Here is a 141,862-nt window from a genome sequence, read left to right on the forward strand (position 1 = left end):
CACTACACATCATACTCCAGAAGGTTTCAAATCTCCATACAATCCCCGAACATATCGTATCATCATAACATCAGAACACATCGTATGCCATATCATATCATAACGCCGTATATAAGTGGTACCTGGCCCTCTGGCGAGGGACTCGGGAACCGTAACACATCATACTGTCGAATGTAACATAGTGCGCACGATAAAAAAATCAGCCCGGGACCCGGCGAACGATGTAGTAGTAGTATGCACGAGCAGAGTAGTGACAAAACCATATGCATATAAGTAAATAGATTCCAAGACTCGATGAATAAATATATATATACCGATATCAGAAAGCTCAGAAACAAGTATCGAGTCAATCAGAATTAGTATACGAAAGTTACGAGCTTTTGAAGTACAGAACCTTTTAAAAACATTTCATAAGCCATATTTGGAAATTCAAGTATCATTCATATTAGGAACTTTCGAATAACATTATGGATCAAATCAAATGGAGGCTTTAAGACCATATTTACGTATCAAAGTATTCATCAAACACTTTAGTCGTCTCGATTTTCTTTTGAACAACATTCGGAAACATAACAACTAGAATCTTCGAACATCATAAAATAAGTATCAAGCCATATGGAATAGCTTATGGGAGTCAAAGATGTTAGCCATCCTAGTGGCTCTAAGAATAGGATTTTCTTTAGAGGCATACATGTATGTTATTTGTTCATTTCATTAAGTCATGCCAAAAGAAGGAAAGGTAGGCTTTACATACCTCGATCGCTCGCTAAACAAATCCCGACTCAAGTCTCGGGCTCTTCAATATCTATAATAACATTAACAATTACCAAACATTAGCCACCAGTACTTAGAAATTCAATTCTAACTAGTACTTGTCTACATAAATTTCGGCAGCATCTCCCCTGTAAATTCAACATCCCCGAGAATTTCACTCGGCCAAATTTATCAACAACCATACCAACAATACCAACAACCATACTAATAATCATCAAGAATCAATTTAAACGCATTCTAACATTTGTAACTTTCTTCTCTACGTAGCTTATCATATTCAATTCAACTACGTACATTCAAGCCAATATCAACGCTCACATATTCATTACTAATCAAAGGTCATTCAAACACAATTCAAGAACATTTCAAACAATCTATACAATATTCAAACAATCCCACCAACACCATATTCCACCCAAAATCTCCACAAATGCAACAAGACTACAACATCGCCTTATTTTCTTCCAAATTCATCAACAACAACAACAATTCACACTTTAGCAACTCCACTTCCATATTTACATAAAAACCATATTAAAATCACTTAATTTCCTACAACAACCTACAACCAATTTCCATGTCAACTTGAACCATTAGTCTTTCATTTACATCATAAAGGCCACAACAACACAACTAACATGCTAAATAAAATTAATTCATCTTCCTCCACCCAATTATCACCACACGGCCACACACACACAACACATAACATTTTCATGATTTTCATTCAATTCTACTCACTACAACACATATAAATCTACCATAACATGTAAAAGAATAGAAATTCTTATCTTTTCTTCAATTTTTCCACTTGTCACCGAAGAAATTTTCTTGCTTTAATAATTATACCATGTTGAAGAGGGTCTTGAAATTAGTAAGAATTCAAGAAGAAAGGAATTTTTGGACCAAGGATGGAAGGCTTCAATTTTTTTTCTCTTGTTTTCTTGTTGGCCGAAACCCCTCTTGTGCTTTGCTCTCAATTGGTTTTTCTTGAAAGTTCTTGAAATGGAAGAATAAGTAGTGGCCCTCTCTATTTATTTAGCTTGGATTAAATTATCATATGGGCTTGGGCCATTTGCTCTATGGCCGGCCACACACACATTGGGCCTTTTTTTTTCCTAGCCCACTTACTTTGGTTAACATTTTGTAATTCATGAAACTAATTTCCAAAATTCCACTTTTCCCTTAGCCTTCCTCAAATATTAAATAAGATCAAAACATTGCCTTATCTCTTACTAGCCACAATTATTTCAATTTATCCAAATGTGCAAAATTACGGGATATAACAGTTTCTAAGAAATCACGGCGTGAGTAACAACTTTAGAAGATGTGGGAGAAGGAGTTAGCGGAATCGGAGTATTTTATCGATTCAGAATGAGCTATGGTTTGTGACCAGATTTTAGGGGATTGTGTTGGTTTGGGGAAGTGTTTGTTGGGCGTATTGATTGGGTTCAGGATTGCGTTGTTATCCAATTAGAGGATTCGTGTAAGTGATTCATTTATTCGAGGATCAGTTGGGAGGAAAATCCGAATATGGAGATATGAGAATTGGAGCTTGAGCTAAGTTTAGAGAGTTGTGATTGGTAAGCGAGCCAAGGTACTTGGGCCTGTTTGAGACTACCCGTTGTCAGACCCTTGTTCTATGAGTTAGTTTTTCACTAGATCTGTCAATTGTTCTTTCGATTTTCCATGATACTGTGTTGGAGAAGTACCGTTCTGGTAGTTTCTATATCATCCATTGAGATTTAGTTTTGTTCGATGAGAATCCTTCCTATAAGGAGAAGTCTAGGCATGTGTGGCCGATATCTTCAGTTATTGCCGATTCGAGCATTTTCTGTCCTCCCTTCCTTGTCGCTCAAGCAAGAGCGATGGTTTAATTCGTATCTGATGTAACAACCCGTTTGGTCGTTATTGCGTTTTCGACAATTTTGACCCTTTCCCGAGCTTGGTTAGCTTTCTTTTGACTTGAGGGGATCGTTGACACACTTCTCGAGGTGTTTAGATTTAGTTAAAGTGAAAAAGAGTTGACTCAAAATTGACTTTTAGAATTTGTGTGTATATCTAGTTCGAATCCCAATGCACTCAGATCCATTTTGAGACTTGGGTTTGGGAAATTGAAATTAAGGTATAGGAGTTTGACTTAGTCAATGAGACCTCCGTTGGGAATTCCGAGGCCATGAACGTGTTCATAGCGTATTTTTATGTGTGTCTATGTATGTGGTATGTGAGCAGATGGCCTTGAGAATTAGTCGAAAAGTTGGATTGAAATGTGAAACTTGGTGTAGTTTCTGGTGTCTAGTGCCCGCTTTGGCGGCACCAGCACTGCTGGAGCGGTCCTAGCCATTTGGGCTTGACCGCTGTAGCGATCAATGCACCGCTAGGGCGGCTCCGCTGAAGCTGTCTGAGTGACCGCAGATGCGGTGATCGGGCAATGACTAGTGTATTTAGATGATATAAAACCCCATGTCTTTTCATTCATTGTTATTCTGAAATTGGTTCATATTGAGAGAATTTCTAGAGGATTATTGGAGAAAATTATGGGTGGTAAGCTCTCCTAACCTTCTTGCTATTTCATTGTTCCTAATCATCCTAAGGATTTCTCTTTTCTTGTTAGCCTTAGTAATGGCAAATTAAAAGTGGGTTTAGATAGATTTTATATCTAGGCAATTAATGATGAAATTGATTGGGTTTATGCTAGATTATGATGTATTTGAGGTTTTGAATCATAAATCTTCAATTATTAGTATTAGATTCTTGAATCTAATAGTAAGGGTTTATACCCAAAATTGGGGGTTTTATTTGAAATTCAAAATTAGGTGGATCCTTGAGTTAATTCAGAAATTAGTGGTCGGGTTTTGATCACCTAGTACTTAATTCGATATTTTACTCCCGAATTTCCCATTTCACCCTTGCGGGCTCTGTTTCCCCAAATTCTAGGGTTGGTTTTGACCTAATTTGAATGATAGCAATATGGGTATTGATCTTCATGATTTCTAGTCTAGATTTCGAATATGCCTAGACTTCTTTGATCTTGAGGCTTAGCGGAAGGGCAAGGCTATATAGTGATTGTTGTTCTTTGTCGTTCGGCCATCCAGGTAGGTTATGGCTTACCCTTGGTGATACTTCGTGTAGCGAAGCGTATATTTAAATTATATTATCGGAGAAAGTATGTAAACCTTCGGGTATGAAGTTGGGTTGGATATTGTATTACGTTGGGCCCTGTTGTGTGGTTGGGGCTAACCACCACGTTGTGGTGTGATTTATTTGTCCTATTTTTGTAGGCTTGATGCCACATAGAGACAGTGGATATTGGAGACTATTGAGATATGTTGTTCATGATATTGTGGTGCCCCATTTGTTGGCATTTGATTTCGGGGATAGTGTTTTTATATTACTTGTGTAGTCTTTCATGATATTATTGGTGTACCCCTGTTTGGTATTTGTGATATTGATCTGAATATTCATGTTGACTCATACATCGCACGCCTTCAAATCTCTCATAATATAGTGCTGATACATTGTTGATACTTGATGAAACACTGTGATGAGTTGAACTCAGTTTGCATGAAGTGATGCGAGTAGTCCGATGTCCAATGATTGTCCCGGAATCGTGGATGGGATGAGTTTGATATTGTGAGGTGTCCATGTGCGGCACGTTGATAGTTGATATGAGATCTTGTCGTTGTCATCTTCATGCCTACATGTTAGTTTCTTTGATACTTGCATTTCTATACTTGAAATCGTACTTGCACATTCATATTGCATTTATACATATATATATAAGGCACATTTGATAGGGGGTGACGATGTGGCCTATGTTATGACAGTTCATGTCTATATATAAGGCACATTTGGCAGGGGGTGATGATGTGGCCTATGTTGTGACAGTTCATATATATATAAGGTACATTTGACAGGGGGTGACGATGTAGCCTATGTGTGATAGCATATATGCAAGTAAGGCATATTTGACAGGGGGTGATGATGTGGCTGATATTGTGATTGTGCTCGTGATCCGATGAGGCATTCCCGAGCGAGTGATATGTGGACACCGTGGGTTCCCCAGTGGTTTTGTTACCAAGACATCGATACTTCCGTCTGGAGTACATGTGTTTAATACATTGCATTGCATTGGCATTCTTACATCATTGCATTGTATTACATCATGGCTTATATTGTGATGGTCCGGTGTTGTACTTGTGTTGATTGATTTCGGATGGGATATATATTGAGACTTGGCATACTTGGGTTTAGATGCTTCAATCTAGGTGATGACGGATACTTGTTTCTGATTGTGTTTGACTTATACTTGTTGATTTATCTTCCTATCCTGCTTTATTGTCTGAATTATGTTAGTTATACTTAGTCGGCCGATGATACCTATCAGTACTGTTGTTTTGTACTGAACTGCACTTGCTGCATTCCTTTATTAATGCAGAGCATCAGGTTGGGTCTGCTTTTATCACCCGTGGCTGATTGTCGCCATCAGTATTGCATCGAGTTTCCAGGGTGATCATGCGACGTTCGCTGCCTTGAGGACTCCTTTTATTATGTCTAACTTTTCCATTCTGAGACATAGACAGATTTATGTATTATAATATTCCAGACTTGTATATTTTCATTAGATGATCTTGTATGGCTTAGACCAGACCCTGGGGGTATTTCCTTATTCCTCCCTATTTCTATTATAATATCGTAAGACTTACGTGATTATTCTCTTCTACTTAAATTGATTTATTTATTTATGTCTTTACTTTCGTTGGGTTAAGGGTTTGCTTACCGAGGTGGGAAAGGTAAGTGCCCGCACGGCTTAGCCAAATTGGGTCGTGACATGATGGTCCAATACTTTTTCAATTATCATCTTCACCAATATCATATTTGATCCAGCAATGGCTAAGATTGGCATCCTCTTGATCATGTCATCATTTTGTTTTATTTTCTATTCTTTCTAATGTAGCTGCAGCCGAATCCTCAACCAATTTCTTTGCTGATGTGTTCTCATTCTCATTTGATGTACCATTCTCATTTCTTTCTTCTCTAGACTGATTGCCACACATGTTATCAGTCATAGTTCTATCTTTTTCTTATTCTTCACCTGATTGCTCAGTTGCACTCTCACCGCTTTTTTCTTTTCACCCAACTTCTCACCGCTATTCTCGGGTGTTTCATATTCACCAATCAACTTGTCCTTTTTTTAAGGCATCAAAATCTCCAACGGTGCTTGATCAAGAGCCTTACTTAGTTGTTAGGCTCTGCTGCTTCAAAAATCAACTTTTTAAGAGATTTGGTTGCTCTTTTATTATGTGCAGTATCTTTTTTTCTAGCAGCAACTAAGCTTCTACCTTTTTCACTAGCATTAAGAGAAGGTCTCCTGGTTCTCTTCCTCATATGTTGGCCTGTTTTATCTTATCTACACCACAACATAGTTAAAAATTAATAAATTGTCATGACCCAAACCGATGAGCCGTGACGAGTACCCGACCATAACTGACCAGGCACCCCTAGACGTGTATCTGCACTATACTAACTAATCTGGTGGCGCATTTCTAACTGATATCTGAACAATATCGCCCGCTATGGCATTCATAAAGTGAGCTCTCCCACAAAATCTCATAAACCATGCATGTAGATATATGTATGGACATACGTACAAAGGATGGCAACACAGGCTAGCTTGGCCACTACACGTACTGTACACAAAAGAATAGATAACAGAACTGCACGGCGTTCCAACTACATACAACTGTCTACAGACCTCTAAGGAGTATAACTGTAGAAAAGACAGGACCTGGCCCTGTCATACCCATATATGTACATATCAAAATAGCATACCAAAGGCTGCAGCTCCGAATTAAGTGGAGCGTACTGACTGTGGCTGGGAGGAGATCCTATTGGTCTGGCTCGTCCGGGTGACTACCTGAACTTGCGGGCATGAATGCAGCATCCACAAGAAGGATCGTCAATAGGAAAAGAGTACTAAGAATGTAAGGCATGAATGGTAACATAGTAAGAGATACCGAACATGGAAAATAACATAATGAAAGTATGAAGATAATGTAATATAAAAGAGATAAACCTGTGCCTCTGAATGCCTTTTTAAGGCGGATGTCTTGCATGCTTAGCATTTTAAAAAAAGACTTTTCCATATATACATATATAATATCTTGTCTGGTCGTTAAGGCACGGTAATATATATAGCATCTTGTCCGGCCATTAAGGCGGGGTCTTGTCCGGCCATGTAGGCGCGGTTTTATATATATATATATATATATATATATGTATGTATAGTATCTTGTCCGGCCATTAAGGCACGGTGGAATATGTACATTGTCTTGTTCGGCCATTAAGGCGCGGTAAAATATATGTAGTGTCTTGTCCGGCCATTAAGGCGCGGTGAAATATATATAGTATCTTGTCATATCATTAAGGAACGGTCTTGTCCGACCATTAAGGCTCGGTAAGTATCCAAATTACACATATATAAATACATATAACATTAACGAGAGCCTAATTAAAAGTTACTACTCTATCGGAGTGACGCAAGGTCGGTAGCCTGCGATTATATTATGGAACAATCATCAGCGCTATATCTCACCTTGAAGGAACAATTATCATAAGGTGAGATCAACAATAATAAATAAAATCGAGAAAATCATGAAATAACTCAACATTCTCATAACAACATTGAAATCATAAACTTGGAACCTTTAAACATAAAATCATCATTATCATTGTAATCATCATAGAAACATTCTCATCTTTAACATCATGAGAAGCTTTAAGAATCATGAATTTCTAGCTTTTGAAAACAAGGAGGTTATGGAAACATTTATGGAATCATAACATAGGAATCATACCTTTGAAAGAAAGAAATGTGCCTTAACATACATGTTTGGCCTCCTAATACCTGCGCTTAACCGTCCGAGCTTATAATTCTACATTCAAAGGAATTCATACTATCGTTACACTTATCATCGTATACTTGTACTGAGCTTTCGAATAAAACTACTTTATATCATGCCAAAATTGGGCAGCATCTCCCTTATTTATATGCCTAGCCCAAAATTATAATTCAGCAACCAACAACAATAACAACAATAGCCACCATCAACCACAATATTATTAACACCAATAGGCTCCATAAAACATCCTACACGATGTTTTCCAAATTTCTCAACTAACCATAACCATACGTCACAATACCATAATCAAAGAATTACATTCAAGTTAATCTCAAATTAGTCCAAAATCTCCTTTCAAATTCACCTCATGGCCATCAACTTAAATTTAACACTTTATGATTTTCTCCTGTGATTCTTTCCTCTCTAAGACTTTCTAAACCTTTACATCATCTCAATCATATAAATAATACGAAGAACATACCATATAGTAGAAGAACTTCACTCTATTCACCCCTTTCCAAAATCAAGTTCATCACCACTTTGAAGAGAAACAAGAACAATTATCTTCCATGGATTTTATTTGAGGTTTTGATATTGGTGTTCTCTCTTAATAATTTGGAAATGTCATGGAAGATTATGGAAGGTCATGAAGGATTATGGAGGATTATGGAATGTTATGGAAGATTATGGAAAGTGATGGAAAATTGTAGGACTCTCAAGAAGTGTGGGGGATAAGAAAACGATAAAAAATGATGAAAATTAATGGGTTAGAGGGGTATTTATAGGTGTGTCTTGGGTCGGGTACTGTAGCACCCGGTTACTGTAGAAGCGTTTTCCTGCTCCGTCAGCCTAAATTGTAACATCCATAATTCTCTACTCCGATATCGCATCGATGAGTGGTTTGTTGCGTTGGAAACTATACTTGACGAAATTCATTTTAGGCTTTTGAAACACCTTAAAACTCCTAATATATTAGGAGATATACCCCTCCAAACTTGACTAAAAATCTGCCCAAAATTGTGCCAACTTTGTTTTTCCAAATTTTCGACAAATTTATTTTGTTCAATTTGTTTGGTCCCGGAACCTTTAGGCACTTTCTTAAAACTTGTTAAGATTATTCATTAGCCTTATAAGGGTTCCATGACCTCTCTGAGCTTACTTTAGTTTACCTACAATGCAAAAGACATGAGGGTTTTTCGAGGTGTAACATTCCTCCCCCCTTAGGAACATTTGTCCTGGAATGTTAAGCTCTTAAGGATTTCTGCGAAAATTTTGCCAGAGTTGCCTCTATAATAATACCGCTATCATCCTGTCACAATAACCAAAAACGATTTTTTCATTAGTAATTTATCACTAGAAAATCCCTACTCTGGACGGTTATGTTCCTCAAGCTATTCATCCCAATTCTTTTCCAAGATCAGCTATGTCAATACCTTTCATACAATCTCTCAAATGCGTACATACATATTGCTTCCTCCTCATCTTTATTATTCCTTGTAGCAGGGTTATAATTGTGATAGGCCAGTAATCATAGTTCGAACTAATTCATAACCCATAATGTCTTCGAGATCCTATCAAAACTTCCCCTTTAATTCCTTTTCCTCAAAGCTTGCGATGTAAACTTATGATTATAGAGCTAAGGCAAATTCTCACTCTACCACTACTCCCTTCCAACATAAGTATACTTATCTTTTATTCCCTTATACCCGTGATCACTTAGTTAGCTATTATCCCTTGTTGGCTTTCCAGTGTTGCCTTTGTACCATTTTGGTTGGGCATACTTCATGTTGATGGTTCCTATAATTTCATAGTATATGCTCTCATATTCAGTATAATTAGCAACCCGTGAAATAGTTTCTAATAACTGGTGGTACTACTCCCTTTCCATCCCTAAAAACGTCGTTCTTCCTCTCTTTGGAGATTGCTAAACTGCCAATAATCGTTCCTTTTGCTAAAATTTTCACCCCTTCTAATGCCAAAATTCCATTTTGTTATAATCCAAAGTGTCCTTTGGGTTCATCATATTTTTCATCATTCTCTCTATAATTAGCTTGGAGACCTTTCTTATTCTCTTTATTACCCTTTAGGATATGTCGCTATATTTTTAGGTGCGGCGCAAATTTCCCCAGTACGAAGGATTCGAACCACGGTCTAGAAATACCATAACTCATGTCAGCGTGAAGCATTCTCTTGAGCTGTTAATCCCCTTGTTTTTCCATCATACTTTCCTCCTATGCCTGCCTCACGGTGTACTTATTTTCAATCTGTTTCTACTTTTTCCTGATACCTTCCTAATATGCCAGTACGTCTCGAACTTTGGCCGTAAGCTAATACATTTCACCTTTTGGAATTTGGGAATGTCATAATTCTTTTCAGTTCTAACATGCTCCCCCCCCCCCCCTTTTAAGGAGGTCTTTACATACCAATAGCCTTCGAGTATCCATCATCTTCGATAATTATCCGCGGCCCTTCACGATCTTCTTAAGGCCGGAGTTCCTTGATCGTATGGTTTAACTTATTTATCTTCTTGCTAATTGCGACCTTGCATTCACTCGGAATACTTATACAGGTCAGATTCAATTCTGATGCCTTTTTTACCGTCTTTTCACACCTCTGTCTTTTATTACTAATAATTTCCTGGACCGACGAGTTAATGGGGACGTCGGGATTCATTACACCCTTTACGAAGTGTTCGATTATGCTTTACTCTTTTAACCCTCGTCTTTCTCCCCGACAGTAGTTATAACATCTCTAAAATTCTTCTTGCTCTGGGTTCCCTATTCCACTTTACGTCTATATTGTACCATTAAGAGCTAATATCCCATACCTTTCCATTTCCATTACTAGTCCTTTCAGTCGCTTGGCTCATTTATTTATAATTTTGCTTAACTACTATTCTTCATCAAAGCTGTGCGTCGCAATTCTTCCAGTGTTCTGCTACTTCTTATTCTTATCACGAAATTCTTACGACTTACACTCTCTCCATTCTTCGTTTATCGCCTTTATCTTTTTTTTGACGCTACGGCCGGTTTGTCTTCCATAAATGCTCCCTGTGTATCAATTTATTTCCTCGTTGATCGAATCTCTACACTCTTTGCAGAAGTTCTTATCCCATGTCACTGATCTCCTAGTTAGCTTTGTCAACTCATCATCCTCTCTCTCATCCTAAATAACTGATCGGTTTCCCTCAGCCAAACTGTTAGAGTACCCTTCTTACTTTCATCGCTAAGGATTTTGAGTTACTTTATTCCTAAATGCTCTCCCCCACTCACCATGTTATAGCCTTAACCCTAGAGTTCGTAGAATGTCCTTTCAGAATTACAGATTCGTCCTATATCCAAATCATCCTTTAAGAGGGCTTTTCCATTTCCAAGGTGATCGTGTCCGCTTGACCGTGCATTTATCTCTTCGGTTGCCTCTCAAGAGCTGGGAGTCCCTTAACATTGTGGTAGGACCTACTTATTCTTTGTCATTTCCCGTTCCTATTCATGGTTACCTCCATTCCATCCCATTTATCAAAATCTATTCTTCTAATCCTTCATATTCACCTTTTGTTCCGTGCTGCCATACTCTATTCCTTTCATATGCCTACTTTCAAAATTTATCCAAATAATTCCTTTCCTCAACCGACGTCCTAAGCTTTCTTGGAAGCTTTACTTGCCTTCGTTACTTACATTTCTCCTTTCCTTGGGGCATTCTAATCTCTTTTGCTTTTGTATACTCGCTTTCATCCTTTCCCTGATGTTGTTGCATCAAGATTATCCATCCCTAACCTTTAAAGAAAATAATGTCAGCTTGTCCTGCAGCACCTGCCACTTGAACTTTAACACCCTGTTCAGTGAATATCCTTAACATATCGTAATATCGACTACCAGGGCGCATATACTGATTTACGTAACTCCACAGAAAATATGATATATATACATCTTTGCTAACGCCTTACCTACAAGATATCTCCAGTACTATTTGATCTCGTCCTAATTATGGAGTTGTGACACACCTTCTTTTTCTTCTTTGACCTAGTCCGCCTCATCCTTCGCGATCTTTTGGAATTTCCAACTATGGGTCTCACATACTTCTAGTTTCCCTGCGGCTATTCTAGTCGCTCATCCTTCTCTTATGTCCAAATTGTACGACTCTTAGTACATTTCCTAGGGAGTCACCCATACTAGTATTACTCTCACCCCACCATGCTTAACTTTGGAGTCCTAATGGGATCCAGTGCGTTAGTGCTGGTACGATCGCATCCACTCTACTACGTGACCTTTATCGCATGACCTAGAACAAGTGGAAGTTCTAACGGATCCCAATAAAATTCCTGTAATGCATCTCCCTCCGGATTGGAAAGATCCCTTACTTTCCCGACCGAGCAAATGCCGGTTTAGCCTTCGGAACTCTCAATAATAACCATCTATCAACACATGACTGTCTTCCATTCCTAAATTTAAGATTCCTAGTAGTGGCCAAAACATCTTAGTCGCAGTTAACCATAAGTACTTTGGTTATCGGTTCCTCTAAAACTTCCATTTCTCACCTATTAATGCCATCCTGCAATAATTGTACACACATAAGAAATTTCAATAAAGAACTCGCATACCTGTAGTCAGCCTGTCCTAAGCTTGGTCTTGAGGGCTATAAAGTGAAGTGTCCCCTTCATTGTCCTCCCGACATTTAGCTAGTATGACCCTCCTCATCTCTCTCACCTGAGTCTAAAGGATACGAATATTCGAGCATCGCTTGGTTTACTGACGGCCAAGATAATGGGCTAGAATAATCAGTAACACTCTGAGGCGTAGCTGGCCTGACATAGTGCTCTGCCATAGGAGCAGCTGGGGGAGTTAACTCTAGTACAATCTTGGAAATCTCCTCCTCTGGCGTCCCATATGAACCTTCAGACGGGTCCGTGTCATAGCTGTCCTCCGATGGATCCTCCTCTCTAGAAGTCAGAAATTCTGGGGGAATTATCTCGGGGTCCTTAGAGGGATCAGTCTCGATGGAATAGCTAAGGTTCCTCCTGCTCGGTCCCGGAGCCTGTGGTCCTGAATCTACTCTAGGGGTCATCTTAACACCCCCACTGTCTGAGGCTGATCTCTTCATCTTTATCAATCTGTGCTTACCTAGAGGAAAAGAGGGTCAGAAATAATCTTTCCTAGACTCTGGATCTATCGCACGATCTAAGATAGAAGGAAAGGTCAATGATTCCTAAATGCCCTGCAGCCTCCTGTTTATAAGTGTGGCTGGCTTTACAACCATAAACATGACTCTACCGAATATGGTCTGTAGACAATTCCTAGGACGAACTGTTATGATACCACTTCTGTCACAACCCAAACCGATGAGTCGTGATGAGTGCCCTACCATAACTGACAAGACACCCCTAGATGTGTATCTACACTATACAAACTAATCTAGTGGCCCATTTCTAACTGATATCTGAACAATATCGCCAGCTATGGCGTTCATAAAGTGAGCTCTACCTCAAAATCTCATAAACCATGCATGTAGATATATGTATGGACATACGTACAAATGATGGCAACACAGGCCAGCTTGGCCACTATAGGTACTATATACAAAAGAATAGATGACAGAACAGCACGACATTCCAACTATATACAACTGTCTAGAGACCTCTATGGAGTATAACTTTCGAAAAGATAGGAAAAGGCCCTGTCATACCCATATATGTACATATCACAATAGCATACCAAAGGCTGCAGCTCCGGATCAAGTGGAGCGCACTGACTGCGGCTGGGAGGAGATCCTACTAGTCTAGCTCGTCTGGGTGACTACCTGAACCTGCGGGCATAAATGCAGCGTCCACAAGAAGGGACGTCAGTACGAACAAAGTACTGAGTATGTAAGGCATGAATAGTAACATAGTAAGAGATACTGAACATGGAAAATAACATAATGAAAGTATGAAGATAAAGTAATATAAAAGAGATCAACATGTGCCTCTGAATGCCTTTTTAAGGCGGATGTCGTGCATGCTTAGCTTTTTATCAAAAAGACTTTTCCATATATACATATATAATATCTTGTCCGGCCATTAAGGCGCGGTAATATATATAGTGTCTTGTCCGGCCATGTATGTGCAGTGTTATATATATATAGTATCTTGTCCGGCAATTAAGGTATGGTGAAATATGTATATTGTCTTGTCTGGCCATTAAGGCGCGGTAAAATATATATAGTGTCTTGTCCGGCCATTAAGGCGCGGTGAAATATATATAGTATTTTGTCCGGCCATTAATGCACGGTCTTGTCCAACCATTAAGGCTCGGAAAGTATCCAAATTACACATATGTAAATACATATAACATGCACGAGAGCCCAATTAAAGGTTACTACTCTATCGGAGTGACTTATGGTTGGTAGGCTCCAATTATATTATGGAAGAATCGTCATCGCTATATCTCACCTTGAAGGAATAATTATCATATGGTGAGATCAACAACAATGAATAAAATCGAGAAAATCATGAAATAACTCAACATTCTCATAATAACATTAAAATCATAAATTTGGAACCTTTAAACATAAAATCATCATTATCATTGTAATCATCATAGAAAAATTCTCATCTTTAACATCATGAGAAGCTTTAAGAATCCTGAACTTCTAGCTTTTTAAAACAAGGAGGTTATGGAAACGTTTATGGAATCATAACATAGGAATCATGCCTTTGAAAGAAAGGGGCGAGCTTTAATATACCTGTTCGGCCTCCTAATACCTACGCTTATCCCTCCGAGCTCGTAATTCTATATTCAAAGGAATTCATATTATCGTTAGACTTATCATCGTATACTTGTACTGAGCTTTCGAATTAAACTACTTTATATCATACCGAAAATCAGGCAGCATGTCACGACCCGACTAGGGGCCATGACGGGTACTTGGGGCTAACCACCGAGCAACTCTCATTCTATTACTTATCATAGTCATTGAGCGTACATTCATCAATATAATACTCATATCATAGGAAAATCATTTTTCATTTGGGAGCATAAATACTTTAATATACATAAGCCCTTTGGCTATCAAATAATAGTATAAATACCATAGTAACATCGTGAGACCATACTACCCACACATGCGTATCTACGAGCCTCTACTAGAGTACTAGACATGTTGACGGGACAAAACCCCGTCGTGCCCAAAATACGTATATGTACACAAAAGGATAAACCAAATAGCACCTCCGAAATAATTGAGTGCTCCTGTAAATCTGCTGATAGATCCTATAGATCTGTACCGTCTCCCTATCTACCTATGGGCATGAACACAGTGTCCAAAGAAAATGGACGTCAATACGAATATTGTATTGAGTATGTATGGCATAAACAATAATGATATATCAATGAAATACGGAGACATCGAGTGAAGAGCACTGACTGTCACTTAAAACTGAAATAATGCATGCTAACTTACTTCATAATCATCATCATATCATGTATGCATTTATGTATAAGCTGCCCGTCCATATAGGTACGGTCTGATAATCATTAGCCTGCGTCCAGGCCTCCTGCGTCTGGGGTATCATCTCAGGCCGCCCACTAGTGGTGTCTGCCCATGCCATCTAGACATGGTGTATATGCTGCCCGTTTTAGCGGTGTCTGCCCGGCCATGTAGGCGCGGTGTAATATCATCATCACATACTTATCATGAATCATGCATAAAACTCAAGACAGACTATACATCTATCGAGGTGACGTAGGGTCGTGAACCCCCGATTTCATTATGGAGTATTCATAAGCATTCTGCCTCACCTTGAAGGAATTATCATATAAGGTGAGTGTATACGATGAACAACATCAATAGATCATACTAAGAATCATTAGCTTGTATAACCTAATATCATGGCCTTAGACTTTTAGACTTAGACTCATCATCATCATTATCATAGTCGTAACATATCTCTTATCTTATATCTTGTGAAGCTCTTTACTTGGATTGACTCATAATTTTCGGAATGTAGGAAAGTCATGAAGAAATATGGAATTTCGTGTCATAAGAATCATGCCTTAGAAAAAAGGGACTAGCCTTACATACCTTTTCGTTTAGCTCTTCTATCGCTTGAACGTTCCTCTCCAATATTCGCATTTCTACCTTCAAGAGAGTTTATACTCGTATTAGATAATCGATAACATAAGCGCGTTTGAACTACGCTAGAGAAATTTAAGCAGCATCTCCTTTATTTATACTACTTTCTACATATCATATATCAACTCCCAAACGTCAATAATATCATTCATAATATCATCATTAATCTCTTTTATCAAAATCATCATTATCCAATCCCCACAATTTCCTCTCAAGGTTATCCATAATCGTAATCATAATACAACGTTACATTCATTCTCATCTAATGTTTCTCTCATACTCTTAATGTCATTCATAACGTAGTTACAATCACAACATATCAACATTAATGATTCATTCCAAACTACTTCTCAAAATTTACACTATTCTCACTTTCATGACCCATTTCCTATACCCTTCCACAATCCAAGTGTTTCAACTTTTCAACACCTTAAATAACATGTAAATACCGTAAAACTTACCTTTGATAGTGTGGGAATGAGATTCAAATGGAAATACTTCGCTTGAGCAAAACCCTAGTTCCACTTCCCATGGAATTTCTTGACTTGGATGAACTTTGATGTGTATCTCACACTTAGTTTTGTTGATTTGATGAAGTTGACCATCAATTTCTCATGAGTTCTTGTATATGTAGTGTGTGGAAGGTTCTAGAGAATTCTTGAGTTGTGGAGAATGAAAATGAAATGAAATAAATGAACTTGGGGTGCCCTTTTTATAAATTAAAAATTTATCCCGACGTCATTATACGGACACTTATACGGTCCGTATAAATTTATACGGTCCGTATAAGTGACCGTGAATTTTCTTCAGCAAGCATCCCTTTCTGTGTCAATTTGACGGCACATTATACGGTCTGTATAAATTTATACGGTCCGTATAAGTGACCGTGAAATCACCTCGTCAACTTCTCGCTTCTGTGTTCATTATACAACACATTATACGGTCCGTATAAGTGACCGTATAATCCCATCAGTGACGGAATTCACTGTGATAATTCTGCGGTCCATTATGCAGACTGTATAACATTATACGGACCGTATAATCGACCGTATAACTCATCCTTTCAGTGATCTTGTTCTCGTCACTTGGTTTGATCTCAAATCCTCATGGGACCTTCTTTATACTTGTTTAATACCTCGTTATCAATCTTGGGAACATTATAACTGTTCTCCAAAACATTATCAAGCCATCATTAATTAGATACTAATAAATTCTGCCCGATACATAACATATATCTTGTTTTCCTTAACAACTTTCATCTCCTACCGCAAATGTCTTTGAAATGTTATTTAAAATCATCAGATGGTATTTCTTTATTATCGAAACATCGTATACATCGTGCCCTTCGTTAGTCTACTCACTGTACGTTAACGAAAAAATTTCGGGGTGTAACATTTTCCCCCCTTTTGGAACATTCGTCCTCGAACGTTAAGAACTCGGGAATTCTATGAAAATTTCGCCAGTGTTTACCTTATAATATGGCATTACCATCCTGTCACAACAGCCCATAGTAACATTGCCTCACAGGGTCACAACACAATAACAATATAAGTTGGCCACACGCGACCCATATGCATACGTATCTCATAATCTTGGTGTCTCATCGTGGATCTCTTCTGGGGGCTGAAATAGATGCGGGTATTTGGATTTCATACTCTCTTCTGCTTCGCAAGTCATTTCTTTTCGGTTGTTATTTCGCCATAAGACTTTAACTGAGGCCACTTCCTTATTTCGAAGTCTTTGTATTTTCCTGTCTAATATGGAAATAGGCACTTCTTCATAGACTAGCTTTTCTGTCATTTGAACATCGTCTATTGGGACAATTCTCGTAGGATCTCCAACACACTTGCGAAGCATTGAAATATGGAAAACTGGATGGACTGATTCAAGTTCTGGAGACAAGTCTAACTCATAAGCTACTTGATCCACCTTGCGGGTAATCTTATATGGTATCAAATCTCACTGAAGATCCTTCAAGAAGCAGTGTAGTATAAAGTTCCTCCTAGTTACTGTCCTTATGCTGTCTTTATGCTGACCTTATGCTGTCCTTATAATCAAGTTTACACAATCAGTCATGTGGAATGTGTGTAACTGGACTTGGTAACTAAAGAAATCCTGTTAGTAGGATGAACATTCCTGTTAATACCACACACTAACAAGGATAACCTTAGTCATCCAACCAGGACTACAACAATCCTACTGTTATATGCAAACTCAATCACAGGTAAGTCGTCATCCCAACTACCACCGAAATCTAGTACACATGCCCGTAGCGTATCTTTCAAGGTCTGAATAGTACGTTTGGCTTGCCCATCAGTTTGCGGATGGAATAGTCTTCTGCTGAGTATGTGGTTCGGACTGGAAGAAAATGAGTTTCTTTCGTCAACCTGTCCATAATCACCCATATAGAATCATACTTTCCTCGGGAACGGGGTAACCCCACAATAAAATCCATATTGATAACTTCCCATTTCCAAGTAGGGATTTTTGTTGCTTGCAATAATCCTCCTGGCTTTTGATGTTCGATTTTCACCTCCTAGCAATTTGGACATTGAGCTACAAATTCTGCTATGTCTCTCTTCATGCCATCCCACCAATATATCAAGTTGAGATCATGATACATCTTTGTTGCACCTGGGTGAATAGAATACTGAGAGTAATGATCTTCTTCTAGAATTCGACGGCGCAATTCTGCAACATTTGGAACACATAGCTTGCCTCGGCATCTAAGAATTCCATCCATCGAAGTTTCAAATGGAGACTTCTCTTTTTCATGAAGTGTGTCTCTATACTGGCTCAACTGAGGATCTTCATACTGACGCTCTTTCACTTCCATATTCAGGGATGAAACTGTGGGATCATTAATACCAATCCCTGCACTACCCGAATCACTTACACATACTCCAAGATTAGCTAGTTAGTGGAGCTCATGAATCAATTCTTTCTTTTCCGGAGGAACTTCATGTAGGTTGCCCATTTATCGGCGGCTAAGCACATCAGCTACTACATTTGCCTTTCCGAGGTGGTATAAAATGCTCACATCATAATCCTTCTATAATTCTTACCACCGCCTCTGCCACAGATTTAACTCTTTTTGTTTGAAAATGTATTGAAGACTCTTGTGATCTGTATAGATGTCAACATGCACACCATACAAGTAATGTCTCCACATCTTTAATGCATGAATAACTACAGCCAATTCAAGATCGTGAGTTGGGTAGTTATTTTCATGTTTCCGCAACTGTCTCGAAGCATAAGCAATGACTTTACCATGATGCATTAACACACATTCTAACCTAACACAGGAAGCATCACAATATACAACGTAGCCATCTGACCCTTCTGGGAGTGTCAAGACTGGGGCTGAGGTTAATCTTTCCTTGAACTCTTGGAAACTGCGTTCACAAGCATCATTCCACTAAAACTTAGCTGAATTTTGGGTTAGCTTCTTCAATGGGGCTGAAATAGAGGAAAATCCCTCTACGAACCTTCTATAGTACCCTGCCAATCCCAGAAAACTACGGACTTCTGTAGGCGTCGTAGGCCTTGGCCAAGTCTTCACAGCTTCAATTTTCTGAGTATCAATTCGAATGCCATCATTTGAAATAATATGACCCAGAAATGCCACAGAATTCAGCCAAAACTCGCACTTTGAGAATTTTGCATACAATTCTCGGGTTCGAAGAATGCTAAGGACAATTCGTAAATGATCCGCATGTTCTGGTTTTGTGCGAAAGTACACCAGAAACACTATTACGAATAGATCCAAGAGAGGCCTGAATACGTTATTCATCAAATTCAAGAACACTGCCGGAGCATTAGCCAACCCAAACGACATCACCCGTAATTCGTAATGGCCATATCTCGTTCTTAAAGCTGTTTTGGGAATATCTTCTTCTTTAACTCTCACTTGGTGATATCCTGACCTCAAGTCTATTTTGGAAAACCACTTGGCACCCTGTAGTTGATCAAACAAATCATCAATCCTTGGGAGAGGATATTTGTTCTTTATCGTTACCTTCTTTAACTTCCTATAATTGATGCACATTCGTAGGGAACCATCTTTCTTTCTCACGAATAGGATTGGTGCTCCCCACGGTGATCAATTGGGTCTAATAAACCCCTTCTCAAGTAAATCTTTCGACTGTGCCTTTAATTCTTTCAATTCTGCCGGAGCCATTCAGTAAGGAGGGACAGAGATAGGCTTAGTGCCCGGCAACACATCAATAGAAAAATCAATCTCTCTTTCCGGTGGAAGACCTGGAAGTTCATCTGGGAATACGTCCGGGAATGCATTAACTACCGGAACGGACTGTAAAGTTGGCGGCTTTGCTTCGATGTCATGAACTCGGACTAAGTGATAAATATATCCCTTAGCTATCATCTTCCTTGCCTTGAGGTAGGAAATAAACCTACCTTTTGGAGAGGCTGTATGACCCTTCCATTCAAACACGACCTCTCCCAGAAATTGAAATCGAACTACTTTCATTCGGCAATCAACATTAGCATAAAATGAGGCCAACCAAGCCATACCCATAATCATATCAAAATCTAACATTTTCAGCTCAATTAAATCAACTTTAGTCTGGCGGTCGCATATCACAACTACATAATTTTTATACACTTGTCTAACTATCACGGGATCACCAACCGGAGTAGATACCTCAAAAGGTTTTATTGGCTCTGGTTTCACCCTAATACGACAAGCAACATACGGAGTAATATAAGATAGGGTAGAACCCGAATCTATTAATGCATATACATCGTGAGAAAATACTGATAATGTACCTGTAACCACATCAGGGGAGGACTCAGGGTCCTGTTGTGTTACACCTCGAAATTTTTTTCGTTCATGCACACCGAATAGACTGACGAGGGGCGCGACGTATACGATGTTTTGATAAGTAAGAAATAACATTTGATGGTTCTAAATGAGATTTCAAAGACATTCGAAGTAAGAAAAGAAAGTTTGCCACGAAGAGGCAAGACATACGAGATGTATCGGAGAAGGATTTATCAGTAACGACTTAATGACGATTCAATGAGGTTTGGGAGAAGAGTTATAACATCCCGTAGACTGTTAAAGAGGTGCCAAATAAGTGTCAAGAAGGTTCTATAAGGATTGGAGATCAAACGAGTCGACGAAAATGATTTTCGGAAAAACCGTGGATTGTACGGTCCATTATACGGACCGTACAAAAGATACGGACCGTAGGTATGGCCGTATATTTAGCCAAGATGGGAAGTGTTCACTGGAACCATTATACGGTCACACATACGGACCGTATGTGTGTACGTATAAATGGGTCGGGACAGATTGTGTGTATTTAATAAGGGACCAAGTTCATTTCATTTCATTTCCCTTCACACCCCTTCTCTCTAAAACATCTCTCTACACTTCTCCAACAAGAATTCAAGGGGTATTTGTGATCAATTACATAAAACCAAGTGAATCAAATGTAAGAAACTCATTAAAGTTCATCCAAGAAAAGGAATCCAAGTGAAGATGAAACTAGGGTTTTGCTCAAGTGAAGTGTTTGCACTAAAGGTTAATTCTTACACCATCTAAGGTACATTTTATGGTATTTACATGTTGATTAAGGTATTTAAAAGTTGAAACACTTGAATTGTAAAAGGATATAGGAAATGGCTCATGAAAGGGTGAATAGTGTCATTTGGAGTGATAACTTGAATTGAGTTATGATTATTGATGTGTTGTGATATAGTTATGTTATAAATGTTATTAAGGACATGGGATAAACATTATATGTGAGAAAACGTACTAGTATACTATGACCATGATTATGGGTGAATTGGAGTAAAATTATGAATTGTGGATAAAATAGATGGATGACAATGGTTGTCTATGATATTGTGAATATTATTATTGATGTTTGGGAGTTGATATATGACATGTATCAAGTCGTATAAACAAAGGAAATTCTCCCAATTTTCTCTAGTTCAGTAAGCACGTTCATATAATCGATTAGCTAATGTGAATGTGAATTCTCTTGAAGGTAGAGACGTGAGCATTGCAGGAGAACAATCAAGCGATGGAAATTGTTAAACGAAAGAGGTATGTAAGGATAGTCCTTTCTTCCTAAGGCATGAATCATATGGTATGAATCCTCCTATCTCTCTATGATTTTCCTACATATTGGGAACTATGAATCTACGAGTATAAAGAACTTCATATGAGACAAAGAAAAGAGATACGTTACGAATACAACGATACCGATGATGAATCTACGTCTAGAAGTCATAAAGCTCATGATATGATATTCCTACGAAGCTAATGATCCTTATATGATTCCTATGATAGTATTTCCATTACCTCTCCAAGACATTCCTACCTTCCGGAAAACTAAGAGCCTATGTTTATGTATAGCCATATGGGATAAGATACGAGGTATGTTACGAATACGATAATGATGATGATGAGTCTAAGTCTAAATATTCTAAGGCCTATAATAATATGGTTCTACAAGGCTAATGATCCATATTATGATCCGTTGATGTTGTTCATTGACTACACTCACCTTATATGCTTATTCCTTCAAGGTGAGGCATAATCCTTATGAATGCTCCATAATGTAATCGGGGGCTCTCGACCTCATGTCACCCCGACATTGTTATATATTGACTATAAGCTCTAATACTTGTCCTAAGACCAATGTTCCGAAAGCTACAAGTCTATGTTCGTAAGGGGTTCCATATGAGATTAAGGAAAGAGATGTGTCATAGATACGATTGTCACGACCCGACTAGGGGCCGTGACGAGTACCCGATACTTGTACCGAGCACCCCTTCGCTATCCTGTATGAACAGTGGCACATTTTTTTATTTTTTTTTATAAACATTAACAGTGAACTTTCTAATATCGCGTTACACCGGGACGCGAACCATTCAAATTACAATACGTTTAACTGTACAAAGCTGACTGTGTATATCTGTCTACGAGCCTCTAGACATAGTACCTTTATACATAGAAAGGGCCGAGTACTGCCGCGCCGAAAATACATACACAAAATAGTACCAATGATATGAGGCTCCGGAACTACTGGAGCGCTGCTCAATGCTGCAGATAGAGCCCTAGAGACCCGGTCCGTATACCTGCTAACCAGCGCGGCATGAACGCAGCGTCCACAAGAAGGGACGTCAGTACGAATAATGTACCGAGTATGTAAGGCATGGAAAACAATGCAAGCAGTAACATACAGTACGATCAATAATAATATCACGGAGCCATAGGGCGTATAACGAGGCAAGAACGTAACCTGTACATAGGAAGGCCCCTCTTTAGGCCGGCTGTCATGTAGGCTTGTCTTTTCATCTTTAAAACGTTTCTTTTCATGGGCATAGGAGTCAACATTTTTATATTTCATGTTCTCGTGTGCAGAAAACAGTACATTTCAACAACGGTATCTTTCATTCACATTTACAAGCGCCGAATACATCGGCTCTCCAAACCCCCTCCCCAACGGTGACCCAACACATTACATTACATATGTATCATACATCATATATATATGTATACAGTCGCCGCGTACGGCTCTTCCCATATCCCGCGTCCGGGCATCCCGCGTCCAGGATGGAATCCAGCTGAATCAGGTGGTGATATAACAGTGGCCCTTCCCTTTTCCCCGTATACACATACATATACATCTGTTATATACAATTACTTTGTCTTATATATATATATACCTATCCATACACGTATACCCGTTTTATATATATGTGTCGTATAAGCACACAAGAGAGCCATGGAAAATCATGTATCCATCGGAGTGACATAAGGTCGGTGATCTCCGATTACATTACGGAATGCTAGTGATAGCTTTGTCTCACCTTGAAGGAACAAGTATTTTAAGGCAAGACTATCAACGGAGAATAGTGTTATAGTAACCGTAGAATGAAATCGTAGCCATTATAGGTGACAGTCATAGGCTTTGGTGTCTTAGAAAACAAGGTTATAACTAGGAAATATAAATATGATTTATAAAATTAGTTTATCAATTTCATATTCACATTGGATCCTTAGCTTAGAAATCTCAGTCATAGGATCGTTCCGGTCGTACTTATCAAGCGCATTCTCTTGTCTAACATTGTCGTTATCATTATCCCATAGAAACACTCTTGTTAGAGTAGTCATAGTACTTTATCATTCGGTGACATGATCGGGATCAAAGGTCCCCTTTGAATTCACCTTAAGTAAGTCAACCAAGACTATAGGGGAATCCGAGAGTAACGGGCCCACCTCGGGCCGGATGAAGTAGCGTATACGATTTACGTATGTCACGTGTCATAGCGTTACTTGTATGGGTCTTTAGGGTAATCGGGTCCAATTTATACAAGTTATAGGGGTCTAGGAGGTCTTTTCATCACTTTACACACTTTCTACTTCAATTCGATTAAACGAAAAGTTGAAAACTGTAGGTGCGGATTCTGGGGAATAGGGTTGTCCCCGAGGCTCGTACCCAACTTATTAGATCTAAAACATGCCATAGAAAGAAGGGTGAAGCCTTACATACCTCTTTCCGCTCCTTTAGCTATTCCAAATTCGCGTCACAATTTCGTCAAAATCTGTGAATTGGTCATTTTTACCAAAACTTCCATTAGTATACTTAGAGTCAAAACCTTAAGGAAACATTTTGCTACCGAAATTTCGGCAGCATTTCCTCTGTAAATATACCATCCTCGACATTCAATTTAGTCAAATTCTCATCAAACACAATCCAGGAATTCAAACCCGGCCAAACTATCAACATAATTTAACAATCGCACTAACAATTCACATATTTCCTTCAATATACATAATCTCCCAATTATCAATACTTCACCAAAGTTATCAACCCTTTATTTGCGATATAACATCTACAACACAACGACTAAGATATTAATTACAACTCGCTCATTATTCTTTCACAACTCACCAATATACACGACTATACATTAAGTATACACGGCCACATACACACCACACACTACACGGCCATATCATGCACACACAGCTACATTCTATCCAATTTCATTCAACCTCCATTTTCCACATATCATTTACAACCATAACAACAATTACCATACTAAGTAAAATTAATTCACCACACCTTTCCATAGCCTACACCATTCGGCCAACACACCCCATATACATATTTTCATGAATGTCCATATTTTCTATACTTTACAACAATAACCAACACACAACATATCACAACACAACACACAACACACAACACACACACACGGCTATACATATAATATACACCACACGGCCACCACCTCTATATTCATGTTCTTCATGAATTCCATTCATTTTCATACACTACAACATGGACAAGCCTCCATAACATAAAAAAGATTAAACCTTACCTTTTTCCTCAATTCTCCACTTGACTAGAATCCACAACTTGTATGAATATGTGTTTTTCTTGCTTCAATAACCACTCCACTTTGTTAGGGACCCTTTACTTGGTAGGAAATAATTTTTGGAGGGATTTTGTAAATTTTTCTTGGCAATGTTTGCTATGGCCGAATGGCCCTTGAGGTTTTCTCCTCTCTTCTTTGTTCCTCAATCTCTTGAAAATTATAGAAGGTTATGTAAGTATGTAGAAGACTTAGTCTTCTTTTTAATTACATGGATTTAGTTCAACATGGGCCTAGCCCATGTCCATGGCCGGTTGGGCCTCCAATTTCTTTCAAAAATTTTAAGCCCAATTACATTGGCTAATTCTTGTAATTCATGGAAGGGATTTTGTTTTCCAATTTCCAATTTTTACCCTTCGTCGTTCTCCATATTTCCACTTCTAGACTTTTCATAAGCAACTCATATGCCAAACAAAATAAAATATTGCCTTGCTTGTTGTTTTCCCGCGATTGTCTTGAATTTTCCGATTGCATAAAAAGCGGGATATAACATTCTCCCCCCTTTAGAACATTCGTCCTCGAATGTTAAACTGGCCTCATAGCGTAGTATAATACTTCGGGGAGGTCTCTTTCGTAGGTGCCTCATGTCACTTAACATATTCATCTTTAGAAGCTTAGGTTGCCCTTTGCGATCTTTATAGTTGCAATTCCTCCTTTGTGGCGTCTGCCGCTTCTATCCCCTCACTAGACATGTTCCCGCACACCGCCTTATCATGAATTCCTTGCATTAGCTAGTGTGGACTCAATATCGGTCTCACCCTGTGACATCTGTATTTTTTCCTTCATCCTCAAAACTTTCTGTTGTCATGCCTTCCCCTTTTTTTGTTAGTTTAGTCCGTCTCGGCCTACATGACCCGTATGGGGTTTCTAACCACTTTCCACATCCTAATTTACTTTGGGCTGCCTAATTTTACACTCGTCTCTTATTTCCGCATTTATGAAATTTTCAGTATATTTCCCAGGGGGTCACCCATCATGGAATTACTCCCACCTGAGCACGCTTAACCTTGGAACTTTAATGCATTTCGATGTCTCGGTGTCAATATTTTTACTTCCGCTTTCCCGTACTACCTATATCACATAATATGGGACGCGTTGGGGTCTTAGCAGGTTTCGAAACGTCCACGTAACACATCTTTTCTTTTATTTACAGTTCTAACCTCCACAATCTCCAGTATTCGCCTTTTTACCTGTGCGTATGGCCACTTTTAGTCCAAATTCCCGAATTCTTAATATGTTCAGTGATACAGAGGACAGTATAGGGTAAAATAAAATCTGGGTTAATTAACACACGCTTATCATAGAAAATATTGAAAAAGTACCTGTGGCCGCGTCTGCGGAAGGTTCAGGGTCCTGTCGTCCTGTCAGTGCATATAGGCGGTGCGGAGGACCGGCTGAACTAGGTGCTCCTCCTCTACCTCGGTCGCGGCCCGCTGGAGCCTGAGAAGTCTGTCCACGAGGGCGCACGGTCGACGACGAACCGATCGCTGATCCGGCTGGCTGAGTTTGGCCTCCTCCATCCTTTAGTGGGCAATCACGTACAAAATGGTCAGTCCGACCACAGGCAAAACAACCACCGGTGTGTAGGTAGCACTGCCCAGAGTGTGGCTTGCCACACCGAGCATATCGTGGTGGGGGAAGCCCCGTCCTGCTAGAATCGGCTCTGTACTGGAGTCTTGAAGCCTTAGAGCCTTGTCCTGTTCCTGAATTGGTAGCTTGGTCAAATCCCCATTCCGCAAATCGAGGAGGTGCACTGGCCGCTGGTTGGCCCGAATACCCAGATTGCTCTTGTTCCTGCCTCCCTCTATACTCGCTCCTACCCCTGGAAAATTTGCCTCTTTTTCTGGAACCCCTATCTGGATAGCTCTCCTCTCTCCGTGTCTGATACTGCTCTTCCAGATTTTGGGCGTGGGCCTGGATGCGGGTAATAGTCATCCCGTCCTGGAGTGAGGCCGTCAAACACTCCTTAACCAAATGTGGCCCTAGCCTACTTACAAACCGGTGCACATGGTCTCCCCTATCAGCTATCAGGGCGGGGGCATACCTGGCTAGCGAGTTGAAACGAAGACTGTATTCCCGAACACTCATATTTCCTTGTCTAAGGTTCAGGAACATGTCGGCTCGAGCCCGTCGAACCTCTGGTGGTAGGAAATGTCGTAGAAATTCCTCCGTAAACTCCTGCCAGACCGGGGGAGGGGCATTTACTCCCCTAGAGGATATCCAACGGTTATACCACAATACTGCTACATCCCGCAACCTATACGATGCCAATTCTACTGACTTTGTATCTGAAGCATGCATTATCCCCAGAGTCCTCAGCATTTCATCTATAAAACTCTGCGGGTCTTCCTCTGGTTTTGACCCATAAAACTCTGGCGGCTTCAGGGTAATGAAGTCACGGGCTCTTGCACTTACCACCCTACCTCCCGGATCTGCATCTCGCCGCTGAGCCTGTGTGGCGACTAACTGGGTCAGTAACTGGATGGCCTCTGCCACTTGCTGGCCCGGAACTGCTGGCGGCGGAACTGGAGGTGCGGGGGCTGGAGCTGGAGCTCTTCCCTGCTCTGTCGGTGCAGGGGGAGCAGGAAAAGTCTGAGGGGGAGCTTCATTATGAGATTCTCCTTCTTCTAGCTCCCGCTCGACTCTACTGCCCGCCACCTTCTTGGCTTTCTCGGCCGTCGTAGCCTTTCTCTTCGGCGGCATTACTGAAACCATAGCATAGGATTAGGAAAGGAATGTGGAAGCCTGATAGCATAGCTCTATCGCACGATCTTAGGACACAAAGAGGGTCATATTTCCTAAATGCCCTGTAGCCTCCTGTTTATAAGTGTGGCGTGCTACACACCCATAAACAAGACTCTACTGGACACGGCTCGTAGACAAACCCTAGGACCGAACTGCTCTGATACCACTTCTGTCACGACTCGACTAGGGGCCTTGACGAGTACCCGATACTTGTACCGAGCACCCCTTCGCTATCCTGTATGAACAGTGGCACATTTTTTTATTTTTTTTTATAAACATTAACAGTGAACTTTCTAATATCGCGTTACACCGGGACGCGAACCATTCAAATTACAATACGTTTAACTGTACATAGCTGACTGTGTATATCTGTCTACGAGCCTCTAGACATAGTACCTTTATACATAGAAAGGGCCGAGTACTACCGCGCCGAAAATACATACACAAAATAGTACCAATGATATGAGGCTCCGGAACGACTGGAGCGCTGCCCAATGCTGCAGATAGAGCCCTAGAGACCGGTCCGTATAGCTGCTAACCTGCGCGGCATGAACGCAGCGTCCACAAGAAGGGACGTCAGTACGAATAATGTACCGAGTATGTAAGGCATGGAAAACAATGCAAGCAGTAACATACAGTACGATCAATAATAATATCACGGAGCCATAGGGCGTATAACGAGGCAAGAACGTAACCTGTACATAGGAAGGCCCCTCTTTAGGCCGGCTGTCATGTAGGCTTGTCTTTTCATCTTTGAAACGTTTCTTTTCATGGGCATAGGAGTCAACATTTTTATATTTCTTATTCTCGTGTGCAGAAAACAGTACATTTCAACAACGGTATCTTTCATTCACATTTACAGGCGCCGAATACATCGGCTCTCCCAACCCCCTCCCCAACGGTGACCCAACACATTACATTACATATGTATCATACATCATATATATATGTATACAGTCGCCGCGTACGGCTCTTCCCATATCCCGCGTCCGGGCATCCCGCGTCCAGGATGGAATCCAGCTGAATCAGGTGGTGATATTACAGTGGCCCTTCCCTTTTCCCCGTATACACATACATATACATCTCTTATATACAATTACTTTGTCTTATATATATATACCTATCCATACACGTATACCCGTTTTATATATATGTGTCGTATAAGCACACAAGAGAGCCATGGAAAATAATGTATCCATCGGAGTGACATAAGGTCGGTGATCTCCGATTACATTACGGAATGCTAGTGATAGCTTTGTCTCACTTTGAAGGAACAAGTATTTTAAGGCAAGACTATCAACGGAGAATAGTGTTACAGTAACCGTAGAATGAAATCGTGGCCATTATAGGTGACAGTCATAGGCTTTGGTGTCTTAGAAAACAAGGTTATAACTAGGAAATATAAATATGATTTAGAAAATTAGTTTATCAATTTCATATTCACATTGGATCCTTAGCTTAGAAATCTCAGTCATAGGATCGTTCCGGTCGTACTTATCAAGCGCATTCTCTTGTCTAACATTGTCGTTATCATTATCCCATAGAAACACTCTTGTTAGAGTAGTCATAGTACTTTATCATTCGGTGACAAGATCGGGATCAAAGGTCCCCTTTGAATTCACCTTAAGTAAGTCAACCAAGACTATAGGGGAATCCGAGAGTAACGGGCCCACCTCGGGCCGGATGAAGTAGCGTATACGATTTACGTATGTCACGTGTCATAGTGTTACTTGTATGGGTCTTTAGGGTAATCGGATCCAATTTATACAAGTTATAGGGGTCTAGGAGGTCTTTTCATCACTTTGCACACTTTCTACTTCAATTCGATTGAACGAAAAGTTGAAAACTGTAGGTGCGGATTCTGGGGAATAGGGTTGTCCCCGAGGCTCGTACCCAACTTATTAGATCTAAGACATGCCATAGAAAGAAGGGTGAAGCCTTACATACCTCTTTCCGCTCCTTTAGCTATTCCAAATTCACGTCACAATTTCGTCAAAATCTGCGAATTGGTCATTTTTACCAAAACTTCCATTAGTATACTTAGAGTCAAAACCTTAAGGAAACATTTTGCTACGGAAATTTCGGCAGCATTTCCTCTGTAAATATACCATCCTCGACATTCAATTTAGTCAAATTCTCATCAAACACAATCCGGGAATTCAAACCCGGCCAAACTATCAACATAATTCAACAATCGCACTAACAAGTCACATATTTCCTTCAATATACATAATCTCCCAATTATCAATACTTCACAAAAGTTATCAACCCTTTATTTGCGATATAACATCTACAACACAACGACTAAGATATTAATTACAACTCGCTCATTATTCTTTCACAACTCACCAATATACACGACTATACATTAAGTATACACGACCACATACACACCACACACTACACGGCCATACCATGCACACACAACTACATTCTATCCAATTTCATTCAACTTCCATTTTCCACATATCATTTACAACCATAACAACAATTACCATATTAAGTAAAATTAATTCACCACAACTTTCCATAGCCTACACCATTCGACCAACACACCCCATATACATATTTTCATGAATTTCCATATTTTCTATACTTTACAACAATAACCAACACACAACATATCACAACACAACACACAACACACAACACACACACACGGCTATACATATAATATACACCACACGGCCACCACCTCTATATTCATGTTCTTCATGAATTCCATTCATTTTCATACACTACAACATGGACAAGCCTCCATAACATAAAAAAGATTAAACCTTACCTTTTTCCTCAATTCTCCACTTGACTAGAATCCACAACTTGTATGAATATGTGTTTTTCTTGCTTCAATAACCACTCCACTTTGTTAGGGACCCTTTACTTGGTAGGAAATAATTTTTGGAGGGATTTTGTAAATTTTTCTTGGCAATTTTTGCTATGGCCGAATGGCCCTTGAGGTTTTCTCCTCTCTTCTTTGTTCCTCAATCTCTTGAAAATTCTAGAAGGTTATGTAAGTATGTAGAAGACTTAGTCTTCTTTTTAATTACATGGATTTAGTTCAACATGGGCCTAGCCCATGTCCATGGCCGGTTGGGCCTCCAATTTCTTTCAAACATTTCAAGCCCAATTACATTGGCTAATTCTTGTAATTCATGGAAGGGATTTTTTTTCCAATTTCCAATTTTTACCCTTCGTCGTTCTCCATATTTCCACTTCTAGACTTTTCATAAGCAACTCATATGCCAAACAAAATAAAATATTGCCTTGCTTGTTGTTTTCCCGCGATTGTCTTGAATTATCCGATTGCATAAAATGCGGGATATAACACGATGATAGTAATGATGAGCCTAACTTATAGATTATAAATTTTATTATATGACATTATTACGAAGTTCATGCTACGAATACGATGCGATTCTCATAGATTGTCTTTAAAACCAAATGTATACTCTATGAAAAGTGATGATAAGTTTATGAGATATATATGATGATATTGATGACTATGTTGATAGTGATGATGATAATGATGACGATGATAATAGTGATGAAGCTAAAGATATTTATGGGCTTCTATTTATATATCTATGTATCTATGTATGACTATTACAGGACCCCGAGCTTATAAGGCCGAGTAGAATATTTATATAATTATGTAACGCGTGCGCACCACTGCAGTTGGGTAGATATAACCCTGAAGCCTTGGTTGGCCAGGCATGTATAACCCTGAAGCCTTGGTTGGCTAGGTATGTATAACCCTGAAGCCTTGGTAGGGCCAGGTATGTATAACCCTGAAGCCTTGGTTGGGCCAAGTATGTGTAACCCTGAAGCCTTGGTTAGCCAGGTATGTATATAATATGAATATGTATATGATATATGAATATGCATACAATATGGATATGTACATGATATAGATAGGTATATGATATATGTGGGATAAGCCCGGAAAGTATGTATGTAATATTGTCCAGCCACTACGTAGCCGAATGCGGATAACGTTAACGTGTATGAGCAGATATGGTATTATGATACATGTATGATACGATGATGTATGCGCTATGAAGATACATGTACTGTGATTATATATATGATATAGTCATGAAAGGTACCCTCCCTTAAAAGTTACGCAGGTTATGTCTACATCTTATGCCCTATGATTTCTCTAATATGTTTATTTCATTCATGCCTTACATACTCAGTACAATATTCATACTGACGTCCATTTTCTTTGGACACTGTGTTCATGCCCACAGGTAAGCAGGGAGGAGACGCAGATTTGTAGAAGTCGATAAGCAGATTGTTGAAAGCACTCCATTATTCCGGAGGTGCCATTGAGTTGCTATTTGATATACATGTATGTTTTGGGCACGGCGGGGTCCTGTCCGGTCCATATGTCTAGTACTCTAGTAGAGGCTCGTAGATACGTATGTGTAGGTAGTATGGTCTCACGATTTTGATAAGCGTATATATGTATGTATGTGTGTGTGTATTATTTGATAGCCGAAGGGCTTACGTATATGAAGGTAATTATGTCTCCAAATGAAAAATTATTTTTCCTATGATTTGAGTATAAATTTGATAAATGAACGCTAAATGAGTATGATGAGTAGGATAACGAGCGGTGCTCGGTGGTTAGCCCCGAGTACCCGTCGCGGCCCCTAGTCGGGTCCTGACAAAAGTGGTATCAGAGCAGTTCGGTCCTAGGAAGTGTCTATGTGCCGTGTTTAGTAGAGTCTTGTTTATGGTGTGTTACGTGCCACATCTATAAACAGGAGGCTATAGGGCATTTAGGATGGTTACTCTTCTTTCATCCCTAAGATCGTGCGATAGAGCTAAGCCATAGGAAATGAGATTCCTTATACTAACCCCTGATTGCAGCAGAAGAATAGTAATGATAAAAGAAAGTGATTGATGACATTGAAAGCTATGGAGGTAAGCCCCTTCGTTGAGGCTACGTTGTCGAAATATGTGATTATATGATGATGAATTGATTGTCGTGGAGGTAAGTCAGTGTTCATATGACAGAGAAATTGATTAAATGTGCCTCTTGATGATACGTTCAGCTATAAGTTGAGAACTAAGCAAATTGAATGAATCACAACAAAGGTAAGCGATGGTACGAAATATATGTGTCGAATAAAGTAAGAATATAGAGATATGATTGAAATGTAAACCTGAAGGATGAAAGAGAAAGTAAATAGGAAGAGGTAACAGGGCAGATCGCTACAGGATCAGGTACATCTCGAAGTGCGATATATGAGGTAAAGATATGTCGTATATATATATATATATATATATATATATATATATATATATATATATATATATATATATATTGGCCCTGTGAGGCATTGTTGGTATTTGATGTGTGCGGGTTTTGGGATAGTAAGAAATATAGAGGAAACTCTGCCGAAGTTTTCCTAGAATCCAAAGGAGATAAGATATAAGCTTGTAATATGTCCTAACAAGAAAAGATGATGTGCAAAAGAGTAATGGAAAGACGAGATTAAGTTAAGAGTATAGTTACCAATTATGAGAGATAAGTTAAATACTATTGAATTGATAGTAACAATAGTTATAAGATCGACATTGATACGGTAAAGGGAAATGCTTGGTAGCACTAAAATATGACATAGAAGAGGAAGGGTAACTCCAATAGAGTGTGATACTGAAGTATTGATTGGAGGGATAAGCATGAGAAAGATATGATAAGTTTATTTGTAAGATAAAGTAACAGCATCACGGAGACAGAGATATGAATATGAAGGGCTATAATGAATGTGAATACATTGGTGAAGTGACTTATGTGGTAAGTGAAATAGGGATAATCAGAAAGAGTAACAGGTTAGGTATGCTCACTTCGCAAGGTTTAATCTATTTTATGAGCAAGATTTGTGAATGAGACCAAGAAGTGTCACCCTTTAGAATTGATTATGATCAAGTTATAATGAGAACGTAATAAGAATTGCAATACAAGTGTAGCGAGGAAACGCCTAAAGATGTGACATGTTCTATATGAATAGAGAGTGTATGCAAGTGTGAAACCAACAAGCGAGCCATGGGGCAGTAGATGAGGAAGCTTATGAGATCTTGTTAGAAAAATCTAGCATAGAGGTTCTTCAATGACAAGAAATGATAGCAAGCAAAAAGAGGGCAAGTGACATTATATGGATGGTATGGATAACTAGACCTACTACTATTGTGAGCATCCCTATGGGACAAAAGTTGTTAATTTGAGCGGATTTAGATATTGACTCATAACTACTAGATGAGCTAAGTAAAATACATCCTTGTTCAGATTGGTATACAGGTTGTATTGCTTGATTACAAAATTGCAAGATGAGTATGTAGAGGCCTCCCACATGAATTATCGTAATTATAAATTATGGGAAACAACATAAATGAGATATAGTGTAGTCAGGGATATATGAATTAAAGATTGGAAGGTGAGGCAATGGATTTGAGAATGGTACAAGTAAAACCCTTAAAGGGGGGAAGCGAGTAAAAAGAATATAAGTGTAGAGATTGGAATGATGGACCCTAAGATGTGACAGATATAGACTCTAAAACAAAGAGTGAGAGTTGTGCAGAAATAAGTCTAATGACTGGTAAATAAACGAATATGAATTGAGCAGACATCTGAGGCTGTACTGGAAATCATCCGCGAAGACCTTGAACCACATGACATTGAGAGAAAATGACTCAAGGGGTATTGTAAAGGATGGCGATGTGATACTAGAATGGAGACAAAGGCACTAACGATAGAGTCGTTGTTAATGATATTGCTATTTATACGTGACAATGAAGGAAGAGACTTAAAGTTTCTATAGTAGAACATAAGATATGATAATCAAGGGAAAAATAAATGAAGAAAGAGAGTATGACGAGATAAGTTACTACGGATAGACAAAAGAGTTTTAGTATATGTAATCACCGAGTCTAGCCATGGTCGGGCACGCGAAACACCGAACCTTCGTGGTCGGGCATGCTATGTAAATGATATGCATATGAATATGACTATGGATACGACAGGTAAATGAGTACGATTACGAATACGGATACGGATGTGGATACTTGTATATGTATAGAAATGTATGTACATGAATCACGCAAGAACGATTGTGTAACTTGCAAGTATTTATGTGTCGCCAATAAGACCAAGTGGGTACTTAAAACAGGAGTAAGAGGTAAGAAAGAATAGTGTGATCATGATACTCCGGGTCAGTTGAAGGAAAACATATGGCAAAATTTTCGTAGAATCCCGGATAACTTAACATTCGAGGACGAATGTTCCCAAGGGGGGAAGAATGTTACACCTCGGAAAATTTTCCGTTCATGCACAGCGAATAGACTGACGAGGGGTGCCACGTATACGATGTTTTGATAAGTAAGAAATAACATTTGATGGTTCTAAATGAGATTTCAAAGACATTTGAAGTAAGAAAAGAAATTTTGCCAGGAAGAGGCACGACATACGAGATGTATCGGAAAAAGATTTATGAGTAATGAGTTAATGACGATTCAATGAGGCTTGGGAGAAGAGTTATAACGTCCTGTAGATTGTTAATGAGGTCCCAAACAAGTGTCAAGAAGGTTCTATAAGGATTGGAGATCAAACGAGTCGACGAAAATAATTTTCCGAAAACTGTGGATTGTACGGTCCATTATACGGACCGTACAAAAGATACAGACCGTAGGTATGACCGTATATATAGCCAAGATGGGAAGTGTTCACTGGAACCATTATACGGTCACACATACGGACCGTATAAATTGTACGGAACATATGTGTGTCCGCATAAATGGGTCGGGACAGAATTGTGTGTATTTAATAAGGGACCAAGTTCATTTCATTTCATTTCCCTTCACACCCCTTCTCTCTAAAACATCTCTCTACAGTTCACCAACAAGAATTCAAGGGGTATTTGTTACCAATTACATCAAACCAAGTGAATCAAATGTAAGAAACTCATTAGAGTTAATCTAAGACAAGGAATCCAACTGAAGATGAAACTAGGGTTTTGCCCAAGTGAAGGAATCCAAGGAATCTAAGGAAACTTTTATGGTATTTACATGTTGATTAAGGTATTTGAAAGTTGAAAGACTTGGATTGTAAAAGGATATAGGAAATGGGTCATGAAAGGGTGAATAGTGTCATTTTGAGTGATAACTTGAATTGAGTTATGATTATTGATGTGTTGTGATATAGTTATGTTATAAATGATATTAAGGACATGGGACAAGCATTATATGTGAGAAAACGTACTAGTATACTATGACCATGATTATGGGTGAATTGGAGTAAAATTATGAATTGCGGATAAAATAAATGGATGACAATTGTTGTCTGTGATATTGTGAATATTATTATTGATATTTGGGAGTTGATATATGATATGGAGCAAGTCGTATAAACAAAGGAAATGCTGCCCAATTTTCTCTAGCTTTAGTAAGCACGTTCATATAATCGATTAGCTAATGTGAATGTGAATTCTCTTGAAGGTAGAGACGTGAGCATTGCAGGAGAACAATCAAGCGATGGAAATTGTTAAACGAAAGAAGTATGTAAGGCTAGTCCTTTCTTCCTAAGGCATGAATCATATGTTATGAATCCTCCTATCTCTCTATGATTTTCCTACATATTGGGAACTATGAATCTACGAGTATAAAGAACTTCATATGAGACAAAGAAAAGAGATACGTTATGAATACGACGATACCGATGATCAATCTAAGTATAGAATTCATAAAGCTCATGATATGATATTCCTACGAAGCTAATGATCCTTATATGATTCCTATGATAGTATTTCCATTACCTCTCCAAGACTTTCCTACCTTCCGGAAAACTAAGAGCCTATGTTTATGAATAGCCATATGGGATAAGATACGAGGTATGTTACGAATACGATAATGATGATGATGAGTCTAAGTCGAAATATTCTAAGGCCTATAATATTATGGTTCTACAAGGCTAATGATCCATATTACGATCCGTTGATGTTGTTCATTGACTACACTCACCTTATATGCTAATTCCTTTAAGGTGAGGCATAATGCTTATGAATGCTCCATAATGGAATCGGGGGCTCTCGACCTCATGTCACCCCGACATTGTTATATATTGACTATAAGCTCTAATACTTGTCCTATGACCAATGTTCCGAAAAGTTACAAGTCTATGTTCATAAGGGCTTCCATATGAGATTAAGGAAAGAGATGTGCCATAGATACGATGATAGTAATGATGAGCCTAAGTTAGAGATTATAAAATTTATTATGCGACATTATTACGAAGTTCATGCTACGAATACCATGCGATTCTCGTAGATTATCTTTAAATCCAAATTTATACTTTATGAAAGGTGCTGATAAGTTTATGAGATATATGTGATGATATTGATGACTATGTTGATAGTGATGATGATAATGATGACGATGGTAATAGTGATGACGCTAAAGATATTCATGGGCCTCTATGTATATATCTATGTGTCTATGTATGACTATTATGGGACCCCGAGCTTATACGGTCGGGTAGAATATTTATATATTAATGTAACGCGCGCGCACCACTACAGTTGGGTAGATATAAACCTGAAGCCTTGGGTTGCCAGGTATGTATAACCCTGAAGACTTGGTTGGCTAGGTATGTATAACCCTGAAGCCTTGGTAGGGCCAGGTATGTATAACCCTGAAGCCTTGGTAAGGTGAGGTATGTGTAACCCTGAAACCTTGGTTGGCCAGGTATGTATATGATATGAATATGTATATGATAATTGAATATGTATACGATATGGATATGTACATGATATAGATAGGTATATGATATATTTAGCATAAGCCCGGAAAGTATGTATGTGATATTGTCGAGCCACTACGTGGCCGAATACGGATAACGTTAACGTGTATGAGCAGATATGGTATTATGATACATGTATGATACGATGATGTATGTGCTATGACGATACATGTACTGTGATTATATATATGATATAGGCATGAAAGGTACCCTCCCTTAAAAGTTACGCAGGTTATGTCTACATCTTATGCCCTATGATTTCTCTAATATGTTTATTTCATTCATGCCTTACATACTCAGTACAATATTCGTACTGACGTCCGTTTTCTTTGGACGTTGTGTTCATGCCCACAGGTAAGCAGGGAGGAGACCCAGATTTGTAAAAGTCGATAAGCAGAGTGTTGAAAGCACTCCATTGTCCCGGAGGTGCCATTGAGTTACTATTTGATGTACATGTATGTTTTGGGCACTGCGGGGTCCGGTCCCGTCCATATGTCTAGTACTCTAGTAGAGGCTCGTATATATGTATGTGTGGGTAGTATGTTCTCACGATTTTGATAAGTGTATATATGTATGTATGTGTGTATTATTTGATAGCCGAAGGGCTTACCTATATGAAGGTAATTATGTCTCCAAATGAAAAATGATTTTTCCTATGATTTGAGTATAAATTTGATAAATGAACATGAAATGAGTATGATGAGTAGCAGAACGAGCGGTGCTCGGTGGTTAGCCCCGGGTACCCGTCGCGGCCCCTAGTCGGGTCATGACATGTCATCCAGCTAAAGCATACATACGGGGCTGAGTGGCACCTGAAGTAGATGCTCCCCCTCTGCCTCTACCTCGACCTGCTGGAATCTGGGAAGTCTGCCCTATCGGGCGCTCTGAAAAAGAACCAGCCGCTGATCCTGTGGGCTGAATCCCAACTCTACCACTAATCGACGGGCAATCTCGCATCTTGTGCCCAACCTGGCCACAGGCATAGCAAGCATATGAACCTTGGCGACACTGTCCGGAATATAGTCTACCGCACTGGCTGCACCGCGGTACTGGGGGTCTTCTCTGACCATAATCTCCTCTAAACTGAGAATCTGATGCCCTCGAACTCTGACCCTGTCCTGAACGAAAGGAGCGATCAAATCTCCTACCTGCAAACCGTGGAGGCGCACTAGATTCCGATTGGCCCGAATGTCTAGAATATGCCTACATTGATCCCCCTCTATAATCACTTCCGGCCCCCATAGATCTGGCCCTCTTACTTTTCCTTCTATCAATGTCACGATCACCCCTTTGCGGATGTTGTTGTCCCTCTAAATTTTGGGCATGGGCTTGAATTCAGGAAATATCCAACCCATCTTGCAACGAAGCCATCAAACAATCCTTAACTAAATATGGCCCTAAGCCACTCACAAACCTGTGCACCCTATCTCCCATGTTGGCCACCATAGTCGGGGCATATCTAGCCAAATAATTAAACTGAAGGCTATACTCTGGGGCACTTATATTTCCTTGTTTTAGATTTAAGAACCTATCCGCTCTAGCTTGGCGGACCTCGGGTGGCAAATAGTGGTGGATGAAGGCACCTACAAATTCTTGCCAAACGGGAGGAGGCACATTCTCTCTTCTTTATGATAGCCAACTATTGTACCATAATACCACCACATCTCGGAGTCTATAAGATGCCAACTCCACGGATTTAGCTTCGGAGGCATGAATGATCTTCAATGTTCTCAACATTTCATCAATAAAACTTTGCGGGTCTTCATTCAGCTTTGACCCGAAAAATTCCGGAGGATTCAAACTCATGAAATCGCGGGCTCTGGTACTAGCTGCCCGATCACTTGGACCCGCATTCTGCCGCTGTGCCTGGGCGACAACTAACTGCGTAAATAGATGAATAGCCTCGGTCACTTGTTGACCCGAAGCAACCGGTGGAGGAACTGGAGGCATAGGAGTTGGAGCTGAAGTCCCCTCTTGTTCTTCTAAATTGGGCGGAGTGGAGGAAGTATTAGATGGGGCCTCATTATGTGATTCGCCCTCTTCTACATTCATTGGCGGCTCTCTTTCCCCACGCCTTTTCATCGTATTCTTTCCCTTCTGGGCAGCTGTAGCTTTTCCCTTTGGCGGCGGTTCCGAAATCATAGCACACTATTAAGGAGGAGATAATCTTTTAACATAGCTCTATCGCACGATGTCTTAGGATGAAAGATGGTCATTTTTCCTAAATGCCCTGTAGCCTCTTGTTTATTACTGTGGCGCGCAACACACCATAAACAAGACTCTACTAAACACGGTTCGTAGACACTTCCTAGGACTGAAGTGCTCTGATACCACTTTTGTCACGACCCGACTAGGGGCCATGACGGGTACCCGGGGCTAACCACCGAGCTCCTCTCATTCTATTACTTATCATACTCATTGAGCGTACATTCATCAATATAATACTAATATCATAGGAAAATCATTTTTCATTTGGGAGCATAAATACATTAATATACATAAGCCCTTTGGCTATCAATATAATAATATAAATACCATAGTAACATCGTGAGACCATACTACCCACACATGCGTATCTACGAGCCTCTACTAGAGTACTAGACATGTGGTTGGGACAAGACCCCATCATGCCCAAATACGTATATGTACACAAAAGAATAAACCAAATAGCACCTCCGGAATAATGGAGTGCTCCTGTAAATCTAGTGACAGCTCCTATAGATCTGTACCGTCTCCCTGTCTACCTGTGGCCATGAACACAACGTCTAAAGAAAACAGACGTCAATATGAATATTTTACTGAGTACGTAAGGCATAAACAATAATGATATATCAATGAAATACGGAGACATCGAGTGAAGAGCAATCTGTAATTGACTGTCACTTAAAACTGAAATAATGCATGCTAACTTACTTTGTAATCATCATCATATCATGTATGCATATATGTATAAGCTACCCGTCCATATAGGTACGGTGTGATAAGCATTAGCCTGCGTCCAGGCCTCCCGAGTCTGGGGTATCATCTCATGCCGCCCACTAGTGGTGTCTGCCTATGCCATCTAGACATGGTGTATACGCTGCCCGCTATAGCGGTGTCTGCCCGGCCATATAGGCGCGGTGTAATATCATCATCACATACTTATCATGAATCGTGCATAAAACTCAAGACAGACTATACATCTATTGGGGTGACGTAGGGTCGTGAACGCCCGATTTCATTATGGAGTATTCACAAGCATTCTGCCTCACCTTGAAGGAATTAGCATATAAGGTGAGTATATACGATGAACAACATCAATAGATCATAATAAGAATCATTATCTTGTAGAACCTAATATCATGGCCTTAGACACTTTAGACTTAGACTCATCATCATCATTATCATACTTGTAACATATCTCTTATCTTATCTCTTGTGAAGCTCTTTACTAGGATTGACTCATAATTTTCGGAATGTAGGAAATTCATGAAGAAATAGGGAATTTCGTGTCATAAGAATCATGCCTTAGAAAGAAGGGACTAGCCTTACATACCTTTTCGTTTAGCTACTCTATCGCTTGAACGTTCCTCTCCAATATTCAGGTTTCTACCTTCAAGAGAGTTTATACTCGTATTAGATAATCGATAACATAAGCGCGTTTGAACTAAGCTAGAGAAATTTTAGCAGCATCTCCTTTATTTATACTACTTTCTACATATTATATATCAACTCCCAAACGTCAATAATATCATTCATAATCTCATCATCAATATTTTTTATCAAATTCATAATTATCCAATCCCCACAATTTCCTGTCAAGGTCATCCATAATCATAATCAAAATACAACGTTACATTCATTCTCATCTAATGTTTCCCTCATACTCTTAACATCATTCATAACGTAGTTACAATCACAACATATCAACATTCATGATTCATTCCAAACTACTACTCAAAATTTACACTATTCTCACTTTCATGACCCATTTCCTATACCCTTCCACAATCCAAGTGTTTCAACTTTTCAACACCTTAAATAACATGTAAATACCATAAAAATTACCTTTGATAGTGTGGGAATGAGATTTAAGTGGAAATACATCACTTGAGCAAAACCCTAGTTCCACTTCCCATGAAATTTCTTGACTTGGATGAACTTTGATGTGTTTCTCACACTTAGTTTTGTTGATTTGATGAAGTTGATCATCAATTTCTCGTGAGTTCTTGTATATGGAGTGTGTGGAAGGTTCTAGAGAATTCTTGAGTTGTGGAGAATGAAAATGAAATGAAATAAATGAACTTGGGGTGCTCTTTTTATAAATTAAAAATCTGTCCCGACGTCATTATACGGACATTTATATGGTCCGTATAAATTTATACAGTCCGTATAAGTGACCGTGAAATTGCTTCAACAAGCATCCCTTTCTGTGTCAATTTGATGGCACATTATACGGTCCGTATAAGTGACCGTGAAATCACCTTGTCAACTTCTCGCTTCTGTGTTCATTATACAGCACATTATACGGTCCATATAATTTATACGGTCCGTATAAGTGACCGTATAATCCCATCAGTGAGGGACTTCATTGTGACGATTCTGCGGTCCATTATACGGACCGTATAACATTATACGAACCGTATAATCGACCGTATAACTCATCATTTCCCTGATCTTGTTCGCGTCACTTGGTTTGATCTCAAATCCTCATGGGACCTTCTTGATACTTCTTTAATACCTCGTTAACAATCTTCAGAACATTATAACTCTTCTCCAAAACATCATCAATCCATCATTAATTCGATACTCAAAAATTCTGCCCAATACAGAACATATATCTTGTTTTCCTTAACAACTCTCATCTCCTACCTAAAATGTCTTCGAAATCTTATTTAAAATCATCAGATGGTATTTCTTTCTTATCGAAACATCGTATACATCGTGCCCTTCATTAGTCTACTCACTGTATGTTAACGAAAAAATTTTGGGGTGTAACACAGCATCTCCCCTGTTTATATGCCTAGCCCAAAATTATAATTCAGCAGCCAATAACAATAACAACAATACCCAACATCAACCACAATATTATTAACACCAATAGGCTCCATCAAACATCCCACACGATGTTTTCCAAATTTCTCAACTAACCAAAACCATACGTCACACTACCATAATCAAATAATTACATTCTATTTAATCTCAAATTAGTCCAAAATCTCCTTTCAAATTCACCTCATGGCCATCAACTTCAATTTAACACTTTCTGATTTTTCTCCTGTGATTTTTTCCTCTCTAAGACTTGCTAAACCTTTACATCATCTCAATCATGTAAATAATAGGAAGAACATACCTTATAGTAGAAGAACTTCACTCTATTCACCCCTTTCCAAAATCAAGTTCATCACCACCTTGAAGTGAAACTAGAACAATTATCTTCCATGGATTTTATTTGAGGTTTAGATGTTGGTGTTCTCTCTTAATAATTTGCAAAGGTCATGGAAGATTATGGAAGGTTATGAAGGATTATGGAGGATTATGGAATGTTATGGAAGATGATGGAAAGTGATGGAAAATTGTAGGACTCTCGAGAAGTGTGGGGGATGAGAAAATGATCAAAAATGATGAAAGTTAATGGGTTAGAGGGGTATTTATAGGTGTGTGTTGGTCGCATACTGTAGCACCCGGTTACTGTAGCAACATTTTCCTGCTCCGTCCGCCTAACTTGTAACGTCCATAATTCTCTACTCCGATGTTGCATTGATGAGAGTTTTATTGCGTTGGAAACTAGACTTGACAAACTTTATTTAGGCTTTTAAAACAGCTTAAAACTCCTAATATACTAGGAGATATACCCTTCCAAAGTTAACCAAAAATCTGCCAACGTTTTTTTCCAAATTTTTTTCCAAATTTATTTTCTTTGATTTGCTTGGTCCCAGAACCTTTAGGCACCTCCTTAACACTTGTTAAGAGTATTCATTAGCCTTATAAGGGTTCCATGACGGGTTCCATGACCTCTCCGAGCTTACTTTAGTTTACCTACAACGCAAACAACATGGGGGTTTTTCGAGGTGTAATATAAATAATACAAATAAATCAGCTGAATAGATACTGTATCACTAGCACAACTTTTAAAGTTGTGCCAACAATCAACAAAGTTGTGCTACGGAATGTAGAGCCTAAGCATCTAATCAAAAGAGTACTCACACAATTTGTTGTTAAAAGGTCTCTATTTAAACTAACAATGTTGTTAACAAATTGCAAAGTTGATTTCTATGCTTAATTATATGCTTGAAACTATCAAATAAAGTTTTTATTATTCGTTATGATCTTTTCAACTGATGGTACAAAGATGGTTGTTAAGTTGAGGAATGTTATCTGCCATTTATGAAATTGTTCTGACACACTCCAATTTATAACATCAAATTGAGCAAGTACAAAATTCTTTTTCTTCCTTGAGCATTGAGTTAACAAATTCAACAATATTTGAAGCCATTACTATTGCGGTTGTTCGAACAACTGTTGCAATAGTTGTCGGGGGCCTGTTGTATCGAATTTGAACCCGTAAGATTTTCTTTTTAATAAAATAATAGGTGCTAAAAGTTCAATCTAGAACACAACGTCTTCTTTTTATAATCACTCTTTTACTAAAATTAGTGAAATCCCGCAACAAGTACATAATTGGAGAGTTCTGAATATTCAAAATCACAACAATTGGGAACACTTTAAACTGAATACCGCAACTACAATCGCTGTAAATTTGTGGTAAAATTAAAAATCTCAACTAGCAATAGTAAAATAAGTATTGGGAGATTAAAAATATTGTCTGACAATAGAAAAATCGTAACCTACAATAGCGTAACCAAATAGTTTGAAATAAAAAAAGAAAAATAAAATTTACCTAATATTGCGATAATATGACAAAATTAGTGGAACTGATTGAAAATTAAAATCTATCAAGTGAAACATCGAAGCCAAAATCACAGGAAAGTGTCACGACCCAGCCCCGTGGGCCGCGACTGGCACCCTACATGGGTACCCAGACCGAATCACACATTCATTTTCAACTCCAAACTTATTTCATAATTTTTCGAAATCATATCGAACATAATTGATATCAAATATGTCTTAAGCGGTCGTGCCAAATCAAAATATCATATCAAATACAAACTGAGCGGCGGAATGGACATCGCCGGTCAAAAGTGCAAATATAAGCATAAGGGCCATTTGGGGCCAGCATAACAAACAGACCGCCTTAAGACCAGAAAACGGAATCAGACAAACACACATAGGACCCTCGCCCCACATATATGACTACAGGCCCCTACGAACTCAAAACAAAAACATATGGCGAGACAGGGCCCCGCCGTACCCAAATAGTCAAATATACCGAATATATACAAAGCAAAAGAGTCTGTACCAAAAGTGGACTCCGGATCAAATAGGAATACTCCGGAATAGCAAGAAGTGAAGCCTACTGCGGAGGATCACCGATATCTGCACCTGCGGGCATAAAACGCAGCCCCCGAAGAAAGGGGGTCAGTACGAAATATGTACTGAGTATGTAAAGCACGGAGTACAGAATTATGGATCAAAACCGAAAGCAAATCAAATGTCAAAGTGGGGTACAAACTGGTATGTCAAAATCTGTATCGAAATCATATACATGTATTTTATGCAAACAAAATCATGCAAACGCTTAAGAACGTGGTCGCCACTCCGACGCTGGCGCCACACACAGCATAACACCGGAAGGTTTCAAATCTCCGTACATCCCCGAACATAATCATAATCATCGGTGAGCGTATCGCATCCCGAGCCATATCACAGCATAACTCCAAACGGAACCCGGCCCTATGGCGAAGCCTTGGGAACCGTAACGCAGCATACGGCCGAATTTGTCATTAGGCGCACGAATCAAAACCGGCCCGGGAACCGGCGAACGAATTCATAATAAGGCACGAGCGGAGTCGTGAGCAAACAAATGCAAATCGTATTTCAAAATAGTGTTTCAAAACAAGGTAAACTCATAAGTCATATTAGAATACAAAATAGTCGAATACTTAGCTGACATAAAGTTTCATTTTTTTGCAAACGTTTCCAAAATGGTCCATATAGTTCAAAACATAGATTGGCGCATCGAATTGTCCAAACATACCACGTAGGAGGATGTCCCAAAGATCAGAAGTGGTACTTTCAACTTTATTCTCAAAGATGGCCCGAAGGGCAAATCGGGCATTTTGGGGTAGCGGACCCACCTCGAGTCGAAGTGAGGTGACCAACATATTTTTACGAGCAGTTATATGCCAAGGGTCATACATAATCATTTCTAGGTTACCCGACCACATTTCGATAGGTTTTGGACGAATAGTGGCATTCTAGCCAAAATGGAGCCTTTAGGCTTCAATTGAATTGAATGAATAGTAACGTTTCTGTGGATCGGGTTTCGAGGAGCAGAAATGCTCCGGAAGGTCTCATATCCGACTGACACACTAAGATATGCCAAATGAAGGAGCGGGAAGCTTTACATACCTCACAGACGTCGTAAGCCCTTCCAAAAGTCCCGTCCCGTTTCGTCAAAAATCTGCAAATGGTCAAAGTTACCAATTGAGATTCTTAGGCTCAAAATGCCTTTAACTCCATATTTGCCTACTGAAATTTCGGCAGCATTTCCCCTATAAATCTAACATCCCCGAGGCGTAGCTCGGCTCAAATTAACCAACCACAACAGCCCACACATCAACCAAACAATATAAACAACAATCACACCATTCTAGCTTTAAAGTTCTACTTTGTTATCTAAGTTGGCAACTTCCATTCAAACTTTCAAAACTCCAATTCTATATCCACATAATTATATTAATTTACCTATACAACATTAGTCAAACACATTCCAATTACAACCTAAGACATACACGAAATTGCACCAAAATCAATTAGTTTCCATATTTCTTCAAAATATCAAAATTTCACGACGAACATCCTAACTAACGTCGTTTCATTCCTAATTCATCAATATCATTATAAAGTCGTATCTAAAGTCTCTAGCACCCAAAATATACATTGATACGCATAAAGATACCAAGGATATACACTTTCCGATAGTATCCAAAATCATTTTTCAACGCCAATTTCGTTCACCAATCAATCATTTACGACATAAGGGTCACAACAACACATTATGCAAACTTAAACAAGATCAATTCAACCCATTTCTTTCTTCCATAACTCACGGTAATACACACTACACACACACACCCACGACTTCCTATTTGCATCAAAACTATGGGATTCCCATCTACTCCCAATCCTTAACATATTCATATCAATTATATATCAATCAAGGGGCAAAATTCTTACCTTTCTTTGAAAACCCGACTTGTCGAAAACGTCGTCCTCGTGCCAAACTAATTATACCCCGTTGAAGAGGGCCTTGAGTACTTCACAATTATGTAGAAACCAAGATTTTTGAATCACCACACAAGCTTGGAATTTTTCTCTTCTTTTCCCTTTGCACTTCGGCCGAACTCCTTTTTTTTGGTGAGTTCTTTGATTTTTGTTCTTGAATTGCTAAGACTTCATAGTATATATCCATTTGGGGTCATGTGCATAGCACATGACCCTTTTAAAAATGGGCTTGGCCGGCCCCTTCTCTTTCTTGGGCTTCAATTGAAATTTTTGTTCCTTTGGCCCAATTCTTGAAAAGTCCCGTTTTGCAATTCCCGAAACTAATTTCCGAAATTCCAAATTTATCCTCGGCCTTCCCCGAGGTTTTAGCATTAAAGATTTCACCACCAACATAGTCATATTCACAAAAATTAAATTAGGTCCTTCTAACACCCGAGTCATAATTATTTCTCGATTTCCAATCGTACGAAAACACGGGGCCTAACATTCTCCCCCTCTTAAGAACATTCGTCCCCGAATGTTAAATAAATCCGATGAAGACTCACAAGCACAACGGGAAAACCATTTTATATATAAATAGCACACATGGTCCATCCGTTCATTGGTACCACAAATACAGAAGTCTAGATTACAGGAGGCGTAGGGAATAAATGGGGGAATCTTTTCTTCATCTCATCCTCCGCCTCCCAAGTCATCTCTTCCCGATTGTTATTGCGCCACAGAACCTTGACCGAAGGCACCTCTTTAGTGCGCAATCTCCTCACCTGACGATCCAGAATAGATATTGGCTGCTCGTCATAAGATAGCTGCTCCGTCACCTGAAGATCATCTACTGGGAATACCCTGGAAGGGTCACCAATACATTTCCGCAGCATAGATACATGAAACACCGGGTGCACGGACTCCAAATCGGATGGCAAGTCTAGCTCGTAGGCGACTGCGCCTATCCTCCGAACAATCTGGTATGGCCCGATGTACCGCGGACTCAGCTTACCCTTCCTGCCAAATCTCATAACGCCCTTCATAGGCGACACCTTCAGGAATACCCAGTCACCAGTCTGGAACTCCAACGGTCGACGTCTCCTATCAGCATACGCTTTCTGTCGACTCTGAGCAGCTAACAATCGCTCCCGGATGAGCTTCACCTTATCCACAGCCTCCTGGATCACATCTGGCCCAATCAGCTTAGTCTCGCCCACGTCAAACCAGCCAATAGGATATCTGCATCTCCTGCCATAAAGGGCCTCATACGGGGCCATCTGGATGCTGGAGTGATAACTGTTATTGTAAGCAAACTCTATAAGCGGCAAATGATCATCCCAGCTGCCCCTGAAATCAATAACGCAAGCCCGTAACATATCCTCGAGCGTCTGGATAGTGCGCTCGGCCTGCCCGTCGGTCTGAGGATGGAAAGCTGTACTGAGGGTCACCTGGGTCCCTAATCCCTCCTGGAATGACCTCCAGAAATTAGCTGTAAACTGAGCACCTCGGTCAGTAATAATAGATACAGGGACCCCGTGAAGTCTGACTATCTCTCTGATATATAATCTGGCATAGTCCTCAGCCGAATATGTAGTCCGGACCGGAAGGAAATGGGCTGATTTCGTCAGCCTGTCCACAATAACCCAAATAGAGTCGTACCTGCGTAGAGTACGCGGCAACCCAACAATGAAGTCCATATTAATCATCTCCCATTTCCAGGCTGGAATCTCCATCTCCTGTAACAAGCCACCGGGCTTCTGGTGCTCGACCTTGACTTGCTGGAAGTTCGGGCACTGACTAACAAACTCGGCAATGTCTTTCTTCATGCCGTCCCACCAATACAAACACCTGAGGTCCCGATACATCTTAGTGGAACCAGGATGAACAGAATACCGGGCATAGTGTGCCTCGCCCATAATCTGCCGCCGTAAGCCCGCAACGTCCGGTACACAGAATCTGCCGTCGTACAATAATACTCCGTCAGGCGAGATTTCAAACTGAGTCGCTGATTTATTAAGGGCCACCTCCCTATACCGAATCAAAATAGGATCCTCAAACTGGCGCTGCTTTACCTCCTGAATAATAGATGACTCAGCAACTGGACGAACAGAAATCCCAGAATCTCCAGAATCCACCAAACGAACTCCGAGGCTGGCCAGCTGATGAATATCGCGAACCAAATCCCTCTTATCAGATGGAACATCAGCCAGACTGCCTACGGACTTGCGGCTAAGCGCATCAGCTACCACGTTGGCTTTCCCTGGGTGGTACAGAATATCAACGTCGTAGTCCTTTAGTAACTCAAGCCATATAAATAATGCCGCCAAATCTTCAAAGCATGAATCACCGCGGCCAACTCAAGATCATGAGTGGGATAGTTTTTCTCGTGCGGTCTGAGCTGCAGGGAAGCATAGGCTATGACTCGACCGTGCTGCATCAATACACATCCTATGCCAATACCAGAGGCGTCACAATAGACAACATACCCGTCAGATCCCTCTGGAAGAGCCAGAACTGGTGCTGTAATCAATCTCTCCTTCAGCATCTGAAAGCTGCGCTCGCAGGCATCCGACCACTGGAATTTTGCTGCTTTCTGGGTAAGCCTCGTCAGTGGTGCTGAAATAGAAGAGAAATCCTCCACGAACCTGCGGTAATACCCAGCCAATCCAAGAAAACTACGCACCTCTGTCGGTGTAATAGGCCTGGGCCAATTCTGCACAGCCTCAATCTTCTGCGTGTCGACCCGAATACCGTCTGCGTCGACAATATGGCCCAAGAATGCCACAGAAGTCAACCAGAACTCACACTTAGAGAATTTAGCATATAACTTCTGCTGATGGAGGATGCCAAGTACCGTCCTCAAATGATCTGAATGCTCCTCGGCTGATCGCGAGTAAATCAGGATATCATCAATAAACACAATAACAAACATATCCAGGAAAGGCCGAAATACCCGGTTCATCAGATCCATAAATACTGCTGGAGCATTAGACCGAAAGACATAACTCTGAACTCATAATGCCCGTACCGAGTCCTGAAAGCAGTCTTCGGGATATCTGACTCCCGTACTCGCACCTGATGGTAACCAGAACGCAGATCTATCTTTGAAAAATGTCTAGCACCCTGCAGCTGGTCAAACAAATCATCAATCCGGGGGAGGGGATATTTATTCTTAATAGTCACCTTATTCAGCTGCCGGTAGTCGATACACATCCGCAATGACCCATCTTTCTTCCTGACAAACAATACCGGCGCCCCCCAGGGTGATGTGCTGGGCCTGATAAAACCCTTATCCAGCAAATCTTTCAGCTGCTCCTTCAACTCCTTCAACTCAGCTGGTGCCATCCTGCACGGAGGAATAGATATAGGCTGCGTATCTGGCATCAACTCAATAGTAAAATCAATCTCCCGCTCAGGCGGAAGGCCAGGAAGCTCGTCAGGAAAAACATCTGGAAACTCACTGACGACCGGAACGGACTGAAGGGTAGGTACCTCCGCGGCAGTATCGTGCACACGAACCAAATGATAGATATAACCCTTCTGGATCATCTTCTTAGCCTTGAGGTATGAAATAAACTTACCCCTCGGCGATGCTGTAGATCCGAACCACTCTATGACTGGTTCCCCTGGAAACTGAAAACGGACTACCTTTTTCTGGCAGTCGACATTAGCATAACAGGAAGACAACCAGTCCATGCCCATAATGACGTCAAACTCCAGCATGTCTAACTCTATCAAATCAGCCTTAGTGCTACGATCATAAATGGTCACAGAACAATCCTTATAAATCTGTCTCGCTATAATAAAATCCCCAACTGGAGTAGCTACCTCAAATGGCTCTATAGGCTCAGACACTATCCTAATCTTACTAGCAACTAGCGGGAAAATATATGATAAAGTAGAGCCAGGGTCAATCAAAGCATATACAGATCTGGAGAAAACCAGCAATGTACCTGTGACAACATTTGGCGAAGCCTCCTGATCCTGGCGGCTGGCCAAAGCATATATGCGGTTCGAGGGACCGCTAGAACCTGCAACACCGCCGCGACCCCGTCCGCGCCCTGCCGGTGCTGGAATACTCCGCCCTCCCGGGCGTGTGACAGATGGAACAGAGGAAGAACCGGCGGCTGACCCTGTCTGCTGCGCCGCACTACCCGAACCGCTAGCCAAAGGGCAGTCTCTCATAAAGTGGCCCTGACCGCCACAAGAAAAACAAGCTCCCGTCGCTCGGTAACACTCCCCGGGATGAGACTTCCCGCAATGTGGACAACGGGGTCTAGGTGGTCTGGCCTGACTGGGACCCCTGGATACCTGCGATCCTGCCGCTCTGGAGCTATGACCGGCCCCAGACGGTCCCGTACTGTCGAATCTCCGGCTACCTGACTGAGTACCCCGGCCGGAAGGAGGAAAATATCTGTCAGACTGCTGCTGCTGCTGAGGCTGTCCGCCTCGAGAATCCCCTGAATAACCCACGGATCTAGCCCTCTTGGGCGGCCTCCTGTCTCGATCTCTGCCAGCAGGATCAGATCTGCGACGGTCCTCCATACCCATCGCATAGGCCTGAAGCCGGGAAATGTCCATGTCTGCCTGCAATGACACTGCCATACAACTATCAACCAAATACCGGTCCAATCCCATAACATATCTGTGCATCCGATCGGACATATCTGCTACCACGGCCGGTGCATATCGGGCCAGAGAATCAAACTCAAGGTTATACTCGCGAACACTCCGACCCCTCTGCTGTAGACGTAAGAATCGATCAGCCCGTGCCCGCCGTAACTCTGGTGGCAAAAAGTGGTGGGTGAATGCTGTCACAAACTGATCCCAAATGGCTGGAGGGGCACCCTCTCCCCTAGACAGCTCCCAAGTCTCGTACCAGTGGGTAGCCACATCTCGAAGCCTGTGCGACGCCAGCTCAACCGACTCGGTCTCAGAAGCCCTGACTAGGTCCAGTGAGCGTCGCATCCCCCGAATAAAGTAATGGGGGTCCTCGTCGGGCTTATACCCGAAGAACTCTGGAGGGCCACACAACAGAAACTCCCGAACTCGCAGGCTATCCCGCCTGTCATCGTCGTCATCATCCCTCCGCCCGCGTCTGCGAGCCTGCCCTGCTACCAACGTAGTCAGCAACTGTACAGCCTCCCTCAGGGTCCGATCCTCCGCCCCTGGCTGAGGAGCTGGAGTCTCAGGTGCGGGTACACGGACCTCTGGAGCTGCTGAAGGTCCTACTCCAGGCTGTACTGGTGGGGGTGTAGCAGACCCCTCAGACTGTGGCACGTCCTCAGGTAAATCATAGACACGAGCCCGGGTAGCTCGCTGTGCCTGGCTAGTCTCTCCAATCCTCGCCTTGCCCTTCTGGGCCGCCGTTGCCTTCTTCGGAGGCATCACTGCAAACACGAAGGCGAGTCAGATCAAAATCATCCTAATAGCTCAGCTCTATCGCACGATCTAAGATTACAAAGAAAGTAACATCCTAAATGCCCTGTAGCTTCCTGCTTATAGACGTGGTGCACAACACATCGATAAACAAGACTCTACGAGACACGGCCTGTAGACATTCCGAGGACAAACCTCGCTCTGATACCACTTTTGTCACGACCCAGCCCCGTGGGCCGCGACTGGCACCCTACATGGGTACCCAGACCGAATCACACATTCATTTTCAACTCCAAACTTATTTCATAGTTTTTCGAAATCATATCGAACATAATTGATATCAAATATGTCTTAAGCGGTCGTGCCAAATCAAAATATCATATCAAATACAAACTGAGCGGCGGAATGGACATCGCCGGTCAAAAGTGCAAATATAAGCATAAGGGCCATTTGGGGCCAGCATAACAAACAGACCGCCTTAAGACCAGAAAACGGAATCAGACAAACACACATAGGACCCTCGCCCCACATATATGACTACAGGCCCCTACAAACTCAAAACAAAAACATATGGCGAGACAGGGCCCCGCCGTACCCAAATAGTCAAATATACCGAATATATACAAAGCAAAAGAGTCTGTACCAAAAGTGGACTCCGGATCAAATAGGAGTACTCCGGAATAGCAAGAAGTGAAGCCTACTGCGGAGGATCACCGATATCTGCACCTGCGGGCATAAAACGCAGCCCCCGAAGAAAGGGGGTCAGTACGAAATATGTACTGAGTATGTAAAGCACGGAGTACAGAATTATCGATCAAAACCGAAAGCAAATCAAATGTCAAAGTGGGGTACAAACTGGTATGTCAAAATCTGTATCGAAATCATATACATGTATTTTATGCAAACAAAATCATGCAAACGCTTAAGAACGTGGTCGCCACTCCGACGCTGGCGCCACACACAGCATAACACCGGAAGGTTTCAAATCTCCGTACATCCCCGAACATAATCATAATCATCGGTGAGCGTATCGCATCCCGAGCCATATCACAGCATAACTCCAAACGGAACCCGGCCCTATGGCGAAGCCTTGGGAACCGTAACGCAGCATACGGCCGAATTTGTCATTAGGCGCACGAATCAAAACCGGCCCGGGAACCGGTGAACGAAGTCATAATAAGGCACGAGCGGAGTCGTGAGCAAACAAATGCAAATCGTATTTCAAAATAGTGTTTCAAAACAAGGTAAACTCATAAGTCATATTAGAATACAAAATAGTCGAATACTTAGCCGACATAAAGTTTCATTTTTTTGCAAACGTTTCCAAAATGGTCCATATAGTTCAAAACATAGATTGGCGCATCGAATTGTCCAAACATACCCCGTAGGAGGATGTCCCAAAGATCAGAAGTGGTACTTTCAACTTTATTCTCAAAGATGGCCCGAAGGGCAAATCGGGCATTTTGGGGTAGCGGACCCACCTCGAGTCGAAGTGAGGTGACGAACATATTTTTACGAGCAGTTATATGCCAAGGGTCATACATAATCATTTCTAGGTTACCCGACCACATTTCGATAGGTTTTTGACGAATAGTGGCATTCTAGCCAAAATGGAGCCTTTAGGCTTCAATTGAATTGAATGAATAGTAACGTTTCTGTGGATCGGGTTTCGAGGAGCAGAAATGCTCCGGAAGGTCTCATATCCGACTGACACACTAAGATATGCCAAATGAAGGAGCGGGAAGCTTTACATACCTCACAGACGTCGTAAGCCCTTCCAAAAGTCCCGTCCCGTTTCGTCAAAAATCTGCAAATGGTCAAAGTTACCAATTGAGATTCTTAGGCTCAAAATGCCTTTAACTCCATATTTGCCTACCGAAATTTCGGCAGCATTTCCCCTATAAATCTAACATCCCCGAGGCGTAGCTCGGCTCAAATTAACCAACCACAACAGCCCACACATCAACCAAACAATATAAACAACAATCACACCATTCTAGCTTTAAAGTTCTACTTTGTTATCTAAGTTGGCAACTTCCATTCAAACTTTCAAAACTCCAATTCTATATCCACATAATTATATTAATTTACCTATACAACATTAGTCAAACACATTCCAATTACAACCTAAGACATACACGAAATTGCACCAAAATCAATTAGTTTCCATAGTTCTTCAAAATATCAAAATTTCACGACGAACATTCTAACTAACGTCGTTTCATTCCGAATTCATCAATATCATTATAAAGTCGTATCTAAAGTCTCTAGCACCCAAAATATACATTGATACGCATAAAGATACCAAGGATATACACTTTCCGATAGTATCCAAAATCATTTTTCAACGCCAATTTCGTTCACCAATCAATCATTTACGACATAAGGGTCACAACAACACATTATGCCAACTTAAACAAGATCAATTCAACCCATTTCTTTCTTCCATAACTCACGGCTAGTACACACTACACACACACACCCAGGACTTCCTATTTGCATCAAAACTATGGGATTCCCATCTACTCCCAATCCTTAACATATTCATATCAATTATATATCAATCAAAGGGCAAACTTCTTACCTTTCTTTGAAAACCCGACTTGTCGAAAACGTCGTCCTCGTGCCAAACTAATTATACCCCGTTGAAGAGGGCCTTGAGTACTTCACAATTATGTAGAAACCAAGATTTTTGAATCACCACACAAGCTTGGAATTTTTCTCTTCTTTTCCCTTTGCACTTCGGCCGAACCCCTTTTTTTTGGTGAGTTCTTTGATTTTTGTTCTTGAATTGCTAAGACTTCATAGTATATATCCATTTGGGGTCATGTGCATAGCACATGACCCTTTTAAAAATGGGCTTGGCCGGCCCCTTCTCTTTCTTGGGCTTCAATTGAAATTTTTGTTCCTTTGGCCCAATTCTTGAAAAGTCCCGTTTTGCAATTCCCGAAACTAATTTCCGAAATTCCAAATTTATCCTCGGCCTTCCCCGAGGTTTTAGCATTAAAGATTTCACCACCAACATAGTCATATTCACAAAAATTAAATTAGGTCCTTCTAACACCCGAGTCATAATTATTTCTCGATTTCCAATCGTACGAAAACACGGGGCCTAACAGAAAGAAGGAGACAAAGGAGAAGAACAAGAGACGGACTTTTGATTTTTAAAGTTTCCCAACCTTTTCTAAATTCTAAATATTATAATTTGACTCCCATTTTACTTAATTAGTGTTTAAGTGAGTAAAACAAAAAATAAAAATAAAAGGGTACCCACTTATCCCGTTTTGTAATTGAAAACTTGAATGGCCTCTTCAAATGATCTTCCCTTGAAACTGACAAGCTGACCATTTTCACGAAAACATTAGGCAGTGACCGATTTTAGGGGAACATATATATAAATAATAAGAAACAAATTTATAAAATGTGATGAGATTTTTCAGTTTATAAACATATTAGGAGGTTTTTTTTAATAAAACATATACAAAATTTCGCTCAAGGATTGGAAAATTTGCTCAATGTTTCGCTTAAGACTGTGACGACCCAAATCACGGATCGTGCGGGCACCTACCCAATCTCACCTAGTAGGCGAACCCATCCCTTATTAAGTAAATATGAAGATAAACAATCCCAAATAATAGATAAGTAATGATGTTGAATACTACAACATGAACCCCTGAATCTTGTCTGAATAGTACAAGAGCAACTAAGTACATATGTGTCAGACCCGACTATGGGCCATGACGGGTACCCGGGGCTAACAACCGAGCACCACTTATTCTATTACTTATCATACTCATTAAGCGTACATTCATTAACTTTATACTCAATCATAGAAAAATCATTCTTCATTTGGAAACGTAATTACTTTTATATACATAAGCCTTTCGGCTATCCAAAATAATAGTATAGATACAATATTAACATCGTGAGACCATACTACCCACACATGCGTATCTACGAGCCTCTACTAGAGTACTAGATATATGGACGGGACAGGACCCCGTCGTGCCCAAAATACGTATATATATACAAAAAAGAATAAACCAAATAGCATCTCCGGAGTAATGGAGTGCTCCTGTAAATCTGCTGATAACTTCTACGAGTCTAGATCACCTCCCTGTCTACCTGTGGGCATGAACACAGCATCCGAAGAAAACGGACGTCGGTACGAACATTGTACTGAGTATGTAAGACATAAATGAAATGAACATGATAGAGAAATCATAAGTCATAAGGTAAATACATAACCTGCGTAACCTCTAAAGGTGGATACATTTCACGCATATATATATATATATATATATATATATATATATATATATATATATATATATATATAATCATAGAACATGTATCATCATAGCACATACATCGTCGTATCATATAAATCATCATCGTTAACCCGCGTCCGGGTATCCATCATATGCTGCCCATTAGTGGTGATCATGCCCGGCCCTCTAGGCTCAGTGTAAACATAGCAGCCCGCCTTCGCGGTGACATGCCCGGCCATTTAGGCGCAGTGGAATCGTATGCAGCCTGCCTTCGCGGTGACATGCCCGATCAACTAGGTACGGTGGAATCATATCGTCATGTAACCAATCATTGTTACACATCTCATAAGCATATCATAATCTTATCATAACTTAACATCATCATACATTCATCATTAATCCTACATTAGAACTTGGAGGAACCATGGCTATGTCGAGGTGACATAAGGTCGTGAACCCCCGACTACATTATGGAGTAATCATAATCGTCATGTCTCACCTTGGAGGAACTAGCATTTTAAGGTGAGTGTACACAAGGAAAGTCATCAATGAAATTATACTTAGGATCATTAGCTTCATGGACATCTTATATTACTCTAGGATTCCTCATACTTATATTCATCGTCATCATTATCATTCTTGTGACGTATCTCCTTTCTTTGTCATGTGTGTATGTAACTCTGTATAGTCATGGACTCATAATTTCCATTATATAGGAAGATCGTAGAAATTTAGGAAGATTCATGCCTTAGAAGGAACGGATTAGCCTTACATACCTTTTTGATTAGCTACTCTATCGCTTGAACGTTCCTCTCCAATATTCATGTTTCTATCTTCAAGAGAGTTCATACTCACATTAGATAATCAATAACATAAGCGTGTTTGAACTAAAGCTATAGAAAATTGAGCAACATCTCCTTTGTTTTTACTACTTTCTCCTTATCATTTATCAACTCCCAAACGTCAATAATAACATTCATAATATCATCATCAATGACTTTAGTAAAATTCATCATTATCCATGGAAAACATTTTTGTTGTTCGGTTAGACGGTCCATTATACAGTCCGTATAAAGTTCCACGGTCCATATAATGTGGTCGTGTAACTCACAGTTTTTTCGACGTTGTCCTCGTCATTTCGTTTGATCTCCAATCCTTATACAACCTTCTTAACACTTGTTTAATACTTCATTAATGATCTAAACATCCCTATAAATCGTCCTCAAGGCCTTACCAAACCATCCTTAACGCAATAATTTACGAAACCTTTCCTAAACCCCACTTATACTCCACTTGTCATTATCATTCCTTATTTCATCAATTCATATGGCTTCAAAGTCTTAACGTATGCATTCTAAAACCACTATATATTCGTCTTATAGTCTAAGAACTTCCTGTTACCCTTAAGCTCGCATTGGTTCATTCACTACACGACGACATGGAATTTCCAAGGTGTAACAACATGTCTAGAATATACAAGTCTGAAAATATCGAATCCAGTTCTTCCTTTATCAAAGATAAATGACACGATAAATGAGATAAGAATGTATCACAACCACAACACAGCAAATAAGCAACAAGCCCAATACCACACACATGGAAAAAAGCCAAATCAAAATAAAACGAGGCGACAAGCCCACAAGTAATCAACAATGCCAACCTAAGAATATCCATTCCTACTTCATACCTGAAGCCTTAACATGCTTTATCCGCCAATAACTAACTTCTACATATGCTTTGCTAACTGAAGTCTAATCGAAAGGTAAGCCGTAACCAACCTCAATGCCGAGCTGGTGCCACTAAACCATCAAATTTGAGCCTTGCCCTTTCGAAAAGCCTCCGAATACTCAAAGTCTAATCATTATCGGAATCTAAGTTAGAAACAAGGAATAACAGTACCCATGTTGCTATACATTCATTCAAATAAAAAAATGACTAAGGAAAAGAGGAAAATAAGGCCTATAAGGGTAAAACGGGTATTTCAAAGATGAAATTGGTAACCGAACATTCTAGAAGTTCAATTCTACTCTCCTATTGATAATTTAGCTCAAGTATTGATCAATTTCATCATTCAAAGAAAAAACCCCCAAATTAGGCATAAAACCTAGCTTTTCCAAATTCAATTTATTAACTCAAATGGAAGATTCAAGCCTTTTGGTTACTAATTAAAGAAATTCCATGCTTAGATAAGTCAAATCCATCAATTAATCTCACATTCAAAGCTTAAGATTCAAAATAGCAATATTAAGGTTAAGACTCATCGTCTTCACATTCAACGCATTAGGACTGTATTTGATATGTATAAGCATTTTGATTTGATACAAGAACTCAACTAGAAAAAAGGAAAACAAGTTAAACCATGCAACAAATAGAACTCCGGCATTATATGGAATAGAGGAGTTGAAGGATCGCTAAGGTCAGCCAGATGACTATCAAAGACGGTTAACACTCAAAGGTTACAGTATATGAAAACATCCTTTAAAAGGGGGGAAGAACAAACTCAGTTCTAAGATGAGCTATAATATTTCGAAGCTCAAGAAAAGGGAAATCTTAGCACTAGAAGAGATGAATGTTTTAGAAAGAGAAATAGGTATAGGGAGTTCAATGATCTCCAAAGGAAAGGGAGATAGTGCGCCTATGAATAGCAAGACAGCAGTGCTACCTATGATTTGAAAGTACCTCGCAAGTCTGGGAGTCACAAGTCGCCGGTCTTATCAAATGTGAGAGTATATGTTATAAAACCATATAGAAAATCGTCTTAATGCAATGGCCGACAAAAATGGTGTAAGGACAACGATAGGGAGTCAAAGAAGAACATCGGCTAATTTAAAGAACCGCGAAGAGGATCATAAGTTGCACAGTTCGAATAAGTTCAGCTGTGAATACATGAGTAAGACTACAAGCAAATCAAGTCAATACCAGCAAACACCAATTAGAATATTGACAGCAACGTCAGAAGGAGCTCTATTTTCGAGGACGAATGTTCCTAAGGGGGGAAGGATGTTACATCCCGTACTTCTAAAGATGCACTTGTTAAATTTAAGCGTAAGTATGTCGAGCCATGGTTAAGTAAAATAACTTTTGAATATATGAAACGAAGCATTATTAAGTATATTTTATGAGTAGAGGATGTATATAAGGAATACCGGAAGATACTACAAGGAAATGAGTAGATGAAATTGAGTAGTATGACCTTGGAGAAAAGATGGGCAAGGTTTCGTACGATGATTCTGGTCCAACTAAGGGGAGGCATATCTTTTAGAGTATGAGGAGTTTTGAGGTGAAACAAAAGCTTAAAATGAAGTTCGTCGAGTCTAGTTTCAAATGTAATAAACCGCTCATCGATACGACATCAGAGTAAAGAAATACGGACGATGCAAGGTAGGCTGGCAGAGCAAAACAACGTGCTACAGTACCGGGACTACAGTAACCGACCTTGAGTTCCTATTTAAGACCAAAAATCTGGTCTTTGGCTTCATTTTCTCCACTCTTCTCCACCAAAAAACTCCCAAGAGACCCAAGAAACATTGAAGAATCATTTGTTTTAGCGGATTAAAATAACGGGACTACAACCAAGGTTCGGGAAGCGTAGAGAGTTTTGTAATTCTTGTTTTGTACATCAAATCTTGACGGATCAAAGGAGACTATTGAAGATAAATAAGATTTGAAGTTCTTCCAACCGTGATTGAGGTAAGGATATTCCTTATTATTGATATTACGAATTGTATCAAGGAGATTTAGTTGTTAAAGCTTCGTAAAGTCGATTGATTGGTTGAGAAATTGAGTAAACATCGTGTGTGATATTTTATTGAGTATATTTTGGTATTGATGATGATGTTGTTTATGTTAGCGTTGTTGTTGTTGTTGTTGGTTGTTGGATTGTCATTTCGGGCTAGGCATATAAAAATGGGAGGTGCTGCCCGAATTTCGGCAGATTGTAAACGGAATTAAATTGAAGGCTTAAGATGAGCATATGATATTGAGCCTTATAATAGTATGAATGGTTTATATGTAGATTTACGAGCTTGGAATGATAAACGTTGAACGAGTAAGGCTACTAAAAGGTATGTTAAGGCTCGTCCCTTTCTTTCAAAGGCATGATTCCTATAGTATGATTCTTTAAGTGTTTCCATAACCTACTTGATTTCAAAAGCTAGAAATTTATGACTCTTAAAGCTTCTTATGATGTTAAAAATGAGAATTTTTTTATGAGGATTATGTTGAGGATGATTTTATGATTAAAGGTCTCAAATATGATTTCAACGATGATGTAAAAATGTTAAACTATTTCATGATTTTCTTGATTAATTTCATTGTTGTTGATCTCACCATATAAATTGTTCCTTCAAGGTGGGATAGAGCGATAGTTTTTAGTTGAACTCCTATGCATGCCATGAGTATAATATATGTATATAGCTATTTTGTGACATTACATAGTTCTATTATTTCATTTTGATTATGCACTGCACTCATTTTCATTCTTCATGTATATATAAGGCACAGTGGACAGGAGATGACGTTGTGACCTTTCGTGTATATATATAAGGCACAGTTGAAAGGGGGTGACGTTGTGACCTTTGTTGTATATATATAAGGCATAGTTGACAGGGGGTGGCGCTGTGGCCTTTGTTGTGGTGTGTATATATATGGCACAGTTGACAAGGGGTGACGCTGTAGCCTTTGTTGTGATATTTCTATGGATACATATGTTTCTTTGATATAGTTGTACTAATGCATTTATTTTGCCTATTGATTGACATGTCTTAAATGTTTTCTAGGATTTTATGTACATGTTGATTTCATGCCTTACATACTCAGTACACTATTCGTTTTGGTACATAACCTTTGACATAGGCTTTGTTATACTCTTAGAGGTCTGTCGACATATGTGGGTTGTGTATATACGGTTTGATCAGGTATGCAGATGTAGTTAGTTTTGGATATTCCCGTTCATAGTGGCAGCCCTATCGGCTTGCATATTTTGTTATGTTTGGTTAGCTGTGGCATCTCGAGAGACAGGTTCTTTTTGATGCATGATATGATGAGTTTACAACGTGCTTTAATAGATTTCCATATTGTTTCCAGTTTCGGTCTGATCATATCATGCAGGTTCGTATACGGGTGTCTGATTCGGGCACTGGTCATGGCCCATCGGTTTGGGTCGTGACAAAAGTGGTATCGGAGCAGTTCGTCCTAGGGATTGTCTATAGACCGTGTCCGGTAGTGTCCTGTTTATGGGTGTGAAGCTGGCCACACTTATAAACAGGAGGCTACAGGGCATTTAGGAATCATTAACCTTTCTTTCTATCTTAGATCGTACGATAGAGCCAGAGTCTATGAAATATCGCTTCTGATCCTTTTTTCTGCAGGTAAGTGCAGACTGACAGGAGATGAAGAGATCAGCTTCAGATAGTGGGGGTGCTAAGAAGGCCCCTAGAATAGATCCAGAACCCTAAGCTCCAGGACCGTGTCGGAGGAGCCTCAGTTATTCCATTGATATGGATCCCTCGGATGACCCATCGACGATTCCTCTAGAGTTTTTGACTCCCAGGGAGGAGGACCCCCCAGAGGACAGTTATGACATGGATTCATCTGAGTATTCATCTGGGACACCGGAGGAGGAGATCCCCGAGGTTGTACCAGCTGCTCCTATGGTAGAGCACTACGTCAGACCATCTTCCCCAGTAAGTGTTATGGATTGCTCCAACCCCCTATCCTGGCCGTCGGTAAACCAGGAGTTGCCCGGTTATCTACATCCCTCGGTATCGGAGGAGAGAGATGATGAAGGCTAAATGAGCAGATGGTAGGTAGATAATAATGAAGAGCACACTTCACCTTACAGACCACCCGATCAGACTAGAGAACGATCGACTACAGGTATATGAGACTTTATTGGAATTTCCTATGTATGTGCATTTGTTGTAGATTATTACCTAATAGTGGCGAGCGAAAATCAAAAGAGGCCGACAACCAAGTATTTATAAGTAACGGCGACCAAGGTGTTTTCTTCACCATGGAGAATTTTGAAATCTAGGATGGAAAGTAGTCATACATACATGTGAAAGTTGGATATTGAGGATTAAAAAGGCCAAGGTAGTGATTGTGTAGTCAGAAGAATAAGAGATCCTTTCTAATTCGGAGGGAGATGCATTACGAGAATGTTTTAGAATCTGTTAAGACCTCAACTTGCTCGAGATTAGGTGATGAAGGTCATGCAGTAAGGTGGGTACAATTACATCAGCACTAACACACCGGATTTTATCAGAGTTTCAAGGTTAAGCGTGCTGGGGTAAGAGAAATACTAGGATGGGTGACCCCCTGGAAGCGTACTAAAAGTTCTATAAATTCAGACATAAGAGTCAAATAAGAAGCTAGAGTAGCCTAAGGGAAAATGGAGCATGCGTAGTTGTTGGAAAATCTAAAAGATCGTGAAGAATTAGGCTGACTAGATCAGCAAAGAGAAGGAAGGTGCATCACAGTTTTAGGATTAGGAAAGGTTTGAAAAGTATTCGGATGTACTTGTGAGCAAGGCGTTAGAAAATATATACGTATGCGTAAGATATCTCATATGTGGTTGTACCAATGGGTATGTGTATCCCAGCAACCGACGTTGTAGTATATGGAAGGCATTAATCGAATAAGGTAACGAAGTTCAAGTTGCAAAAATGGTACGAATGTTACAAGGTAAGTTAATGTTATTCTTACTGTAGGTTAGAGTTGAAAGGTCCTAATGCAATAACATCGAGGAAAGGAAGAAAGTGAGTATATATAAGAAGAGAAGAGATTAGAATATCTTGAGAAAAGAAGAGAGAACTGAGAAATGAGGGTGAGTGAAGCTTCAAAGAAAGATGACGGGCAAAGCAAGGGACTATTTGGATAAAATTTGAGAGTAGGTGTATGAAAGGAATAGGTTATAATAGCACAGACAGGAAATGAACGTACAGAATTAGGAGAACAAACACTGGTCAGTAGGACTGAAGGGAAGTAACCACGAAGAGGAAGAGGATGTGAGGAAGAATAAGCAGGTTCGGTAACAATGTTAGGGGATTCCCAGTTCTTGAGAAGCAATCGAATAACTAAAGGCACGGCCAAGTAGACATAATGACCTTGGAAAGGGAGGAAGCCCTCCTAAAAAATGATTTGGAAATAAAACGGATCTGCAACTCTAAAAGGATATTCTATGAACTTTAGCGTCAACATTTTAATATGAGGAAAGGAGGAGAGCATTTAGGAGTACAGTAACTAGAAATCATTAACCCCTGGGGTACACAGGATGCTTTAACGATTTAGCTGTAAGAAATCGATCAATCATCGAGATAAGAATGAGGATGATGGGACGACACAAATGATTAGAAAATTAATGGCATGTGACAAGAATTCCGGTAAAGGCCGAGAGATTCGGTCATAGAGGGAGTAGAATGAAATGTAAGGAACGTTTATGGAAGAAAACTCGGCCGTAGTGTAAGAAAGACGGATAAAGGCTCGATAAATGAAGCATGGAGAGAGTGTAAATTGTAAGAATTCTGTGCTAAGAGCTAGAAATAGTAGGACACTAAAAAAACATGATGTACGGCTGCAACACGAACACATAGTTAGGAAGAATTGTGACTAAATGAGCTAAACAGGTGAAAGGACTAACAGTGGATGGAAGGGCATGGAATCGGGATGGTACGGTATAGACCTAAATGGAAGAAGAACTTAGGGCAAAAACAGATTTTCAGCGTGAGAAGGGATTCGTACTCGTAACGAAACACTCCAAAGTTTCCTAACCTAAGAGTAAAGGATGACTAATGGAAATAGGCTTTGTACAAGTAAAAGAAACTATGAGAACTAAAGGAAGGAGAAGGTGTCAATGAAATGGTTAAAGGGAATTATGTGCCCGCCGAAAATAAGGAGAAGGTTAGTGAATCAGTAGGCTTGCCCAAGGGAAAACAAATTGAAATTATAAGACAATAATTATGTTAAAGATGCGATCGTGAAGAAAACCGAATTTCTTTTTAGTTATATAGAAATATGTGTGTGCACAAGTTGTAGTATCATAAAGGAAGATGAAAACTCGACGAAAGAAGAAAGGAAAGGGTGTACTTTGTGAGGATTTCATGGTAAGAACAAAAGCTGACAGAACACTAGGACTATGATTCATAGTTGCGATGCAAACGAGTAGTTAAGGAGAATTACGGGACAAATGAGCTAAGATAATGAAAGGAAGAATCGTGGTATAGCATAGACATAAATAGAAATTCAGAACCTAGAGCAAGGAGAATTTCAAGGATACTAAGAAGATAAGCGTGGAGAAAGACTAGGGCTAAAAGAGTGTGGTATAGTCCGACACTCTATAAGGGGCTTAATGAATTCCGATTTCCCCATTAATTCATTAACATTGGGGACTACTAGTCATGAGAGGTAGAAGTGAAAAGACAGTAAAGAAGGCGTTAGGATTGTATCCGATATGTATAAGCATTTTGATTTGATACAAGAACTCAACTAGAAAAAAGGAAAACAAGTTAAACCATGCAACGAAAGAACTCCGGCATTATATGGAATAGAGGAGTTGAAGGATCGCTAAGGTCAGCCAGATGACTATCAAAGACGGTAAACACTCAAAGGTTACAGTATATGAAAACATCCTTTAAAAGGGGGGAAGAACAAATTCAGTTCTAAGATGAGCTATAATATTCCGAAGCTCAAGAAAAGGGAAATCTTAGCACTAGAAGAGATGAAAGTTTTAGAAAGAGAAATAGGTATAGGGAGTTCAATGATCTCCAAAGGAAAGGGAGATAGTGTGCCTATGAATAGCAAGACAGCAGTGCTACCTATGATTTGAAAGTACCTCGCAAGTCTTGGAGTCACAAGTCGCCGGTCTTATCAAATGTGAGAGTATATGTTATAAAACCATATAGAAAATCGTCTTGATGCAATGGCCGACAAAAATGGTGTAAGGACAACGATAGGGAGTCAAAGAAGAACATCGGCTAATTTAAAGAACCGCGAAGAGGATCATAAGTTGCATAGTTCGAATAAGTTCAGCTCTGAATGCGTGAGTAAGACTGCAAGTAAATCAAGTCAATACCAGCAAACACCGGTTAGAATATTGACAGCAACATCAGAAGGAGCTCTATTTTCGAGGATGAATGCTCCTAAGGGGCAAGGATGTTACATACCGTACTTCTGAAGAAGCACTTGTTAAATTTAAGCGTAACTATGTCAAGCTATGGCTAAGTAAAATAACTTTGGAATATATGAAGCGAAGCATTATTAAGTATATTGCATGAGTAAAGGATGTATATAAGGAATACCGAAAGATACTATAAGGAAATGAGTAGAAGAAATTGGGTAGTATGACTTTGGAGAAAAGATGGGCAAGGTTTCGTACGATGATTCTGGTCCAAATTGGGGAAGGAATATCTTTTAGAGTATGAGGAGTTTTGAGGTGAAACAAAAGCCTAAAATGATGTTCGCCGATTCTAGTTTCCAATGCAATAAACCGCTCGTCGATACGAGCAGAACCGCGTGCTACAGTAACTGCTCCAGTACCGCTACAGTATCGACCTTGAGCTCCTATTTAAGACCACAAATCTGGTCTTTGGCTTCATTTTCTCCACTCCTCTCAACCAAAAAGCTCCCAATAGACCCAAGAAACATTGAAGAATCATTGTTTTAGCGGATTAAAGTAACGGGACTACATCCGAGGCTCGGGAAGCGTAGAGAGTTTTGTAGTTCTTGTTTTATACATCAAATCTTGACGTATCAAAGGAGCCTATTGAAGATAAAAAAAAATTCAAATTCTTCCAACCTTGATTGAGGTAAGGATATTCCTTATTATTGATATTACGAATTGTATCAAGGAGATTTAGTTGTTAAAGCTTCGTAAAGTCGATTGATTGACTAAGAAATTGAGTAAACATCGTGTGGGATATTTTATTGAGTGTATTTTGGTATTGATGATGATGTTGGTGATGTTTGCGTTGTTGTTGTTGTTGTTGGTTGTTGGATTGTGATTTCGGGCTAGGCATATAAACATGGGTGGTGCTGCCCAAATTTCGGCAGATTCTAAAAGGAATTAAATTGAAGGCATAAGATGAGCGTATGACATTGAGCCTAATAATAGTATGAATGGTTTATATGTAGATTTACGAGCTTGGAAGGATAAACGTTGAATGACTAAGGCGACCGAAAGTTATGTTAAGGCTCGTCCCTTTCTTTCAAAGGCATGATTCCTGTGTTATGATTCCATAAGTGTTTCCATAACCTCCTTGATATCAAAAACTAGAAATTTATGACTCTTAAAGCTTCTAATGATGTTAAAAATGATAATGCTTTTATGTGGATTACGTTGAGGATGATTTTATGCTTAAAGGTCTCAAATATGATTTCAACGATTATGTAAAAATGTTAAACTATTTCATCATTTTCTCGATTAATTTCATTGTTGTTGATCTCACCTTATAAATTGTTCCTTCAAGGTGGGACAGAGCGATAGTTTTTAGTTGAACTCCTATGCATGCCAGTTCTATTATACATGTATATAGCTATTTTGTGACATTAAAGAGTTCTATTAGAGTATAACATATCACATAAGCGGGACAGGACCCCGCTATGCCCATAAGTATATACACAAAAGAATAAGTACCCAAAAGCTATAGCTCCGAATGAAGTGGAGCTCTACTATGTAGTCTCTGAGAATGTGGCTATGGATCAAGCCTGTCTCTCTGTGCACCTGCGGGCATGACGCAGCGTCCACAAACAAAAGGACGTTAGTACGAAGAATGTACTGAGTATGTAAAGCATGATCAATATCAATATAGAAGCATAATAAGCAACATAAGAAATAGCACAAGATGGGAGATAGTAATATCATCGTCACGGGCACTTACTTGCCTTTCATGGGGACTTTCCATTTCTAGCACATAATTGTGTACATGCATCCGTATCCGTATCTGTACTCATATTCGTACTCCTTTACATTTGTATCCATAATCGTGTTCATATACATATTCTTATTCATATTCGTATCATATTCGTATTCGTACTCATATCCTTATCATATTCGTAATCATATCATACACACATTGGTTACATAACATACTCGACCTCTAAGGTTCAGTGTTTCAAGTACCCGACCATAGCTAGGATCGGTGAGCATACATACCCGGCCAACCAAGGCTCAGTGTTACGCATACCTGGCCCTACCAAGGCTCAGGGTCGGCCATACCCAACTGCAGTGGTGTGCGCCCTTTACATAAACATACATACATATACATCAACATATATTCTACCCATCCATACAAGCTCGGGGTTTTCATAATACCCATACATAGGCACACATACATATAAGCTCGTAAGCATCCTTACTATTATCATCACTATCATCATCGTTATCGTTATCGCTATTACCGTTATAGTTGTCATCAATATCATTATCACTATTATCGTCATTCATCTCATCTACCTTAATAGGCCTACTCGTCATACGAGCAACTTAGTACAATCGTAACATATCGAGAATCATAAGCTTAGTAGCTTTGAAGATAGAGGCATTTGGGGAATATCATAAGCTCGTAGAAGATTTAGATGATTGGCCAAAGAACCATGCCGTATGAAAGAATGGTTAGGCTTACATACCTCTTACATACCTTTCCATTCAACTATTCTACACTTGCACGTTCTCCTTCAACGATCGCTTTTCTACCTTCATTAAAGTCATATTATCATTAGAATCGATAGCTAGCATATATATGACTAAAACTAGGGAAAATCGGACAGCATCCCCTTTACTTATACGATATTCCTCCATAACGTATATCAACTCCCAAACGTCAAAAATACTTTCACAATACCATAACAATAGTCATTATTCATCCACATTATCCACATTTCTTAATTTATCTTCAATCACCCATATCCATGGCTATAACACACGACTATGTCCATACATGTACATTGCTTATCTCATGTCGGCAACATCATTTATAACATATTTACATCACAATACATCAAGAATCGTAACTCAATTCAAGCTATTTCCCAAAAGGGCACTATTCCACATTCATGACCCATTTTTCTATATCCTTCTACAATCCAAGTATTTTAACTCTCCAATACCTTAAACAGCATAGAAATATCATAAATCATACCTTAGATGTCGTAGGAACAAGCCTTGGTTGATAATACTCCACTTGAGCAAAAACCCTAGTTCATCTCCAATGAGATTTCTTAACTTGTATGATCTTTAATGGGTTTTCTTACACTTGATTCACTTGGTTTAAGTTGTTGATCACTAATAATCCTTGAATTCTTGTGGAATAAATCTAGAGAGATGTTTTAGAGAGAAGGGGTGAAGTGTGGAAATGAAATAATAAACTTGGTCCCCTTTTTAATAACCCAAAATCTAATCTGGAATGAACAGTCATCGAAATTGCAATAGTGGTCGTAAACTCAGTTTACGGTCCGTATTCCAGTTTACGGGCCATATTTCGTGGACTTCTTTAATCATAACAGAACCAGAAAGTCAGGCTGAGACATGGTGATTTACGAACACATTTTACGGGCTGTATTTCAGTTTACGGTCCGTATTTCAAGTCGTCTTTAACCATTCAAGCATTTGACAGAAAGTTGAAGTTTTGGAAATTGAAATACGACATGGTAGTTTACGGGCCGTATACCACTTTACGGTCCGTATTTCATTTTACGATCAACTGGCCAAAGTGCAAGTCTGCACCTTCCCACATTTTCAGAACCTATAGTTAGTCATTATGGAGCATAACCTATCTCTTATTGCAATTGCCTTTGGAATCTTACTTAGGGTCGTCAAACGTCGTTCCCTTCTTATTAAAACATCGTATACGTTATGCCCTTTGTTAGCCCACCCACTGTACGTTTGCGGGGAAATTTTCAAGGTGTAACAGTCCCACAAACATTTCCTCAAGCAACACAATCCTTTAGATATAGACACAACCATAACCCACTCTGAATAGGTAAAATATTATGGTTCCACTAATCTTTCTTTCACACCTTCCAAGCCGTTCTTCGCATCACGATTTCTTGGAAAAACCAAAACACCGCTAGAAGCCCGAAAACATGACTTACTCTTACCAGAAAGGAATTCTTGCTCCATTTGAGAACTCTAAGCAATTCCATCATAACTGATCTTGGTTAAGCCGATTTCGTTACTTCCAAGTCTATTAATTCTGTAACCCAGTGTTGAAACTACTTTAGCCAAAACCCATCGCCCAAGCCTTCTTAAATCTTCGAAGCATCATACTAGAAGCATACCCATTGATTACCTTGTTGAGTCTAAAGCAATAGAGAACCATCTGATCACTCTAAAGAGTTCTCACAACCATAGTACCTCCTCCAATCATTACCAAGAACTAACATAAACCATTATAACTGTCTGAATAGCTGCACTCGGTAAAATATCATCAAGTCTACACGCAAACCTCGATAAACTCAGTAAGCCTATCATACCTCAATTCTGAACTGAAACCCATAATTCCTAATAGAATTATAAATATAGCCCAGCAGCTTCTAATCGAACAATTCTGACCCAGAATGAATGCACAAACCCCTGAATACCACCAATAGTCACCTGAACTGTCTCCCAACTTTTCGAAACCAATCACAGTTCTATCACACATCTGTGGAGACCAATTCTAGTCTTTTTTCTCATGCATAGTCAATCATGGTTGTCCGCTCAACTCAAAAGGCTGAATTCTAACCAGTCATCACTTAATACCAAAGAACTATACCTTATGATCGCAATCTTCATGTTTCTCAACCTTCACTCGATACACAAATCTGATAGACCCATGAACTTTTAATGCATCAAAATCTCCTTGTGCTTCCCTTTAACATGCTTATGATTCCGAATGTTAGAACACAAAACCTGCGGCCTCATTTAATACCCTTTTAACCATCAAATCTAATTTATGACACCTTGATATGCCCATACCAATTCCGAAAGCATCAAATCTTGCAACCTCCGCTCTCACACTCGCACAACTACTTCCAAGTCCTTAATGTCCAAAAGTGCTCACCCAAGCTATCCATTTAATAATATTTATAACATAATACCCTACGACGAATACAGTCTCATCACGAAAATATAACTCTAGCCTTCAAATTATGGAAATTCCCAGAATTCCTTTTTGTTAAACCACACAAGCTCATCCATTGAAAAGTGCTATGATATTACCCAACTGGGTGCCACACAAGCCACTTGCCATAATCTCTAACACGTCGGTTACCTGAAATTTTCTTCTCACTAGTCACTGATCATGAAACCTCACGAAACTTAGTCATTTCACTTAGTCAATTTCTGTAGACTTTCGTCTTTAAGCGTACTCAACAATCACACCATATCTGAAAGATGCCAGACAACAACACCACAAAATATATTGACCAAAGTAATCCCAAACATGTAACTTATTCCTACAGATTCTCGATCAACTATACCTTTTCCGGACTCTTCAATTCCACAATTTCCATCAGTCTGCATTCACCGCCACCGTTTGACCATTGCACCAACCCACTCAATAGTATGCCGTATAATCATAAGTCTTGCAAACTAGCCGAGTCAATCCAGGATATAGCAGTATGACACACACTCTGCACCTTAGAGTTCCCTCACCTTACTCAACTCTAAAAGAGATTACTTTCTAAATCCAGCATATCACAGACACAGCCCTACTAATGTCCTCATGTATCTCCACCAAGGTGCCCTTGCTCAAATTCCCTTAACACTATTCGCCCGCGAAGAGTTTCCTCGTGTCTTACTTGTCGAACCGAAACACCTCTAACAAATCATTCGATTATCCCCCTCATTCGATCAATTCCACAAGGTCTTAACACTAGTAATAGCATGAACTAGCCAAAACTTACAAATAGGTACAATACGCACACCCCTTGTCCAAGAGTAGATACAACACCTGATAGCTCATTGAGTACTAAAACTTTTCATCTTTCTAACATTAGAGTCATTTTTATTAGAAAACCACTGTCTCCTATTGGCCCACGGCATCACCAACCATACCAACTCAACACTGAACCCTTCTGTCTATTCTACCATGTATGACCGCAACATAACTCTCAAATCAACTAGCTCTTCATTCCATGATCTCCTTGCCATTCCTCTGAATACGACGACCCAGCGAACACGCCCTTTGCTGAAGGGCTAGGACCACAGCAGCCCAATATCTTAAGTCCCCACTCATCACAAGTAACCTTGCTTTCAGATCTAGAACAAATAACAAATTTCCTAGAAGAATCCCTAACTACTAGCTCTATCTCCACTACTACCATATTGCCACGTCGAAGCGCAACTTAACTTTTCACGACCGAATATGAAATCCGCTCTAGAATAATTGCGACCATATCTTGGTGAGCACGTCAGATACCAATTATTCCTTTCCTAATAGTGGAGAGTGATCTATCCAAATCCTCTTCATTACGCCTCCGTCCTATAACACAACAAGTACTATTACCAATATACCCTAACAAATCTTACCTCCCTACATGTTTCCCACAAAAGTTGTCCTACATGTCCTTGTTCTCAACTTCTCATCTTTATTACACGCGGTCACTATCCTTTTTCCAAATCCGACGGTCCTTACCAAACTTACACTCGTCAACAAGTGCACACAACAAATTCGGAAACCAAGCACACATCATTGCCTAAGTGGAATATCTAAACCCAACTGTACCAAGTCTCTATATGCCCGATCCGAAACCGTCATTACAAGCAAAATATCAAATCATCCCAATATAAGACATGAATGCAATGCAATGCAAAAATGTATGAATGCAATGCCATGAATATGATGTGTACACATATGCTCTGGACAAAAATATCGACATCTCAGTAGCACAACCCAGTGTGACTCGTGAAGTCTAAGTGCCACCCATCCCGGATCTTTGCCCAACAGACAGACGAGACCCCGAATCTTTGCCCAAGGGGGGTTCTCACCGATACCACTCTAGGGGACCTGCGGAGTCCATGAACTCACTCAATCAATGGTTTCAGAACTAACATCGAAAATCGGCCATCATACGTCACTCAAGTAAAACTGAGCCCAGCTCATCAAAGTGTCTCATCAAGTATCATCAGTATCTCCACAGTGTATCATGAAAAATGAGAATGTGTGTAATGCATATATCATCATCAATAATCATGCCCAATATCATAAATACCAGCAATGGGTACGCCAACAATATATCTGAAACATAAGTATCAATAGTGGGTACGCCAATAATATATTCGACCCACAAATACCAACAGTGGGTACGCCAACAGAATCATAATCAAGATGGAACAACAGATGTCAATATCTATCAACAACATGTGGCATCAAGCCAACATAATAGAACAAACAATCACAGCGCAACGAGACGGCTAGTCCCAAACACACAATAGGTTAATCAAGTTGATATACATTATTACTACTTTCCCTTAATCAGCCTAATAGCTTAGAACAAGTAAATTTCACCTTCTACTCACAAATCATTCGTCACAACTTAGTCCAGAACTCAATCACAATCGTTGCTACATATTATCCTTCCCTTATCAACTAGATTTACTATTAATAGCATAACACAATTAATCACACATTACGGAAATTCTCATCGCGAGACATAGAAAAATTAAGTATTACCCACTACTCCCAAGTCACATAAAATCCACCGATATTCAAGAAATCAAATTAAACATCCTAAAGGATCTACAGGCCACAAGCCCGAACATACGAATCACACTACAATACCATCCTAGGATTCCATCCCAAATCTCAATTTCCTACTCATGCATTCTCTGTTCCTTCTTATACTTGAATATGGGAAACTAACCGGAGTGTACCGAAAGGAAAACGATAACCTACCTCATGGCCGAGCGGGTGCCACGAATATCCATTTATTCTTCAACTAAATCACCACATCGTAATCTGCACGAAAGAGCTTGGAGACAACCATGAGGCCCAAAAATAGAAATTATCATTAGACCCTCATAAGAGATTTCGAATTAATAAGGAAGGTTTGGGATCTTAACCCACTTCTAGATCCCATCTACAACAACACTAGGTGATTTGCAAATTTTAAGCTTATATTGAGAAAGACCCATTTCCAAGATCCATGGAAGAACCCATATTTAAGAAGAAGGAAAGTAGCAATCTAGGTTATTAACTCATTTAGGGGAAGAACATGAAAGATTACATAATGGGAATGATGTAAAAGAAAATGCTAACCCAACATTCCTCCAACTGTAGATACTTGTAATACACATTAGATGATTCTCTAGGTGAAGACTTTTAGGAGTAATTTACTAGGTGGAAGAATAATTTGAAGGTGTTAGAAGGATTTTCAAGGCCAACAATCTGATTTTTAGGTTTCTCTAAAGACATGGTCGGTTGGAATTTTGGGTTGTGAAAAATAGGACCAATTCCTGAAATGATTTCTTAATAGTGAATTTAACTGCGCGTCACCACTTCAGCGATTGGTCTGCCGCTTTAGAGGTAGTGTTGTAGCGCTCGCATAGCCGATGCAGCGTCCTGTGCCACCATAGAACTAGCGCTTCAGCGGGGTCATGGCTGCTGGGGCGCTAATGCTGTAGCGGTCAGCCCCTCGCTGGGGCGGTCTAACTGGGTCCTCGACCCAAATTTTGATGTTTGATTCTCTTCCGCACCATAGGTACCGCTAGGGTGACACGGTTACAGATATTTTGAAATTTTACAGTAACGATGGAACGGGTTGTTACAATGGAGGATTTGGGATTCCATGGAAGCAAATTCACTTGATGGAATGGGCAAAGTAATGAAGAATATATCATTAAAAGACTTGATAGATGTTTAGGGAATCAGATGTTGTAAAACAGGTATCCTAGTCTGGAGATTTCTCATCTAATCAGAACAAGCTCAGATCATGCACCAATGTTAATCACTTATTCAAGAAAGGTGGAAAATATCAAGAAATCCTTCAAATTCCTTAATTTTTGGGAAAAAATGATACCTTTCTGACTGTGGTTAAGGTAAATTGGAAGGTAGAATTTATGGCAATTCCTTTTACATTTTTTCATCACAAACTGAAAAAGGTTAATGTTGCTTTAAATCAATGGAGTATAACTACTTATGGAAACATCTTTCAGGAAATTGAGACATTGGAGGATGCAGTTAAGGTGCATGAAATTCAGTTTGAGCTTTAACCTAATTATGCAAACAGAGAAAGACTTCACAAGGTTCAAGCTGACTCGAATAGATACCTACATTTGGAGGAAGAATTCTCGAAGCAGAAATCAGGGTTGAGATGGTTTCAAGATAGTGATGGAAACACTAAATTCGTCCATGCCTTTTTTCAAGGTAGGAGGAAAAGATTGCAAGTCAGGAGAATTCAAAATGAGAATGGTCAGTGGCTGGAAAGAAAAGAGGAGATAAATGAAGAGGCAATCTGTCATGACCTATTTTGCCTAAGTCATGCGGACACTTACCTTCCCACCCCGGTAAGCGAACCCTCAAGCAAATCAATAAATAAAGTCACAAAACATAACTTAATCAATCAGAAAAGAATAGATAAGTAAGTCTCACGGTAGATATATATATATATATATATATATATATATATATATATATATAATAGAATAGTGCGAAATAATAATAATACCCCCAGGATCTAGTCTGAATAATACAAGAGCATCTAAATAGGAAATAATACAAGTCTAGAATAAAAATACATAATTGTCTATGTCTCTGAATAGAATAGGACATAAAGATAGAGAAGTCTTCAAGGTAGCGAACGGCCATGCTCACCCTGGAAACTCGGAGATAATGCTGAAATGACTATCAGCCACGCGTCACAGAAGTGGGTCTGACCTAATACTCTGCATCATAAAAGAATGCAGCAAGTGCAGGTCAGTACAAAACAACAGTACTGGTAATGCAATTCAGATAATAAAGCACATAGGCAGACAAATCAACAAGTACAAATCAAACATAATCTGAACCAAGTACACGTCACTGCTTAGGTAAAGCATCTAATCCCAATTGTGCCAACTCTGAATATATCGACTCTGGATCCAACATCACAAGTACAACACCAAAATCATCTCAAAATCAAGCCATAATGCAATACAATGCAATAGTGTATGAATGCAATACAATGCCATGCAAATGTGGTGTACACATGTACTCCAGATGAAAATATCGACGTCTTGGTAGCACAACCAAGTGTGACTCGCGAAGTCTAAGTGCCACCCGTCCCAGATCTTTGCCCAACAGATAGACCGGACCCAGGATCTTTGCCCATAGGGGGTTCTCACCTGCACCACTCTAGGGAACATGCACTCACCGATTCCAAAACTAACAGCGAATATCGGCCATGCAATCAACGATTCCGGAACTAATAGTGGATATCGGCCATCTCACGTCACTCAAGTAAAATCGAACCCAGCTCATCAAGGTGTTTCTTTAAATATCATCAGTATCTCAACAGTGTGTCATGAAAATGAGAATGCGTGCAATGCATGTATCAACATCAATAATCATGCTCAATATCACTAGTGTTAATAATGGGTATGCCAACAATATATCTGAATCATATATACCAGCTGTGGGTACGCCAACAATATAATCGAATCACAAGTACCAACAGTGGGTACGCGAACAATACCGTAATCAAGATGATAAAACAGAAACCAACAACTATCAACAACTCATGGCATCAAGCCAACACAATAGAATGATCAAATCATAACATAACGGGGTGGCTAGCCCCAAACACGCAACAAGGCCCAACCTAAGGCAATATCCAACCCAATTTCATACCCAAAGGTTCACATGCTGTCTCCGACAATATAATCTAAATATGCGCTTCGCTATAAGAAGTCAAACCAAGGGTAAGCCATAACCTACCTGGATGGCTGAACCACAACACCAATAACACACTCCTTTGCCTTGCCTTTCTACTGAACCTCAAAACTAAAGAAGTCTAAGCATAACCGAAATCTAGATTAGAAATCTTGAAGAATGATACAAATATTGCTATCATTCTATTTATGTCAATCCTAACCTAGAAATTGGGGAAACAGGTCCACAAGAGCAAACGGGAAATTCGGAAGCAAAATATCAAATTAAGCGCTAGGTGATCATAACCCAACCACTAATTGATAAATTAACTCATAGATTTACCTTATTTCGAATTTGAAGCAAAACCCCGAATTTGGGTATAAACCCTAACTCTTTGGTTCCGAAATTCAACACTAGAAATGGAAGATATATGATTAACAAGCTTAGATTCGTTAAAATCTAACGTAAACGCCATCAATTTTGTCATTAATAAGCCTAGAGAAAATGTTCATCAAAACTCTCTTCCAACTTCCATTACTAAGGGATTATTAAAGGAAAGAGGGAATCTATGATGATAATGATTAAAGGAAGAGTAAAGGAATTAGCAAGATTTACCTCAAAGAATATCCTCCAAATATCCCTAAGAACTGTTCCGTCAAGCTCAAACTTCGAAATGGAAATAAATGAGAGTCTAAGGGATTTCAACACATCATTAATAATATACACTACCCATCACCCGCTTTAGCGACACTGGGACCGGCCCAGCGGTGCCGCTTCAGCGGTCACTTGACCACTTCAGCTGTCAAGGCAAAACCCATTGGACCGCTCTAGCGGTAGGGCTACCACTCAAGCGGTACGGTTGTCGCGGTGCTGGTGCCGCCAAAGCAAGCACCATACACTAGAAACTTACCCAAGTTTAACCGTTTGATCCGATTTTTTGACTAGTTCCCGAGGCCGTCTACTCACATATCATACATACAAAAACATGCTACGAACGCCCCCGTGGTCTCAAAATTTCCAACGGAGGTCTCGTTGATTTAGTCAATCCTCGATGCCTTAATTCTAATTTCCCAACACAAGTCTCAAAATGCATCCGAGTGCATTGGGAACCAAACCAAATACACACGCAAGTTCTAAACGGTCGTCTGGACCTCTCAGAATCTACGAAATCCCGAAAAAGGTCTATTTACCTAAAAGTCAACTTTGGGTCAATCATATTTCAGTTTAAGCCTATATTTCACAAAAGTTGCCCGAATCCGGTCTAGACCCCTCGAGAAGCGTGCCAATGGTCCCTCTATTCAAAATTGAGCTAATCAACGCTCTGGAAAGGGAAAAAATGTTGAAAAGACTATAACGACCAAACGGACCGTTACACCAGATACCAATTAGACCGTCGCTCGTCCTCGAGAGAAGAAAAGAAAAGAAACGGGGAAATACATGAATTAGTAAACAACTGAGGATATCAGCTACGCATGTTGGACTCGGTATCCCAAGTAGCCTTCTCAACAGAACGGTGCTTCCGTTGCACCTTTACAGAAGCAATCTCCTTCGACCTCAACTTTCGAACCTGCCTATCCAAGATCGCGATAGGCTCCTCCTCATAAGTCAAATTCTCATCAAGCAATATAGAATCCCATTGAACAATATAGGTACAGTCGGCATGGTATTTCTTCAGCATTGAAACATGGAAAATTGGATCAACTCCCGCCAAGCCTGGCGGCAATGACAACTCATAAGTTACATCACCCATACAGTCAACAAACTCAAACGGACCAATATACCTGAGGCTCAACTTGCCCCCCTTACCAAACCTCATAACACCATTCATAGGTTAAACCTTCAATAGAACCTGGTCACAATAGCAAACTCTAAATTCCGGACCTTCCGATCCGCATACATTTTTTGCTGACGTTGAGTTGCCAAAAGATTGGCCTGAATAACAGTTACTCTATCAAGGGAATCTCTCAACAAGTCTATACTCTAAGGCCGAGCCTCGAAACCATTAAACCAACCAATCAGAGATCTAAATCTCCTACGGTTTTTCATAACAGGTACCGTCGGCATGGTACTTCTTCAGCATCGAAACATGAAAAATTGGATCAACCTCTCGGACTGACCATAGGTCTAGGGATGAAAGGTTGTACTAAGATCCAATCGGGTACCCAACTCCTCGAAAAATGCCTTCCAAAAACGGGAAGTGAAAATAGTACTCCAATAAGATACAACAGAAATAGGAACCCCATGCAATCTCACAATATCCCAAATTTACATCTTTGCTAACCTCTCCACAGTATAGGAAACCTGAACTATAACAAAGTGAGATAACTTAGTAAACTGATCAACTATCACCCAAATATAATCAAACTTGCCAAGGGTCTTCGGAAGACTCGTGACAAAATCCATGGTAATCCTCTCCCACTTCCACTCGAGAATGAGCATCATCTGAAGTACCCCACCGAGTTGCTGGTGCTCATACTTTACCTGCTGATAATTCTCACACTTAGCCACAAAATCAACTATATCTCTCTTTATCTGACGCCACCAATAGTGCGGTCTCAAATCACGCTATATCTTAGTCACCCCTGGATGAATGGAATAGCGAGAGCTAATGAGCCTCAGATAAGATCAACTTAATTAAATCACCAACACGAGGAACGCACACGCGTCCTCTAATCCTCAGAATCAATCACGACCTCCGTGGCCTCACCTCTCAAAACTCTATCTTGAATCTTGCTCAACTGAGCATCCTCAAACTGATGAGTCCTGATCCGATCCGATCCAATAAGGACGACCTCGCCTCTATAAAAGTCAAAATCCTGTCCGGGGTTGAAATATCAAGACGAACGAAACTGTTGGCCAGAGTCTGAACCTCTTTGGCCAACGAACACTCGAAAATAATTAATTGAGCTAAACTCCCCATACTCACTTCCATGCGACTCAAGGCATCAGCCACCATATTGGCTTTCCCAATATAAGACAGAATAGAGATGTCATAGTCCTTCAGGAGCTCTATCCATCGGCGCTGCCTGGAATTAAGATCTCTCTGGGTAAATGTTACACCCCGGGAAAAATTTCCCCGTGAACGTACAGTGGATAGGCTAACGAAGGGCATAGCGTATACGATGTTTTGATAAGTGAGAAATAGTATTTGATGACCCTAAACGAGATTTCGAAGGCATATAAGGCAAGGAAAGAAAGTTGTTAAGGAAAGCAAATCATATGTTGTGTGTCGGACAAGAAATACAAGAATTAAGTTAATGACGTTCTAATGACGTCTTAGAGACGAGTAATGATGTCCCTTAGATTGGTCCGTATAAGTTGGTCAGGACAGCTTTTATGATTTAATATAAGGGACCCTTCTTATTTCACTTCATTTTCATTTCATTTCACACTTCTTCATCTCTCAAGACCTCTAGAAGGCTCCATATATTTCATCCATAAGAATTCAAAGGAAATTGATGATCAACTTCGTCAAACCAACTAGAATCAAGAGTAAGAAACTCAAAAAAGTCATCTAAGCCAAGAAAATTCAAAGGGAGTGAGTTAGGGTTTTTGGTGCAAGAAGGGTATTGATACTCAAGGATTGTTCCTACAACATCTAAGGTAAGTTTTATGGTATTTTCATGATGTTTGAAGTATTGATAGGCTGAAACAGTTGGATTGTAGAAGAGTGTAGAAAGTGGGTTATAAATGTGTGAATAGTATCATGGATTAATAGTGGTTGGAAGGAATCATGAAAATGGATATGTTGAGATTGTAAATATGTTATAAATGACATTAGAACATGGAATAAGCATTATATATGAGAAAACGCGATAATGAGCTATGACCATAATTGTGGAGAAATTGGAAGGAAATGGTGAATTGTGGTAAATGTAGATAAATGATGATTTTTGTGCTATATTGTGAATGTTTTTGTGGTTGTTTGGGAGTTGATATATGATGTGGGAGAAGTAGTAAAAACAAATGAAATGTTGCCCAATTTTCTCCTAGAAATAGTAAGCACGTTCTTGTAATTGTTTAGCTAATGTCAATACAAATTCTCTTCAAGGTAGAACATGGCATTGAAGGAGAATAAGCGAATGATAGATTAGTTAAACGTAAAAGGTATGTGAGGGAAGTCCTTTCTTTTTATGGCATGAATCCGATGGTATGATCCTTCTTTCCCTTTCTTGAATTTCCTATATCCCGGAAAGCCAAGAGTCTATGATATGATATTCCTATAAAGGTCGATGATATTATGTATTGTACAAAGGTCGATGATATTATGTATTGTACATACTCACCTTATATACTACTTCCTTCGAGGTGAGGCAGAATACTCGTGAATGCTCCACAATGACTAATTATAGGTTCTAAAAACGTGAAAGTTGAAGATTTGCACTTTGGCCCAGTCGATCGTAAAATGAAATACGGACTGTAAAGTGGTTTACGGGCCGTAAACTGGGATGTCGCATTTCAAATTCCAAAACATCGACTTTCTGCCAAATGCTCGAATGGTTAAATATGCCTTGAAATACGGATCGTAAACTGAAAGACGAACCGTAAACTGAGTTCGTAAATCACCATGTCCTCAGCCTGACTTTCTGGTTCTGTCATCTTTTAATACGCCCATGGAATATGGCCAGTATTTTAGAATACGGACCATAAACTGAGTTTACGACCACTGTTCCCCTTTCAACTACTGTTCATTCCAAATTTGTTCCATTTACTGAAAAAACACATAAAGCCGTGTAAAATCACATAGACTTGCTTAAAAACGTGTAAAACTGGTAGCAGAAAAGCATCGATTGTGGCATAGAATCACGACCTCACGTCACCTCTCCCAAGTATAATTGTCCATGAGTCTTTATGCATGTATTATGATGAGCAATATTGTGATGAGCATATGATGAGGGGTACATGATGATGAGAATGTTATGATGATTATATTACACTGTAACTATATGGTCGGGCAGATATACACACCACTAAAGCGGGCAGCTTATTCCCCGGACGCGGGAGACCTGGACGCAGGTTACTTATTATTACACCGTTCCTACATGGACAGGCAGCTTACACTTATACATTTATGCATATATAATGTGAGGACGAGTATGAGTAAGACAACATGATTTATTTCTTGTATGATTCACAGTCAGTTACAGATTGCTCCTCAATTGATGCCTCCCCATTTTATTGATGTTCATTATTGTTTATGCCTCTCATACTCAGTACAATATTCGTGCTGACGTCCGTTTTCTTTGGACGCTGTGTTCATGCCCACAGGTAGACAGGGAGGAAATTTTGCTCCAGACTCACCGGAGCTAGTAGCTGATTAGAGAGCACTCCCTTGTTCCGGAAGTGCTTATGATTATTCTTTTGTGTATATTCATGTATATATTTTGGGCATGACGGGGTCTTGTCCCGTCCTTATGTCTAGTACTCTAGTAGAGGCTCGTAGATAGGCAGTGTGGGTTAGATGGTCTCACGAGATGCTATTATGTATATATATTATTTTGATGGTCGAGAGGTATATGTATATGAAAGTATTTACGTTTTCAAATGGAAGATGATTTTCTTATGATTTAAATATGAAATTGATAGAAGAGCATTGCATGAGTAAGACGAGTAATAGAACGAGCGGTGCTCGGTGGTTAGCCCCGGGTATCCGTCGCGGCCCCTAGCTGGGAAGGGACAAAAGTGGTATCAGAGCGGTTCAGTCCTAGGAAGTGTCTATGAGCCGTGTCTAGTAGAATGTTGTTTATAGTGTGTTGCGCGCCACGCTAATAAACAAGAGGCTACAGGGCATTTAGGAAAAACGACCATCTTTCTTCTTATGAGATCGCGCGATAGAGCCGTGCATAGGATTTTATCCTCCCTAATAGTGTGTTGTGATTTCAGATGCCGCCAAAGGGAAAAGGTACAGCCGCCCAGAAGGGCAAGACTACGACAAAGCGGCGGGTGGAAAGAGAGCCTCTGATGAATGTAGAAGAGGGCGAGTCACAAAATGAGGCTCTATCTAGTACTTCCTCGACCCCACCTAATGTGGAAGAACAAGGGGGAACTTCAGCTCCAATTCCTCCACCGGTTGCTTCGGGTCAACAAATGACCGAGGCTATACATCTATTGACACAATTGGTTGCCGCACAGGCACAGCGGCAAATTGTGAGTTCAGGTGATCGGGCAGCAAGTACCAGAGCCCGTGCTTTTATGAGTCTAAATCCTCCGGAGTTTTTCGGGTCGAAGGCGGATTAAGACCCAAAGGTTTTATCGATGAGATGTTGAGAACGTTGAGGATTGTCTATTCCTCCGAAACTGAATCCGTAGAGTTGGCATCTTATAGACTCCGGGATGTGGCAGTTTTATGGTATAATAACTGGGTATTATCCAGAGGAGAGAATGCGCCTCCTCCGGTTTGGCAAGAATTCGTAGATGCTTTCATTCACCATTACTTGCCACTCGAGGTATGCCGAGCTAGAGCGGATAGATTTCTAAATTTGAGGCAAGGAAGCATGAGTGCTCGAGAATATAACCTTCAATTCAATTCATTGGCTAGATACGCCCCGACTATGGTGGCCGACATGGGAGATCGGGTACATATATTTGTGAGTGGCCTAGGGCCACACCTGTTTAAAATTTCTTAACGGCTCCATTGCAAGACGGGATTGATATTTCCCGAATACAAGCCTATGCTCAGAATCTAGAGGGACGACAGCAATCACAAAGAAGTGATCGTGATATTGATAGAAGGCAAAGTAAGAGAGCCAGATCTATGGGACTAGGCAGTGATTTTAGAGGGGGATCAAGGCAGACACATTCTAGGTACTCAGGCCAGTCGGTGACTAGTGCACCTCCTCGGTTCACAGGCAGGAGATTTGATCTCTCCTTTCGTTCAGGACAGGGTCAGAGTTCGAGGGCCTCAGATTCCGAGTTCAGGGAAGATGATAGTCAAAGGAGACCCCCGGTACCGCAGTGCAGCCAGTGCGGTAGATTGCATTCCGGATGATGTCGTCAGGGTTCAGATGCTTGTTATGCCTATGGCCAGATGGGGCACATGATGAGAGATTTCCAGTCGATGAAAGGTAGAGTTGGGACTCATCCCATAGGTTCAGCAGCTGGTTCATCGTCAGTGCGCCTGGTAGGGCAACCTCCTCAGATGTCAACAGGTCGAGGTAGAGGTAGAGGGGCAGCATTCACTTCAGGTGCCACTCAGCCTCGTGTATATGCTTTAGCCGGACGGCAGGATCTCGACTCCTCCCCGGATGTGGTTACAGGTACATTGTCTATATTCTCCCGTGATGTATATGCATTGATAGATCCGGGCTCTACTTTCTCCTATATTACTCCGTATGTTGCTGGTTGTATTGGGGTGAAACCTGAGCCAATTAAACCTTTTGAGGTATCTACTCCGGTTGGTGATCCCGTGATAGCGAGATAAGTGTATAAAAATTGTGTACTTGTGATATGTGATCGCCAGACCAAAGCTGATTTGATCGAACTAGAAATGTTAGATTTCGATGAAATTATGGGTATGGATTGGTTGGCCTCGTGCTATGCAAATGTTGATTGCTGATTGAAAGTGGTTCGATTCCAATTTCTGGGAGAGCCCATGCTTGAATGGAAGGGTAATGCAGCATCTCCTAATGGTAGGTTTATTTCCTACCTTAAGGCAAGAAAGATGATAGCCAAGGGCTATATTTGTCATCTAGTTCGGGTTCATGACACCGAGGAAAAGTTTCCAACTTTCCAATCCGTTCCGGTAGTGAATGAATTTCCGAATGTATTTCGAGATGAACTTCCAGGTCTTCCTCCAGAAAGAGAAATTGACTTCGCTATTGATGTGTAGCCAGAAACCAAGCTTATTTCTATTCCTCTGTATCAAATGGCTCCGGCAGAATTGAAAGAGCTAAAAGTATAGTTGAAAAATATCATCTCCCGAGGATTGACGATTTATTCGATCAGCTGCAGGGTGCCAAGTGGTTTTCTAAAATAGACCTGAGGTCGGGCTATTATCAAGTGAGGGTTAAAGAAGAAGATATTCCTAAAACAACCTTCAGAACGAGATATGGCCACTATGAGTTTCGGGTGATGTCGTTTGGGTTGACTAATGCTCCGACCATGTTTATGAATTTGATGAATAATGTATTCAGGCCACTCTTGGACTTATTTGTGATAGTATTCATCGATGATATTCTGGTGTATTCTCGCACAGAATCAGAACACGTAGATCATTTACGTATCGTTCTGAGAATTCTTCGAGCCCGAGAATATATGCAAAATTTTTAAAGTGCGAGACTTGGTTGTATTCTGTAATGTTTCTGGGCCATGTTATTTCAGATGATGGCATTCGAGTCGACACTCAGAAAATTGAAGTTGTGAGGACTTGGCCAAGGCCTACAACGCCTACAGAAGTCCGTAGTTTTCTGGGGTTGGCAGGTTATTATAGAAGATTCGTAGAGGGATTTTCATCTATTTCAGCCCCATTGACGAAGCTAACCCAGAACTCAGCCAAATTTCAGTGGAATGATGCTTGTGAGGGTAGCTTCCAAGAGTTGAAAGACAGATTGACCTCAACTCCGGTTTTAACATTTCCAGAAGGGCCAGATGGCTATGTTGTGTACTGTGATGCTTCTGGCGTTGGGTTAGGGTGTGTACTAATGCAGCATGGTAGAGTTATTGTTTATGCTTCGAGACAGCAGCGGAAACATGACAAGAACTACCCAACTCATGATCTTGAATTGGCTGCAGTTATTCATGCATTAAAGATGTGGGGACATTACTTGTATGGAGTGCATGTTGATATCTATACAGATCACAAGAGTCTCCAATTCAAACAGAAGGAGTTAAATCTACGGCAAAGGTGGTGGATAGAATTATTGAAAGATTATGATCTAAATATCTTATACCACCCCGGGAAAGAAAATATAGTAGCTGATGCGCTTAGTCGCTGGTCAATGGATAGTTTATGCGAAGTTCCTTCGGAAAAGAAAGCAATGATTCATGAGCTTCGCCAGCTAGATAATCTTGGAGTACGTGTAATTGATTCGGGTAATGCAGGGATTAATATTAGCGATCCCACGGTTTCGTCCTTGGATATGGAAGTGAAGGAGCGTCAGTATGAAGATCCTCAGTTGAGCCAATATAGAGACACACTTCATGAAAAAGAGAGATCTCCGTTTAAAACTTTGATGGATGGAATTCTTAGATACCAAAGCAGGCTATGTGTGCCGAATGTGGCAGAATTGCGCCAACGAATTCTAGAAGAAGCCCATTACTCTCGGTATTTTGTTCACCCTGGTGCAACCAAGATGTATCATGATCTTAAATTGATATATTGGTAGGACAGCATGAAGAGAGATATAGCAGAATTTGTAGCCCAATGTCCAAATTGCCAACAGGTAAAGATCGAACATCAAAAGCCAGGAGGGTTATTGCAAGCAATGGAAATCCCTACTTGGAAATGGGAAGCGATCAACATGGATTTTATTGTGGGATTACCTCATTCTCGAGGCAAGTATGATTCCATATGGGTGATTATGGACAGGTTAACAAAATCAGCCCATTTTCTTCCAGTCAGAACCATACTTAGCAGAAGACTATGCAAGGTTGTATCTTAAAGAAATTGTGCGGCTCCATGGTATTCCATTATCCATTATTACAAAAAGAGGAGCGCAATTTACAGCCAAGTTCTGGAAGTCCTTTTAAAAAGGTCTAGGTACCCAAGTGAAGCTTAGCACAGCATTTCATCCACAGACTGATGAACAAGCCGAACGTACTATTCAGACATTGGAGGATATGCTACGGGCATGTGTATTAGATTTTGGTGGTAGCTGGGATGTTCACTTACCTCTGGTTGAGTTCGCATAAAACAATAGTTACCATTCTAGTATTCAAATGGCTCCGTATGAAGCTTTGTATGGAAGAAAGTGCAGATCTCCTATTGGATGGTTCGAAACAGGAGAAGTGCAATTGATAGGTACTGAATTGATTCAGCAAGCGGTAGAAAAAGTCAAAGTGATCCGAGATCGATTGTTGATAGCCCAAGGCCGCCAAAAGTCTTATGCGGACAACCGCCGACGAAACTTTGAATTTCAGGTTGATGATTGGGTATTTTTTCCAACCTCCGGGAGAGATTCCAGATGAAACGCCAACAATATAAGGTATGTATGCAGTAAATGAAGTGTAATAATTAGAGTATCTGAATACCCCTATTTCCATCAATACTCAGATATTATATCGCATACTTTCGGGAGCTTTCGTAAATCATTCTTAGAATTTATTGTGTTATGACCCTGTGAGGCAGTGACATTATGAGTTGTTATGTCAGGATGGTAGTGCCACATCATAGGGGAGACTCTGGCGGAATTTTTCTAGAATCCCCGATGACTAAACATTCGAGGATGAATGTTCCAAAAGGGAGGAAGAATGTCACACCTCGGGAAAAATTTCCCCGTGAACGTACAATGGATAGGCTAACGAAGGGCATAGCGTATACGATGTTTTGATGAGTGAGAAATAGTATTTGATGACCCTAAACGAGATTTCGAAGGCATATAAGGCAACGAAAGAAAGTTGTTAAGGAAAGAAAATCATATGTTGTGTGTCGGACAAGAATTACAAGCATTAAGTTAATGACGTTCTAATGACGTCTTAGAGACGAGTAATGACGTCCCTTAGATTGGTCCGTATAAGTTCGTCGGGACAGCTTTTATGATTTAATATAAGGGACCCTTCTCATTTCACTTCATTTTCATTTCATTTCACACTTCTTCATCTCTGAAGACCTCTAGAAGGCTCTATATATTTCATCTACAAGAATTCAAAGGAAATTGATGATCAGCTTCATCAAACTAACAAGAATCAAGAGTAAGAAACTCAATAAAGTCATCTAAGCCAAGAAAATTCAAAGGGAGTGAGTTAGGGTTTTTGGTGCAAGAAGAGTACTGCTACTCAAGGCTTGTTCCTACAACATCTAAGGTACGATTTATGGTATTTTCATGATGTTTGAAGTATTGATAGGCTGAAACACTTGGATTGTAGAAGAGTATAGAAAGTGGGTCATAAATGTGTCAATAGTATCATGGATGAATAGTGGTTGGAAGGAATCATGAAAATGGATATGTTGAGATTGTAAATATGTTATAAATGACATTTAGAACATGGATTAAGTATTATATATGAGAAAACGCGATAACGAGCTATGACCATAATTGTGGAGAAATTGGAAGGAAATGGTGAATTGTGGTAAATGTAGATAAATGATGATTTTTGTGCTATATTGTGAATGTTGTTGTGGTTCTTTGGGAGTTGATATATGATGTGGGAAAATTAGTATAAACAAAGGAAATGTTGCACAATTTTCCCGTAGAAATAGTAAGCACGTTCTTGTAATTGTTTAGCTAATGTTAATACAAATTCTCTTGAAGGTAGAACGTGGCATTGAAGGAGAACAAGCGAACAATAGATTAGTTAAACGTTAAAGGTATGTGAGGCCAATTCTTTCTTTCTATAGCACGAATCCAATGGTATGATCCTTCTTTCCCCTTCATGAATTTCCTATATCCCGGAAAGCCAAGAGTCTATGATATGATGTTCCTCTAAAGGTCAATGATATTATGTATTGTACATACTCACCTTATATACTACTTCCTTCGAGGTGAGGCAGAATACTCGTGAATGCTCCATAATGACTAACTATAGGTTCTGAAAACGTGAAAGTTGCAGATTTTCACTTTGGCCTAGTCGATCGTAAAATGAAATACGGACCGTAAAGTGGTTTACGGGCCGTAAACTGCCATGTCGCATTTCAAATTCCAAAACTTTGACTTTCTGCCAAATGCTCGAATAGTTAAATATGCCTTGAAATATGGACCGTAAACTAAAAGACGGACCGTAAACTGAGTTCGTAAATCACCATGTGCTCAGCCTGACTTTCTGGTTCTGTCATCCTTTAATACGCCCATGGAATACGACCCGTATTTTAGAATACGGACCGTAAACTGATTTTACGACCACTGTTGCACCTTCACCTACTGTTCATTCCAAATCTATTCCGTTTACTGAAAAAAGACATAAAGCCGCGTAAAATCACATAGACTTGCTTAAAAACAAGTAAAACTGGTAGCAGAAAAGCGTCGATTGTGGCATAGAATGACGACCTCACGTCTCCCCTCCCAAGTATAATTGTCCATGTGTCTTTATGCATGTATTATGATGAGCATATGATGAGGGGTACATGATGATGAGAATGTTATGATGATTATATTACACCGTAACTATATGGTCGGGCAGATATACACACCACTATAGCGGGCAGCTTATACCCCGGACGCGGGAGACCTGGACGCAGGTTACTTATTATTACACCGTTCCTACATGGACGGGCAGCTTACACTTATACATTTATGCATATATGATATGAGGACGAGTATGAGTAAGACAACATGATTTATTTCTTGTATGATTCACAGTCAGTTACAGAATGCTCCTCAATTTATGCCTCCCCATTTTATTGATGTTCATTATTGTTTATGCCTCTCATACTCAGTACAATATTCGTACTGACGTCCGTTTTCTTTAGACACTGTGTTCATGCCCATAGGTAGACAGAGAGGAGATTTTTCTCCAGACTCATAGGAGCCAGTAGCTGATTACAGAGCACTCCCTTGTTCCGGAAGTGCTTATGATTATTCTTTTGTGTATATTCATGTATATATTTTGGGCATGACGGGGTCTTGTCCCGTCCTTATGTCTAATACACTAGTAGAGGCTCGTAGATACGCAGTGTGGGTTAGATGGTCTCACGAGATGCTATTATGTATATATATTATTTTGATGGTCGAGAGGCATATGTATATGAAAGTATTTACGTTTTCAAACGGAAGATGATTTTCTTATGATTTAAATATGAAATTTATAGAATAGCATTGAATGAGTAAGACAAGTAATAGAACGAGCGATGCTCGGTGGTTAGCCCCGGGTATCCGTCGCGGCCCCTAGCTGGGTCGTGACAGTAAACACATGCTGAAGGATACAGTGATCGATGAAAACCTCACAATGAACACCGTACAAATAATGCCTCCATAAGCGAAGACCAAGACCACGGCCAACAACTCCAAATCATCGGTAAGGTAATTCTTATAATGAACCTTCAACTAATGGGAAGCATAGGCTATCACTCTACCCTTTTGCATCAACACATCACACAAGCCCATATGGGAGGCATTACAATAGACAGTGAAATCCTTACCCTCTACGAGTAATGCTAAGTTCGGGGCTGTGGTGAAAAGAAGCCTGAGCTTTTGAAAGCTCTCCACACAATTATCCGTCCACTGGAAGGGAACATCCTTCTGAGTCAATCCGGTCAGGATGAAGCAATAGCAGCAAAACCCTTCACAAATCGATGGTAATAACTAGCCAAGCCCACAAAACTACGAATCTCAGTAACAGTAGTGGGCCTCGCCCAACCCCTCACAGCCTCAATCTTCTGTAGATCAACCATAATCCCATCCTTAGACACAACATGGTCCAAGAATGCTACGGACTCCAAACCAGAACTAACACGTAGAAAACTTAGCAAACGGGCTATGTTTGTTCAACAACCCAAGAACATAACGAAGATGGCTCTTATGCCCCTCTTGGAATACACCAAGATGTCATCAATAAACACAATCACAAAGGAATCAAGGAATGGCCTAAAGATGCTATTTATCAAGGTCATAAATGAGCCGGGGCATTGATAAGTCCAAAAGACATCACTAGGAACTCAGAGTGGCCATATCTCATCTGAAATGCTGTCTTCGGAATATCCTCTGCCCTGATCTGTAGCTAGTGATAGCCGAAACGCAAATCAATCTTCAAAACACCGAAGCACCCTGAAGGTGGTCAAACAGATCATCAATACGGGGCATAGGGCAATTGTTCCGAATAGTGACCTTATTCAACTAGCGGTAATCAACACACATCCTCATGGTCCCATCTTTTCTCTTCACAAATAACATAGAAGCACCCCAATGGGAGGCGCTCGGTCTAATGAACTCCTTGCTCAAAAAATCTTGTAACTGTTCCTTAAGCTCTCTCAACTCTGCTGTTGCCATCCGATATGGCGGAATAGAGATAGGACAAGTGCCCGGATCAAAGTCAATACATAAATCAATGTCGCGATCTGGTTGCATACCCAGCAGATTCGAAGGGAATACCTTCGCGAACTCGCTCACAATAGGGATAGACTCAAGGGGTGGAGATGCAACAGTCGTATAATGAACATGAGCCAATTAAGCTAGACACCCCTTACTTACTAACTTCTTCGCCCGAAGGAAGGAAATGTTCTTTTTTGGAGAGAGACTAAGAGTACCTCTCCACTCAATCCTAAGAATGCCCAGCATGGCTAAGGATTGCCTTGGCATGACAGTCCAAGATCGCCTAATAAGGAGAAAGCCAAGATGTCACGACCCAAACTGAAGGGCCACGACGGGCACCTGACTGTACTAGTCAAGTACCAACTAACTTACATCTGTGGCTGCGACATACATACATCAACTGTTTTGAAGACTCTTCTGTGAAAATACTGGATATACTGTATGAGCCAGTAAGGCTATCATAACCATCTGTAATGACATATGAAATCTCAAGTCTGGACCTCAACCGACTGTACATAACTATCTACGAGTCTCTACTAGAAAACATAACATAACGTGACCAGGACAGGGCCCCGCCATACCCATACATATGTGCATACATAAATATACATAAGACCATGCTGACTCTTGGCATCTCCGGAACAAATGGAGTGCATCACCTCAAATGCTGAGCTGACATCGTAATAGATAGATCACCAATGTGTATCTCGGGACCTGCGAGCATGAAATGCAGCCCCCCCCCCCCCCAACTCCAGGCAATAAGGGAGTCAGCACGAATAATGTACCGAGTATGTAAGCCAATAGATAACTAAACTGAAAATGTAATAACCTGGAGGCCAATGAATGTCCAGAATATCTCACCTGACCTATTTCATATGAAATACAATATAATACTATTATATATCTCACTGACCAAGTGGCCAGGCAACTGTAAAATCTCATTGATCAAATGGCCAGGCAATATGTCTCACTGACCCGTCAGCCAGGCAATCTGCCTCACTAACCCATAGGCCAGACATATCTGTCTCACTGTCCAAGTGACCAGGCTAAAGAAAATGTCTCACTGACCAAGTGGTCAGGCTAAAGAAAATATATGTATATCATGCATATGCTGAAAAATATTGATACAGTAACATGTCTCTGCTGTCTCTCTGTAAACACAAGGACATAGGGAGGGGATATGGCCCGTCAGAAAGAATAACATAACACTCGAAAACTATGCAATAATATGACAAGCTGTACTTTGACAAATATCTAGTCATAAGGTTCGTTACACTCTTACCACATATCGAATCATGCCAAGAAATAAGGAAAAACCTTAACGTACCTGAATCTCCTCGTCTCCCCAATTCTTTCAAACTCAGTCCACAATAAAATTCAATCTACATTAATACAATAAGGTCCATGATTAACACCGTAAAGAGACTTAGTCAAATCTCTACGTTAGTAACTTGTCTATATAAATTTAGGTAGCACCTCCCCTATAACATTTACTTCCTCCAACTCCACATATCAACAACAACAACAACCAGAGAAACACAACAAGTACAACATCAACAACAAGGAACAATATATCAACAACAAGTCATCAATATCTCACGACGACCGACAAGCCCAGATACAATTATCAAACACACTTTCCAATTTTTCTTTCCTTCAAAATACATATCAATGACAACAAAAACAATTTAATTAAATTACTCCAACAATTTCCAGCCACAACACAACTAAAGAATATACCTCAAATCAGCCCACACAACAACAACAACAACTTATCCGATTTCCCGCAAGTAATTTCGTAGTTCCCATCTCACAATTAAGCTATGACCGGGATGAATTTAAATATATCTAGGAGAGGGAAATTGTTACCTTACATGCCAAGAACTACTCTTTTTTCACTTTACTTCACTTCAAAGAAATCTCCGATTTGCTATCATCCGGAAGAAATCAACGCGGGCATAACCTTTATATCGTTCCTTGTATATTTTTTTTTTGCGTAGAACCTTGATATATTTTCTTGATTAGAATCCGTTCACTTACACTTTGTAAAGGAGCTAAGTTGCTGCTTTTCATATATTTTTCTGGTTGTGAGAATCATAATTAAAGGGATGTTAAATATATCCCTATGTGTAAACCGTGGGGTGCACCCACATAATACATTCTTGTCTAAAAATGTTGCACCAATAGATCCTAAAATAATATTAGTCATATGTTCCTTTCTTTGTAATGGACCCATGTGTCATGGCCGTTGACACATGTCCCTTTGTTGGGGGCTATGCCACCTTGTCTCCCACTACACTCACTAAATAAATTCCCCATTTTCCCACTTTATCTGAACATTTAACCAATTACCCACATAATTAATTTCTTGATCTCAATTCGCTTAAAAATGAATCACTTTTAGCACACTTTCTATAACCAATATCACAATCATGTGGTACAACTTTAGTCCATAGCCTCTTTATACATAAACCAAATATTATTCTCAATTACCGTCGTCACACTTGTTAAGTCCTAAATTATTTCGGGACCTCAAATTATTATACGCCGATCTCTTTATTTGCATACTTGAATATGACCAAAATTCCATATAGTTCGTATAACTTGTTCAACATCCAAACTTTGACAAAACTTATTTTCTCCGATTCGTTTAATCTCCACGATACTTACTTATCGCTTGTTAAACATAGCATAAATACTTATAACATCCAAAATAATATTGTCCTTGAACCTATGTCGATTAACTTACGACAAATCCAATGTACAAAAGTACGGGATGTAACATCCTTCCCTCGTTTAGAAACATTTGTCCTCAAATGTTAACTCTTAGAGACTTGCAAAAATTTTTCCAGAGTCTCTACTGTGGACTTAATTAAAATCCAACCTGTATGCAGCCAGAAAACACACTATATATGTCACACAGGGCCAATATCCACAAATTGCAACACTTGGTTTCATTTGACCGTAATAAGAGCTCACCTCAAGATCTATTGGGTTGTGCCGAATTTCTGAACTCAAGTATCATCTAGTCATAAGACTAGGGTATATGAATGAACTACAATCCTATGGTATCCTTGTACTTCTGTATTAATGTTACGGTAATCACGTCTGATTTATCGGTCTAAGATAGTTACTGGCTCTGTCGTTTTAGACGAGTCTCTTATGGTTTATACGACGTCAGCTCGAATGCAGCCTCTGTAATTCTCTCGATGTCAACTATTATTGAAATCCTCCAGGTGCCTAATTCCTATTCGACTATATTTGTTTGCTCGTTGATATTGTTTTCTATTACCCCAAAAATCTAACTTAACCCTTCTGATAGTCTTGTTGGAGTCTCCAACCCGTTTCTCAAGATGTGGGTTTAACCTTATGGCGTATACTCTCTTATGACCTCAATATCCGTCTTTTGCTGAGTTACTTATTCAACACTTACCTTTTCTTTTTTGTACTACTTTTGCCGCTACCTCTCCTGGTACTTTTTCGTCAAGCTCGTCTAGTACTATACATTCCTTGTGAGTCATTATTGAAATGCATTCTTGTTCTGAATTTGTTTGAGGTCTATAATACTATCTTCGTTAACCATTCCCTTGACACCTCGCGAATATCCTTTCAAAAGATATATGTAAGTCGCTCTTTTGGTATGGCCCTTTGCGATACCTAAACTCGTCAATCTTTATTCATACTTAATTATTCGAGATACCATTTTTTCTTACCATTTACTTCTTCCCTTATCTTAATCTTTATAATCATTGCCTCTCTATACCCACTACAAAATCATTCATATGAGCCCTTTGTTTATGGGGGTACCGTCTTATTCTCCTTTATCTTATGCCTGAACAGAAGCCATAATATTCACATGATTCATCATCTTAAGGGGGCTTTAAATTCTCTGGTAATCATGTCCAAAAATAGGACTTGTAAGAGTAACCATTTTGGTAACTACTTGTGTACACATATTGAATCAGCACCGATGTAGGTAATCTTCTTTGTACCGCACCTATCATCATCTTAAGGTTAATACGGCTTTTTTGTTGCCCATCCTTCAACTCTATCTCATAATCTACCTTATTGTTTCACAACTACCATGTTGGACTTTCCGCCCCTTTTCCTTTCTACGGCCTATATCTTTTATTATCTCATCCTTATGTCTCCCCTTGCTATATTGCCTCAAAATGCCGAAGATTAATTCTTTGATTGCCCTTTGATTGTCGTCTCGTTACTACAACCATTAAACCATAAGGGAGTTGACTTTATCCTAATGCTTCCTTCCACAATCCTATTAAGACCCGTAGATCGTCTTACATATTAGTCATGTTTATTGATATAGCTCGTAACTAATCTATGTTCCATGTATCGCATCGTCCACAAATTTACCATCTCTTGAGTTAACTTTTTCTCAATAATTATTCTTTGCGACATTTCTGTATAACTCACCGGGGATCCGATTCCAATTCCATTTGTTACTGTCTTGACATAAATATAAAGTCAGTCCACCGATCATTCGCAATCCGATCTTGTTTCTTCTTTTGTCTCGCTTCTCATCCTTTTGCTCAAATAATTTCGTTCTTATTACAACAGTCATAAGTATATTCCAGAATACCATTGACTTCCCTTTTGTAAAACTAGAACTTAAGGCTCAACGTTGATCATTCTGTACTCTTCTCCGATCAGCTCGCACCGTCATAGGAGCACTGTCCTCTGCAATATCAATATATTAGTACCGAGGTAATATGTGGTCCCTTTGGAATCCTTTGGAGAGATGTCGTGCGTAAATTCACTCTTTATACGTAGTATACATACGATATTTTACTTAACAAATAATGCTATATCCCTCATCATAATCTAATTAGTCACACATTACTTATAATACGATCCGAAATCCCAATCATTTCATAACATCTATTGATATTCTCTCTTAGTACTGGATATCCACAATGTTTGATTCTCCCTTATACTCTGTTTATTGAATACTACTCTAATAGGCATTTATTTTATTTGCCTCACTTCTACCTTTCCTTCTCAGCCTCTAACCTTTGTTTTTCTTTTTCTTAGCACACATACTAGACATTCGGCACTTATCGTTCTTTTGTTTTGTTGATAAACCTTATCTCATCTTTCATTATCGTAGTATGAATCTCTTCCTTCTACACCTCTCACTTTCCTTCATATCAGTAATAACAAACTTCTATCGTCTAACCATTCAGATAAATTTCAGGATAAATAACTTGAACTGTAACACAGAATGCAACTGCAGTTATAAGATCAAACAATTACCAGGCAAGGAGCTTTAGTAAACATATTCCTTTCGATCTATTAACTCAAGGTATCGCTAAGGTTAATAGGGCTGGCCCATAGTGACTTAAAAGTTTTCCTCTATAATCATCGGGTGAAATCTAATTTAATAATCTGAATTGGTATTACATGCATAGGCCTATATATATATATATATATATATATATATATATATCAAGTTCATCCCATAGCTCAATCTTTCGAAGACATATAAGGGTTGGTTAACCTTTTCCGATTTGTGAACTTCTTTTAGGGTGCTTATCTCTTTAATTCTCTTTTGATACATAAAACTTGTTTCTACCCCAAGCATACATTTTTCCTTCACATTATTATATCCTATCCTCTCTCATTTATCATAATATCTCATTATTCCCCTTTCTGATCTAATGTTTATCTATTAAATTGGTCCTATAACTGACTGTCAATTTCACCTCTAATTACTTCACTACTGTACCCTTTCTTTCTTCTAGTAAAAATCCCACTTAAAAGTTTCCACAATTTCCCTTAAATTCTCGGTAAATTTTAGCAGAGTTTCCTCTATAAATATAACAATCCTAAACCTGCACACAGCCCAGAAAACACATCTCATGCCTTAGAAGGCCACATATAGAAACACATATGATATACAACTCAACCACACAGGGCTGATTACTATAAAAGAATGTAAAATAATAAAGATCGTCTCATAATTTGTATCTGAACATTCTATCTAGAATTCCATCTTTTTCCTTCTAAACATTCCATCAGTGAACTCCCTTCACGGAGGTTTATGTTCTCGTAAATCATATTTCCCCTTATTTTCCTCTTCCTTAACACCTTATAAGTGAATCTGGATTTACTACTATAATTAATACTTGTATTACATAACTTACCTGTAACATTCCAAAATGACTGAACGATAGACTTTACTTCCTTATATAAGCACTAACATCCTGAAGTTCCAACAACGGAAACCCTTACCTTGGCCCCACTCGGCAACTCTGATCCGGTACAATTCGGTCCAATGGGAGTTGGGGGAGTTCTTCATCTGTTTGCTCTTCCACAGGTTGTTCTGTGACACCCACACCGTCTACAAATGTGCCAATTATACTGACTCTCCCAGACATACCACCGTTCTCATTTGACCCTCGTTCTGCGAATAACGTCACTCTGGGATTACATAAATGGTCATCTCCTAATACTTGTCTAACCCTTACTTATTCAGTGGGTTCGTCCTGGATCTCAAACGGATCTGTCACTATGGAGGACATAACTTCTGATGGATCTGTCTCAATAGAGGGCAAATTCTCCTATGGGTCTTTATCATACAAATGGCTGAGTCTGGAAGCCCCTGGACCATCAGCCATCTTTCCCATAGAATCCATCTCAATGCTACAAAAATAATCAAGGTTAGGACTAGAAATCTTATCCCCTACAACTTGACTCGATCGTATGATCTAGAATAAAAAGAAAGGAACCATCCTAAATACCCTGCAACCTCCTATTTATAAGTGTGGCGCGCAACACTCCCATAAACAAGATTCTACTAGACACGACTTGTAGACAACACTAGGACAGAACAGCTCTGATACCACTTTTGTCACGACCCAAACTGAAGGGCCACGATGGGCACTTGACTGTACTAGTCAAGTACCAACTGACTAACATATGTGACAACAACATACATGCATCAACTGTTCTGAAGACTCATCTGTGAAAATACTGGACATATTGTATGAGCTAGTAAGGCTATCATAACCATCTGTAATGACATATCAAATCTCAAGTCTGGACCTCAACTGACAGTACATAACTGTCTACAAGGCTCTACTAGAAAACATAACATAACGTGACCGGGACAGGGCCCCTCCATACCCATACATATGTGCATACACAAATATACATAAGACCATGCTGACTCCTGGCATCTCCGGAACAAATGGAGTGCATCAGCCTCATCTGCTGTGTTGACATCCTAATAGATAGATCACCAACCTATATCTCGGGACCAGCGGGCATAAAACACAGCCCGCCCCCCCCCAGGCAATAGGGGAGTCAGTACGAATAATGTACCGAGTATGTAAGGCAATAGATAACTTAACTGAAAATGTAATAATCTGGAGGCCAAAGAACGCCCTGAATGTCTCACCTGACCTGTCTCATATGAAATAGAATATAATACTATTATATATCTCACTGACCAAGTGGCCAGGCAACTGTAAAATCTCACTGACCAAGTCGCCAGGCAATATGTCTCACTGACCCGTCAGCCAGGCAATCTGTCTCTCACTGACCCATAGACCAAACATATCGGTCTCACTGACCAAGTGGCCAGGCTAAAGAAATTATATGTATATCATGCATATGTTGAATAATACTGATACTGTAACATGTCTCTCCTGTCTCTCTATAAACCCAAGGAAATAGGGAGGGGATATGGCCCCTCAGAAAGAATAACATAACACTCGGAAACTATGCAATAACATGACAATCTCTACTTTGACAAATCTCTAGTCATAAGGTTCGTTACACTCTTACCACATATGGAATCATGCCCAGAAAAGAAGGAACAACGTTAACGTAACTAAATCCCCTCGTCTCCCCAATGGTTTCCAAAGCAGTCCACAATACAATTCAATCTACATTAATACAATAACGTCCATGATTAACATCGTAAAGAGACTTAGTCGAATCTCTACGTTAGTAACTTGTCTATATAAATTTGGGCAGCACCTCCCCTGTAACATTGACTTCCTCCAACTCCACATATCAACAACAACAACAACCAGTGAAACACTACAAGTACAATATCAACAACTAGGCACAATATATCAATAACAAGTCGTCAATATCTCACGACGAGCGACAAGCCCGGATACGATTATCAAACACACTTCTCCAATTTTTCTTTCCTTCAAAATACATATCAATGACAACAAAAACAATATACTTGAGTTACTCCAACAATTTTTAGCCACAACACAACTGAAAAATATACCTCAAATCAGCCCACACAACAACAACAATAACTTATCCGATTTGTCGCAATTAATTTCGTAGTTCCCATCTCACAATTTTGGTGTGACTGGGATTAATTTAAATATATCTAGGAGAGGGGAATTGTTACCTTACATGCCAAGAACTACTCTTTTTTCACTTTAATCCACTTCAAAGAAATCTCTGATTTGCTATCATTCAGAGGAAATCAACGCGGGCATAACCTTTATATCGTTCCTTGTATATATATATATATTTTTTGTGTAGAACCTTGCTATATTTTCTTGATTAGAACCCGTTCAGTAAAGGAGCTAAGTTGCTGCTTTTCATATATTGTTCTGGTTGTGAGAAACATAATTAAAGGGATGTTAAATATATCCCTATGTGTGAACCATGGGGTCCACCCAAATAATACATTCTTGTCTAAAAATGTTCCACTAACAGATCCTCAAATAGTATTAGTCCTATGTTCCTTTCTTTGTAATGGACCCATGTGTCATGGACGTTGACATTTGTCCCTTTGTTGAGGGCTATGCCCCTTTGTCTCCCACTACACTTACCAAATAAATTCCGAACTTTCCCACTTTATCCGAACATTTAATCAATTACCCATATAATTAATTTCTTGATCTCAATTCGCTTAAACATGAATCACTTTTAGCACCTATAACCAATATCGTAATCATGTGGTAGAACTTTAGTCCATAGCCTCTTTATACATAAACTAAATATCATTCTCAATCACCGTAGTCACACTTGTTAAGTCCTAAATTATTTCGGGACCTCAAATTTTTATACCCTGATCTCTTTATTTGCATACTTGAATATGACCAAAATTCCATATAATTCGTATAACTTGTTCAACTTCCAAACTTTGACAAAACTTATTTTCTCCGATTCGTTTAACCTCCATGATACTTACTTATCACTTGTTAAACATAGCATAAATACTTATAACATCAAAAATAATATTGTAGTTGAACTTATGTCGATTAACTTACGACAAATCCAATGTACAAAAGTACGGGATGTAACACAAGACATCCCCAATATAATATCAACGTCCACCATATTGAGAATCACCAAATCTACCCAAATGTCATACCCTATAAAAGTAACAAACAAGACCGATAAACTCGATCAACAATCACAGAATCTCCGACTGGAGTACACACATGAATAGGTATATCTACGCTATCACAAGGCCTATCCTAACCAATGGCAGGAAATGCAGATACATGTGAATAGGTGAATCCGAGATCAAATAACACAGATGCTACTCTATGACGGACATAAATGTTACCTGAAATCATAGCATCTGAGGCCTCTCCCTCGGGCCTACTAGAAACTGAGTAACAATGGGCTACACCATGCCCAGTCTAATATCCCCCTCTCGCACTCTGAGAACCACCTCTAGCTTACTGGGAACCACCTCTAGAACCATGCGAAGTACCGCGGCCTGAGTTCACACCACCCCTCTGAGATGTCCCATCACGACAACTAGATTATATTATAGTCCTCCATGGCTTATAATCCCGCTTGGGTCTGGGACATCTCCTAGAAATATGCCCAAACTCTCTACAAGAATAACAGGTGAGAGGAGACGAACGCTAATACACAGAAGCTGAAGACCCGGATGAAGCAGCCCTGTGCACTTGTCCGGAGATCGAACTCTTAGGAGCTCTCTGCCTAGGTGGCTCATTGGGGGAAACCTGTAATGCTGAATGCACAGGACGGCCAGAATATGGCTAATGCGGCCTCAAAAACTGACAGGCACCCCTTGAACTAGAACCACCATAACTACCAATCTGACGTGGCTTCTTGTCACCACCACCAAAAGCACGGGCCTTAGCGCCCTCAGCCATGAAGCATGCTCGATAATGGACTGGAATAAAGCCCCCATAGACTCCATCTGAAGACAAGGAATCTGTAGAGAGCCTACTAGTTCTCCAACAAAACGCCTGATCTGATCGGCCTCAGTAGGGATCAACGGAGTAGAATAACAGGCCAGATATAGGAAATGGGTCACATAGGAGTCCAAAGACATGTCCCTCTGCTCAAGATGCAAGAACTCCTCCCTACGCTCCTCTCACAAAGATCGGGGCACATACTTCTCAAGGAAGGTCGGGTAGAACTGAGTCTAAGTCAAAGGAGGAGAATCCCCAGGTCTGCACACCATGAAATACCTCCACCACGTCTTCGCATCTCTGCAAAACTGGTAGGACATATAATCAACGTCGTGGGTCTCCACTATCCCCATACGGTGCAGTAACTCAAGCATATCAAGAATAAACTCATAAGCATCCTCAGACGAAGCACCAGAGAACCCCGGCAGCTCTAACTTCCTGAATCTCCCAACAAGATCCTGATCAGAAGCAGTCATAACAGCGTACTTCATGGGCCTAACATCATCACCAAGAGCGGGTATCGCAACAATGCGAAGAGCCATAGCTGCGGCGGGATGTGCTACTCGTGTAGGTCCCTACTCAGGGGTCTTCGCCCCAACCCTAGTCTATGAACCCCCGCCAGGAGTTGTAACACCGGCTGCCGCCTGCGGGTCATCAAGATGAAGTAAGACCCTAGGCATAGTATCCTACATGGCCTGGCTAGAAGTAACCTCGGGCTATGTCTATACTGGAGCCACATCCTAGGGATCAGGAGACGGCGATCTTTCTCGGTGCTGTCCTACCACAGGAGCCCCACCCCTAGCTGTGGCGGCCCCGTAGCCTCTCGCTCTGCCGCGCCTTCGGGCTGTGGAAAGGAATAGATAAGATAGTCTTACGGGAGATATATATATATATATATATATATATATATATAGTAGAATAGTGCAGAATAATAATTATACCCCCAGGGTCTAGTCTGAATAATAACTTAATGAAGTGGAAAAGAATAGATAAGATAGTCTTACGGTAGATATATATATATATATATATATATATATATATATATATATATATATATATATATATATATATATAGTAGAATAGTGCAGAATAATAATTATACCCCCAGGGTCTAGTCTGAATAATACAAGAGCATATAAACGGGAAATAATACAAGTTTGGAATAATAATGCATAAGTGTCTATGTCTCTAAATAGAATAGGACATAAAGATAGAGAAGTCTTCAAGGCAGCGAACGGCCATGCTCACCCGGGAAACTCGAAGATAATGCTGAAATGACTATCAACCACGCGTCAAAGAAGTGGATCTGACCTGATACTCTTCATTAATAAAAGAATGCCGCAACTGCAGGTCAGTACAAAACAACAGTACTGATAGGCATCATCGGCCGACCTAGCATAGCTAATGCAATTCAGATAATATAGCACATAGGCAGACAAACCAAGAAGTACAAATCAAACATAATCAAAACCAAGCACACCTCATTGCCTAGGTAAAGCATCTAATCCTAATTGTGCCAAGACTGAATATATCGAGTCCGGATCTAACATAACAAATATAGAACCAAAATCATCTAATAAATCAAGCCATAATGCAATGCAATGCCATGCAAATGCAATGTACACATGTACTCCGGACGAAAATATCGACGTCTCGGTAGCACAACCCAGTGTGACTCGCGAAGTCTAAGTACCACCTATCCCGGATCTTTACCCAACAGACATACGGGACCTCGAATCTTTGCCGATAGGGGGTTCTCACCGACACCACTCTAGGGGACCTGCAGGGTCCATACACTCACCAATTCTGGAACTAACATCGGATATCGGTGATGCAATCAACGATTTCGAAACTAACATCAGATATCGGCCATCTCACGTCACTCAAGTAAAACCGAGCCTAGCTCATCAAGGTGGTTCATCAAATATCATTAGAATCTCAATAGTGTATCATTAAAATGAGAGCGCGTGCAATGCATGTATCAACATCAATAGTCATGCTCAATATCCCAAGTACCAACAATGGATATGCTAATAATATATCGGAATCACAAATACCAACAGTGGGTACGCCAACAATATAACCAAATCACAAGTACCAACAGTGGGTACGCCAACAATATCGTAATCAAGATGATAAAATAGGAACCAACATCTATCAACAACGCATGGCATCAAGCCAACACAATAGAACAATCAAATCACAACATAACGGGATGGCTAGCCCCAAACACATAACAGGGCCCAACCTAAGGCAATATTCAACCAAACTTCATACCGAAAGTTCACATGCTGTCTCAGATAATATAATCTAAATATGCGCTTTGCTATATGAAGTCTCACCAAGGGTAAGCCATAACCTACCAAGATGGCCGAACCGCAACACCAATAACTCACTCCTTTTCCTTGCCTTTCCGCTGAACCTCAGAACTAAAGTAGTTGAAGCATAATTGAAATCTAGATTAGAAATCATGAAGAATGATACTAATATTAATACCAATCTATTTAGGTCAATCCTAACCCTAGAAATTGTTAAAACAGGCCCACAAGGGCAAAACGAAAAATTCAGAAGCAAAATATCAAATTAAGCATTAGGTGATCATAACCTAACCACTAATTGCTAAATTAACTCAGAGATTTCCCCAATTTAGAATTTGAAACAAAACCCCCCAGTTTGGGTATAAACCCAAACTTTTTGATTCCGAAATTCAACACTAGAAATGGAAGATATATGATTAACAAGCTTGGATTCATCAAAATCTAACATAAACCCCATCAGTTTCGTCATTAATAAGCATAGAGAAAATGTTCATCAAAACCCTTTTCCAACTTCCATTACTGAGGGATTATTGAAGGAAAGGGGGAATCTAAGATAATAATGATTAAAGGAAGAGTAAAGGAATTAGCAAGATTTACCTCCAAGAATATCCTCCAAATATCTCTAAGAGCAGTTCCCTCAAGGTCAAACTTTGAAATAGAAATAAATGAGAGTCTAAAGGGCTTTTAACACATCATTAATAATACCCACTGCCCATCACCCGTTTTAGCGGCAATGGGACCGCCCCAGCGGTGCCGCTTCAACGGTCACTTGACCGTTTCAGCGGTCAAGGAAAACCCATTGGACCGCTCCAGCGGCAGGGCTACACTCTAGTAGTACTGCTGTCGCGGTGCTGGTACCGCCAAAGCGGGCACCAGACACCAAAACTTACCAGGTTTCACCGTTTGATCTGATTTTTTGACTAGTTCCCGAGGCCATCTGCTCACATACCATACATATAGACAAATATAAAAACACGCTACGAACGCCCCCGTGGCCTCGGAATTTCCAACGGAGGTCTCGTTGATCGAGTCAACCCCCGATGCCTTAATTCTAATTTCCCAACCCAAGTCCCAAAATATATCCGAGTGTATTGGGAACAAAACCAAATACACACGCAAGTTCTAAACGGCGGTCCGGACCTCTCGAAATCGACGGAATCCCGAAAAAGGTCTGTTTATCCAAAAGTCAACTTTGGGTCAATTATTTTTCACTTTAAGCCTATATTTCACAAAAGTTGCTCGAATTCGGTCTAGACACCTCGAAAAGCGTGCCAACGGTCCCCTTGAATCAAAATTAAGCTAATTAATGCTCAAGGAAGGGCAAAAATGCCTAAAAGACTATAACGACCAAACGGGTCGTTACATAATCAGATTCTATGAGGAGCAGTTTACCAGAGGGGCAGATCCACCATCTCTTGAAATCTTGGATCATGTGCCTCCAATGATATCTAAAGAGCAGAATGATCTTATTGTTGACTATCCTACTGAGAAAGAAATTAAGAGGGTAATTTTTAGCCTAAATGGGGAAAGTGCCAGTGGACCAGATGGTTTAACAGGGGTGTTCTTTCAAACTTCTTGGGAAATTATAAAAGAAGATGTCATAAATATGGTCATGGCTTTCTTTTGTGGAGCAAAACTTCCTAGATTTATTTCTCATACTAATTAGGTTTTGCTGCCCAAAAAGGATATCATCAACTCCTTTTCAGACATGAGACCAATTAGTTTAAGCAACTTTAATAATAAGATTTTCTCAAGATTGATCCATGAAAAACTAGTTAATATTCTATATGAGATTATATCCTTGAACCAAGTAGGGTCTGTGTAGGGGAGAAGAATTGTGGAGAACATCCTGCTAACTCAAGAAATTGTCTCGGATATAAGACTAAGAACAAAAACTGCCAATGTTGTAATGAAATTAGACATGGCAAAGGCTTATGATAGAGTGTCTTGGTTGTTCATGGTAAAGGTGTTGAGGAAATTTGGCTTTTCTAAAAGACTGATAGACATGGTGTTTAGGATCATCAGTAATAATTGGTATTCAGTCTTGGTGAATGGTCAACAAAAGGGATTTTTTCAATCTTCAAGAGGAGTAAAGCAAGGGGATCTACTATATCTTACTTTATTTATTATTGTTGCTGAAGTACTTACAAGGAATTTAAATGCTCTATATCAGGATCCACAATTTAAAGGATATGAATGGAGTCCAAAAGTGAACCACTTAGCCTATGCTGATGATATGATTATATTTTCATCAGCAGAGATAGGCTCTTTGCAACTAATTATGGATATTCTGTGGAAATATGAAGCTCCATCCGGGCAAATGATTAAAAAAGAGAAGAGTGTAGTGTATATGCACAAAAATGTCCCAGGAGATGTAAGTATTATAGTGGAAATTGTGACAGGAATAGGAAGAAGATATTTTCCTTTTACTTACTTGGGATGCCCCATATATCATAGCAGAAGCAGAAAGGAATTTTTTGCATGCAAAATAATGAGGGTAGATGAATAGATTACAAGGCTGGGAGGGGAAGTTACTATCCTTTGGAGGAAGCGTTGTACTAATCAAACATGTGTTACAAAGTCTACATATGCATCTACTATCAGCAGTGAGTCCACCTATAGGTGTTATCAAGGAATTTCATAAAATGTTTGCCAAAGTTTTTTGGAGTAATACTATAGGGGGAAAAAGTAGACACTGGACATCATGGAACAACTTGTGCGTTCCAGTAATAGAAGGAGGAGTAGGATTCAGCTCATTACATGATATGTCAGTGGCACCGTTTTGCAAATTATGGTGGAATTTTAGGACTAAGCAATATGTTTGGAGTGCATATATGAGTAACAAGCATTTTAGGAAAGAAAATACAGTGATTGTGCAGTGGAAACAGGGTTCACAAGCATGGAAGAAGATTCTACTAGCCAGGGATTTAATAGAAAATCAGATATGGTGGCAGTGTGGAATGGGAAACTCATTATTTTGGTATGACAATTGGACTGGCTTGGGTGCTTTATATTATGCAGTGGAAGGATTTGATGGGAGTGTCTGGAATATGTCAGAAATGATAAATGAATAAGGACAATCAAATGAATAGAAGTTGGAGACAATTTTGCCTACTGATGTATGCCAACATATTGTCTACAACATTAGGACATCACAATCAAAGAAAGGAATGGATAGACCATGGTGGTTACTAGAAACAAATGGGAAATTTTATGTCAAATCAGCGTGGGACTTTATCAGATCAAGAAGAGAGCAAAGAGAATCATATAAATACATGTGGATGAAAGGATTACCTTTCAAAATATCACTTTTTTCTATGGAGATGTTAGAGATTTAAAGTGCCAGTAGATGATGTTTTGAAAGGGATGAAGTATAACATGGCCTCAAGGTATTGGCGTTGCTCAAATCCAAGGGAGAAGACAATCCAACACCACTTTGCCATATCATATTCAACTAATAGGACATGGTTCAACTTTTCTTCTATTGCAGGGATACAAATTGATGGATTACCACTACAACAAAGGATTGTTAAATGGTGGCAGGCTCCAGTTACTGGTAGATTAAAATAAATATTTCAAGCTGTACCTGTTTTTATTATTTGGGAGTTGTGGAAGAGGATGAATGCAATCAAAGATACGGGGGAAAAGATCAGTAGGCAGAGTAATTTTTTTGATATATACAACAATTCAAAGACAGATCTTGACAAGAAATCTATCTATTAAGCAATTGCGTAACAGATGGAATCTTGTGCTGCAAATGATGGGAAGAGGAGAACCTAATATAAAGATTACTAAGGTGATCTGGGAATTCCCACCAGAAGGATGGATTAAATGTAACTGTGATGGAGCTTTAGGGGGCCAAGCAGAGGATATAGGAACAGCTACAAATACAGAAGCAGAGGTTAAAGGAGTTCTGGAGGCTATGAGGTATTGCAATAATGTTCAGATGGATCGTATTATCATGCAAACAAACTCACAGCTAATACACAGAGTGCTTACAGAAGATTAGAAGCCACCTTGGCAAATTTCTCAATGGGTAGAGGAGATATAAATATTGGAGGTGGGAATGGACATCATCTATACATATATATTGAAGGAAGGGAACAATTTGGCTGATGCATTGGCAAATCAGGCTCTTGATATTGGCTCATTTCATTGCCAAACATTTTAAGAGTTTGAAAGTTACAAAAGGAAGATTTTAAACAGTGACAAGTCCCAAATTCAATTTATTGGGATCAGAATCAAATAATGAGCGATATTCTGGAGAAAAGGAGGAAACAGGTCAAGATGGAGGAAAGAAATGGAATGGGAGGCACCACCACCCTAGTCAAATCCTTAGGGAGGAGACTATGGTGGTTTTTTACACTAACTATGTGTTCTTTTTTGCGAGTACTGAAGCAGATAATTTCAATACAGACTCAGCACAAAATGATGAATATAAAACACGGTCTGTACATGGAAAATAATCTACAACAGCAAGCAACACAGAGGAAGTACAAGGCAAAAACACATCTGGGGAAGTATATACACAGGATAAGAAGCAGATATGTAAAATGCAAAAAAGCGAAGCTCAAATTTAAATCCAAAATCATGGAGTCCTACAGGCAAGATAGGAAACACAGGAAGCAACAACAACATCAGGCAAAACATGATAAGAACAGGCAAAGGAAAATAAGATTCGTACCAGAACTTGGTCAACATTAATGGCGGCTTATAAAAGGGGTTGCAAGAGCCTCATCATCCCTCGATTTAGCTTATGCAAGAGACAAAAACATCAATTAATAGTTGTTTCTAGAGGGAATAGAATAACACAATAAGCCAAGCAACAAAACAGTTAAATAAAGGATGTTCAGTTCAGATGCAGCTCAAATCGGGAACAAAAGGAAGACAAACATACCTGAGAAGGATGATACCATCGGAAAGTGACACCATCGGCGTGAATCAAAGTCAATTTAATCATTTTCACAAGCGCAGCTATGAAGGTTCTAGAGTATATCGAACAAGAAGAGAGAGAAGCAACAAAAGCAAATCTGGTTGCCTAATTCAACCATTATTTTATTTTGTCTTTTTCATTTTATTTCTTTTTTAGTATTTTGGGCCAAGAATTTTAAATGGCCTTTTATTTGGGTCAGGTCCGTTTGGCCCTAGCCATTTTGATAAATTCTTTTGATTTTGGATAAATAAAATGCCCAATGGGAAAAAATTTAATTAAAAAAAATCATTGGAAGGCTCGTAACATAACCATCAAATTGGTAGTTTCATAGGGATAGTATAGAAAGATAGATGGCAAATATATATTTAACTATAACGTAAAAACTCGATCAGATTTGGATGTGACATTGACAATTTGTTTTTTGGTAGCTCAAATATTTAACTATAATGTAATAATCAAAATCCATCATCATCATATCTAATATGCCGATACTTGTAAAATCTTTTACATTGGTTCAATTTCCTTTTAAAGAAATTAATCGTATTTTAAGCTAACCTACTTGTTTTGGTTACCAGCTAATTCGAATATATTGAGCTAGGAAAGTTTGCTAGATATTACTTGTGCCAAACAAAAAAGCCACATGTTTAATTTCCTTATATCAAGCTGGAGAATTGATCTTGGATTACTAGTTAATCAAGCTATAAAGAAGCAAGGTGATTTAAAGAACTAACTATAGTCAATCCCCTCTATAATTTTCATTCGTTGTAATTACATTTCATTACAACGACATAATATTCTACGGAACCGATTTTTCATGTTGTATTTTACTTCTCTATGATAACATTATACCTATAACAATAGTGGAATTCAATATAGCGGTATACTCTTTGTAAAATTACCTCTCTATAACAGTCATACTCAACACATTGTATAATATTATTTTGTAAGAAATATTTGTGTACAAAATAAATTATTAAAATATTTATGATAATCATCATTAATATCATGCACATAGTAAATTTCAAGTACAAATATCTAAAAGGAAACAAGTATATTTCTCATAATAATCTGATTTAGTCATGAAAATTTTCAAAATCACCTATTTTCTATCCACTGTATAAATTTGATACTTATTTCCTTGATTTTGGTAGCTAATTAGTCTATTTTAAGTCCACTGTTTAGCTCTTAAACAACCTTTCAGGAAAAGCTGTTCAATTCTCTTCTGAGGAAAGTTTGGACAAAATTCTTCTTCAATTTAAGCGTTATATTATCACTAAGAGAGTACAATTTACGAAACAACCTACAACTGAAAAATTCTTATGTCACACTTGAAATATTTAGATTCTCAATTAATTTTAAATGCATATGTTGCTTAGATTTTAATTCTTTATCTGTATGGTACATCTAGTTATAGATTTATTATTAATTTATTAATCTTTTTAATTTTTAATTAATGAGATATGAAAAAAAAATGAGATTTTCAAATTAACAAGTATATTATTTCCGTTTCTCACATAAAAAGTACATAAAAATAATTATTTGCGTAATTTTATTTATAACAGCTAAATGAGATCTATACATTAAATGCTAGTATACATACATAACAACACCCTCACTATAGCCGTCATGAAAAACGCTGCCATTATAGAGAAGTTTGACAAGTTAGACATCACATAATACTCCTACAAGTTTTGTACACCGCTAAATTGGTAAATCACAATGTAGTTATATCGTTTCATATATTTTTTTCCCTCTGTTTATGAATCAAATTAACTAAAATTGGCAAAAGAGAGTCACCTCACATCTATTAAAACATGAATGAAACAAAACAGGATATAGCACAATGTTAATATGATTGTCGTGTTGCTGGTTTTTTCCTACTTTACATAGAAATATGGGTTTTATATGAAATGTACTAAATTTATTTTTCAAATGAAATGTATTAATCTAATATAGGAATTTTATCCATTCGTGGATAGAGTAATTAAAATAGATTTTAAAAAGCTGAGGTAAATAAAATTTTATTTGTATATCTAATTTTTAGTCATTGTGACCAATGTTATAAATGAAGAAACCTAGTAAATTCATAACAGACATGTCCGTGATTGCTCATAGATCACATGCCTAAAATTCTTTTTAAGAAACAACAATAGATTGATAATTTTAGTTTTGATAAAATTAACTACAGTATCTTGGTTTGATAAGTGATAACTACTAGACATGCAGTTCCACTAATTAAGAAGTTATTTTCTCAGACATAACTGAAAGATTGGCCGTAATATGAAAGTTTATCAAAAAAAGGTTAATTAATTTTTAGTTGGCTAGGTGTAATATACACCAAAATATGTGAAGTGTATTTCAGAGCAATCAATCCCGCTGGCACTTAAATATTTTTGTTATATGTATAAATATACGAGATTAAATGCAATAATGGTAACATTTTGCTGAAAGCAGAGAGGTAAAGAATCAACGAACATCAACGACTGAGCAAAATCTAAAATGGCTAATGACAAGTACTTATATACCAAAGTAACTCCCGAATGTCACATTGATTATAGCTTTACTACACCATATAAGAAATACATATATGTATGACTTCATAACTCGTGAAACAAGGTACATTCGAGATCAAAAACTACAAATGAATTATTCTGCCAATAAAATATGTGTGTTATGGCATACGAAGGACACCGTAGCTACTCAAGGAGTAGAGGATTTGTGTAGTGGAGAAAGTGAAGGCTTTGGCCAACTTGGAAGCTCGGGCTTTGGCCAAGATGGAAGCTCAGACTTCAGCGCGGCTGGGACTTCAGCCCAAGATGGAAACTCGAGCTTCCATGCAGCTGGGAATTGAGGCTTTGGCCAAGATGGAAACTCGGGCTTTGGCGTAGCGGGGACCTGAGGCTTTGGCCAAGATAGAAGCTCAGGCTTTGGCGCAGCTGGAACCTGAGGCTTTGGCCAAGATGGAAACTCAGGCTTCGTCGCAGCTGGGACCTTTGACTTTGGCCAAGATGGAAACTTAGGCTTCGACGCAACTGGGACATCAGGTTTTGACCAAGATTGAAACTCGGACTTCGGCGCAGCTGGGACCTTAGGCTTAGGCCAAGATGGAAATCAAGCTTTGATGCAGCTGGGACCTAAGGCTTTTTCGAAGATGGAAGCTCGGGCTTCGAAGTAGCCGGGACCTCAGGCTTTGACCAAGATAGAAACTCGGGCTTCGGCATAGCTAGTACCTCAAGTTTTGGCCAAGACAGAAATTTAGGCTTCGGCGCAGCTGGGACCTCAGGCTTTTTCCAAGATGGAAGCTCGGGCTTCGACGCAGCTGGGACCTCTGCGAAGATGGAAACTCGAGCTTCGGTGAAGCTGGAACCTGAGGGTTTGGCCAAGATGGAAGCTCGGGCTTCGCAGCTGGGACCTTAAGCTTCAGCCATGATGGAAGCTCGGGCTTTGGCATAACTGGATCCTCAGGCTTTGGCCAAGATGGAAGTTAGGGCTTCAGCCCAGCTGGGACCTCAGGCTTTGGCCAAGATGGCAGCTTGGGCATCAGCGTAGCTGGGTCCTCAGGCTTTTTCGATGAAAGCTCGAGCATTAGCACACTTAGAAACTCGGGCTATTTCATGTTTGAAGATTTCGGGAATTCTGGTTAAGGAATTTTAGAGGCAGACATCTCTAGAAGGTGACGCGCATTTGCAGTAGTTATCATGTGCTCATGCATAAAACAGAGAAATGTGAGCAGGAAGATGAAGGTTAGGTTGTAATATTGAGTCATTGTTTTCTTTGATCCCAGAAGCTTAGTGAAAAATGCTCTAAAAGAAAATAAAATTTTGATATTTCGTTGGTTTTCCATATTGCTCTATATAGGTTTTACATGCATGCAATAAGGAGGATTTAAAGGGATATGTTAGTTGAACTTCTCATCTATTTGCCCGGCAGTATTATAGTATCTTGAATTTGTCTTATAGTAGCTGTCACGACTCGACTAGGGGCCGTGACGGGTACCCGGGGCTAACCACCGAGCACCACTCGTTCTACTACTCATCATTCTTATTAAACGTTCTTTACATTAATTTCATACTCAAATCATATAGGAAATCATTTTTCATTTGAGAATATAAATACCCTTGTATATATATGTAAGCATTTCGGCCATCAAAATAATATAAATACATATACAGTACAGACCTTGTGAGACCATATACCCTACACTGCGTATCTACGAGCCTCTACTGGAGTGCTAGACATAGGGACGGGACAGGACCCCGTCGTGCCAAAAATATACAAATATACACAAAAGCATAATCACGGCACCTCCAGAACAATTGAGTGCTCTCAATCAGCCACTATCTTCTATGAGTCTGGATCAAGCTCACCTCCCTGTATACCTGTGGGCATGAACACAGCGTCCAAAGAAAACGGACGTCAGTACGAACATTGTACTGAGTATGAGAGGCATAAGTAATGAAAATACGTCAATGAGATAAAGGAAGCATCAATAAGGAGCAACTGCATACGACTGTCACTTATAAAAGAATAACACATAGTGGCTTACTCGTAATGATCATCATATCAAGTATGCATAAATGTACAAGCTGCCCACCATATAGGTACGGTGTGATAATCATTAGCCTGCGTCTAGGCCTCCCGCGTCCGGGGTACCATCTCATGTTGCACACTAGTGGTGTCTGCCCATGCAATCTGGACATGGTGTATACATATAGCTGCCAGCCTTGGCAGTGTCTGCCCGACCATATAGGTGCGGTGTGATAGCATCATGCACATATCTCATGGACCTATCATATCCTCATCATACTAATATCATAATACATGCATAATAACGCAAGAAAGCCATGCTTTATCGGGGTGACGTAAGGTCGTGAACCCCCGATTCCATTGTGGTGCACTTATACGCATTCTGCCTCACCTTGAAGGAAATAGTAGTTAAGGTGATTGCATACAATAAATGACATCATTATCCTTATAGTCATGACATATCACAAACTCTAGAATCTTAGACTCAAGCTCATCGTCATCATTAATAGGCTCATAACGTATTTCATATAGTTATTCATGAACATATACTCATAGTTTTTGCGGAATGTAAGAGATTCATGAAAAGGAAGGAAAGTCATACTATAGGATTCATGCCATAGAAAGAAAGGACTAGCCTCGCATACCTTTTACGTTTAACTAATCTATCGCTTGCTCGTTCTCCTTCAATGCCCACATTTCTACCTTCAAGAGAATTCGCATTAACATTAGTTAATCGGCTATAAGCACGTGTTACTATTTCTAGGGAAAATTGGGCTGCATTTCCTTTGTTTCTACCACTTTCCCCATATTCTATATCAACTCCCAAACATTCATAACAACATTCACAATATCACAAACAACAATCATCATTTATCTACATTTACTACAATTCACCATTTCCCTTCAATTTCTCCACAATTATGGTTATAACTCATTATCGCGTTTTCTCATATATAAAACTTAGTCCATGGTCTAAATGTCATTTATAACATGTTCACAATCGCAACATACCAACATTCATAATTCATCCCAAGCTATTATTCAACAATGACACTATTCACTCTTTCATGACCCATCTCCTATATCTTTCTACAATCCAAGTGTCTTAGCCTTCCAATACCTTAAACAACATGGAATGACCATAAAAGTCACCTTAGATGATGGATGAACAACCCTTGAGTGGAACTTCTCTTCTTGCACTAAAACCCTAACTCACTTCCTTTGAGTTTTTTTGGTGTAGATGAACTTTTGTTAGGTTTCATACACTTGATTTAGTGGTTTTGAGGTAGTTGATCATGGATTTCCTTTGATTTCTTTTGGATGAATATTAGAGAGTGTTTTAGAGTTTTCTTGAAATGTAGAGAAGTGAAATGAAATGAGGGAGAGAGGGCCTTATATTAAATTAAAACCTGTCTCGACCAAGATATACGGACCAACATACGGTCCGTACATTTTATACGGGCCGTATGTTTGGTCCAGTAGGTGATGCCCCTCTTGGCTAATTATACGGCCTAACATACGGCCAGTATAATTTATACAGTCCGTATGTTAGGCCATATAATGCCTAGTTGTTCCAATTTGGTTCTCGTCGACTCGTTTGATCTCCAATCCTTATGGAACCTTCTTGACACTTATTTAACACCTCAATAAAAATCTAAGGGACGTTATCACTCGTCTCTGAAACATCTTTACTCGTCGCTCATAATTCTTACCCGACGCACAACATATCCTTTGCCTTCCTTGATAACCTTCTTCCTTTTCGTTAAATGTCTTCTAATCTTGATTATGGTCATCAAATGCTATTTCTTACTTATCTAAACATCTCATACGTTGTGCTCTTTGCTAGCCTATTCACTGTACGTTAACGGGGAGTTTTCCAAGGTGTAACATTCTTCCCCCCTTTTGGAACATTCTTCCTCGAATGTTAAACACTCGGGAATTTTATGAAAATTTCGCCAGAGTTTCTCCTGTAATAGGGCACTACCATCCTGTCACAACAACCCATAATTATATTGTCTCATAGGGCCACAACACAATGAAACTATAAATTGGCCACACACGACCAAAAGCATGAAAAGTAAGCATACATACCTTATATTATTGGTGTTTCATCTTGAATCTCTCTTGGGGGTTGGAATAAGTGTGGATATGTGGATTTCATTTTCTCTTTCGCTTCCCAAGTCATTTCTTCTCGGTTGTTGTTTCGCCACAAGACCTTGACTGAAGCTACTTCCTTATTTCGAAGTCTTCATACGTGTCTGCCTAAGATGATAATGGGTTCTTCTTCATATGCTAGCTTTTCTGTTACTTGGACATCATCAATTGGAACAATCCGCGTAGGATCTCCAACACACTTGCAGATGATTTTATAAGGTCCAATGTATCGAGGACTTAACTTTCCCTTTTTGCCAAATCTCATCACCCCTTTCATTGGTGGTACCTTCAAGAATACCCAATCATCAACCTGAAATTCCAAGTCTCACCGGCGGTTGTCCGCATAAGATTTTTGGCGACTTTGGGCTGTCAATAATTGATCTCGGATTACCTTGAATTTTTCTACCGCTTGCTGAATCAATTCAGGGCCTATTAGTTGTATTTCTCCTATTTCAAACCATCCAATTGGGGACCTGCACTTCCTTCCATATAAAGCATCATACGGAGCCATTTGAATACTGAAATGGTAGCTATTGTTGTATGCAAACTCAATAAGGGGTAAGTGATCATCCCAACTACCACCGAAATCCAGCACATATGCTCGGAGCATATCTTCCAGGGTCTGAGTAGTATGCTCGGCTTGCCCATCAGTTTGCAGATGGAATGCCGTGCTAAGTTTCACCTGGGTACCTAGACCTTATTCAAAGGACTTCCAGAACTTGGCTGTAAACTGTGCTCCTCTATCTATGATAATGGATAGTGGAATACCATGAAGTCGCACAATTTCTTTGAGATGCAACTTTGCGTAGTCTTCCACTGAGTATGTGGTTCTGACTGGAAGAAAATGAGCTGCTTTCGTAAGTCTGTCAATGATCACCCATATAGAATCATACTTTCCTCGGGAACGAGGTAACCCCACAACAAAATCCATGTTGATTACTTCCCACTTCCAAGTAGGGATTTCCATTGCTTGCAATAATCCTCCTGGCTTCTGATGCTCGATTTTCACTTGCTGGCAATTTGGACACTGAGCTACAAATTCTGCTTTGTCTCTTTTCATGCCATCCCACCAATATATCAATTTGAGATCGTGATACATCTTGGTTGCACCTGGGTGAATAGAATACCGAGAATAATGGGCTTCCTCTAGAATTCGACGGCGCAATTCTGCGACATTTGGAACACATAGCCTGCCTCGGTATCTAAGAATTCCATTCACGGAAGTTTCAAATAGGGACTTCTCTTTTCCATCAGATGTGTCTCTGTAATGGCACAATTGAGGATCTTCATACTGACGCTCTTTCACTTCTACATTCAGAGATGAAACTGTGGGATCATTAATACCAATCCCTGCACTACCTGAATCAATTAGACGTACTCCAAGATTAGCTAATTGATGGAGCTCGTGAACCATCTCTTTCTTTTCCGGGGGAACTTCACATAAACTGCCCATTGATAAGCGGCTAAGCACATCGGCTACTACATTCGCTTTTCCGGGGTGGTACAAAATATTCACATCGTAATCTTTCAATAACTCTAACCACCGCCTCTGCCGCAGATTTAACTCATTCTGCTTGAAAATGTATTGAAGGCTCCTGTGATCTGTATAAATATCGACATGCACACCATACAAGTAATGTCTCCACATCTTTAATGCATGAATAACTGCAGCTAATTCAAGGTCATGAGTTGGGTAGTTCTTTTCATGTTTCCGCAGCTGTCTCGAAGCATAAGCAATGGCTCTACCGTGCTGCATTAACACGCATCCTAACCCAACGCCGAAAGCATCACAGTACACCACATAGCCTTCTGGCCCTTCTGGAAGTGTTAAGACTGGAGGTGAGGTTAATCTGTCCTTCAACTCTTGGAAGCTGCATTCACAAGCATCATTCCATTGAAATTTGACTGACTTCTGGGTTAGCTTCGTCAATGGGGCTGAAATAGAGGAAAATCCCTCTACGAACCTTCTATAATACCCTGCCAATCCCAAAAAACTACGGACCTCTGTAGGCATCGTAGGCCTTGGCCAAGTCTTCACAGCTTCAATTTTATGAGTGTCGACTCGAATACCATCATCTGAAATAACATGGCCCAAAAATGTTACAGAATTCAGCCAAAACTCGCACTTTGAAAATTTTTCATATAATTCTCGGGCTCGGAGAATTCCAAGAACAATACGTAAATGATCTGCATGTTCTGATTCTGTGCTAGAGTATACCAGAATATCATCAATGAACACTATCACGAATAAATCCAAGAGTGGCCTGAATACATTATTCATCAAACTCATGAACACTGCCGGAGCATTAGTCAACCCAAACGACATCACCCGGAATTCATAATGGCCATATCTAGTTCTAAAAGCTGTTTTGAGAATATCTTCTTCTCTAACCCTCACTGTCACTTATAAAAGAATAACACATACTGGCTTACTCATAATCATTATCATATCAAGTATGCATAAATGTACAAACTTCCCATCCATATAGGTACGGTGTGATAATCATTAGCCTGCGTCTAGGCCTCCCGCGTCCAGGGTACCATCTCGTGCCGCCCACTAGTGGTGTCTGCCCATGCAATCTGGACATGGTGTATACATATAGCTGCCAGCCTTGGCAGTGTCTGCCCGACCATATAGGTGCAGTGTGATAGCATCATGCACATATCTCATGGACCTATCATATCCTCATCATACTAATATCATAATACATCCATAATAACTCAAGAAAGCCATGCTTTATCGGGGTGACGTAAGGTCGTGAACCCCCGATTCCATTGTGGTGCACTTATACGCATTCTGCCTCACCTTGAAGGAAATAGTAGTTAAGGTGAGTGCATACAATAAATGACATCATTATCCTTATAGGCATGGCATATCATAAACTCTAGAATCTTAGACTCAAGCTCATCGTCATCATTATTAGGCTCATAACATATTTCATATAATTATTCATGAACATAGACTCATAGTTTTTGCGGAATGTAAGAGATTCATGAAAAGGAAGGAAAGTCATACTATAGGATTCATGCCATAGAAAGAAAGGACTAGCCTCGCATACCTTTTACGTTTAACTAATCTATCGCTTGCTCGTTCTCCTTCAATGCCCACGTTTCTACCTTCAAGAGAATTCGCATTAACATTAGTTAATCGGCTATAAGCACGTGTTACTATTTCTAGGGAAAATTGGGCTGCATTTCCTTTGTTTCTACCACTTTCCCCATATTCTATATCAACTCCCAAACATTCATAACAACATTCACAATATCGCAAACAACAATAATCATTTATCTACATTTACTACAATTCACCATTTCCCTTCAATTTCTCCACAATTATGGTTATATCTCATTATCGCGTTTTCTCATATATAAAACTTATTCCATGGTCTAAATGTCATTTATAACATGTTCACAATCGCAACATACCAACATTCATAATTCATCCCAAGCTATTATTCAACAATGACACTATTCACTCTTTCATGACCCATCTCCTATATCTTTCTACAATCCAAGTGTCTTAGCCTTCCAATACCTTAAACATCATGGAATGACCATAAAAGTCACCTTAGATGATGGATGAACAACCCTTGAGTTGAACTTCTCTTCTTGCACTAAAACCCTATCTCATTTCCCTTGAGTTTTGTTGGTGTAGATGAACTTTTGTTAGGTTTCATACACTTGATTTCGTGGTTTTGAAGTAGTTGATCATGGATTTCCTTTGATTTCTTTTGGATGAATATTATAGAGTGTTTTAGAGTTTTCTTGAAATGTAGAGAAGTGAAATGAAATGAGGGAGAGAGGGCCTTATATTAAATTGAAACCTGTCTCGACCAAGATATACGGACCAACATACGGTCCGTACATTTTATACGGGCCGTATGTTTGGTCCAATAGGTGATGCCCCTCTTGGTTAATTATACGGCCTAACATATGGCCAGTATAATTTATACGGTCCGTATGTTGGGCCGTATAATGCCCAGTTGTTCCGATTTCGTTCTCGTCGACTCGTTTGATCTCCAATCCTTATGGAACCTTCTTTACACTTGTTTAACACCTCAATACCAATCAAAGGGACGTTATCACTTGTCTCTGAAACATCTTTACGCCATCATTACCTCGTCGCTCATAATTCTTACCCGACACACAACATACCCTTTGCTTTCCTTGATAACCTTCTTCCTTTTCGTTAAATGTCTTTGAATATCGACTAGGGTCATCAAATGCTATTCCTTACTTATCGAAACATCGCATACGTCGTGCTCTTTGCTAGCCTATTCACTTTACGTTAACGGGGAGTTTTCCAAGGTGTAACAGTAGCTATATTGCTCAAATATAGAAATTAAAAATACATCTAATAATTTAATAGTCAAAACACGTCTTCATTACATCTATTTCGTTGGACTTGGTAGAAAACACTTGTGATCAGTTATACGAAAACTATGGCGGCATTGGATTTTACTTAAACCAACTTAATTTTGTTACGACGATTAATTATAGTACACTAAAAGTAGGAAGTCCCTAGAGATAAAATTGAATTACTAAATATCCATAAAAAATTGAATGACCATTTACCATTCTTTTAATTTCTACTTCTGAAATATTTTTTTACCAAAAAGTAAATTTATCTTGCAATCAATTATCAGTAAATTTATAATTTTATACTGCAATTAACCTGGTGAATAAGAAGGCAAGTACTGAAACATACTGTAATGAGCTAAGTATATGATAAAATTATATTCAATTACAAAAGGTCAAATTCTCTCTTACCGCATTAAATACGATCAGTCATTTTAATGATGCTTAGCATTCTAAAGATACATATATATGACACAGAATTTCATAGATCATGATTCTCAATCAAATAAAATATATTTCAGGACTTTAATTTAATATATAAATATTGAATTGATTGATTTCAATTTTCATGTTGTTGAAGCACTTGAAAATGCTACTCCTAATACCAAACTTGGAATCATACCAATGTGTTGACTTTGAGGAATGAAAAAGAGCTTGGAAGGCTAGTGGTGCTAATTAACTATTACATCCTATTAGAAAGTTAGATTCAAATTTGGTTCTTGCAAACTTATATTCTTTAGGTAGGACGTAGATCTACCGTTTGAAGACATTTTCTTTAGTTGATATCTAAATGTTAATTTTTTTGAATATTAGAAGATAGGATTCATTGTTTTATTTTAAATACGATTTCAACATTGTAAAGTTTCATTTATAGTGTATATATGTGTTATCATTATCTTTTAAGAATGTTGTTAATGATTTAATTATGTGATGTCAATTTTTTTTTTTCATTTTTTCAAAAATCATAACATCTCTATGAAATAGTAAATTTACTTTTGATTTTAATAGATTTAAGCCTTTGAGAAAGGGGAAAGAGCTTGTGAGACTTCTTACCAATATAATTATCACACTATTTTGGGGCTCATCCCAACTCCAACCCTGTTTGTCGCACAAAATACTAGATTGAAATGTCGATCAAGAAAAACATATCTCCTTCTAAAGTTGTCACATCTCCAATTAAGGCTACACCTTACATTTAGTGGTTGCTAAATTTTGTATTGCTCTTTTAGCCTTCTCTACGTGTATTTGTACTATTAAAACATGCTAACTCTTATCCACAGAGAAGTTCTTAGAAGTTGTTAATGTATGCTCAAAGCAAAATTAGTTGTTGCTTACGCTATCCAATAACAAATATTATTGTTTCTTCAAGGTTTGCTAACAAGAAATGAAAGTTGAAAGGACACTTGCTTTTGCATAGCAGAAAAAAAGGATGGAAAAACTTGTTGTTGTTTGAATGTTTTTTTACTTTAGTAAGTTTTCTGGTGCTATTAATAGATTTTATGTTTTTCTCCACTATGGGAATTTGTATCTCCAAGGGAAAATGTTGCTCTCCTGATGAGCTCAAATATGAAAAAATATTATCAAGCGAAAGAGTGGAAATGTAGCATGGTATCTCATAGAAAGATAGATGACAATGCTTTTGTAGTTCTCACATAAATATTTTTGTCTCTTTTTACCCTAATTGAATTTTTTATGACTTTGTGAATCCTCACACAATTTGGTAGAGTTTTGAGAACTCTAACGACATTATTTATGCCACAAAAAAAATGATGTCATGGAAAAGGTTATAGGTCCCCCCCCCCCCCCACCCCCCACCACAAAGCATGTTCATACACATTTTATGAGGAAATATTACTAAACTTGTCTCAAATTATATATTTTTGTATGAATTATTATAGACACGTAAAGAACTATCCTGTAATTAAAAATCTATTTTAGTATAGGCTTAATTATTGAATTAACATATTATTCGTATAATAATATTTATTATTTGTTGATGTTAAATACAAGTAGCACATATTTGTTTACCATGTGAAAATTTAGTGACTATCCATCAGTACAACCGACGAAAAATAGTGTGTGTGTGTAGGGGGAGGGGGAGGGGGGGCTACGGACTGGAGAGATTGAAGTAGGTCTTGTAAAATATCTCAAAAGTGATTTTTCTTATTTACCAAATTATGTGATGGAAACTGAAGTAATATTAAACTAAATTAGGGGCAACAAAAGGGATAACACAAAGTTGGACAACAAGTCAACAACACATGTCACTTCTTAAGTAACTCTAGGAAATGAGAAAAATGACCCTGTGAGGACTCTAAAAACATCAAATTTGACAAGGAATTTATAGCATCCTAAAGGGTATCATGCTTATAACAACATTTTTTACATTCACAACAACAAGGGAACTTGGAGGTACTCACACCTGGTGTTTTTGTCACTCCATGAGTATCCCTCCCCTACCAAGACCATTTTCATATGAGTCTCCTCCTCCTACCCTACCAAAGGATCTATAGATATCTAACACTATCTACCCAACATCATTTCTCTTAACACCACAATATCTCACAACACTCTATTTTGGATCAGCACAATCTTCAAAGGGTGTAATATCTTGAATAAAATCCTTTCTCTTCTCTATGTTTGTTGAAAAAATTAACGGGTGCACAATCTGATTTTATATCTGCATTAACAAAATTAAAAACTATATATTGTTGTTGTCTAACAACAACTTCAGTTGCTTGTGGTTCTGGTAACAACTTCAATTGTTATTGGATAACTGAAGCAGTTGTGGGGTCAACTAGTTCAGCTGCCCAACAACTGTAGTTGTTGTTCCCACTACCGCAGAACACAATTGAAATATTCAGATAGTTTACCTCTTTTTTTGTCTAGTCAAAAGGATCAACATTGTTTTATTGTTAAAAAAGAGGATCGACATTTTTTGAGTTAGTCATTCTTGCAGATGTTGCGGCCAATTATTTAATCATTCTTGGCATTGATCTATCAGGTGAAGGATCCCTTTGCTAGTTGTGGAACTGCTAGGATAGCTTCAAATTTCCAAGCTTATAATGTAACTAGGTAATTTTCCAGTGCTTCACACGGTGATGGATGACTCTTTACATTTACAAATGATGTTTTCCAGTATCCGAATATATAAAATAACAAAAATAATTCTTGTTAAAAATTCTTACTTCACTACCTGTTCCTTTTTTTTTGTTTTTGGTAATGTCAAATCTCCCTTTTCTTTCTTCCTCTCTAATTTCTAACTAATAAAAGTGGGTAAGTAAAGAGACTCAAAGACATAAGAAAGATAGGTAAGCAAAGACATTCAAAACATTTTTGTGTAGATACAGTCCAACATTAGGAATTGAAAGGCTATACTGTAATTTTTTTAATGAGGTAAACTATTATTGTCAGTACCAAGAGACGGTACACAATACAGAACAAAAGTAGCAGAATTTATAGTTGTTGACTCAAAGAGTCCAAAAACTACATCATACTATCTAATGTGTTTCTCTTGCGCCAAAAGTACAACATTTGTAAGCATGTAAACTTAACAAATGAAATGTGTTCAACTTTCTCTTCAAAAGTACCTCATGTTTCTTTCAAGTTATGTATCAGTTGCCTCTGCAATTCACCTTCTATTTCACCCAACATAACCAAAGCTTCCTGGTATGTTGTGGCATTTGACAAATTCCACCAAATATATTGAAGAAGAGAGACCAACAGTCGAGTGAACCCGCAGTGCATAAACTATATGGTTGTGTTCCTCCACATTTATCTGAAAAGAGACATTCGTAGCACAGTGAAACATGAAACTTTATGTGGAACATTTGACTTCCAATTAAATTTTCATGGACATTGATCTTCCTAATCCCCAATCTGCTTAAAAAATACTTTAAATCAACTACTAACAGGGAAAAAAATCAAGGTTTACTTGCTAACCAAATCTTGAAATCTATCTTGAGTTCATCTAGCACCACATATTGTAGAGTTATTTTTGAACACGCATAAATATATCCATCATCACTGATCAGTGGGATGCCGATCCTACAAAAGAGTAATCTTTTGAAGACACATAGACCTTTTCATCATGACTGAGAAGTGGCTTGCTGATCCTGTATGCAGCTTTCTTGGAAGATTCTTGATTTATTGAAAACAAATAAAAAATTCACCAGATTTTAGAAGGTTGAACAATTCAATCTCTTGTATTTCAAGCATATTTTGTGAACTATGTTTGATGCATAAAAAATTACATAGAGTAAAATGAGGCCAAAATCAAAGCTTAATTATCTAGAATAGGAACATAAGCAGATTCAAAAAATATTGTAAGCATATATATGAAAGAACCAATTTTATGTAGATAAGTTGGTACTTGAAGCTGTACTCATGAAGAAATTACATATAACAGTAGAAGAAAAACACAACAACTCTATAACATTGAGGCATGAAGTTAGCCAATATATATCTAAAAATTAGTACTTCTAGTTTCAAATGCTTTTGTCTAAAAGAGCCAAGAGGCGTTGGCACTAAACTGTTTGTCAAGGTTACAAGCTAAATCATAAAGAAGATATAGGATGTGCGCTCTCACGGTGCATTCAATTCACTTGAATTTAATCTTTCAACATATAACAGGTTCAACTATTTGAAGAAGCAGATTGAAGTATTACAAAAATGAAATACACTATCCTATGTATATAAGCTAAATCTAGTCCGTAGTAGTAATTCTAATTGGGTAAGCTAAATGAAAAAAAAAAACTTGTTATCATCGGTTAAAATACACTTACAATAGAAAAATTCTTCACGTTGTTATTGTATTATTCAAACAAACCTCTCTCATAAAAGCACTTAATATAAATATACCTGAAAATATTTGGGGATATGCAGAGGACACAAAAAATGCAGATGATAAACCTCTTCTCCTCTATTGATTTATTCTCTGTCTTTGCTGCTATTGGTATTGAAATTCTTAAACTTTTTGTTCGAAACGACAGACGGACATATTGAAATATAAGACGTTAGGTTTTGTTTGAAAAAGGCGGGAAGTTGCTGCTGTTGCTGGGAAACAAATGAATTTAGGGAAAAAATCCTAAGGATTGGCTTGTTGTAAGGGAGAAGAATGGGAGAAAGGGAGGCGTATGGAGAAAGGAAGCGGCTGTTGAGTTTTGTGTAACTGGAATAGGCTTTTGGGATTTTTCAACTAAAGTCTGAAGGGGCACTTTTAGTTGAGTTAATAATTGATTTTTTAAATTTAAAATGACAAAATTTTTAGAAAAAAGATAAATAGTCATTCTGATCCTAGAGCGCGCCGCGTCACTGGGTCTAAGTCCTTGCTTTTATATAGTTATATAGATAAGTAAAATGCAGTTTAGCGTATATCATAAAATCAAAATACTCATTTAACATAAAACCGTAAAATAAAACACATTTTGATTACTTACCTCGAGTGCCAACAAGAAGCCATAAAGGTTTATTGGCTTTTGGATCGATTTAATTCTTTTAAAAAATATTTAATAGTATGATTGAAGCTTATTCTACCCCATGGATATGGATCAAATACATTGTTATTCGATGCCATTTTTAACCAATTGGTGTCTACCTTCTTTTTCACATTTTTTGTACTTAATATGTTAAGTAAGAACTGAACCACACTCACAACCACCTTTTGCTTTTTCGTCAACTTTGGATTTTTTATCTTCTTAATGAGCACATTAGCATCAATAGACTTACCCACTATATCAACTAAATTTGCACCATCTTTTTCAATCTTTGCTAACTGCACACTAAGGGGGGATGGGGAGAATGACATCGAAGTCCAGTCACGATAGAGAATTAGTTGATGCCGAAATAAATAGGCAAGTCACTGTAATCATATCATATCTCCTTTTTATTTTCACAAAAGCTTTGGCATTGACGAAGGCCATGCACTAACTTTCTTGGGAGTTGTACTGCTACATCTTTGTTCAAGTTTAAAAGGTGACCAAAACAATTTTTTTTGAAATTATTTTCAACGCGTTGATTCATCAAAACCTTTCTAAACTCAAAAATCTGATTTTCAAAGTCGACACTCTCATTGATCCTTAAATCATAAGACCCAAATGCATTCAAGTGGGTCCTAAATCAATACTTTTCAATGGTGACAATCTTGACGAATTTTGTAATCAAAAGAGCCTTGGGATCACTATTATTATGTGATGTTTATTCCGTTTCCGGCCCTTTTGACCTTTCCCGAGCTTGGTAAGCTTTCTTTTGACCTGACGGGACCGTTGACACGCTTCCCAAGGTGTTTAGATTTGATTCGGGAAACTTTTTGCGAAGTTTGAGCTTAAAGCGAAAAGAGTTGACTTAAATTTGACTTTTTTGTAAACGGACCTTTTTCAGAAATTCGTCGATTTCGAGAGGTCTGGATGGCCATTTAGAATTTTTGTGTATATCTGGTTAGGTTCCCAATGCACTTGGATGCATTTTGGGACTTGGGTTGGGAGATTGAAATTAAGGTATCGGAGGTTGACTCAGTTAATGAGACCTCCGTTTGGAATTTCGAGGCCACAAACGCGTTCATAACATTATTTTATGTGTGTCTATGTATGTGGTAAGTGAGCAAATGGCCTCAGGAATTAGTTGAAAAATCGGATTGAAGTGTGAAAGTTGGTGTAGTTTCTTGTGTCTGGTGCCCGGCACCGCTGGAGCAGTCACCCTGCCGCTGGAGCGGTCCTAGCCATTTGGGTTTGACTACTGTTGGTCAAGGCACCGCTGAAGCGGTCTGTGTGACCGCGGATGGGGTGATCGGGCAGTGACTGGGGTATTTAAATAATATAAAACCCCAAGTCTTTTCATTCATTGTTATTCCGAAAGTGGTTCATATTGGGAGCATTTCTAGAGGATTATTGGAGAAGATTTTGGGTGGTAAGCTCACCTAACCTTCTTGCTATTTCTTTGTTCATAATCATCCTAAGGATTCCTCTTTCTTTGTTAACCCTTATTTCCCAAAATTCTAGGGTTGGATTTGACCTAATTTGAATGATAGACATATGGGTATCGATCTTTATGATTTCTAATCTAGGTTTCGAATATGCCTAGACTTCTTTGATCTTGAGGCTCAGCGGAAGGACAAGGCTATAGAGTAATTTTTGGTGTTTGTTGTTCGGCCATCCAGGTAGGTTATGGCTTACCCTTGGTGAGACTTCATGTAGCGAAGCATATATTTAAATTATATTATCAGAGAAAGCATGTAAACCTTCGGGTGTGAAGTTGGGTTGGATATTGTGTTAGGTTGGGCCTTGTTGTGTGATTGGGGCTAACCACCCCGTTGTGTTGTGATTGAGTTGTCCTATTGTTGTAGGCTTGATGCTGCATAGTGATATTGGATATTGAAGACTATTGAGATATCTTGTTCATGATATTGTGGTGCCCCATTTGTTGGCATTTGATTTCGGGGATAGTGTTTTTATAAGACTTGTGTAGTCTTTGATCATATTATTTGAGTATCAATGTTTGGTACTTGTGATATTGATCTGATTATTCATGCTGACTCATACATCGCACGCATTCACATCTCTCATGATATATTATTGTTACATTGTTGATTCTTGATGAAACACGGTGATGAGCAGAGCTCAGTTTGCTTTACAGTGATGTGAGTAGTCCGATGTCCGATGATACTGTGAGGTGTCCATGTGTGACACGTTGATAGTTCATATGATATCTTGTCGTTTTCATCTTCATGCTTGCATATGAGTTTCTTTCATACTTGCGTTTCTATACTTGAAATCATACTTAAACATTCATCTTGCATTTATGCATATATATAAAGCACATTTGAAAGGGGTGACGATGTGGCCTATGTTGTGACAGTTCATGTCTATATATAAGGTAGATTTGACCGTGGATGACGATGTGGCCTATGTTGTGACAGTTCATGTATATGTAAGGTACATTTGACAAGGGGTTACGATGTAGCCTATGTGTGATAGCATATATGCAAGTAAGGCACATTTGACAGGGGGTGACGATATGGTCAATATTGTGTTGTGCTCGTGATTCGATGAGTTATTCCGAAGCGAGTGATATGTGAACACCATGGATTCCCCATGGGTTGTGTTACCGGGACGACGATACTTCCGTCCGGAGTATATGTGTACACTGCAATGCATTGCATTAGCATTCTTACATCATTGCATCTTGGCTTATATTGTCATGGTTCGGTGTTGTACTTGTGTTGATTGATTTCGGATGGGATATGTATTGAGACTTGGCGTACTTGGGTTTAGATGCTTCAACCTAGGTGACGACAGATACTTGTTTCTGATTGTGTTTGACTTATACTTGTTGATTTATCTGCCTATCCTGCTTTATTGTCTGAATTATGTTAGCCATACTTAGTTAGCCGATGATACCTATCAGTACTGCTGTTTTGTACAGACCTACACTTGCTGTATTCCTTTATGAATGCGTAGCATCAGGTTGGGTCTGCTTCCATCTCCCGTGGCTGATTGTCGCCATAAGTATTGCATCGAGTTTCCAGGGTGAGCACGCGACATTCGCTTCCTTGAAGACTCCTTTTATTATGTCTAACTTTTTCATTCTGAGACATAGACAGATTTATGTATTATTATATTCCGGACTTGTATATTTTCATTAGATGCTCTTATATGGCTTAGACAAGACCCTGGAGGTATTTCCTTATTCTGCACTATTTCTATTATAATATCGTAAGACTTACGTGATTATTCTCTTCAGCTTAAATTGATTTATTTATTTATGTCTTTACTTTCGTTGGATTGAGGGTTCGCCTACCAAGGTGGAAAAGGTAAGTGCCCGCACGGCTTGGCCAAATTGGGTCCTGATAAGTTGGTATACGAGCCCTAGGTTACCCAGTCTATAATACAAGAGCGTGTCTAGTAGAGTCTCGTGGATCGTTACGATGAGCTCCGTACTTATATGTGTGAGGCTATAGGTAATTTAGGAAATCTCCCTTTCTTTCACTCATTCATGCTACTTGATTCTGATAGGTACCTAGAATGATCCAATTAGTATCTGAATTTTATCTCTCCTCTCATAGATGGTGAAGACTCGAGCTACGATAGCCCGAGATCAGGTACCAGAGCCCGTAGCTACGGTTCGCACTAGAGGGCGAGCGACGGCCAGAAGGCGCGATAGAGCTAGAGGTCGCGGGCTGCCCCAGTCAGGGGTAGGGCTCCTGCAATAGGTCAAGGACGCATGAGATATCCATCTCCAGAGCTCGAGGATCAGTAGGATCGAGACCAGTCTGCCGAGGATGATGTGGCCCCGGTACAAACACAGCTCGAGATTATCTCTGATAAGACTATGCAGGATACAATGGCCAGAGTCTTACTCTATCTAGATGCCCAGTAGGCTACCGCTAGTGTTACTACTCCTGGTGGAGGTTCTCTGACCAAAGTTGGGGCGTAGACCCCTGAGCAGAGACCTACTCAGGTAGCATACCCCGCTGCGGCTATGGATCTCCATATTAAATACTGTACCATCTCCTAGTGATGATCTTAGGCCCATGGAGGGCGCTATTATGATTGTGTCTGATCAGGACTTTATTGGGAGATTGGGGAAGTTAGAGCCGCCGAGATTTTTTGGTACTTCTTCTGAGGACGCTTATGAGTTCATCCTGGATATGCATGAGTTGCTGCATAGAATGGGGATCGTGGAGACCCATGGAGTTGACTATGTGTCCTACCAGTTTTACAGCGATACGAAGACTTGGTGGAGGTATTTTGTTGCTTGCAAACCCGAGGGTTCCCCTCCCCTGACTTGACCTCAGTTCTACCGGGCCTTCTTTGAGAAGTATGTGGCCCGATCTTTGAGAGAGGCGTGTAGGGTGGAGTTTCTATGTCTGGAGTGGAGGGGTATGTCTGTAGAGGCCTATGTGACCCTGTTATATCCCGTATTTTGCGTATTCAGATAATTCGAGATAATTGCAGGAAGTTAAGGGCAAGGCTATATTTTTTACCTTGTTAGCACACAAGTTGTTCATGAAAGTTTTGATGTGGAAATATTAAGAAAGACTAGGGGAAAAAAAGAAAATTCGCAAGACGACTCATAGAAAATACGGTGGAAGGTTAAGGGCAAATTTGGAAATTAGGAAAAAATAATTTTCATGAATTACAAAACAAAACAAAAGAGTGGGCTTGAGTTAATGGGCCATTTGGCCGTCCAAGTATGGTGTGGGCCAAGGCCCACATGGAGGCATAAAATAAATATCGCAAAAGATGACTTATTAGTCATATTATCATCTTCACCCCCTTAGAAACTTGTAGAATCTTGGAGAAAAAAAAGACAAGGGCCATTCGGCCATGGTGGAGGAAAAATTGAGGTCCAAAAATCTTAATCAAAAAAATATTTTCTTCTAGCTTTTATACTAATTGGAAGGTCCTCTTTAACATGGAGTAATTGTTGGAGTGAGCAAAGTATTTGTTGTGCAAGTTGTGGACTCTAGCCGAGAAAGAAGAGATAAATGGAGAAAGGTATGTATTCAATCCTCTTTTACATGTGTTATGGATGATTTGTGCATGTTATAGTATGTAGAAGTGGATGAAATTCATGAAATATATATGTGTGGGTGTTGGCCGAATAGGAGCCATGTTGATAAGATGTGACGAATTGATTTTACTTAGTATTTTGGTTGTTGTTGTCATGAATTCTATGATGAAAATGAGAGTTTAATGATTCAAATTGAAGTTGAAATTGTTGTGGGCTGTTTTGGAAGCCAAAGTGGATTGAATGTAGTCTCTTGTATTTATGGAAAATAATGTTGTTAGTGTGTGAATCATTGGTATAGTTCATGAATTTGGAAGGAAAGAAAATATGTTGTTATTGTTCTTATTGAACTTGGAAGGTTTCGGGTGAAGGGGTAAGTTGGTTGAATTGTTTGAAGTGTTCTTGAATCTTATTAGAGTGATTTTGGATTAATACTTGAATGTGAAATCATTGGCGTTAGCTTGACTATATTTGGTTGAATTGAAAATAAATGAAATGCCGTTGAATTGGGTGACAAGGGTTGTTAATCTTAGAATATATTTTGGATTGACCGTTGAAGTTGAACATATGATTGTTGGTATTGTTGTTGATAAATTGGCTGAGTTAGATTCTCGGGGATGGTGTATTTACAGGGGAAATGCTGCCGAAATTTCGGCAGAATATAAATGAATTCATTTGAAGGACTAAGACAAGCATATGTCGATGAGTCTAATGATTATGTCAACTCTCTTGAATGTACACTAGCGATAGCGAGCCTGGACAAATAAGCGTAGCTAATTGGACGTGGGACAGGTATGTAAGGCTTACCTTTTCTTTCTATTGGCATGTCGTAGAGCTAAGTAAGCTATGATACGTATCTTAGGATAACTCTATTCTTGATTCCGAGCTTGTTAATGATTTTTATTCAGTTCTTGATGTGAGTATGCTTAGTATAGTCGAGATTATCATATCATTGAATAACGAGCAAAGCATAAAAAGATTCTTGTTTTTTTTAAAGAGTTCTATAAGTGTTAATGTCCCTAACTTTCGTAGACAGTCTCAGATTGCTTTAAAACGTTCGTAGAGGTTTCTATAATGAATAACGTTCCTAACTTTCATATGCTAACTCGGATTGTTTTGGAAACGTAGTGTAACGATATCCATAATGAATCCATTCCTAGATGTAGGATATCCTGAGTTCTTTGACCTCTTAAGCCCGAAGGGGCATTCTCAAGTTGTGTGACTTCATAATGCTGTCTAAATCCCGAAGGGGACATTTATAAGGTCTTTCTTTTACCCATGCATTTTACATTTAAATTTGTGAGTCTCGAAGGAGACAAATGAAAAGGGTTTTATTTCATACATGACGTCTATAATGGTTTTTTTTTAAATGATTTCATGACGCGACTGAGCGTGCTATATAACATATGGCCTCGGCTTAAGTCCGTGTGTGCTATGGCCTCAGCTGATCTCTGAGTGTGCTATAGCCTCAGCTTATGTCTGAGCGTGCTATATAACATATGGCCTCAGTTTATGTTATGCCAATTGAGTTGTGCATATGGTTTCACTAATAATTCCGGGAAAAATCAATTTTATACCAAATGAAGCATAAAGTTAAACTTTCAAAACCACTCCAAAGGGGGCGCGAGATTTTACTATTTAGATTTTTTAAAACCACTCCGAAGGGGGTGCGAGATTTTACTATTTCGTTTCATTTACGATTTATGTTCACACTCCATAGCATCATTTCTTTGTCTTGATATTCGTGGATTAGGTTGTGTTGACACCATCATTATTATTATGCCGGAAGCGGCATGCCTGAAGGGGCCATCATTATTATTAAGCCGGAAGCGGCTGCCAGAAGGGGCCATCATTACTATGCCGGAAGCGGCCGTCCGAAGGGTCTATTTGGTTAGCATGTCGGAAGCGGCACGTGTGTTAGATTGCATCATTTGCTTAAAGAATGTGTATTCGCTTGCATTATTTACTTAAGGATTGTTTTGAGACCTCGTGTATACGTTTATGCTTCTCCAGCGAAGGCTGCAGGTATTGAGTTTGATTGTGATTTCTTCTCTCCTAAATTAAGCTATGGTTATGATTTGTTACCGCTTTACATATTCAGTACATATTCCGTACTGACCCCCTTTCCTTCGGGTGCTGCGTTTCATGCCACGCAGGTACACCCAGATGAGCAGAAGACTTTGCTAGAAGGTGTTCCCGCGGGATTAGCGAGCTCCATCTCAGTTCGGAGTGTTGCCAGGTCGAAGTACTTATGTCATGGTATTTTGTATATGTTAGAGACTTTGCAGACAGTGTCCTGTGGATAGGGCGTCGAGAAGTGCGAATCATTTATAGATGTTAAAAGAGTATGTATTTTCAGATGATTTCAGTTGGTAAAAAGTATGTAATTGATTGAAAGTTTTCGTAATCTGTATAAAGACAATGATCTCTATTTGGAAAAGTTTCATGTTTTAAAAAGTTTTTGAAATGACAGGTTTTGGTAAAGCAAACGTTTAAGGGTTCGCTCGACTCTGATGAGAGTCGGGTGCCCATCATGCCCTATCAAGATGAGGGTGTGACAAAGTGGTATCAGAGCAGGTCGTCCTAGGAGTTGTCTGCAAAGTCGTGTCTAGTAGAGTCTTGTTTATCGGTGTGTTGTGCACCACATCTATAAACAGGATGCTACGAGACATTAATAGGGTGTCATTCTTCCTTTCATATCTAAGATCGTGCGATAGAGCACAGTCGTAGGAAATGAAGTCCCTTGTACTAACCATTGATTTCAGCCAACGAACGACATCGACAGAAGAAAGCGACCAATGACATTAGCAGTTACAGAGTACAGCGGTAAGTAACGGTGCGGAAGAGGCATGTTGGACAAGGTAAGAATATTGAATTATGATTGAAATGTAAAGTTGGGGGGATGAAAGTGAAAGTGAATATTGAGGATTGAAAAGGGTAAAATAGTAATTGTAAAGGGAAGGACGTATTACGAAAATGTCTTGGAATCTGTAAGACTTCGACTTGCTTCAGATCATGTAATGAAGGTCACGCAAAGAGGCGGATGCGATTATATCGGCATTAATGCACTAGATTTCACCGAAGTTTCAAGGTTAAGCGTGATAGGGCGAGAGATGTTTTGGGATGGGTGACCCCCTGGGAAGTGTACTAAAAGTTCTATAAATATTGATATAAGAGATAAATAGGAAGAACATGTGGGAGTACGAAGGACAAAGGATAATGAGTTGGCGCAGTTGATTAGAAAACCCATGACATGGAATGAGGATTTATGTGAAGACCGAGAAGTTTGATTATAAAGAAAACAGGGTGAAAGATAGGGAATGGACATGAAGGAAAGGACAACTATAAGAGAGACCCTCCCGAAGTATTATAACACCACCATAAGGCCAGTTGAACATTCGAGGACGAATGTTCTAAAGGGGGGGAGGATGTTATATCCCGTATTTTGCGTATTCGGATAATTCGAGATAATTGTGGGAAGTTAAGGGCAAGACTATATTTTTGACCTTGTTAGCACACAAGTTGTTCATGAAAGTTTTGATGTGAAAATATTAAGAAAGACTAAGGGCAAAAAGGGAAATTCGCAAGACGCCTCATAGAAAATACGAAGGAAGGTTAAGGGCAAATTTGGAAATTGGGAAAAAATAATTTTCATGGATTACAAAACAAAAAACAAAAAGAGTGGGCTTGAGTTAATGGGCCATTTGGCCGTCCAAGTACGGTGTGGGCCAAGGCCCACATGGAGGCATAAAATAAATAGCCCAAAAGATGACTTATTAGTCATATTATCATCTTCACCCCCTTAGAAACTTGTAGAATCTTGGAGAAAAAAAAGACAAGGGCCATTCGGCCATGGTGGAGGAAAAATTGAGGTCCAAAAATCTTAATCAAAAAAATATTTTCTTCTAGCTTTTATACTAATTGGAAGGTCCTCTTTAACATGGAGTAATTGTTGGAGTGAGCAAAGTATTTGTTGTGCAAGTTGTGGACTCTAGCCGAGAAAGAAGAGATAAATGGAGAAAGGTATGTATTCAATCCTCTTTTACATGTGTTATGGATGATTTGTGCATGTTATAGTATGTAGAAGTGGATGAAATTCATGAAATATATATGTGTGGGTGTTGGCCGAATAGGAGCCATGTTGATAAGATGTGACGAATTGATTTTACTTAGTATTTTGGTTGTTGTTGTCATGAATTCTATGATGAAAATGAGAGTTTAATGATTCAAATTGAAGTTGAAATTGTTGTGGGCTGTTTTGGAAGCCAAAGTGGATTGAATGTAGTCTCTTGTATTTATGGAAAATAATGTTGTTAGTGTGTGAATCATTGGTATAGTTCATGAATTTGGAAGGAAAGAAAATATGTTGTTATTGTTCTTATTGAACTTGGAAGGTTTCGGGTGAAGGGGTAAGTTGGTTGAATTGTTTGAAGTGTTCTTGAATCTTATTAGAGTGATTTTGGATTAATACTTGAATGTGAAATCATTGGCGTTAGCTTGACTATATTTGGTTGAATTGAAAATAAATGAAATGCCGTTGAATTGGGTGACAAGGGTTGTTAATCTTAGAATATATTTTGGATTGACCGTTGAAGTTGAACATATGATTGTTGGTATTGTTGTTGATAAATTGGCTGAGTTAGATTCTCGGGGATGGTGTATTTACAGGGGAAATGCTGCCGAAATTTCGGCAGAATATAAATGAATTCATTTGAAGGACTAAGACAAGCATATGTCGATGAGTCTAATGATTATGTCAACTCTCTTGAATGTACACTAGCGATAGCGAGCCTGGACAAATAAGCGTAGCTAATTGGACGTGGGACAGGTATGTAAGGCTTACCCTTTCTTTCTTTTGGCATGTCCTAGAGCTAAGTAAGCTATGATACGTATCTTGGGGTAACTCTATTCTTGATTCCGAGCTTGTTAATGATTCTTATTCACTTCTTGATGTGAGTATGCTTAGTATAGTCGAGATTATCCTATGATTGAATAACGAGCAAAGCATAAAGAGATTCTTATTTTTTTTAAAGAGTTCTATAAGTGTTAATGTCCCTAACTTCCGTAGACAGTCTCGGATTGCTTTAAAACATTCGTAGAGGTTTCTATAATGAATAACGTTCCTAACTTTCATATGCTAACTCGGATTGTTTTGGAAACGTAGTGTAACGATATCCATAATGAATCCATTCCTAGATGTAGGATATCCTGAGTTCTTTGACCTCTTAAGCCCGAAGGGGCATTCTCAAGTTGTGCGACTTCATAATGCTGTCTAAATCCCGAAGGGGACATTTATAAGGTCTTTCTTTTACCCATGCATTTTACATTTAAATTTGTGAGTCTCGAAGGAGACAAATGAAAAGGGTTTTATTTCATACATGACGTCTATAATGGTTTTTTTTTAAATGATTTCATGACGCGACTGAGCGTGCTATATAACATATGGCCTCGGCTTAAGTCCGTGTGTGCTATGGCCTCAGCTGATCTCTGAGTGTGCTATAGCCTCAGCTTATGTCTGAGCGTGCTATATAACATATGGCCTCAGTTTATGTTATGCCAATTGAGTTGTGCATATGGTTTCACTAATAATTCCGGGAAAAATCAATTTTATACCAAATGAAGCATAAAGTTAAACTTTCAAAACCACTCCAAAGGGGGCGCGAGATTTTACTATTTAGATTTTTTAAAACCACTCCGAAGGGGGTGCGAGATTTTACTATTTCGTTTCATTTACGATTTATGTTCACACTCCATAGCATCATTTCTTTGTATTGATATTCGTGGATTAGGTTGTGTTGACACCATCATTATTATTATGCCGGAAGCGGCATGCCTGAAGGGGCCATCATTATTATTAAGCCGGAAGCGGCTGCCAGAAGGGGCCATCATTACTATGCCGGAAGCGGCCGTCCGAAGGGTCTATTTGGTTAGCATGTCGGAAGCGGCACGTGTGTTAGATTGCATCATTTGCTTAAAGAATGTGTATTCGCTTGCATTATTTACTTAAGGATTGTTTTGAGACCTCGTGTATACGTTTATGCTTCTCCAGCGAAGGCTGCAGGTATTGAGTTTGATTGTGATTTCTTCTCTCCTAAATTAAGCTATGGTTATGATTTGTTACCGCTTTACATATTCAGTACATATTCCGTACTGACCCCCTTTCCTTCGGGTGCTGCGTTTCATGCCACGCAGGTACACCCAGATGAGCAGAAGACTTTGCTAGAAGGTGTTCCCGCGGGATTAGCGAGCTCCATCTCAGTTCGGAGTGTTGCCAGGTCGAAGTACTTATGTCATGGTATTTTGTATATGTTAGAGACTTTGCAGACAGTGTCCTGTGGATAGGGCGTCGAGAAGTGCGAATCATTTATAGATGTTAAAAGAGTATGTATTTTCAGATGATTTCAGTTGGTAAAAAGTATGTAATTGATTGAAAGTTTTCGTAATCTGTATAAAGACAATGATCTCTATTTGGAAAAGTTTCATGTTTTAAAAAGTTTTTGAAATGACAGGTTTTGGTAAAGCAAACGTTTAAGGGTTCGCTCGACTCTGATGAGAGTCGGGTGCCCATCATGCCCTATCAAGATGAGGGTGTGACAAAGTGGTATCAGAGCAGGTCGTCCTAGGAGTTGTCTGCAAAGTCGTGTCTAGTAGAGTCTTGTTTATCGGTGTGTTGTGCACCACATCTATAAACAGGATGCTACGAGACATTAATAGGGTGTCATTCTTCCTTTCATATCTAAGATCGTGCGATAGAGCACAGTCGTAGGAAATGAAGTCCCTTGTACTAACCATTGATTTCAGCCAACGAACGACATCGACAGAAGAAAGCGACCAATGACATTAGCAGTTACAGAGTACAGCGGTAAGTAACGGTGCGGAAGAGGCATGTTGGACAAGGTAAGAATATTGAATTATGATTGAAATGTAAAGTTGGGGGGATGAAAGTGAAAGTGAATATTGAGGATTGAAAAGGGTAAAATAGTAATTGTAAAGGGAAGGACGTATTACGAAAATGTCTTGGAATCTGTAAGACTTCGACTTGCTTCAGATCATGTAATGAAGGTCACGCAAAGAGGCGGATGCGATTATATCGGCATTAATGCACTAGATTTCACCGAAGTTTCAAGGTTAAGCGTGATAGGGCGAGAGATGTTTTGGGATGGGTGACCCCCTGGGAAGTGTACTAAAAGTTCTATAAATATTGATATAAGAGATAAATAGGAAGAACATGTGGGAGTACGAAGGACAAAGGATAATGAGTTGGCGCAGTTGATTAGAAAACCCATGACATGGAATGAGGATTTATGTGAAGACCGAGAAGTTTGATTATAAAGAAAACAGGGTGAAAGATAGGGAATGGACATGAAGGAAAGGACAACTATAAGAGAGACCCTCCCGAAGTATTATAACACCACCATAAGGCCAGTTGAACATTCGAGGACGAATGTTCTAAAGGGGGGGAGGATGTTATATCCCGTATTTTTCGTATTCGGATAATTCGAGATAATTGTGGGAAGTTAAGGGCAAGACTATATTTTTGACCTTGTTAGCACACAAGTTGTTCATGAAAGTTTTGATGTGAAAATATTAAGAAAGACTAAGGGCAAAAAGGGAAATTCGCAAGACGCCTCATAGAAAATACGAAGGAAGGTTAAGGGCAAATTTGGAAATTGGGAAAAAATAATTTTCATGGATTACAAAACAAAAAACAAAAAGAGTGGGCTTGAGTTAATGGGCCATTTGGCCGTCCAAGTACGGTGTGGGCCAAGGCCCACATGGAGGCATAAAATAAATAGCCCAAAAGATGACTTATTAGTCATATTATCATCTTCACCCCCTTAGAAACTTGTAGAATCTTGGAGAAAAAAAAGACAAGGGCCATTCGGCCATGGTGGAGGAAAAATTGAGGTCCAAAAATCTTAATCAAAAAAATATTTTCTTCTAGCTTTTATACTAATTGGAAGGTCCTCTTTAACATGGAGTAATTGTTGGAGTGAGCAAAGTATTTGTTGTGCAAGTTGTGGACTCTAGCCGAGAAAGAAGAGATAAATGGAGAAAGGTATGTATTCAATCCTCTTTTACATGTGTTATGGATGATTTGTGCATGTTATAGTATGTAGAAGTGGATGAAATTCATGAAATATATATGTGTGGGTGTTGGCCGAATAGGAGCCATGTTGATAAGATGTGACGAATTGATTTTACTTAGTATTTTGGTTGTTGTTGTCATGAATTCTATGATGAAAATGAGAGTTTAATGATTCAAATTGAAGTTGAAATTGTTGTGGGCTGTTTTGGAAGCCAAAGTGGATTGAATGTAGTCTCTTGTATTTATGGAAAATAATGTTGTTAGTGTGTGAATCATTGGTATAGTTCATGAATTTGGAAGGAAAGAAAATATGTTGTTATTGTTCTTATTGAACTTGGAAGGTTTCGGGTGAAGGGGTAAGTTGGTTGAATTGTTTGAAGTGTTCTTGAATCTTATTAGAGTGATTTTGGATTAATACTTGAATGTGAAATCATTGGCGTTAGCTTGACTATATTTGGTTGAATTGAAAATAAATGAAATGCCGTTGAATTGGGTGACAAGGGTTGTTAATCTTAGAATATATTTTGGATTGACCGTTGAAGTTGAACATATGATTGTTGGTATTGTTGTTGATAAATTGGCTGAGTTAGATTCTCGGGGATGGTGTATTTACAGGGGAAATGCTGCCGAAATTTCGGCAGAATATAAATGAATTCATTTGAAGGACTAAGACAAGCATATGTCGATGAGTCTAATGATTATGTCAACTCTCTTGAATGTACACTAGCGATAGCGAGCCTGGACAAATAAGCGTAGCTAATTGGACGTGGGACAGGTATGTAAGGCTTACCCTTTCTTTCTTTTGGCATGTCCTAGAGCTAAGTAAGCTATGATACGTATCTTGGGGTAACTCTATTCTTGATTCCGAGCTTGTTAATGATTCTTATTCACTTCTTGATGTGAGTATGCTTAGTATAGTCGAGATTATCCTATGATTGAATAACGAGCAAAGCATAAAGAGATTCTTATTTTTTTTAAAGAGTTCTATAAGTGTTAATGTCCCTAACTTCCGTAGACAGTCTCGGATTGCTTTAAAACATTCGTAGAGGTTTCTATAATGAATAACGTTCCTAACTTTCATATGCTAACTCGGATTGTTTTGGAAACGTAGCGTAACGATATCCATAATGAATCCATTCCTAGATGTAGGATATCCTGAGTTCTTTGACCTCTTAAACCCGAAGGGGCATTCTCAAGTTGTGCGACTTCATAATGCTGTCTAAATCTCGAAGGGGACATTCATAAGGTCTTTCTTTTACCCATGCATTTTTTAAATTTGTGAGTCTCGAAGGAGACAATTGAAAAGGGTTTGATTTCATACATGACGTCCATAATGGTTTCTTTCTAAATGATTTCATGACGCGACTGAGCGTGCTATATAACATATGGCCTCGACTTAAGTCCGGGTGTTCTATGTTCTCAGCTGATCTCTGAGTGTGCTATGGCCTTAGCTTATGTCTGAGCGTGCTATATAACATATGACCTCAGTTTATGATATGCCAATTGAGTTGTGCATATGGTTTCACTAATAATTTTGGGAAAAATCAGTTTTATACCAAAGGAAGCATAAAGTTAGACCTTCAGAACCACTCCGAAGGGGGTGCGAGATTTTACTATTTAGATTTTTTAAAACCACTCCGAAGGGGGTGCGAGATTTTACTATTTCGTTTCATTTACGATTTATGTTCACACTCCATAGCATCATTTCTTTGTATTGATATTCGTGGATTAAGTTGTGTTGACACCATCATTATTATTAAGCCGGAAGCGGCATGCCTGAAGGGGCCATCATTATTATTAAGCTGGAAGCGGCTGCCCGAAGGGGCCATCATTACTATGGCGGAAGCGGCTGTCCGAAGGGTTTATTTGGTTAGCATGTCGGAAGAGGCACGTGTGTTAGATTGCATCATTTGCTTAAAGAATGTGTATTCGCTTGCATTATTTACTTAAGGATTGTTTTGAGACCTCGTGTATACGTTTATGCTTCTCCAGCGAAGGCTGCAGGTATTGAGTTTGATTGTGATTTCTTCTCTCCTAAATTAAGCTATGGTTATGATTTGTTACCGCTTTACATATTCAGTACATATTCCGTACTGACCCCCTTTCCTTCGGGGGCTGCGTTTCATGCCACGTAGGTACACCCAAATGAGCAGAAGACTTTGCTAAAGGTGTTCCCGTGGGATTGGCGAGCTCCATCTCAGTTCGGAGTGTTTCTTGGTCGAAGTACTTATGTCATGGTATTTTGTATATGTTAGAGACTTTGCAGACAGTGTCCTGTGGATAGGGCATCGAGAATTGCGAATCATTTATAGATTTTAAAAGAGTATGTATTTTCAGATGATTTCAGTTGGTAAAAAGTACGTAATTGATTGAAAGTTTTCGTAATCTGTATAAAGACAATGATCTTTATTTGGAAAAGTTTCACGTTTTAAAAAGTTTTTGAAATGACAGGTTTTGGTAAAGCGAATGTTTAAGGGTTCGCTCGACTCTGATTAGAGTCGGGTGCCCATCATGCCCTATCAAGATGAGGGTGTGACAGACCCGCTTTCTATATCTGGCCCGTTATTCCACTCCTTTGGTCCCTACTGAGGCAGACAAGATCAGGCGTTTTGTTAGTGGGCTAGTCAATTCTCTTCAGATTCCCTGCCTTTAGATAGAGGTTGTGGGGTCTTCCTTCTAGTCCATCGTCGAGCATGCTTCTATGGTTGAGGGTGCTAAGACCCGAGCATTTGATGGTGGTGACAAGAGACCGCGTCAGACTGGAGTTATGATATTTCTAGTTGGAGGGGCGCCGATCAGCCTTCTAGGCTGTATCAACCATATTCCGGCCGTATCAGCCATATTTTGGCTACCCAGTGCACTCAGCCTTGCAGGCTTATTCTAGTGGGCCATCCAGACAGAGGGTCTCCGAGAGCTCGTTACCTCGATTGGTTGACAGGATTACTCCAGCTGGGTCTTCAGTTTCAGTCCATCATACTCCGACTTTAGAGGTTGCTTTTCGTGTGGAGCAATTGGTCATTTTGCTCAATATTGTCCATGATCAAGGCAGGGTCATTATTTCCAGAGGACTCTAGCTTCTTCAGGTAGCTGAGGTGGTGTTCTTTCGAGAGGTGGATCTCAGTCTAGACGTGATGGGGCCCAGTGTTACTCATTCCCAGGTAGACCCGAGGCAGAGGCCTCAGATGCTGTTATTCAGGTATCATTTCTGTCCGACATAGAGCAGCATTTGTGTTTATTCATCCTGGATTCACTTATTCATATGTGTCTGCATATCATGTTGTGTGACTGGGATTGCCTTGTGATAGCATAATTTTACCTGTTCATGTGTCTACTCCAGTTGGAGATTCTATTGTTGTGGATCGAGGTTATCGGTCAGTTACTTTTATAGGTTATGACACTTGGGATTGTGCGATACGCGAAATTTAGAGAGTACTCAGTTAGGGTTGAGTGAGTTAAGGGAAGCTATTATGAATAGCTTTTGTGGCCTACTATTATCACCCCTGAGTATGATTCTTGCGTATCTTAGAGAGGGAAGTCTACAAAAATGGACTAGTGATACGTGGAAATTTCGTGAGATTCATGATTAGCAGTTAGTGATATCATAGTTCAGTGAACTGACATGTTGGGGTTTATAAGAAATAGCTTGGTGGTACACCATTGGATGAGTTCATAACATTCTACAGTAGACGAGTTAGCAATCTTAAGAGGAAGATTGTGGAATCCCTACCATATGAGGACTAGAGTTATATTTTTGAGAAGCGACTATATTCGTGGTAGTGTATTATGTTGCAAGAAATCTTGGCTGGTCAGGATGAGTAAGCATTGTTGGTTGTTTGAGACCTGGAAGTAGTTGTGTAAGGTTCAGAGCGGCAGTTGTAAGATTGGATACTTCAGGATATTATTATGGGCATATCAAGTGTTATAACGGGATACACTATTATTATAAGGATATTATAGGAGGCTTCCGATTTTGCATTGAAAGGGTTGGGATTGTGTCGAATTTGTGTATCGGATAAAGGTTGAGAGATATGAAGACTGAAATCGTAGGGTATAGTTCTTTGGTACTAAGTTGATAACTAACGGCTTT

At 39.3% G+C, this 141,862-nt stretch overlaps 1 protein-coding gene and 1 long non-coding RNA gene across 2 annotated transcripts; both read right to left on the reverse strand.

Annotated features, from left to right (window-relative positions):
• Positions 1 to 75,401: 75,401 nt before the first annotated feature.
• LOC132634157 (uncharacterized) lies at positions 75,402 to 108,387 on the reverse strand. The gene is made up of 3 exons (XR_009580062.1): positions 108,105 to 108,387; positions 107,892 to 107,960; positions 75,402 to 75,630 (listed from the first exon to the last, which is right to left on the reverse strand). It is a non-coding gene; the product is annotated as an uncharacterized LOC132634157 (long non-coding RNA).
• Positions 108,388 to 110,840: 2,453 nt separating this feature from the next.
• LOC132611060 (protein PELPK1-like) lies at positions 110,841 to 111,726 on the reverse strand. The gene is made up of 3 exons (XM_060325474.1): positions 111,649 to 111,726; positions 111,508 to 111,606; positions 110,841 to 111,233 (listed from the first exon to the last, which is right to left on the reverse strand). Exons 1-3 carry the CDS (start codon positions 111,724 to 111,726, stop codon positions 110,841 to 110,843), a joined length of 570 nt encoding a protein of 189 aa, XP_060181457.1.
• Positions 111,727 to 141,862: the final 30,136 nt, after the last annotated feature.

The sequence above is a fragment of the Lycium barbarum genome, chromosome 1, assembly GCF_019175385.1.
Source record: "Lycium barbarum isolate Lr01 chromosome 1, ASM1917538v2, whole genome shotgun sequence".
Lineage (NCBI taxonomy): Eukaryota > Viridiplantae > Streptophyta > Magnoliopsida > Solanales > Solanaceae > Lycium > Lycium barbarum.

What these genes read in the sequence shown, in the direction of transcription:
- LOC132611060 (XM_060325474.1), bottom strand. Translation starts at nt 111,726, where the DNA reads ATGCTCGAGCTTTCATCGAAAAAGCCTGAGGACCCAGCTACGCTGATG. An exon ending in CATCTTGGCCAAAGCCTGAG is followed by an intron (nt 111,607 to 111,648) that starts GTCCCAGCTGGG and finishes TCTTGGCCAAAG; the next exon opens with CCTGAGGATCCAGTTATGCC. An exon ending in CATCTTGGCCAAACCCTCAG is followed by an intron (nt 111,234 to 111,507) that starts GTTCCAGCTTCA and finishes TCTTGGCCTAAG; the next exon opens with CCTAAGGTCCCAGCTGCGCC.